Source organism: Harpegnathos saltator, unplaced genomic scaffold (genome assembly GCF_003227715.2).
Source record: "Harpegnathos saltator strain DR-91 unplaced genomic scaffold, Hsal_v8.6 scaffold119, whole genome shotgun sequence".
NCBI classification, from domain to species: domain Eukaryota; kingdom Metazoa; phylum Arthropoda; class Insecta; order Hymenoptera; family Formicidae; genus Harpegnathos; species Harpegnathos saltator.
This window is the reverse complement of record NW_020229894.1, coordinates 1,900,802-2,023,731: the sequence shown is the minus strand read 5'-3', so window position 1 is coordinate 2,023,731 and position 122,930 is coordinate 1,900,802. Positions and strand designations below refer to the sequence as shown.

Here is a 122,930-nt window from a genome sequence, read left to right as displayed (position 1 = left end):
GCGGTTACATGGCCGAGTGCATAGACGCACGCTGTACGATACGGTACGGTAAGATGTGTACGTGAGCCTACTCACACGTCGAATACGCGCGCGCAAACACGCTCGCCGTTCTTAAAGTACGACGCAGTTTCTACTGTAACACCCCGAGGGCCTCTTCCTTATGAGCGCGCACGCAACGCAACTAAGTTGCAAGCGCAATTAACGCGCCGCTTCGGCGCAAGACGCTCGTGTATGCGCAAGGCATACCTGCCTGCCTGTTGAGAACCTAAACGGTCGGCTGCGCGTCGCTCCCCCCTCCCCCCCCGCCCCCCATCGCCGCGCTCTGCCGACACATCCGAACATCCCGGTAACAAGCTGACACTTAACGAAAACGGTAAATAATACAGCGGCCGGCGGGGTATTTAGGGTGAGATCGGCCGGCGTAATGAAATATACGAGGCGAGATTGCGCACCGGCACCGAGAATTAATGCGCCGCGAGAGCGAGGCGAGACAGAGAGAGAGAGAGAGAGAGAGAGAGAGAGAGAGAGAGAGAGAGAGAGAGAGAGAGAGAGAGAGAGAGAGAGAGAGAGCTTTTAGGATCACTTAGCGGGTCTCGGGGGAACAATCCGCCGGAGAATTGCACGAACGCTGAAAATTACAGCTCATCGCAGGCTCGCGCAAATATCTCGCGCGCTAAACGACCGTAATATCCTGCTCGTCACCTCTCTCTCTCTCTCTCTCTCTCGCTCGCCAAGTCGATCGTGATATTGATCTTTCGAAATCTTCGATCCCTCTCTCTCTCTCTCTCTCTCGTCAAGTCGATCGTGATACTGATCTCTCAAAATCTATCGATCCCCCCTTTCTCTCTCCCTCTCTCTCTTGGTTGCGTTACGGTTGTTTCCACTGACCGCGATATTACCATCCGACGATTTCAGACGTTTTCTCTTCGATTGTCGCCACAAAAGACGCCCGATATACTCGTCGGTGTTCGCGGTGGTGGCGACTAATAGCGGATACCGCCAATCCGAATACGAGACTTTCCACTATCGAATGGGTGTCGAGGAATGTCCACATTGTGAGAAACGATCAAGCTGGGACTCGGTTCTTTTCAGCCGATCTTGCTGCGCGGTGTGCTCGATGTCTTCCGGTGAAACTTTATTCGGACGTTCGAGCGACCTTTCGCTCGCGCGCAGAGTGCGAATTGTCCGCTCTGGATCGTCGAGTAAACGTTTCCGAGTCGGCGTCGAAGAGCGAGCCCGACGCACACGACTTGTTTTGCAAACATCGTCACGGAAACGGATTTAGCTGAACCGCTTGAAACATTCACTCGCCCGTATGAGGAATCCGAGCTCGAGTTGAACGTCCGCTCCTGCGATTCCGAGCGGCGGAGCTTCCGCTGTATCGCTTCGGTTGAATTCTCACCTCATTTCGTGCGAAAATCTCCGGCGAGAAATTTAGAGAGTGCGTATCGATGCTACGGCAATGCGCACTGCACGTGCGCGAGAAACGCGCGCGATCGAGAACGGTGAATGCGAATCCCTTCGCTCCGTCTGCGCCGTTATTTCTCTCTGGAAAAAATAGCGGCGATTAGTTATGCGCATGAGAAACACGCGGGTAATGATAATGCGTAGCGACAAATAAGTCTTACGATAAATTAATCTGCCGATTCGCATTCGCGCGCGGCACACACACACACACACACACACACACACGCACACCCGCGTACCCACGCGATCGGCTCTGCGATCGATTCGTCGAAATTATATCACTTCTTTTCCCTCGCGTCGTTGGATTTATTGTAATGTTAATTGGCCAGGCTTGGATTGATGAGGCGGTCGCGCGTTGTACGCACGTTCTCCCCGTGATTTTGACAAGTACCGCTCATACGCGCATTCGCGTTCCGACTTCCTTCAACTCGCGCACGCAACTTGTTGTCGCGTTTCGCAATCGGTGCGTCGAGAATAATTTGCATAAATGCAGAATTCCATTATACGCTCGAGAGCGCTTTTGCACACAATGTTTTTGCGCGAATTTCATCAAACCGATCGGCGCGCAGAACGCGATTTAATCGCGCGGACAAATTCTTCATTGGCCTGGCATTTTTAATTAAGGGCCATATAATTTGCTGAAATTATCGCGGTAATTTAAGCGAGGAAATTTCCCGCGACACGCTAACTTCGATGTTATTCCGCACAATTGATTTAATTATAGCCTTAATAATGTCGACGGAGCGACGATAACAGGTGTCGTCGAGGCGCGACGCCGCAACTCCCTTTCCCCCTTTTTCGCTTTCGTCAGCGAGTTATCTTCCAGCACGCGTGAATTTCCAGATGAAACGACATCGCACGCTGCTAAGATCCGGAGCTAACGTTCGAGCTCGACTTCGAGACGGCTCGCGGCCGGAGAAGGAAGAAAAGCAAACGCGAGAGACGCGCTTCTCCCGCGCGATGACGTGCGAAAGTCCGAAAGAGGATCGCGAGAAATCGGAAGTATTACGCCGAATGCGGAATCCACACGCTCGCCGACGGTGTTTGGCGTTCCCGTTGGTTCGTTGACTGTGTGCGAAAATTAAAGGTTGTTGACTCGCGAGAGCGGCTAAGCACGTAAGGCAAGGCTCGAGAGCGCGGTCCGCAGGTGCGGTTCCGTCGGCGCGCGTCTTCCTAGCCGGCGTCTCTCTTTCTTATCTCAATCGGCCGCTTTTACTGCAAATTGCTTCCTCGACTCGAGTCGCCGGGACGTATGTACGCGCGTACATGAACAAGGCGCGACCGGCGCGCTCATTAGGAAAAACGAAGAAAAGGCGGCCGGCGGCGATCGACCGACCGCCGCCGCCGCCGCCGCCGCCGCCGCCGCCGCCGCCGCCGCGCCGCGCTGCGCCGGTACGCACGCGATGCGCACGGCGAACACGGTCAACCCGACGATGCAATAATTATTGTGCCACGCATTCTTCCTCAAGAAAGCGGCAAATTAATTCGCTCTGCGTTCGCCGGCCGATCTTTGCCAACGTCCGGGCTAGTTCGCGCCGCGAACATCGCGCGGCTTTCCATTCGTGATCGACGCATTTTTGTCTTTTCGAGCGTCGCAGCTGCGCCTCTATCGCGGAAAAGAGGAAGAAGGTCGAGCCGAAAGAAATCGAGTGGAAGCGAGCTCAATTTTGCTCAGGGTGGTGTCTGTAGCCGACCAACTGCCTGGATTCTTTCAGGAAAATCTTGCCTTGCTGTCTCCTCTTTTTTATTCTTGGTCTTTTTATTTTTAATTTCTAGTCTTTGGTATTTTTATTTTTAGTTTTCTCTTTTTTTCTTATTTTTAGTCCGATGATTGTGTTTGCGTGTGAAAGAGAGATTGGGGTTTATTTCGAAGAGCTTGATGGTTTATTAATCGTTTCGGTTTCGTTAATCTGTCGTTGTCGATTGAACTTTGCATTTCAAATTCCCACGTCAGATTGCTCGTCTGAATCTCGATTTTTGCACAATTTCGACCGTGGCTGCATGACTTTCTTTATACGGAAATCGAGCAGAGTGCTCCGACTCGTGTGTCACCGCCCGTAATGCCAACGACGAGAAATGCTTTGATCGCCAGCAATGAGACTACAATAAGAGAGTGTCTGACGCACAAGACACGTCGTGAGAATACCGTTTGCCGACAGGACACGCTTTGAGAATCCGATCACCGGGGTCGAAAGACCCCGATGTGCCTCTTACTCCGTCGAATAGTCAGAAGCAATAAACGGCGCGATGAGGCGGGTGCGCGCGAATCGCATTGCTCAAGCAGTTCGAAAGGAAAGTTAATTGTCTATAAACGATCTCCCGGCGAGAGGCCGCTCTCGCGCGCGCGCGCGCGCGCGCGAGCCTAATCAACGTTTAACGCAATTATTCGTGCGTTCGCGCGCTATTATCTCCGGCGTGATACAATATAACGTAATTCCAGTCAGCGATGCTGGCGCGTCACGTAAAGAGGGACAGAGAGATAAGAAAGAGAAGGAGAAAAGGAGGAAGAGAGAGAGAGAGAGAGAGAGAGAGAGAGAGAGAGAGAGAGAGGAGGGAAAAAATATACCGGCGAGTTTGCAGAGCATAGAAACATCAATTAAGCGACCTAAGGGAAAACTACACGACGATATATGCACGCAAACTACGAGCTATTAGCGAGCTATTATCGATCGTCAAGCGAGAGAAGAGAAGCAAATTCGCTGTTCTATCAACGTTCGATATTACACATATACGCAGTCAATCGCACGTAGCGAGAAAAAAGAAGAGACTCTCCGCGAGCCCGCGAGTGGCGATGATGACCTCATGGCTGTTGTCTCAGAGGCGTGTATATGTCCGTGATATTAGAAACAATTGACGAGCGACGCTCAAAGGGGAGGGAAGGGGAGGGGAGGCTTCTCAAATATTGTTAATACACGACGCTACACCTCCCGGGACCACATCCTGCGAAGACAATACCGACGGCTGTGGAAACACGCGGGTCTCGTTGCGGAAACCGGATAAGTTTATCTATCCGCGTTTATCTGAAAGCGCGCATGGAAGCGCGGAAACTCGTCGTTCGTCGCCCTCTCCTCCTTCTTTCTCTCTCTCTCTCTCTCTCTCTCTCTCTCTCTGTCCCTCTCGCAGGCGCACGCGCCGCGATTCTCGCGGCGGGACCGTTTCGAAATATCGAGCAACCGTCAAGCCGATCGAAGAGCACCGTAATTCTCCGACGTGTATAATCGCCCGTCGATAATCGCAAATATACAACAAATATCTCCGAACGTGCGAAACTATCTTTAGCCGCGCGAAAGTTCATTCGGCGGGCGTCTCGCTCGCGCTCACGGACGCGCGTGCCAACGATTGTCCGCTAATTGCGGGCGAGCCAACGACTATTTTCTCGTCGCGCTTTGCGCCAGCTTCGACGGCGCTTATTCAGACGACGACGACGACGACGACGACGACTCGACGCGACGATCAGCAGCGTGCGCAAGCGACACCATGGCGACGCTCGCGGTGGCAGCGACGACGACAGCGAAGAAGACGGTAGCTCGCTCGCTCGCTCGCTCTTTCTCTCTCTCTCTCTCTCTCTCTCTCTCTCTCTCTCTCGTCGTCTGATTTCGGGCAGACGGGCAGCGCGCGGCTGGGCGGGGAGGGGGCCGTTGCTCGGCATTCGGATCGGCACTCGGGTGGGGCGGACAGCCGGCGGCTGGGACGGCCGAGAGACGAGATTCGCGCAGTGCCGAACCCCGTCGTTCGCCTCGTATGTATCGTCGCTGTTTTCCGCACCGTTCTCGAGTTCCTCGCTGATCGCAGTCCGCCCGACTCGCCGTCGCCGTCGTCTTCGCTTTCGGAGTTGCAAAGTGCGCAAGGTGAGTCGCGTTCGCACGTGTGCACGTTACTTACCGGTGTGTCTTCCGCGAGTCTGTGCGACATCCGAGTCTAGGCGCGGCGCACGTAACGCGTAACCGCGAATCGGCCGCCCACGTGTCCCCACGTCGACGGCGAACGACGTTTCCTCGAGCTTTTCTCGGCGAGTGAACGCACGCACGCACGCACGCACGCACGCACATACGCACGCACGCACGCACGCACGCACGCACGCACACACGCATGCACGCGCGCGCGCGCGCGACACCAAATTCGGAAAAGTCCCATCCCGCGCACGCGACGAGCCGCCGATAAGCTGCGTCGTGCCGCAGCGTGATTCTCTTCTCGACGCGCCTCCCGGTTGTTATCACATCGATTCGCCCGGCGCAGCAGCTCCGCAGCAGCGGAGCATTACCGGAGAGGGAAACGAGAGTCCGACTTCCGTCGTCGCCGAGAGACAAGGAAAGAGAAAGAAAGAGAGATAAGAAGAAGGAAACCGACGACTAACAACGACGATACCGTTCGTACACATTCTTCTCGCCGAACTCTGCGCTCAACGCTGCTCTCACCGGTGCCGAAGACTACGAGGATGGTGGACGAAGGAGCCCGCAACGACACGTCGCAGCGTTCGCCGGAACGGGAAGTGCCGCAGCGCGCCGAGGCGGCCGGCGAGACGAGAGACGAGCCGACGTCCAGGAAGTCAGCCAGCCGACCCGCCGACGTCCCCGCGCTGCAGGTCGTGCCGCTGATGCAGGTAAGGTTATGTAATAACACACGAGTCGCCGCATGCACCGGGCGGCGCGGCGCGACACGCGAGAGCGCACCTCGTCGCCACCCCGCGACCGATTTCCGACGTCAGCGACGTCGGCGACGACGAGGAGGGCGACGGGCCGGGGGTGGGTAGCCGGCAGTCGTTCAACCCTCTCTCGGGTCGACAGGGGCGGCCGCGCAGGAGGAGGTCGACACCCCGCGGGCGAGTTCGATCGCGATCGATCCGCCGAGCGCATTGCGTCACGTCGTGTCGTGTCGCGTTGCATTGCGTTGCGTCGCGTCGCGTCGCGTCGCGACGCCGCATATACCGAAAATTGCGAAACCGCTGCGACGGATGCGACGCCCTTTCGACACGCATCTTCTATTGTTCTCAGCGCGAGTATCATTGTCTCTCGGAAGGCGGCGGCTCGCCGGGAATCGCAACGCGAGCGATTCGTCGCGAGCGACGTCGGCCGACAGTTCTGTTCGCTTTTTGCGACACGCTCTCGAGACTCTTTCCGCACTATCGCAAGCAAGTGCGGATAATCCCGCACATTGGTATCCTTTTCACGGGATGAGACTCGAAGCCACGACGAAGATTTTCATCTCGAGGCGAAAATTGTAAGGACACTCGGCGGCTACTTCGCCGCGGACGACGCTCTTGCCGTTTGCAAATAATTCCGCGAAACGCTCGGGCAGCTTCGCTTCCTGTTATTGCGGTGTTATTGTCATATTTATTATTTTTCTGATAACCGCAGCACGCGCGCGATTTATTATCTAAGGTCGCACGTGTGCCCCGTCGATCTATTTAACGGAATAGATCGGCGCTTTCGGAATTACGGCGACTTTTGAGGACGCCCTTCGCGCAGCCGCGATCTGTATCTGCGATCGGATCGGTGTCTCCTTATCACACGCGCGCGAGAATATAGCGAGAGCGCGATTAGATACGTGAAATCGTGGGGAATCGCACGGCCAATTGGCCGGGGTCATTGACCTTCGCCCGCGCTCAACGTTCACGCGCTCGAGAGTCCGAATGCGCCGCGGAATCGCCGTCCGCGAATTTCCGCGAAGCGCGTCGTAGCTGTCGAACATTATTTCTGCGACTGCGACAAACACAGCGGAGAAACTTTTCGCTCGGCCATCGCAAAGTGCCGCGAGATCTCGTTTCGGCGGGATTAAAATCTCGCCCAAGAATCCGCGCTTGTAACCAGGTTTTTCTCACACAACACCTATTTTTACCACGCACCGCTCACATTATAGCCGCCTTGTAATTCCGCTTCGCAACCTGTTGCGAAATGATTTACAACGCCACCGCACGCGTACCGCGCGCGATTTCGATGCGGCGAGACGCGGAGCCGCGAGGAAAAACATCCATCGGCTCTTGTTTTCGTGCGAGCCGATCGATTAGCGGGCGTGGACGACGTCACAGGCTTGTTTCCGTTCAAATGTCGTTTTCCGCTTAGGTGCTGGCCGTGTATGCATACGCATGCACGTGCATGCTTCGATTCTCGATTGCCGCAGCCGCGGCTCTGCTCGAGAAGGCCGAAGGGGGACGGAGAGCGAGAGACAGACAGATAGATCGATCGATCGATACAGAGCGGGGATTTTATAAAAGGCACGACATTTATTAAATTAGCATAACGGGTAGCCTGTGCCGAGAGCACGAGCGGCTGGCGTTGGCCAATCAGTGTCCCGGTATGTATTAATTTGCCGGGCACAGTTTCAATGAAAGGTGATGTGGTGCGCCGCGCGCTCGCCTCACCTCACGTGGTGCGGCCACGCGGCGGCATTGTCCGCGTCGCCGCGGGACACGTTCCTTTTCTTTTTCCCCGATCTTTTTTTCCCTCTTTTCCATCGACTCGCGCGCACTTAAGGCGCGCGCATAAATTCCATTGAAATTCGCGGTCGATTCGTCCCGATTGCGAAATTCCTACGCACTCGCGGGCGAGCGTTTTTATCACTCCGTCGCGCTGCGTGACGGTGCTGCGATGCCGACACCCGGTCGGGGAGAATCGACTAACACGAAGTCGCGGAGTTACGTGGACACACCACGACACGTAAACACCGTCGCGCGCGAGCGCTCGCGGCGCGATTCGGTCTCATTGTGTTAATACGCGCCGTGCCGAGCGAGCTACCGCTGTTTCTCCCCTTCCCTTCGTTCGTGAACGCGAATGCGTGCACTGCACATATACACGCGCGTGTATATTTAGAGCGTATGATTTTGTGCGTAACCCTTACGTAATGAAATAAACGCCCCGCGCGCGCCCGCTTGCCCGCTCGTCTCATCGATCGACGGTTCGTCCGTCGCGTCGGTCCGTTCACTCATTCATTCATCCTCCCGCTCGTTCGTTCGTCTTTGCGCTCTTTCGCGAGACGATCGGTGGAAATGGATACCTCCATTAAGTTAGCCCCCCCCCACATCGAAAATAATATATCTATTAGGTGCAAAATTAAGTGCTAATTAGGTGCTACAATCCCGAATTTGGTGCTCGCGCGGTTTGGCAGAAAAAAAATAAAATAATGGAGGGTCTAGCTTAACGTTAACTTAGCCCCCCCCCCGAATAAGAAAAACGTACAACCAACACGTAAAATCGAAAACAAATTATGTTAAAATTAGGTGCTAATTAAGTGCTCCAAGAGACAATTTACGGATATTAAAAATATATCGCCGTTCAAAAGTTATAACAAAATAAATATGTCATCTCAACGATGACTGTCCAAGAGAGAACTTATATTATAAAATTAGGTGCTCTCGTGGCTATGGTATCAAATTGAACGTCTCTTCACGCACGCTGTCGAGATACTCAAGCGCCGAATTAAGTGCTCGTCCCGTTTTGCAAAAATTCGTACTTAAACGTCGGCGGGCCATGCAGGTGACAAGCGAGAACCTGTCTTAAAAAATTAGGTATTCTCACGATATTAGTCTCAAAACACTCGTCTTTTGATGCCTTATCGAGATATCTAAATGTTGAATTTGGTGCTCGTGTAGTTTGGCAGAAAAAAAATAAAATAATGGGGGGAGGCTAGTTTAATGTTAACTCAGCCGCACCCAAATGAAACAAACCTTTAACCAACACGTAAAACCGAAAACCAATTATGTCAAAATTAGGTGCTAATTAAGTGCGCCAAGAAACAATTATGAGATATTAAAAATATAACGCCAATCAAAAGTTATAACATAAAAAATATATCATCTCAAGGATGACTATCCACGAGAGAACTTATATTATAAAATTATTATTATTTATTATATTGTCTGTTATGTAATGTCTATTTTTAAAAGCATTGCTTTTCCATGTATGCGTGGGCCATTTTGACACACCATTTATTCCAGTTGCTTATCATTTTTGAAAAAATGTTTTTGCTGACGTTTAAGTGCGAATTTTTGCAAAACGGGACGAGCACCTAATTCGGCGTTTGGATATCTCAGCAATGCATAAAAAAACGAGTGTTTTGAGACCCATATCGTGAGAGCATCTAATTTTTAAAGACAGGTCTTCTCTTGTCTTGTCACCTGCATGGCCCGCCGACGTTTAAGTACGAATTTTTGCAAAACGGGACAAGCACTTAATTCGGCGCTTGGGTATCTCGACAATGCGTGAAGGGACGTGTAATTTGATACCATAGCCACGAGAGCACCTAATTTTATAATATAAGTTTTCTCTTGGACAGTCGTCGTTGAGATGACATATTTATTTTGTTATAACTTTTGAACAGCGATATATTTTTAATATCCGTAAATTGTTTCTTGAAGCATTTAATTAGCACCTAATTTTAACGTAATTTGTTTTCGATTTTACGTGTTGGTTGTACGTTTTTCTTATTGGGGGAGGGCTAAATTAACGTTAAGCTAGCCCCTCCCCTCATTATTTTATTTTTTTCTGCCAAACCGCGCGAGCACCAAATTCGGGATTGTAGCACCTAATTAGCACCTAATTAGCACTTAATTTTGCACCTAATAGATATTTTATTTTCGATGTGGGGGGGGCTAACTTAATGGAGGTGAAATGGATGGCAGAGAGAATCTCACCCGGGCGAGCGAGAGAACGCGACCTCCCCGCCATGTGCGAACTCGGAAGCGCAACCGCGAGTCCTTCGGATCCGCTCGTTCTTTTCGCGAATCTCGCCGACCGTCGATTAGCATCGCCGATACGTACGGCAGAAATAATTTCCACGATCGGGAGGTCACGCGCGATAAGATAATCATTTATTTGCGAAGTGCGAAGAGAAGGAACAGAGCGAGAGAGAGAGAGAGAGAGAGAGAGAGAGGGAGGGGAGAGAGAGAGAGAGAGAGAGAGAGAGAGAGGAGAGGGAGAATAATTAACAACATTTCAGAAATCGGCACCGACTGCTGAACGTCGACGTTACGTATCGCGCTGTTTGAACAAGCTGGTTAAACGTCGCGAACAAAAAAGTCCGGCAATTAATAATTGACGTCGACGGAGCGGAAGACATACATCGCACGTACGCGCGCGCGAGGTGTCCCTCGAAAAGAAAAAAAAAAAAGAAAGAAAGAGGTGTGAAAAAGAGAAAAATGTGACTGTCCGCGAGGCAGTCGGACGCCATGCCGGGCGCCGAGGCAATTTTCCTGCGCTTTCGTATCGCACGCCCACGCGCATCGCTCCGCTCTTCGAAGCATCATTTACGCCCGGAATGACGTCAACTCGCCATTTCCTGCATCTCCTGCGCCGCGGGATCGCCGCCTCGCACGGAGCAATGGCACGGTTATCGATTGGCGGTGGAGCCGCAGCCAGTGATAAACACCAGAGGCGGAGGCGGAGGGGTGCTTACAGCGCCTCGATAAGGGCGTAATATCGATACCTTGTACTCTCGATTTTCTTCCATGTACTTCGACACACTCCGAGGAAGGTGGAGGAAAGGAGAGAACAACCGCTCGGGGAACACATGGTTGGCCATTAATCATTCGAGTCCTCGCGGCGGCGATCCGTTTTATTGCCGCGAATGTTCCTCTCTTATTTTTACGCTCGCCTTTTTTGCAAATTGTTCCCGACGATTAGAGCGAGAGAGAGAGAGAGAGCGAGAGAGAGAGAGAGAGAGAGATACCTCCTGCGACACTCACCGTTCAGTGGCGGCACGTTGACGCTCCGTTAAACGGGAGCGCTCTATTACACAATATTGAAATTGTGCTCGCGCGTATTACACAATATTGAAATTCCCGCGATTCGTGCAAATCACGAGTATAACGCGATAACCGGCGAGCTGGCGAAATGCCGAGCGACCGACTGAGCGGCGGCATAAATAAGATTATCGTGTATCGCGGCGCTGTTAAAATCGAACAGCGGACTCTTTCTTTCTCTCTTTCTCTCCTTCTCTCCCTCTCTTTCTTCCATTTCCTATCAGCGAAATACGATGCATTTTCTTGCGCCGTGACGAGCAGCTGACGCGACTTCGGTGTGTACGGACGATAACAGTGGCGTAACATTTTTCCAGACGCGAGCAAAGTTTATCTACGCTTATTGAAGATCATTAAGAGCAAACTGCGAAACGCGATCGATCGGCCGCGATGACACGCCGCTCGTCATGCCACCGGTTGCTCGATAAGCTCTCGCACCGCGAGAGGAAAGGGGGAGAGGAAGAGGGGAAGAAAAATACCGCGCGATTTGAGCGCGCGTGTGTTATCTCGTCGAATAATTTAATCACCCTCTCCGTGCAAATAAGCGTAATTTAAAGTGTTTGGCGAATTGGCTGGCCGCGTGTAACGAATAAAAGATGCATGTAACGACGGTCACGATTCGTCACGGTCGCTATTCGACGGCCCCGTACATGCAGGATGTTCCATAGTGAGCGACAATAAACAGACTCTGTAATACTTTCCAGCCGCGGTACGTGCGGCGTGATACTTCTTATCGAAAGCGGACACGGCGATTCCTTGACGAGAACGAGTCGAGATAGCCGGGCTTATCTTTTATATTGCAACTTTTGCGTTGTTGAGGGAACGGGAAAATTCGGCAGAGGAAGAGGCGGTTTCGACAGTCGGAGGTATTTTTCGCCCTCGGAAATATCCCGATTAACCCTTTAACGCCTACCGGTAACTATAGTTACCAGAAACTATAGTTACCAGAACGCATTTAAAAATCCACAACTTAGTCGAAAAAGGAGATATTTTCGTTTTCTTTTCACCACTGTAAAGGTGAATTCTTCTTCTAAAAAAATGGTATATAGATTGTAATGTATAGATTCGGTTTAGTCTGTTTTTAGCTCAGTTTTAATGATAACATGTTTTGTCAAATTCCAAGTAGGCATAGTTAGCATTGTTACTGACATCTAGAAGTGCACTATAAGTGAGTAGATTGGTATCTGTTATAATTTTATACATTTGGAAGTTTTCTCAGATGCAAAATGTGAAATTAAAAGAATACGGAATTTCAAAATGGCGAATCCAATACGGACACGAAAATCAAGAAATCAACCTATTTTCGTGAAATCTGGTGACCTACAGTTTTTTTATACGGCGAAAAATGAAGGGATGATTGACTATCTAAATGGTGATCTATAAGATATTCTTCTGAAATAGTAAGCTTGACGCTCTGAATGATAAACTTCACTCACAAATATAGTAAAGTTTCAGCTAAAAAATGTCAAACTGACTATCAGAGTTATATCGTATAGATTACCCCAATTCCATTCCGGGTAGATAAAGATCAAGTTCTGAATAGGTCAAATTCTGAGTTTTGTGTTTCGAGGAATTTTTCCAACCATTAGGTACGATATAAAATCATTAAAACTAAAACAAAAAGTTTAACCGATCAGGCATATTTTTCGCTTCTGGGAGCTAGTTTCTGCTTGGAAAGGTAGTTTCTCGTAGATAGATAAAATTCTGATATTTTTTTCGGTTATCACTACTTATAGTCTCAGTTACAAAAAACTCAAATTTTATTCTTAAAACACTTATAAAAAAGTCGGGCGTTAAAGGATTAATAAGCGAAATACATCGCGCGCGCGCAAGAGAGAGAAAGTGAAGCGACGACCTCGTGTGAGCCTCAGACGCGCGCTTTTTACCGCTCACGGTCTGCGTAACTGCAATAACGTAATATCGATCCTGAAAGCAGATGATTCCGAACTTGAACTCCGTCCAAAATCAAGTTATGCAAACGTTCTCTCGCTCTCACTCGCTCGCTCGCTTGCTCGCTCGTTATTGATGGAAAGTTTATCAGCGAGCGATGCGGGATCGATGCGAGTCTATTTCGAAACGTCAGCTAAGACGTCGGCGACGGCCGCAGACGATCCAGATTTTCACAAGTGCGGCTCGCGGCCGGCTCGAGTCACCACCGGCGTGTTTCTCGCGAGGCTTGTCGCGGCCGAAGCGCCTCTCCTCTGCGCGCGTACTCGCATACATATACGCATTACGTGGCGCGGGCCGCTAGGGGAACGTCTGCCAACCGCGCGCGCGTGCGCGAACGAGCGGCCTTTCTTATTTACCCAAAATACCAGAGAAGAAGAAGGTCGCGCCTGCGTAACGTTATAGTGTCGCGAAAGCGAAACGAGAGTCGGCTAACGGTATTCTCTCTCTTTCTCTTTCTGCCCCACGTCGGAAAGGTTAACGCGTTAAAGATCATACATACGTACGTACGTACGTCATACGAAAGCGTTCGTCGTGGCTAGACGTGCCGTTTCAGCCGGCCTGCCATAGTAATTAATCCCGCCAGACGCGCGAGGCTCGACTGTGGCTGATATATGACGCGCGCGCTCACAAAAAGGTGACTCGCGGATTCGTGCATTTAGATTGCAGCGGTCGACGGTGACGCAGGTAGAGAGGTGGGCGGCAGGCAGGTCGATAGAGCCCGCGAGAGGAATCCGTCAATGCGCGCTTGGTGAGCCGTGAGCGGTTTCCTCTCGCCAATTGCCTCGCGCGATTCGCGCAAAATCCCCGCGCGATCCGCTTTTACGCGGCGGCGGCTCTCCTCCCCCGCCCGCGCGTGCTCGCCGGCGGTTTTGCGAGTTATTAATTATTGTTTCCGCACTCGCCGCGGTCGGAATTTATCCTTTTTATCCATTTTTCTTTTTCATCGAGTACCGTTCGCCTCGCTGCAGGCCGAGCGAGGTAACCAGAGAGAAAGAGAGAGAGAGAGAGAGAGAGAGAGAGAGAGAGCTGGGCTCGCGACGAGGCGATTAGCCGCGATTCCCCGCCGAAGAGGACAATTCTCACGGCGCTCGGGAATGATACGTGCCGCGGTCTCCTTTCGTACTTTACTTTCCTCTTCATCTCGCAAACACCCGCGCTCGTTCCTCCTCGTCGTGCGCAAACGGGATGCGTGCGACGCGACTTGCGGCTACGACGTTTCCATCCCGGCGTTGTTATCGTTAACGCGCAACGCGGCTTATCATATTTCGGGCAGTTGAGTATATATGTTGCGCGCGAGGCATTATCTGCCGAGGAATAATTAAGCGGGACTTGTTTGTCCGATCGGGAGTTTCACGCGTGTACGAGCGTGGCTTTCCAAATACGCCGTGCAGATTTCGGCTTATCGTTCGCTCGATACAACACGATTGTTTGGCCGTGTTATAGAGCCGCTTATCATAATGTAAATTGTTTGTCGAGAGTGCCAGATTCAATCGTAAAATTCCGACGGCGACCTGACCACCGATGCACCTTATCAGATGCGCACTTTTCTCCCCTCTCTTCCTGACTCTTTCTCCTTCACCTCAGACCCGAGAGCTTGCGCGGGGATCATCGATGTGGATTTTCCGACAATTATCGGGAGCTTGCGAAAGCTCGCCGGCGAGCTCACGCCGACGTACACACTCCGATGGAGCGTGGCGCTTTCGATACTCATTCCTACCACTTCGTTATTAATTCACCCCCTCTAAATTCTCGCGGCCGACTCGCGGTCGTTCGCTCTAATCGATCGAAACGTTCGCTCGTGTCGAGTAAGAATCCGCTCGAAGCTCGAGCGGAACGTTCACTCCTGCGGTCAGGGGCGGCGGTATTACTGCCGCTATCGCAGCGAGCGAGACCTCACACGCTCGGCGAAATGTAGAGAGTGATAAACGGAGACATGGCTGCGACGGACCTAATGGACTTGTCGCAAGTGCTCCTTCGTCCAAGCGGCCGCTTGATAAAAATTCTGAATTTCACGAAAAAGACACACGCGGGTGTCGGGTGACCCCAGGTGGTACCGTTTATCTCGCGCATACAAATGTCAGCAACACGCGCATGACGATAACAGGCGGACAAGTAAAACTGTGCGTGCATAAGTCGTAAATTACGTTTATCAGTTATGCCGCTCGATGTTACGATAACGATGACATTTTTCTTAACCGTCCGTTTGGCTGGATGCACCGGTGCGTCCAGCCAAAACCGTGCCGTAAGTGGCACGGTTAAACATTTAGTGAATTTCTATATTTTGACCTCAAATTCAGTTTTTTTGGTCGCTGAAGCGACCAAAAAACTGAGGTATACAAATTATTGAAAAAATCCGCCCCGTCATTTTTTTGGGGCGGTTTCAGTGCATTTTGCTGAATTTTGCTCTGCCACGGAAGGGGTTAATGATAGCTCACGTGTTCTCTTTTTTCCGACTCGGAGAGCGCCTCGTGCTCGTCGATTGAAATTCGACGTGGTCGTCCGCGCGCCGGAAATACTCTCACCTCGCTCGCTCACCTACCTACCCCGATATTATCGATTCAAGCGGACGGATCGTCTCGTTCGCCGCTGAAAGGTGTCACCGTCGCGTCATCGGAAGTCCAGTGACATCTCCTAGTGAGTGAAAGCTCGCCCGTTCTCGACATTCCACCGTGTAACTTAATCAGCTGACGCGCGCGCGTGCGATAACGAACGAATCTCGCCAGTAGGTAAATTATCCGCGGGCGATCTCACGTGCATTAAGAGGACTGGAAGGTCAGATTACTGAAAAATCGTGCTTGTTTTTTGACAATATTTTGTGACGAACTGAATAAATATGCAGGAATCAAAATCTTTGATATATTTATATAACATATGAAGAGTAGAAAAATTTTGTTTATTAACAAATATTCATATAAGTATACGTCCAGTTTTAAACGGGTTTCTCTCGAAATTTTATTGCTCAACTTTTTGCAGTAATTCCTCCGAAACTGAGCTTCGTATCGATTTGAAATTTTAAAGCAATAATATTTGTTCATCTGGCTCTCAGGTGAACCATGGACAACTCCGTCAAAATATTTCATTTCGAGATATTAATTCTTTTATTGTAAAAGAATTGAAAAATTTGAATTTTTTCCCAATAATAGCTGCCATTTTGTTAATTTTGCTCGATTTTTTTATAGTGCTTCACTAGATAATGATAAGCCTCCTTAAGATTTCTAGTTAAAATTCGCTCTGATCGGACCACCGAGAGCCGAGATATTACTGCAAAAACGACAGCTTGAAAAAAAAAGGAGAGTATATCTCAGCTATATATGTATCATATATTTATATGAGTATTTGTTAATAAACAAAATTTTTCTACTCTTCGCATGTTGTATAAATATACCTAAAATTTTCATCCTTGCACATTTATTCAGTTCATCCCAAATCTTGTCAAAAACAAGCACGATTTTTCAGCAATCTGACCCTCCAGTCCCCTTAAGAAAGACGAAGATCGCGCGCGTCGCGGCATCACGTCTCCGTTACAAACGACTCCGCACGCGACAAGGCTAATGTGGGCGGTCGATTCGCCGCCGCCGTTCGTTCGGATCTTTAAATAGAATCAGATCTCGTCGGCGGGGCCAAAGGTCGCCGATCGCGCGCGCGCGCGCGCGCACCCGCGTGAAAGTAACGTGCGTGAACGAAAGGTTAAGCGAAAGGTGTACCGGCCGCTCAGCTGTATCCGAGCGCGATCGAGTTGGCGTCGTCGCGTTTCGGAAGTACCGCCGCACCGAGCGCGATTTCCCGAGCAACTTCTCGGGCGATTTCGTACCGGCCGAAACGCGGCTGCACGTGCACGCGCGCCGGTGCTTTCGAAACGAAGGCTCTTGTCACGGGTGCTTTCTATTTAGCGACACGAGTCCAGACACAAGCGTCGTCTTATCTTTGTCACTACCTCGGCGGTAGCCGAGTGCCGAGGAAAGACGGAACGATGCTTGGCGATGCTTCGTTGATTCGCGTGAGATTCGCAAACGAAAAGTATAACGATATAGAGTAAATTCCTCGAGCGTCTAACAGAATGACGGGGCCCCCCCCGTCTCCCCCCAGACTCGACGACTCGTAGTTTTCGACGTAGCGATAACTCCGATATTGTTAATTATTCAACGTCGTTATTACTTCGTCAATTACTTGACTGGTGAAATATCGTACTCGCTCATTCGCCTCGTCGTCAACGGTTTCTTTCCGACTTTGTACTATTTTTAGTTTTTACTATTTCCTCCCCGCGTTTGCTGCGTAACTCGTATTCCACGATAGTCGCAAACGGAGCAAACGAAGGAATTCCGTGCGTGAGGCGGATACCGAAAATTCGCGGGTGCGCGCGGATAATCGAGGTAATTTTGCATACGAATGGGGCCATCGCGCATTCGACACGTGCCGCGGTAATTGTGAAGACTGCTTCGCAGTGAGTTTGCCGGGGCTTTCACCGGTCATTTTATTCAATCGTATCTCGTCGGAGGGATTAAATCCTCGAGCGAAGTATCGCTCACATGCGCGCGCGTGCGTGCGTGCGTGCGTAATCCGTCGGCGGGATTTAACAATCGAATCGGGTGATAATTACGACCGGCTATCAACAGGTGCGATTATAGCGGCGTAAAACATTTCACATGCATCTCGCCGCTGACACGCGAGACACAATCGGAGCATTTTATCAGCCGGTCGTGGAGATCTGCCTCCTCGTCGCCCCGAGCCAAGTCGAAACCCTCGCGCGAAGCGGTCGCTCGATTTTTTGCGCTCGAGAAATTCGAGCACGAGGAACACATTATCGGGGAAAAACGTGATTTCTTTCATTAATTAACCTTAGCGTGCGCGCGAGCACGTGCTGGAACCGCGCGGAGGATAACGCGATTATGCTTGCATCGGGGGGAGAAAAAACGCGATCATCGGTTTACGGCAATGTTTACAACGTCGGGAATGGCATTAGCGCAACGGGCTGATGAGTCTGCGCTGTTCGTTACTTGAGCGTGTCAGACCGTAAAGTAACCGGGAGGAGCGATAAATTGAACGGAAAAATGCGCTGCCACTAACGATCACAACGGTGAGGCTGTTGCGCACACACGCCTCGGAACTCGGAACTTCGAAGCGGCCAAGTGCTTTTTATTTACTTTCACGCGTCACGCTGCTGGGCGCTCTTTTTTTTTCCACCGCCTTGTTTTTCTCCCTCAGGCTCCGAACAAAATGGACGAAACGCGATTATCGCGGGGCGCGGAGTTTCGCGAACGAGAGCAACGACGACGGCGCGAGCCGTTTCTAAGGCGGGCAAGAAATCGGCGTACAATCCGCGCTCGTAGAGGAAAGAGATCGCGACCGAGTTCCGTCGAGAGTGCAAGACCCTCCCCTCTCTCTCTCTCTCTCTCTCTCTCTCTCTCTCTCTCTCTCTCTCTCGTTGCTCGTCGATGATAATAACCTCATGGAACCGTAATGCTCACATAGTTTGCATGCAAATCCTTCATCCTTCGCTACAAATCCACTGCTGCAGGGCAGCCTTGCGTAAACGAAGGAACGCATATCGCGTCGGATATAATACTATCGACACACATACACACAACATACACAACACACACTCACATACACGCACGAGGAAGAACACCGGCCGCCGCGGTCGAACGTCGCTAACATTAACAAGTGGACGATATTCGCGACACGATACACGGTCGGCGCTATTTTTTTTCTTTTTTCACGTAATCCCCTCAATTCCGCAAAAAGCCGGCATCGATTTACGACGCGCGAGGTGATAACGTATGGTTACGGTAAGCCGTGATAACGCGTACGCGGTATAATTTCTTAACGATCTTTCCAACGACGTGACGTCGACATCGACGACGACGACGACGACAAAAACGCGCGAGCGCATTATCCAATTTGCCGGCGATTGTAAAAAGCTAATGCAATAAATAGCATTAATGTCGACCACTTCGTCATTACCCGCCGTCGCGTCAGCGCGTGTATCGGAGCGAAGCTCGATTTAACACGCCGGCACCTTGAGCGGCCGTTTCCGTGAGACTCGCTCGCGACATGGCCGGGAGTGTTGCGAGAGTACGTTGGTGCCCTTTTAATTTTCCGGGAATAAAATCTCGCTCGGAACGAGCGGAAATCTCGATTGAAGCGCCGCACCGGAGATATCGCCGCTCGAGATTGCGAAAGTGAAGAATCTCATGCAAGCTTACACTGGGAAAGAAACTCGGACTAAGCGAGCCCGATCCCATTAATTAAATTAAAATTACATTAAAATCCATCTCAGAGTTATGCATGTTCAGTGATAAATTGGCCTGATTGTTTCAGCGGAAAATGTGTTCTCGAAATTGCGCGGAATAAGCGCGAAATTTACTCGGACGCATGCAACCACGGTGAATCACGACTACTCGGCACATTATTAATTTTATTTATTACCTGGTTTTCCGAGGCCTTCAATTAGAGAGATAAGATCAATCGTATCGTGCGGTCAGATAGACTCGGCTCTCTTTTAGCAGCATACGACACGAGCGAACAATCGCTCAAGCTCGAACGGCTCCGTCACTCTTCGAGCGGAATTCCGCTCGGAGAAATTCGGGGAATAATTTCTCGCAAAACTTCCGAGGACGCCGAGGAGGTATGCGGCGAATGCCGCGAATCTACCAGCCGCGCGAGTCTCAGGTTCGCTTTCACGCGCACGCGCACAGGTGCTGCTTCGTCCTCACCGTCGTCGTTTTCTCCGCGTTCATCCATCAAGCGCGATACGTCCGTTCGTTCGTGCGTGCGTGCGTTTTCCGGCATTCGACAGACGTTTAACATCGACACACACGGCGCACATACGCGCGGCGTTAATTATCTATTAATACGTATCGACGGCGGCTCCTCGTCGGCGAGCGCTCGCGCGTGAACATGCGCGTCGCTCACCCCGATTCGCTCCAAGGAGATAATGCAGCCGTGGCCTCCCTTGTTACCGCGTCGTCTGCGTCCCAGCTCCGACGAGCCGCGACGATTGTTCCACCTGGCCGAGGCGATTCGCGGGTGACATCGGTGACGAAACGGCCAGCCCGCTCTCCTCTCTCTCTCTCTCTCTCTCTCTCTCTCTCTCTCTTCGTCTGCGCGCAAAAGTTCCAAGGACGCGAGCCTTCCGCAAACGCCTTCGCGGAAGCGGTATTATACCCGCGCAGGAATACGATGGCTCGATATGGGATAGCGGGGAAGCGTCTCGAGTGCGATGAGCTGGCAATTAACGGCCGCAATTAAGTCCCGCGAATATCGCGCTCGCGTCGGACGGAAGTGCGTGGCGGATGGCGGCGGCAAAAACGGGTCGGTCGTCCTCTGCGAACGATACGGCCGGTTACATTAAGTATCCGCGATACGTTAGTTAGTCGCGCTAATCTCTTGCTCGAGCGAGCGGCGGCCGAGCGGGCGATAAACGTATGTACGAAAAGTACGGAAGTATGTGCCCAATTTGCGGCGAGCGACTCGCCGGCCCGTCAGAGCCGAGATACAGCGCGCGCGACCATTGTAACGCCGAGCAACCGGTTGGAAATTCCACCTTGAAAATTCCGCCGCATTGTTTCTATTATTAGCCGGACGCGTTTCGGGGCGCGCGCGCGCGCGTGCATTGTTTCAGCCGGTCGTAAAACGCTAACGCGGTCGTAGCGCGTGCGCGCGATCGTTGCGCGCGACGAGAGTTCGCTCGCGCTCGCGCGTGTGAGCATCAGAGTAATCGCAAGGTATAATTGCAATTTCGGCGCGGAGTAATTGCCGAAGTAATTGCAAGCGTGGAGCGGCGTCCCACGTTGCAGACGTGAATTCGAAAGTATTATGACGACCGGCGCAATTCTACGGCACGATACCGCGCGCAACGCTCGGGCCCTCGCGTTTCAGCTGGCGTTCGTTTTAGCATATATGGCGGACATTAGAATGTAGGGGTATATACGCTTTTACGTGCGGCACACTCTCGGGAATAAAAGTATACGTCTGTAAAACGCGCGGTGCGGCGGCAAGAGAGAGAGGCTCCTCTTCAAATTTTCGGCCGACTCGTTTTTCCTCGTCCCGGCGAGAATCCCGTCCCCGCGGAAGCTCGTCGCCTAATTTTTCGCGTCTCCTGCATCTCGATTATTATTATTATTATTATTAGTAGTAGTAGTAGTAGTAGTAGTAATATTATTATTATTATCATCGCCGCCGCAGATGCGCACGTACATTCCGGCTAAAGACGATGGCGTAATACAAGATACAAGATGTAATCAATACGGCGAGGGGGAATATCGAGGAAAAGGCGCGCGGCGGATAATGCGACAAGGGAGGGAAGGGAGGGACGGAATATCGAGATGAGTTTCGCCGATGACAGCCGCGCGTAAATTCCGAGTTATCGGATATTGCTCGCAGATGAGATCTCTCTCGCTTGCAAAAAGAAGATCCGCGGTTGTCTATATTTTAGAGAAAGTCTCCGCGGGATATAAAATCCATTTTACCGGGCGCTCGTATGTTCTTTTTTTCCTCTCTCTCTCTCTCTCTCTCTCTCTCCCTCCCCCCCCTCCCTCCCTCCTTCTTTCGCGCGCTCGCACACTCTCTCATCCTCCATTCGCATTCCTTGCCTATCACGCCGCGATGGTGCACCCGATGGAATCTTCTCGTAAATTGCCCTCTTCCGTATTGTCAAAGACGGTGCTTAAGCCATGCAGGGAAAGTTTTTCCAATCTCCGCGGCGCCGCACGTACATCGAGAGCATGTAAGGACTGTTCGACTCGATCGCCGGTACATCTTTCCGCGAAGGCCGCGATAAATATCGCGTCTTCCACGACGCGGCAGCGTGAGACAGACGTAACGAAATCGGAGGTCTCGTGTTATAAAATTATTGCGTCGCGCGCGCGTCCGCTGAAAAAGAGCGCCGCGAGCGGCGCGCTTTCCCTCGTCGACGTCGAGAGCGAGACAAAGAGGCAGACAGAGAGAGACATACACAGAGAGACAGAGAGAGAGAGAGAGAGAGAGAGGGAGGGAGGTAGGGAGGGAGGGAGGGAGCGACAGACAGACGCACGCTCGCGCTCTACGCGAATTGAGAAACGAGCGAAAACAATCTGTCGGGACGAAAAGATTCGTCCCGTTGTCGCGCGACAAAGTCGAATGCGTGCCGCGCGGGGGAAAGGCAAGGGAGGGCGCTTTCTCGTCCCTTTTAATAAGCGATAGAGAACGATGACTTTCACTCGGATGGGACGACAATAGTCGAAGCGAATGTCGCGGTTGAGTGACACCCGGGCGAATCAGGCGGGTTGTTAAATAACATCTCTGCGCTACCGCGACGTGTTGAAATAAATATCGTTATTTCTTGCGTGAACGCTACTGCTGCTGATCATCGTCGTCGTCGTCGTCGTCGTCGTCGACGACGACGACGTCGCCGCAGGCGCGGGAGCAACGACCCATTGATCCCGCGGGAGAGAATCTGGACCACGTTGACCGGAGCGCAAAGTATACTCCGCTCTTCGCGCGCAATCTCCAGCAAGTTATCCCCTCGAACGGGATTTCTCATTGTTTTCGTTTTCTCCGCGAGTTTGAGATTTTTAAGAGAGAGAGAGAGAGAAGCGCGCGCACAGTGTTGCGTTTGTGCGAAACTTTGCGGAATCCGGCGCGCGTTGATTTCGCGCTGTGCAAAATGCGCGGGGGCGCATCGCGTTTCAATGCGATCTCGTGTATCGCGTAAAATCGTGGCTAATCGGGACGAGCAGCGAGCACGGGGAAATTGTTTCCGCGGCAACTGCTCGTTTTTATGTTTTATTTTCTCTTTCTTCCTCCCTGCCCCGTGTTCCGCGCGAATTATGTAACGTCCGTTCCTCCGTGATACACTTTACCGCTTGTTACCCGATATCCTGGGAGTGCCTCACAATGGGCTCCTGATAATAACCGAGTGAAAGCCCGTGATATTAATTACGCCGACGCGACTTTTTAATTCAACCAGGCCAAAATGCGCGCTTGCGCCTCGTCTTTCTCTCGTTTGTTCGTTCGTCCTTGTTTGTTCGTTTGTTCCTTCCTCTCCTTTCCTTTCCTCCGCGTTCGGGAAAGCATCGTTTATCTCTCGCGGAAGTGACATGTGGAAATACTTAATAGTTGCATTCGACGTTCGCCGCGGCTTTTGTGCCGACGAGATCACCGACCTGGAAGCGCGTTAAAAATAAAGGGAAAAAAGAAAGAAAGAGAAAAGCAGACTAAGCCAGCAGGAATTGCGACACGAAGGATGACTGCGAGGACTCCTTCTAACATTGGTTTCTTCTTCATTCGTCCTCGCCGCCAACGTAGAGATCTTTTCCGTGTATCGTGTCGTAAAATTGCGCATCTTTTATTCGCGAAAGAACCACGTATGGAGAGGAGTATCCTTCTTATATTCTAATGTCTCCCATACATGTTAAAATTGCGAAATGAAACGCGAGGGTCCAAATCTGCCATCCTGCCAGCCTGCCTCGAGTCGTAGAATTTCATTTCTGGCCGTGCTTCCAAATTTACATTTGTAATACCACACCAGACCCCACACTCTTATAGGCGTGTGTCGCCATCGAAAGGGAGAGAGAGAGAGAGAGAGAGAGAGAGAGAGAGAGAGAGAGAGAGAGAGAGAGAGAGAGAGAGAGAGAGAGAGAGAGAGAGAGAGAGAGAGAGAAAAGGAAGAAAGATATCTGTGTTCGATATAACGAGGGAAACCGGATTTGCAAAGACCGACGAAATGAAACGTCATCGACGTAGTCGCCTCAGCGATTTATGAGCGATAAACAAAGTTGCGTCGCGATATTATATTCGTTTCGGCCGGGAGACTCGTTATAAATGTATCAACCTTGTACAGACGGCGAAACGCAACCTCGTCCGGGTACGTGAGTAATCGAATTCCGACAGACGGACGGACAGTAGTCCGACGGCTCGTGTGCGAAACGACCACGTTCACACACACACACACACACACACACACACACACACACACACAAGCGCGCGCGCATGTGTGCGCTAAACGGTTTCGATTTCGACACACCTGTTCTACGCGCTATTTCAGTTAGCCACTCTTCCTCCCCCCCATGCTAATTCGGTCTCGATCATATGGGAGCATACGCGTCTCCTCGGCGATTCCATTCGTTCGCTCGTCTGACAATATTGGCACAATTTATTCGCTCACGGGCCATCAACCCGATTCTTGAATGTCGGTGAAGTTTTTTCTTTATTTGTTCTTCTTCTTTTGTTTCGGCTCTCTCTCTCTCTCTTTTCTCCCGACGACGATCGCTTCTTTATCCCCCAACGTCTGCTCATCAATCTCGGAAACGGATAATTAATCTTCCAAGATTCACGACGGCCCAACTCGCGTTCTGTCGTTTCTGTGCGTGGGCTGTCGCCGGAGTTGCGTTAAATTAATCACGATAACGACAGATTTATCACGCCGCGCCGTCAATTTTCCGGCACTGAAGCAGTGGAAATTTATTCACTACGGTTTAAGGGGAGCGTGTTTGTACGCGGGCGAATGCACGTTCTTATTCCTCTTTTATCTTCCTCGGGACAATTCCACACCGCGGATGCGGAGGGAGGGGGGATTTTGTCGCAAAATGTCTATCTAATCTATTCGACGTGTCGCGAGTGAAAACGATATCTGCTGATACGAATGCGCCTTGTCGCAAACGTCTCTTTGCTCGGCGAAACACTTTTGCCTTTTCTCTCCCTCTCTCTCTTTCTCTCTCTCTCTCTCTCTCTCTCTCTCTCTCTCTCTCTCTCTCTCTCTCTCTCTCACATTGTAGAAAGATCGCGTTGCTCATCTGTAGCAAAGATCGTCAATAAGTGGCCGCGACCTACAAATGAATTACAGACCGCCGCAGCAGACGCGACGTTCCACAACTTACATAAAACTGCTCGCACGGCTCAATCAATGGAAATTTCTCAACAATGACGCGTCCTCCTCAACGACTGCGCTCGCACGTCACCCCTCATTATGTCTCTTCGTTATTACTTACGCGAGGTGCGTCTCGTAATCCGAAGCACAACTAATAAGGAGCCGCGAGTACGCTCGCGACCTGGACACGCAGCTGTTAAGTGCGACAACAAGAAATTTCGTAATGATACCGCGGATATAAAGTGCCCATATGTCGTATCCCGTCATTGCCCCCTCCCCCCCTCCCCGTTGCCGCGCGACTTGCGCAAAGTATCTCGAAGAATTCCAAGTGTAACCACCGGGGACCGCGACCGCGAGTTCGGTAAGAAGCGAGGAGAGGAGGAAGTTGGAACGAGAAAGGAAGAGAGAGAGAGAGAGAGAGAGAGAGAGTTAAAAACTGTCAATAACTGAGAATCAAGCGTGGCCGGAAAGTGGCCGAATCAAAGATAGAACGATTAGATATCAATGGATTGTCAATATATTGACTCGCACGCTGCGAGTTGGAAAAAGCAACCTCCCGTCCTCTCCTTCCGCCCCTCCCCCCTGCCCTTCCTCCCTTCCTTTCTCTTGGTGCATACACGATCGGCCGACAAGCGTGTATTTACACTGCGCGATATATCGCGCGGACGGGATTACACATTTTGACGTGATCGGAATCGTGCTCCCGTCGAAATTGTGTATCCTCGGCGACGGTCGTCGATGATGACGTGCCGCCGCGGGCGCTTCGCACGGGGCGAATCGATTTCTCCCGGCCGCTACGGCGGCCCAGCTATTTTAATTAAGCAGCAGTTCATCGCGCGCGCGGTGCGGCGCGGCGGTTCATCGGTACGTGATCTTGGACGCGGACGCGCGCGCGCGCGATGACCCGCGTGTAGGAAAGTATCGGACTTACGTGAATACGCGCGATGACGTTCCGCGCTTGTTACATAATGATAGGCTAATCTACCATCTCGGAGATGATGTCCGTCCGATAGCTGCCGATTCTCGATGCCGCACGCACGCACGCACGCACGCACGCACGCACGCACGCACGCACGCACGCACGCACGCACGCACGCACGCACGCACATGGATATGTATAACGCATGACCGCGACGCCACGATCGATCGGCCAATTTCTAAGCCGCCGGATTTTTATCACTCGCGGCGCGCACCGTGAAAGGTTGTACGATCGGATTGAGCAATGAGAGACGATTTTTTTGCGCGACGGGTTTTGAAATAAGCAACCCGACGAGCACAAAGAAAGTCGTCGAAAGATAGAAAGAGCGAGACGGTCGTCGCGTGAGATTCTCCCTTTCCTCCTTCTCTCTCTCTCTCTTTTTACTTTTCTCTCGTACATGGGACTCGCACCTGTCACGTAATCCCGACACGACATGATTCGCGATATATCTAGATACATCGAATTTTCCCTTCGGATTGTCGTCGGAAATTGTATTTGTAAAAATCCGGAGGTTCGAAAGAGTGGTGAGAAAAGAAAATGATAATAGTGAAAATGATAAAACTGCGAACAGATTTGCGAATTAAAATCTGAATACACACACACACACACACGCGCGTAAAACACAGCGGGCAAAGTTGAAGCGGGAAACGAAGCGGTCGGGCCGAGTCCTCTGGTTTTTTTTCTCGAGAAACAGATTACAGGACACGGGGGAGCGGGGACGAGGGAAAAGGAGGACGAGCCTCGCGTTAGAACGGCACGAGTCGCGTCCGTGATAGACAAGGAACCGCGGCCAACGAGCGATTATGACAAGCAGATTAATTGCCGCGCAACGATAAGCTTGGTATTTCCAACGCGGTGCGACTTATCGCAATCATTTAAACGCGCTGGACGGCTCAGCTGCGCACGCGCGCGTCTTCGATTAACACAAATTCATCCGGTATTCATTCGCACCTATCGCGCCTCGATATTTATTGAACAATAAATATGACCGGGTAGGTATATACGAAGTGGCTGGAACGGTGGTGGTCGGACGAGGGAGAACTCCCATTTTTAACACGTCGTTCGTTACACGGCTCAGCCGCGAGAGCGCCGCGTGAGCGGCGCGAAGAAGCGCGTTCGCGCGCGATGGAGAACATAAAATACAATAAATATCCGCGAGAGTCGGCGGGCTAAGTTATGTCCCCCGTCGTAGATATATCTCAATAGCTCGCGTCGAGAGCTCGGGGAATTCGCTAATTCCCTCGGAGGGATAACGCGACGTGTACACGCTCTCGGCGAGCGATGTTCATCCCGCGACGAGGCCGTCGCGCGAGAAGGGCGCCACCGCCCAAGCGGTGAAATATGAATCGAGACACAAAGGGACACGCGGGGCTCTGGGGACGAAAAATCGCCGCGAGCGGTAGAGTGCCGTCGCGCAAATCGCAATCCGGTCTGATTGTCCGACGATGAAATTCAATGGAAAAAGCCAGCAGCTCGGCCCGACGCGCCGCGCCGCGCCGCGATATTCGACATTCGCGTTCGCCGACCGCGCGCGACCAAGGAGAGCGTCTTTCACCTCGGAGGGAATTTCGTCTCGGCTCGAAAATCGCTCAGCGATCGTGCCCGTCGCGCAGATCTTCGTTGCCCTTTACGTGCCGCTCGCAGCTCTCCTCCGCGCCGGGAATCGGCTCTCTCGGATGGAGAAAAAAAATTTCGTCATCGTAGAATCACGAAATCATGGGCGTGCCGCGCTCACTCTCTCTCTCTCTCTCTCTCTCTCTCTCTTTCGCACCTTCATTCGCCATTTCATCGTTGTACACGCGCGATCATCTCCCTCGGCGGGTGTCGTCGCGTGCTACAGCACTGCGCGTATACCTGGCGCACGTACGTGTATGTGTGTGTGTGTGTGTGTGTGTGTGTGTATGCTACGTGAATACGTACGTACGTACTAACCGTAGAAAGGTAAGGCCTTGATATTTCGTATAATAAGCTTTGAGAATTATCTCTCCGGGATTGGTGCACAGGCCTGGTTTCAACTCCCGGTATCTGCCTTGCCTGGCCGTTTCTCCGCGCTCTCGCGAGCAAAGGCCTGCCGGACAAAAGTTGTATCGCGGATACAACGCGCGGCGGCGGCGGCGGCTGGTAACGCGGCCACGACGCGCCACAGACGACGAGTGCGGAGAGGAGGTCAGGCCAGCCGTAAAACTGGCGGCGCGAAAATGCTGCGGGCAAAAAGAGAACGAGAGGAGAAAAACGGAAGAAACGGAAGGAATCGGCGATCGTGCCCGATCTCGTAAGCGACTAATCATATGGCGCGGTCGCGGGTCGAAGAGGCACGGGGGGCGGAAGATCTCCTTGCGGCGTGTAATTGCGCGTTGATTCGCGGCGGATTTTTGCGACCGATCCGTGAGTCGACAAGTTAACTGATCGTGATATCGTCAGTTAATTCGTCCTGCGCGATGGGACACCTGTGAACAAAGCTTCATTTGACATTTGATCGAAATCACTGCGTGAAATCACCTTACACACTGATAGAAAAATATAGTTGAATCAACTATACTCTCACTATATTTTATAGTTCATTTGGGCGTCAACCATATTTTTATAGTTCGTGGAACCTGCAAAATATAGTAGAATGAACACAAATATATAGTCAATGATTGTCTTAAATAATTGTTTAGTTACTTTTACCACATATATGGTAATTTCTCATTCACAAATATAGTGAGATTTAATATTCACATAGTTACATCTGTCATCATTTTGCAAATATTCTGGTAATATTGACTATATAAAAGAATTACTTTACCTACCATTTGATATTTGTATTCATACTTAAATAATTTTAGTTTAACTTACTATAATTCTTAGTAGAAATATTATACGGTTGGTTATAGTATGCTTATATCGTAATTATTACCGATATTATTGTAATACTTACTATAAATATGATATTTCGGACTATAATTTAGTTACTATATCATTATAGTTCCAAATATCGTATACTTTTCTCTCAGTGCAGAATCACAAAAATATAAGAAGGCTGATATATTCAGTGATTAATGCAAATAATGAGATTAACGGGCGAATGAAGCAAGAATCTCTTCTCTCGCTCTCGTAATTCTGTTTTCTTGACTTCATTGTCGTTGGAAATTGTGGTATTTGGAGGCTGAAAAAGGCTGAGAAAAAGGAGAAGTTGCCGAGATAAAGATAACAGCCATGTGTTCGATAAGATTACGCACTTGACGAATGTCGGCCTAAATTCGGCGCGACAATCAGGTTAATAATCAGTAAAACACATCGGCTGATCAAGGATGGAATTTGCGCCACAACGAGCGTCATTAGCCGCGCTAATCACTTGCGACATTTACGTTAGATCCTAAGGCCATTGTTCATAGTTGCGAATTATTTATGATTTTTCATCGATAACATCGCTTCTTGCGATATAAAGCATCGATATAGATTTACGAAGCTACAAGCACGCACTTTGCAAATTTATGTCGAACGACGACAGACTGGATGCCGGGCCAACTTTCGATCCTCCATTCTTGCCGGTAAGTTGGTCCGATAAAATCGCGAAAGCTCACTTACGATATATCATCCCACGTACCTGGAAACACACAAAGCAGCGCCGCTGCTTCCTGTATCGCGTCCTCGGCGTGGCATCCTCTCGACTCAGCATCCCGCTCGTCGTGCGGCCGCTCCGGACACCCGCGACGCGAATGCGACTCGTTAATTAACACGACGCAGACGAACTGTGCAACAAGAACTGTACCGGCGAAATGTTCGGATCGTGCCCGACACGGAGAACGCCAATGGAATAATCAGCGTAGCGAGAGAGGGAGAGAGAAACACGCGCGATTCCGGGTACGTGTGTGAAGTTGGCCCCGCACTTTTCGAATTTTGTATTTTTTCGAATTGTGCCGTATTGTGCCGCAATCACGCAGCTCTATAACTCAAAGCGTACTCGAGAAAATTAAGAAAAACAAAATTTTTCGTAGCCCCGCACTTTTCGAATTTTGACTTTTTCTTTATTGTGCCGTATTGTGCTATGTTTGTGCTGATCGTGCCGCAAGCGCGTGACCGATAACTTCGGTAACATTTGAGAAAAAAAATAAAAACGAAAATTTGCCAGCCCCGCATTTTTGTCCGAATGAGTCCAATTTTTTTTTCTTTTGTGAATTCCTACTAATTTGTGACGCGTTGTGCCGTTTGAAGAAACTGAATTTCTCCTTTCGTTCGGTAGAAATAAAGAGTTACAGAGTCGCGGATTGCGGCACAATGCAGCACAATTCGACAAAAATACCAAATTCGAAAAGTGCGGGGCCAATTTCACACACACGTTTCCCGGATCGCGAGTCGCTCGGCACGAAGTACACAATATTATCAGTCCAGTTCAATATATGGCTCCGGACTGCATTCAGCTTTGTCCATACGCCATTTTTCCAGTAGCATGAAGATAAAAGAAAAACAGGGACAACGCGTACACGCAGTCCTCACGATCAAAAATATGCGTAGTTACAGGAGCCACATTCAACCGTCACGGAGGCGAACCAAAGACTAATACACAATGTTCAACATCGTGCTCTGCTCGAATGTTGTGTCTTTTTTCGCCATGTTTTCGTCAGCGGCGGCTGTTTTGATATCCCAGCTGAGCAACGTCGCCGGCGAGTGGGGGGGGGGGGAGGGGGATAACGGCCCTTTTGGCCATTGTTTACACGCGCACGCGGCGCGTCCTTCCGCGAGGTCGGGTGCTACATTATGTTTCGAGCCGGCGGACGCGACGCACACGCGTTATCGGCGCTCCGATTTCCTATTTCGATTTCCGTCGAGCGGACGGAATATATCTCAGTCGGGCCTGCCGTCTCGGCGTCGCGGCGCTCACTCGCTCGTTTCTCCGATCGCGAGTGTCTCGGTATCGGTATCAGTGTCAAGTGTCAAGTGAGGATCACGATATGGAGCGCGACCAGGCGGAAGGAGAGACCGGGCTGAGGAGCCGAAGCAGAGGACGCAGGACATCGCGGTATGGCCAGCGTTGGGTCTTGTATCTCCAAGTATGTGGAATCGTTTGTCAGATAGGAATTTCCCCATGTTATCGGGACGGCCGGTCAAGCGGCCGATAAACAAAGAAATACCCGAGTCGAAATTTAGGTCGGTGTTCGTAGTTGTTGCTTGACGAAATAATTTTCGTTTCATAAATTTTATCGTTATTATCACTCACGTTTCTTCCGCGCGAGAGATATCGGCCGAAGCTGATTTACGGCACATGAGAGCGAGTCGGTTTTATTGTCGAGTCTCGATTGGAGGAATGTGAATCATTTACGACTGTGAATATCGACCGTGCAGTTGGTTGCGAATTTCGCAAGTGCTGATTTTTACGTCCAATAATGCTCCTCGCGTCTGATCTCGCTTATGTTTGACAAGGCTTTTCTTTTATCATACCGTTTAGCTGTCTGTCATTGCGCGCGATCGAAATTTCTGTCGAAAAACAGCATTATTGGGCGGCATTATGTGGTAACTGTTATCATTATTTTTACAGTTTTCCCCTTATCAGCTCTTTTAAGAGCTCCAAATTCCCACCGGAAGACGTTCAAAAGAGAGCGACAGAGATTATGAGAATAAATTTGCGTTGTTTCTTCCCCCCCTCCCATTTACACATCAATTCCACGTTTCAAATTACACATAAATAGTGGATTATTTAATATTTGCTCGTCTCCGTACACTTTCTATGTATTTACATAACAGAGTTGTGTAATTAATGTATCATGTTACATATCGTTGATTGAAATTCAGAACAAAGATGAAATACGAGTCGCGAATACTGAGATAGACGAATATTAAGTAATTTGGAAATGAGTCTTTAAGACACTCAACATGAGTATAAACATTCACGGTGTCAAGGTAGGACGATAGCCTGTACAACGTTGTAAATATCTCGTTACAGGCAATATTGCGCGTTGTTATTACACACTGAAATTCTCCATTGACCCTTCAAGTTGTACGAAACTTGCGGGCTCAACGGCGGAATGGTGATTTCGACTCGGGTGGTTAGGGCGCGCAAGTCGCGAAAGCGTCTTCGACGGCGTGGCTGTAAAAAGCGACGAATGGTTCTCGGAGGGAAAATCAGGACACCTTGTTCTGGGGAGGAGGAAGCTATCTTTAATCGTATCGCGGGCCCTTTTAAGTGAAATGTCACGCGTATCACCGTTGAGATCGAGCCATTGCGGATTGAAACGAATGTTCGGCGACTGACTGCTTCGGGAGCGCGTGATAAATTGGATTCGCGTGTGTGGAAAGGAGCGGTCTCGCGCTCGCCTTCTCTTCCCGAAACGTAGCGCGGCCGAGGGCCGCGGAGGGCGGCGGAGGGCGGCGGTGAAAGAAAGGAAAAAAGTATAATAAAAGGCGGCGCGCGTGTCGGCAAAGAGCGGGCACGGCCCGGCTAAAAAGGAGCTTTACTCCGAATAAACGTTACTTAGGGGAAACGCGGCTGTCACACGGACGACGCGCCTGTCGCGGACACTTTCCGCATCCATTAGGTCTCCCCGAGTACCACGCCGGTATCTCGCGAAAGCGGCGGCGTTTCCCGTGTACGGTTTCTCGGCGTAAAATCGGCGCGATTAAGCGGTTAGATCGAAAATCGTGGCCGCGGCCCCTCGTCATTATCGAGCACCATTTCGAGACCGGGCATGCCCCGTACATGGGCATAGCCGGGCACGAGGGCATTGCTGGCGCTCACCGCCGCGACAAATTGATCATTGAGCGGAATAACTTTGCTTGTCTCCAATCACTTACGCAATCACTTATCCGCATGGGCTCGGTGAACCGATAAGTCCTAACGGCACGCGCACACGCTCGCGCGGGACATTGCGCGATTTTTCTCGAGCGACATTTACGAGCGCCTTCGCCGTCGCCGACACCCGATCGCCGCCGGGAACAATGTTGCACTCGCGAGATCGCGTCGTGAAAGAGAGAGAGAGAGAGAAAGAGAGAAACCCTCGGGGGAATCGACCGATGTTGGGGTGAACGATCCGGGGAATCGAAATCGTGAGATCGGGAGAGCGGGACGATCTTGCGAACGTTCGCAACACAGAAATCTCGAGACGCGCATCTTGCGCCCGAAGTAACTTGCGGCCGAAATAACAATAATAATAATAACAGTTCTTCGGCACATCGTTTGTCGTTGTCCTGATTTGAGCGTCGCAACTTTCCGCAGCGACTGTATACTCTTGCGATAGATCTCGAGAAAATCGTATTTCGCACTTGCGACTTTCTGAGAAATCGTCTCCATCTTTCCGCACTCGGCACTTTCTGGCTTTCCCCTCCGGGACATTTTCCACGGAGAAAACGGCGCACGGTCGAGAGAGGGAGAGAGAGAGAGAGAGAGAGAGAGAGAGAGAGAGAGAGAGAGAGAGAGGAGAGAGAGAGAGATTCGAGTATAATGAATAATGAATTTCGTGAGCAAGAGGGCCGCACGTCGAACGTGTGTCCTCTCCGCGCACCCTCGTTGTTTATTAATGGGGGTTAATCGGCCCGCTAATGAGCCGCGTCGCTAATTACCGTCGTCCCGGGACGATCGCGCGGCCGTAAGAGCTGCCGAGAGAGGAGGAGAGCTCTCACGACGGTACGATAGGGGGCGGTTTAAAAATACAGCCGCGGCCTCTGAATGTATCGTGTCGGCGAGACCAACACCGTCCGACCTGCCGGCGCGGCGCGGTGGGGGCGCGGTGGGGGCGCCGAGAAATCGGAGCTCTTCGCGGCTCTTACGCGAGTAAGAAGCCGTGTCGCGGTCGGCCCGCGCAACCGCATTATTTTATTATCGGAGCCCCCGCGTTGCGCAAGTGACGTGCGAGCTCGCGAGTGAAGAAAGCGCTGCCACGACCGAGCGACCGAGCGATAATCGCTAATTAACGCGCGCGCGCGCGCGCGTCCGCCGGGTATCAATCTCTCTCGCGCGGCTCAATGGATTTTAATGAAGAGCTCGAATCGTCGCGAGCGAGACGGAGACGGAGAAAAAAGGAGAAGGCGCGCGCGCGCGCGTATCACACAACGGACAACGTCGTTATCCACGGATAATTATCGCCGTCTTCGATTATTAATGGCTCCGTCTGCGTCTGTCGCTCGCGCCCGCAAGGCCTGCGTCTTTACTTTGGCGACAGTTCTTTGCGGACGTGTCGCCCGCAGAGCGCCGTCCAGGCTCGTGTCCGTGTCGCGTGGAAAGGCGCTGTAATTTCGTGGCCGTTACGTTTTCCTGCGGGCTCTAATTAAATTATTCCCCGGGAGTTCTCTCCCGGTGCGGCGATCGCCGCTCGGGTCTGCGTTCGGCGATTGTCGCGCGCGGCTCTTCTCCGCGGATGCACGAGGTAGAAAGAGAGAAAAGGGAGCGCGCGCGCGCGTTTTAATTGAGTGCAGTTTGCCTGGTCGTTTTTACGACGACGAAATGGGCCATGAAAGCGAGCGCGCCACTTCCTCTTTAATATTAAATCGATCGGAGCTCACCAGCGGGATAATTACTCGCGCGCGCCCGGCTGCTAGATTATCCTTGTTTACGGGCTGACGCCCAATACCGGTCCGGTGTCTGTTCGTTCCGCGAGCGGCCGAGCTGCTTGTTTGCGCGGATCGAACGCTCGCGCATTATATGCCGTTTTAAACATACCTTTGCTTGCGCGCTGTTACGCAAAAGCAGAAAGGCGAGCGATTAGATGACGTATCGCTCAGCCGAGCCGAGCCGAGCGGACTTTGGCGCGCGTGCGAGACGCATTCTGCGCGTTTGCCTATGCAGATATCACTTCGCCAAGATGGATAGATAGGCCCGATGATATTTTCGAGATAAACGCGAGAGACAAGGTGGACAGCCTCCGGACGCGCGAGCGCTCTCGCTCGGCAAAAATCCAGAGACCCGCGCTGGCGAAAGGGAGGGACCGCGGTGACGGGCTCTGAAACACCTTGGGCGAGAAAAAGGGGGGTTATTGTTTTTCGCAAATGAGTAAAAGGTGCGCTCGAAACAATAAATCACGTCGTCCTTCCGTGTCGCGTCGCGGCAAATAATCTGCAAGGTTGAGCGGCGCTCGAAAAGTCAGGTGAGGAGAATAATCAGCCCGACCGCGAGTGACAGCGCGCGGCGGTTATCAGTGCGAGAAGTCCTTCGGGCGATCGTTGCCTGGTACATTCCGCGTATCTCAACGTTTCGAAAAGCCGCGGAGAGAAAGAGAGACGCACGCGCGCGCGCGCAGAGCGGTGGTGAAGAGCCGTTTCGTGAGTTGAGAGTTCTGCTCGTCTTATCTGGGGATGTGAAAGAGAGTGCGCTCTCGATTTTTATTCGCCGACTGTTCTCCAGTTCCCGACCGTTGATTCTTGCATCTCGACCGCGACGTCATTCAATCGTCATTCCTGCGCTCGCGCGAAATTTCCAGGGCTTCCGTTGAGCACCGCCACGCCGCGGCGAGTTTTCAATCGACCGCGATATCGGCCGCGCCTCGCGCGACACATTAACGCTATTCTCGCTGCAGCGGAGATTATTGCTTATCAATCCGTGAAAATACAAAGAGCCGGTAATTCCAGCGCGATACAGAGCCACGGACGCGCCGTTATCGCGCGATATCGTCACGATGTTGTCACGTAATGCAATCGCGCGTAAATGCCCTTTCGCTGTATGCTTTCTACATGTAGATGTAACGACGTGTGAAGGAGTAACAGTATAAAACCGCGAAACTCGTTATTCCCGCGATATAAAAAGCTCGTAGCGATGACACGAGCGATGGCAATGCAAGACGCTCGTTGAGACAAACGTTGCTGCGCGGCAAACATCGCGACTACGATCCAGCTCGATAAAAGACTCTTTGCCCTTTGGACGGTTTATTTTCCAAGCCACTGAAAATTCACACTGAGAAAAATATCCGAGATATCCGATTGTTAATTTCGTTACCCGATCAAATATCCGGTGTATTTAATCGGATATTTCGGATATTTTTCTCCGTGTATTTTTGCGGCGACAATGCCGTCATTCTGAGCCACAAGAACGGGCGAATTTCACTCAGATTCGGATTTCCAATCCAGCAAACGTCTTTTCAAAGTCACCTCCGAGCTTTGAGCGGCTCTGCCTCGTTCTTTGCGTTTGAGGAAATTTAGAATTCATTTCAACGCAACTGCGCAAGTTGTGCCGGATGGAGAAATGGATTCCAGAGACGCGTCCTCGGCTTCGTCTGTGATTTATCTGCGACGTCGATTTTAGTCGCGTAAAAATGGACGTATTTCACGCGCTTGCTTATGTCGCTTCGTTATCTGGCAAGGACATCATCTGCTGAGATATGGTTGAACACTAAACTAAATTAACCGTAGGAACCGCCGTCGTCATTTTCGCGCTCACACCGGCGCGGCGCCGAGTCCGGCCGAAATGAAAAAAGAAAAAGACGGCACACACTCACGCCTAACGATTTTTCCGCATGTGCCGGTGGATGCGCGGATGGTTATCGAATCAGATGACATCATGAATCAGACTGACGTGAGTCGACATGCGGAGGAGGAAGAGGAGGAGGAGTGTTAAACAATCCGGGTTTTCGGTTCTCGTTGTCGCGTGATTTTGTCGTGCGTTGAATCGTTTCCTCGCTTTTCTCGCTCGAGTCGACCATGTTGATTCCGCGGGCTAATAATGCTCAAGGCTGCCGGTGTTGTGATATCTCTTTGTCTTCCTATGATATTTTTTTCTTAGCCGCATAGAGCATACAAAAGGAAGAGATTAGCTTCCTGGAAGTGGCATAGCGTATCAGGCTCGATTGGTTAGATACGGGGGGGAGCATAGCCGCAACGTGAACGATAAGAGTGAAGAAGAAGAAGCAGCAGCTCGCTGACACTTGTTGCTGCGGCGTCGCGCGGCGACTTCTTTCATCTGACACTAACGAAAGCGTGATCGGGTGGTTATCAGACAGCGCGGTCGTCTCTCTAAGAGGTTGCCGTATCTAAAAGATCACGCACGTTCCTCAGCTCGACGTTCGATCACGTGAAGTATAGATGCAGATATACACGCGGTCATCGATTTCGTTTTACCCGTCGATGTCGTGTGGCGCGGCGGCTCACTGGCGAGGGAGAAATATGGGAGGGGGAGACGGGTGGCCATTTCCATTTTTTCACCTTCTCGCAACAGCTCGACGGGGTATGGCGCGATACGGACGTCGAAACAAATTCCGCCTATTTATAATTCGCGCTCCGCTTTTATACGCCCGACCGAGGCGTTACACATTCTAGCGCGGACGCCGACGCTGACGCCGTCGCCGTCGCGACGTCGACGACGTAACGTTACGCATCGCGATCGCCCTGCGCACAGTGTAAAAATACAAGATGCAGCCACATAATGGCGGCATAAAGAACGGGAGAATCCTTCCGTGATGTGAACGTGTAATTTAATCCTTGAAAATTTACGAGCGACGCATCTCGCCGATGATATCTGCCCGCTTTTTGCCTATTATTTTATAATGATGATATTACGAGTCGCAAAACATTTCTACGTCGTGAGATGACGGAACGACCATGTGACAGACGTCGTAATAACATTCGAAATTTTTACGAAATTAACTAAGTGCAGGGAAATGTTAGATCGACGCTCGTATTTAACTACTCTCGACGTAGAAACTATTAATCTCTCTCTCTCTCTCTCTCTCTCTCTCTCTCTCTCTACTCATTCCAATAATCTCGCGTTGAGTTGCGACCAGTCTCCATTATCGGTCGCTCGATTTCTGTAATTTCGTCGCGTGATAATCCGGCCGACCTCACTCGCCGGTGAAGTCGAGCGCCGTCATGCGAAATTTGTTCTCTTTCCCGTCGATGGAATCGACAGTTGGTTTAAAGGTCGTGGACGTACGCCAGGGACCATACTCGGGCATTCGGAAGTCGGCACGAATTCGACGTAATGGTCCGCTGAGAATCGCGCGGTGCAAAAGTAACGGAGAAATCCGAATTGCGACTGTTTCCACATTCGAGAGACTTTCCGCGCGAGACTTTCCCTCCGATGATGATACGCACGAAAATCGGCAGAGAAAAAGGGAGAGAAAATTGTGACTAGAAGAGAGGAGAGAGAAATGCGCCACTGCGCAGCGTCCGTTATAACGGGGAGGCAATGAACCGTGATATTCAATGCGTTAAATTTGCAATTGCGTTGCATAAGGCAACGTTTACACGTCGCCCGTATTTGTCCGTGTATATATAAATTTCATTGACCATCGTGTCGCGCGAGCTGCTCAAATATTAACCGAGAAGGGTAGGTAGAAACAGAGAGAGAGAGAGAGAGAGGGGGGGGGAGAGGGCGAATTGAGTTACGTCCGGGATATTATCGGGGCAGCTAACAACAGAAGCGAGGTAATTAATAACCTGTATATTTGCGTCATCACTATTTCGCAAGTCGCTCATACGCCGGCCTGCGTGTCGTTAAATTTCCGGTTATAATGAATTATTGTACAATTATACAAACGATACTTCAGGAAGAGTCATATAAATCCTGCGTAACGACGAAGCTAATACACGTTACGACAGCGTAACGTTGAGAAATGGCGGGGGCGACAAAAATGACGGGCGACGCGAGCTCGAAGAGAGAAACGAATATTATATCGCTGACGGTGTACATAATCGCGCAATAATAAGAGAGAAACGCGCGCACCACTCGTCTTGTGTTTTAAATTTCTCGTTTTAAATTTCTCGTTTTAAATTTCTCGTTGAATCTCGAGATGTTAAATTTCTCGTCGAATCTCGTTTTTATTCCCGCGGCGCTATCGCAGATGAATGGAAGTTCTCCGTTAATTTATATATCTTAATCGACGTATTTATCTCGAGGCGTATTTTTACATGTCCGTCGTTTGGGAAAACATGTTTATGAACAGACATCGGCTCCGCCGGCGGCGGCTGCGGCGGACGCTAATTTTTACGCGCGCGATAGAAATAATAAAATTTTCCTTCGAATACAACGCATCGATATCGTATCTCGCGTTTCGATATCGTTCAGATAATAGGTTGCGGAGGCGTAATAACGTGTAACTACCGTCGAAATCGTCGAGAGACCCGCCGCGAAAATTGTCGAGCGCTTCGATCTCTCTCCTCATCACGCTTCTCATTTTATCGGCTTTGCATCCTTTTCTTTTCCTCTCTTTCTCTCGTTCTCTCTCTCTCTCTCTCTCTCTCTCTCTCTCTCTCTCTCTCTCTCTCTCTTCCTTTTTCGCGAGCTCAGATATTAAAATGCTCGGCTCACGCCCCCCGCCTTTCGCTTTCGCGCGGTAACGAGAAATTCGCTCGCCCGCTTTGCTACTTTGTGCGCGTCCGTCGCGCGTCTAATCAAGAATTACGAAAGTGAAATACCGAGAAACACTCGCGAGTAGTTCGTCATACGCGTTTCTGCATATACTCGACGCCTTCATACGTCGGACAAGGACATCATTCTAACAATACGCTCAATGTCAATGTTATATGCCGGCATTATCATCAATTAGCTCGAGTTCTTTCAAACAAGCGCGAGCACGCTATCTATATCGCGTGAGCACGTCATGGAATATGATCGCGATAACGCGATATTATGTGACGATTGGTTGTACTTCGACTTCCTTATCGGCTGTCGTTTCGCGCAAAGTCGTAGTTTGGCCCGACATTGTGCGAAATCGGTCCGGGTCGACCGGTTAGGACAAACTCCGAGAGAGACAGACGGATGGATAGAAAGCAAAGTCGAGGGGGAGGAATCGTTATAATGGGCGTCATCATGGGCGACCTTTTTCGCCATCTGTCACGATGATAAAAGCTCGTTATTTCCACGACGGACGAGCGGCCGTCGCTAGGAATGCAACGATTTCTCAAAATATCGATAACGATATTATCGTTATTCAGAACCATCGATAACGATAATATCGATAATTTTGAAAAATATCGATATTTGTATAAAAAAGTGTATACATATAGGGGTATGCGTATGAAAGGTATACACGAAACATTTAAGAAGATCTTTTAAAAATTTTTATCTTCATGTAATTTATTGTCATATTCTCATATGTAGAAAATATATAATAAACCGCAGTCGTTTGCCGGAGATCACCGCATACATGGAGCAGGAGATATATGGTATAGTATTACGGTTCAACGATTGAGGCGAAAATGATGGAAATGAGCGAATTTACTAGACATCGACCAATTGGTTACATAATATATATTCCAGTGAATTCACTCACTTTTGTAATTTTCATCTCGATCGTAGAACCATAACAGCTGTAACTGTAACAGAGCTGTAACTGAAAAATACGAAATAGTAAAATTCATAACGATATATCGACGATTTTATCGGAGACAAAAAGAACATCGATAGATATTCGATATTTTGTCCCTCTCGATCGATACCGATATTTCGATATTATCGATTTATCGTCATTGCATTCCTAGCCGTCCTAATCGGGAGAAGGAGAGGCGAGCGCGCGCGAGAGCGTGAACGTGGATTAATCGCGCGTTAATTATCCGGAGAACCGCCGGGGAAAAGACGGCGGGGGGAGGGGGAGGGGGGAGTGGCGAGTACGACGAGTACGACGACGAGAATAATAGATATTCAACGACACTCGAATTTCACCAGACGACGCGACTCGACACGTGAACGCCTCTCGCGCCGAGCGGCGCGGCCAGGCAGGTGCTCGACGAGCACCTGGAATTCCGCGCTGGGCATTTCGGCGTTACGGTCGGAAATGTTTGCTGACATGTGCCGGTCGATCAAATTTCATTTCAATTCGCCGCTTCTCGACGCTCGTCGGGCATGAAACGCATTCCTCTCCGCGCACGTCGCCGCTCGTTATTGCGTTCGCGATGCGCGACGAGTGCGCGGCGGAGTGGTGGGCGGCGACGTACAGAGCGAAATGACGTCAACGTCGAAGCGTTAACCGTCCCGCCGTTCGCGTCGGAGCCTGGGACAACGTAGCGGCTCGCGATCGTCTGTCATTTCCACCCCCGTCGCTCTCGCGCTATCGCATTCAGTCCCGTCCAGTCCACCCTCGCGACGAGTTTTCATCGGCGCTGCCCCGCCGCGACGGAGGAGCGCCAGCCGAGCGACATCAGCGACACGTCGCCGTCGCTCCCGTCGCACACGTGGGTTAATGACACGCTGGATAACACTTGGCACTGCGGTAAGATTGCGTACCGCGTAAGTCGTCGCGCTCTTTAGCCCGTCTTTGCACCGTGACGTAATGCACAAAAAGTAAAAAGAAAGACTAAGCATGAGACAGCGGTTATTCCCCTTAGCCTGAAAATACAGAACCGCCGCTTGTCTTCGAGGCTCTTTTAGATCCGATGACGATTTACGTCTGTAATCGCGTATCGCCCCTCGGCGCGCGGCTCTCCCTATTTTAATTCCGAGCTCACGACTTGTGTGGCAACGCACGAGAGAGAGAGAGAGAGAGAGAGAGAGAGAGAGTGAGAGGAACGAGGAGCAGGCGAGTCCGCTGCTGGCCGAGAGTATTTTCGGCTTTTCGTCTTAAATTCCCAAAAGATTTCGGAGCTTTCCAACAGATGGATGAAAAGTTTCAAAAGAAGAGTCGCGAGTTGTGCTCGCTGTCGTGCCGCTGTTGCATCTTGCGTATCCTGTAATCCATTTGGTGCCACGCCTCTTCTGTAACGTCCAACGACAATGTCGTTATCGTTACGTTGTCGTGGCGTGGCTTCTCTACCGTGCGTCGCTCTCTCGACGATAACCCAGTGATAACGACACTGTCGTTTAAAGTTACAGAACAAGTCCACTGACCGGACGCGCGCAGCTCCTGCTCTCATCATCGTGGAGGCGAGGAGGCGCTCTCGATGCGTCGCACGGAGCGCGTTCGGTCCGCGACTCGATGCGAGAAACACCCCTCAGGCAATTTCCAATTAATAACTCGACAACATTGTCGATGAACATTGAGAGGCTCAAACCTCCTTTCGCACTAGGAAAAATGTATTGTTGCGTGAACCAAAATTTTGTAGCAATAAAATAATTTGGTTAAAATATACCCGACAAAACTGTTTAGTTCCTGTAAACAAATGTCTTGTTTGTTTACGTATAACGTAATACTTTTGTTATATAGCAATCAAAAAGCTCGAACTATATGAATTTTGTTAAAAATACTATACATTTTTCTTAATATATAAAATCTAGATTTTAGTGCACAGGAAGACAAAATAGTGTCCATTGGGCATCATTTTAGTTTATGTAAAATAATATTTCGTTATTATGTAATTCTTATGGAGAAAATAACTAAAATGCTTAAATTTTATATATGAAGTCTAAGAACAAAATCATTCGGTCCAGAGAACAAAGCAGAAAAATATATTTAGTTGAGACAACTAAATATTTTGTTATATAAAACAAGACATTCGGTTGCATATTAAAAAATGCCTCGACTAAACATATTTGTTTAGAGATACTAAATTTTTTTTCCTAGTGCGGATCTCGCAGAGATCGCAGATCGTCGCAGATCGCAGATCGTGCTCGCGACCGATTAGCGAGAGCGGCTGAGGTTCGCGTTTTTGTTGATCCTCTCGAGATTCTCGTCGCTTCCGTATCACTTCCGTAATCGAGCCGTTGGCCGGGAAGCCCGTGTATCGCTAATAAAATATCTTCCGCCGGCTATCGAGATACTTCATCTTCTCGATTGCCCGATCGAATCGTATCGGCTTCGGGCCGCTGAACCGGAAGAACCGGCTTCCGAAGTGGCGGATCGGCGACGTAGGTGTCCAGATGCGTCGGCTTGTTGACGAGCGAGTTCGGCGAGGTGCGTGGCACCGGGATTCCGAGTTCCGGAGGTCACGGCGGAGGGCAAAAAGCGCTCGCGCGCGCGCGCAAAGAGCGGACGAAATCGCGAGGTAATCCGGCGCGGCGAGCGAGATTATTTTCGCGTTACAGCAGCTCGGGATTTCCGTTTGAGAGACACTGATTCACGCGCGCGCGCACATTGTCGGCGTTCGCCTATCGACACACCCGCCGCCCACGCGATTTCGCGTTGCGCCCACGCGAATTTTGTGCGACGCAACAGTCTAGCGTGGCTCGAGCAGCCATAGGCGCCATTGTCGACCGGAATTCCGTAGAGGTACACATCGCGGAATTACAAATCGACCGCCATCGGACGGAGGGTGCCTCGGAATCGCTACGTCATTCCGCTCTCTTTCTCTCTCTCTCTCTCTCTCTCTCTCTCTCTCTCTCCCTCCCTCCGGTCGCGGGCAAAGGAAGAGAAAGATAGAGAGAGAGAGAGAGAGAGAGAGAGAGAGAGAGAGAGAGAGAGGGATGATTGTCTCCCGCAATGTCGTGATAAGGTCGCGCGGCGAGTTATACCGTAAAATATTCGCTCCGCGCGTTACCCCCTACTGGAATTTTAACGCGCTCGTTTGCTCGCTGAAGGAGAAGGAGAGAACGAGAGAGAGAGAGAGAGAGAGGGAGAGAGAAACCATCCTGCGTAGGAACGCCGGCGTCTGTAGTGATAACGCACGGGGTATCCTCCGACGGATAAAAAACGGTGATACGATCCAGCGTTACGTACAACGTAGTTGGTCGGAGATAACGCGTAGGAAGAGCTTACCGAGTCGTTGCCAGGCAACCGATTGACCCAGATAGCTGTCGGGTGTCGGTCGCGAGAGCACGGTTGCCCCCCGCGCGAACAAAGTTGCTCTCAGGGCGTCTCGTTGTCGCCCGTAGGAGGCCGTGGGGTTAGCCGCTAGAAGGGGGATGGCAATTCGCGGGGAAGATGAGGACGAAAGAGAACGCCACGAGGTGGGCAGCGAGCCGCCGCCGTCGCCGTCGCCGTCGCCGTCGCCATCGCCATCGCCGATCGGCAATATGGACGAGTCTGATCCTTTCCGCGCGCGCGCGCGCGCGAATACATCGAGCGGAGCATGGTGTGTGTGTATGATCTACATATTGTCGCGTCTCCTCAAAACTTCACATTAGCCGCCTCCGCTTATTTCACGTTACACGCCTACAGTTGCTGCCTCAAAGAGGAGGAATTGCCGACAATGCCTGCCGCGTGGCGGCTAGTTGGGCGCCTGAGAGAGAAATGGCGAGAGAGAGAGAGAGAGAGAGACTGAGTGCTCTCCTCGGTTGCGCACTTCGATGAGCCTGTTTTCCGTAGCCAGTTGCAGCGTGTCTGTGCAGTACTTGCGCCGCTTTTAATTATGAGATGATCTGTAGTTACCTCAAAACCTGTTAATTAGTCTCTAACTATAAATTACCAACGGCCCACAAGAGTGAGCTGTAAATCTGCAGCCGCGGCATCGGCTGCAAAATTACATAAAAAAAATAAGCAGCCGTTAATTAGCTGGTAAGTTGGCTGTGAAAAGTTCACGAGTCCGTCTCGGTCTGCCGTTTACGCGCGGGGCGGGGTGAGGAGACACGAGGCGCGGGCAACGCTCTGCAATGAGATCGCTCATCGCGTGTTGTCGCTACATTTTAGTTGGACCTAATCAAGAAGATGCGCGAGGAGGAGGAACGCATTTTAGCTGAAAATATAGCTTTTCCCGCACGCGTCTCCCGTATCGCCCTCGGGAAAGCGCTTTCCCCGAGGTAAGAGCTCCCTCACAGACATAGAGAGAGAGAGGTGGAGGGGGTGGGAGGCGACGCTCTCGCATGCCATATCTGTCGTGAATCACGAAGCGAATCTCTGAGAGGGATTCTATGTCGTAATTGTTGCGTTCTCGCGAATATAATCGCTGGCACTCAGCGGCGACCGGTCGATAACGCCAGCGCGACGCCGTGGCGTTGAAATTCGCGCGAATCACTAATCCGCGCTTAGGGAGAGCTTACGGAGCGGCGTTCCGTCTGGCCGAGAGAAGAACCGAGTCGTCCGCTCGCGCAAACCGCGGCGAACTTCTTCTGCCAACAACAATCGGACGGCGGCGCGGCGACGCTCTTCGTAAAATTCGTAAAAAGGACGACGTAGCCGAGGCGCGCGAGGCTCGGCTCCGACGTGGCGCACGACTTGCCATGTCGCGTCCGCGGCATTAACGTGGCTTTACGTAACGCGGCTCCGTGAAACGACGCGCCGCGACGATGGCGATCGGCGATCTTCGCTAATGCGAAGAGCGCGGCGCATCGCCGACGACGACGTCGGCGAGCTACGACAATAGCCGGTCAGGACGTCGTTGCGTCTCAGAAACTGATAAGCGTCGCTTCGCTCCGGCGTAGGGGAATCGGCTCGGAAACGGCGTCGGCGTCGCGAAGAAATCTTGCCGCTGTTTTAGCGTCGCAGGATTTTATCCTGAGCTTTTCTCCCTCGGTCTCCCTTTTTCCCGCTTGAATCTCGGCACGAGAATCGGCTCCGCGTAGCGAACGAAGCGACGCACAATGGGTCGAAACAGCGAAAACCCGGACATAGAGCAAACAATTTTTTTGGGCTGCAAAGGCTTCAAAACTGTCTAATTATTGTTGAAATGTTGGTTAAACTTAATTTCAAATAAAAAAGCGACCAAGAGTTTTTATTATTGATATGGACATTAATAAAGTTTGGACTTAGAATTTGTCGAGAATTAACGTACGTTCATATTATATATTTAGAGTGTTGGCCCATATAAGTTAATCCGTTGTTTATGATAAATATTTTGTATTGCATTTAAAGCTTAACCCTTGATTAAAGCTATTAAAATCAATAATTGCTATTCGAAATGTCTCGTGAAAGTAAAAGAAAAATTATATTTTATAAGCACAATCTCTCACCACAAAATCCAGAACTCTCTGAGATATATAAAAAAAGTTCCACAAAGCACCAAGAAATCTCTTTTATGGCAATTCGGAGGAACTTTCCGTGAAACTACATGTCCATTTCTACCTGCCCTCTTCTGCCTCTTTTCGAGAAAAATGCATTTTTCGATCAATTAAACTCATAACTAGAATCGTAAATCACAAAGTCTGGTTATGAATTCCGCTCATATTTGTCTCGAAAAAAAATAATAACAGCAACAATAAAACGATAAACTATAAAACTATAAAACAATAACAATAAAAATATTATAAAATATTTTTTGTTGTGACTTTAAGGATATGCAAACACGAGATATATTTGTTTCGAAATAAATACAGTATACATAAATGTAAAAATATATTAAAACATATTAATAGTTAAAAAAAATATTAAAACGTTAAAAAATACAAAAAAAATATTAAAACATTAAAAATACAAAAAAAATGTTAAAAATGTACAAAAAATTTTTAAAAATCTAAAAGTTACAAAATATATCAAAATGTTAAAAAGTAGGAAAAATAATAAAAAACCTGGAAGCTAGTGGAATCGTATAATCTTTGTGTTTACAATTTTCAATGAGAAAAAATAGTTTTATTACAGGATTGCAGTCCTATGTCCGGGCTTTACAATGGTTCGACCCACTGGTGTGCGACGTCCGGCGAGAGCTGAAGAGCTCGCGGATTCCTCTCAGTAACGAGCGAACGCGACCGATCTGCGAGTTACTCGCTGAAGCAACACCTGCATTTTCGTGGGCGCGCCAATAATTCGCCGCGTTTCAGCGGCTGCGCACAGTCGCGCAGCTGTCAACACAATAAGTCCGTTATCGGCATTGACGTTGATCTCTGACGCGCGCGCGCGCGCGCGAGAGCTCTCTCGACGCTCTCTGTTTGTCCCAGCCGACGATTTCTGCTCCTTTCTTCTGCTAATTGGACAAAACACCGTCGCGCGATAAGCGCTCTTTCCCTCGCCGCGAGCGGCGCAGCCGGCTGTTGCGACATTGTCGTCAACATAACGCTTCGTTACGCGTCAATTTATCGGTTAACGCGCGGCCTGGCTCGGAATTAACGATATTACGCGCGCGTGTCGTGGTTTCACCACCCCCGCGCGCTCTCCACCGCTTCACCGCTCGGCGATTCTTCGTGAACTTTAAACCGCGACTTTTCTCGGCCCGTGGCCGATAGTTCAGCCCTTCTGCCGCATTTCAGTCCCTCGCAGCAATCTGCATTAATTCGCGATAACACGCAGAGAAACGCGCGAGTCGCGAGTAGAGAAGGAGGGAGGGAGGAAGCGCCGCTTTCGAAAGGACAGGTGGCGAGAAAGAGAGGGAGAATGCTTCTCGGCAGTCAGACCGGCTATTTAACGCACATTTCACCGCGCGCGCGCGCGCGCGACGTTGGCGGCTCTCGATGAAAATCGCCGGGCTACCGGCGCGGCGGTAACCCCCGCGCGCTGCGATTTTATCCTCGCGAATCAATCGATCAGCTGTGATCGCGCGCGTCGTCGAGCCGAGTTACGTGTGCCGCTCGACGAAAGACGAATTACTACGGTTACGCGCGCGCGCGCTTCCGGCGCGCGCGTAACCGCGCGAGACTCTCTTGCCCCATCCGCCTCTCAGCGGCTTTCCGGTTTGTTTCTCGCGTTTTCATCAATGAAGACGCGCTCAGCGCGTCCCGGCTCGCGACGCGCCGAGCCGAACGCGCGCGTCTTCATTGAGCACGTATTTCGCGCGTGGACGACGCGCGTGGAAAAGCGCGTGTCGTCGTCGCGGACACGCGCCTCGCTCGCATCCTAAATACGAGGAGCAGCGGGATGAGGTGGCGCCGGAGGGGGGGAGGAGGACGAGAGCGGGCTGCCCCGGTGTATGCACGTGTGCTGAGTGTGGTATACCGGTTGCTCTTGACATTATAGCGACATCATCGGCGCGCGCGAGCGCGCTTAGCAATTTGCTACTCCATACCGTTGGCGTGGCTTTTACTCTCCGCGCGCGCGCGCAAGCAACATCGTGTCGACTAGCCCGAGGCATTTTCGTAATGCCGATGGACATACTTCGCGTGTAACGTAATATTTGGCGAAACCTCGGCCCCCGTATATGCCCGGTGCACACTAATTCTAAGCCGGGGGAACGTCGCGCGGCCGCCCGCCGCCGTCGTCCGCGAGACGTCCTCGCCTTGGTGTCCACGGCGAGACTCTCTCTCTCTCTCTCTCTTTCTCTCTCTCTCTTTTTCTGTGTATTTTTTCGGTGTTCCGGTAGTATGTGGACAATCTGCTTGGCGCTCGATTTGAGAGATATGAGGGCAGTCTGAAAAGTTGCCGGCCTAACGATGAAAGAAAACTTTTTTTGCCGCGAAATATGTTTCATTTTTCAATATAATCTTCTGAAACTTCAATACATTTGTTCCAACGTTTGTCCAATAATTCAATAAAGTGTGATATTCCGGAAGGTTCTTTTCGCTCTGGTGTATCCAAACGGCGGATCCAAGTTTCATCAACAGTCATGAAACGACGCTTGAAATCTATTTGATTTTGCTTAAAACGATCCAAACACGCTTGAAAAATACGCATTCGAGTGCGTTTTTGGTCAGTTGTTAGCAAACGCGCGGCACCCATCTTGCACAAAGCTTCTTCAACTGGTGCTATTACTCGAATGAGATTTGACAGATCGAGTAAGATTTTACATGGGTTTACATCAGAGATGCCACTTTCCAATACAATTGTAGTTCGACAGTTTCTAATGCCATGTATGTCATGTCAGGTCGAGAACTTTTCAGACCGCCTACGTACGTATCGGCTGTGATATTATTCCGCGCTCAGCGACGCGCGCTCGTCCTCGCATCCTGACAGAGCCATGAATGAAAAGATACAGTGAGAGAGAGAGAGAGAGAGAGAGAGAGAGAGAGAGAGAGAGAGAGAGAGAGAGAGAGGGAGAGAGAGAGAGAGAGAGACCGTCTCTCTCGCTCGCTGGATAGGGTCATATGCTAGGATAATAGACAATATAATTTCATAATTGCGCAGCTGTCGCGTTAGAGCCTCGTTGTCGCTGGACAACTTGTAATAAAGTCGAAACAGGGAAAGCCGGTACGGTCCGTTTAATAGTCGACCCGTCGACTTTTATGAGACAGGATGTGTAAAGGACCCGTCTTTTTTCTCTATCTCTCCTGTCGCTCACTCGCTTTATTACATCCCCACTCGAGCCGAGCTGGTGCGTCGTATTTGCGTATTCGATCACGGATAAACAGCCGAGGCCGATTCCGTGACGGGCATGCGCGTGCGCAGATATCCACGCGCCCAACGTCCGGTATAACGCGGCGAAATCGATCGGCGGCGCTTTCCTTGAAACATTTATCCGCGCTTCCTTAGGCTGAGAGGCGAGTTGCGCGAGGGAGTATCGATCGATGTTTATTTTTTTTTTTATCGCGCCGTTATACTCGGGAATTACGCAATTACCGCGCCGGTGCAGTGGTGGTACACACGGGTGACGGTAAATCGCGAAAGAGATGTGGCGCTTAATTTTTTAAGAGTCCCTCACATCGATCCCGCGCTAGTAAGACAAGGTCGCCGGCTGCCCCGTCTCGGTTCGCGGTGTATTGCAAAATCCGCATTCTTTCCTGGTTACCCACTTTGCATCTTTACCCACTACGCGCGCCGAACGAGATCCACTTGCGCGTCTCCCCCTCCCTCCCTCCCTCCCTCTCGCTCTCACTCTCCTTCGAATCGTCCCACGGAAAAGATCCGGTAGGCGGAGGGCAATGTTCTTCTTTCCTTTCGGGAAACGAGAGTCGAGTCGTTCGCTTATTGATGAGATTGATATCGCCGAGACGCCGAGCGAGCGGAAAAATAACAAAGCCTCAAAAAGCGACACGAAAAATATGATGGAGTCTCTCTAGAATTATAATTCTTTTCACCGGCGGTTGTACTTTCTCATCGCCTCGGCCGAAAAGCGGCGATGAGCAACACGCGTCATTGATTAACACCACACGGCAGAATCGCGCGCATCTAGCAGATAGGCGTCTGCTGTAATTATTTCTGTATTATGTATTAAACGCAGCGATTCTATAATTATTGCTGTGTAATTACATGGCTAGTAAATATTCGGTATCCCTTTTGCACAGGCGAAGGGGGGGCGACGGTCTCCCTTGGCGATCGCGCGAGTTTCATCGGGATCCTGGTCGCAGGAGGCGCGCGAAAGAGAGAGGGGCAGAGGGAGAGGGAGAGAGCGCCTCGGCGTGCCTCGACGAGAAGTGTCGGAGAATGCGACTTTCGATAGGAACGGCGACAATTTTAAGACCTGTTTCTTTAACAATTCGTTCGAGCGAGTAGATAATGGCGCCAGCGTGAATGTAGTCAACCTTGTGCGTTACCTACCACACCCTGATTCTGGATGCAAAAGTCGCGAGAGGCTCGCACGGTGGTTTTCACCAGTTTCGAAGCACTGGAAGGCCGCGAGTGACGGGAAAATTGATTTTTACTCTCCGCGTCCGCGTCACGTCGCGCGGTTTCGTTATCTCTTTTTTCTCTCTCTCTCTCTCTCTCTCTCTCTCCTTTTTTTCTCCGGCTTCTCTCTTTCCACCCGCCCGCCCGCCCGCCCCGTCTCGTCGTTTGTCTCACATTCTTTTCCTTCCCTCGACACTGAATTTATTCGCATCATGAAACCTATCGCGTCGTTGTGAGTTGGCAGACTCGTGCGCGCATTTTATTATTGGATATACGATAAAAAAAGCGCGCATACTATTATAAGCGTGCGTTGTACTATTACGCTTATCTACAACTCGCCGAGTTAAGCTGCGCATTAGATTATCGGTAATCCGATGGTAATTGATACGTCTAAATCCGTGACGGCGCCTTGCACCGACCGCGTACTCGCAATGAAATCGAATATCGTTACTTCGGTGACTTCAGCACGGTCACAACCGAAGGGGACTCTTTCTTCCCTCTCTCTCTCTCTCTCTCTCTCTCTGTCGCTCGCCCCTCCCTCCCTCTGCCGATCTCTCACTCTCCGCCCGCGGCGCGAGCAAGTCCCCGCAAGTGTAAGACCGGTGTGCGTGCGTAGCCCCGACATTCTCTCGCGTAATAATATCGGCGGTGCCGCGTTGACATTTAGTTGGCACAGTTTCCGCGAACAAAATCTCATTTTCCGCGAGCGCCGTGCAAGCGAACGGATATTTCGGCGGGCGAACATTGGCGAACGCGGCCGCGGTTACACCGCGAGATCTTTCTCTCGATTAATGAGCGCGCGAGGCCAGCTCGTTACTTCGGAAAATTATACTTCTCGAGTGATGTCATTTTCCGCGAGCGCGTGGCGAGCTTTGGCGGAGAGATTAGGGTTGCCAACTGTCCGGTTTGGACCCCCCGCGGACTGTCAGGTTTTCAAAAGTCTTGTCCAGTGTCCGGTTAATAAGTCAAACCGGATCCGCCATATGTTCGGTTTTTAAGTTATATCCAATCAACGGAATGAGAGTTCAGATTTCGTAGCGTTGTAACGTTTCTCCGTTTCAAGCGCCTGCGAAACGATCGCGAGCGCGACGAAAAGCCATTCGTATATGTTAAAATTTCATATATGTTTCATATATGTTGAAAAAGTAATAGTTTATTATTTTATTCAATCAAATCTTGTTGATTGAAAAATTGCTTGGAAATTAATATATTTAATTTTGAATGTAATTCTTGTAAATAAATTCTGGTCATATTTTGCATTTAATGTAACGTTATGATCATTATTTCTGTCCGGTTTTGTCCGGTTTGGGTTTGTTAGCAAAGAAGAAATGTTGTCCGGTAATTGTAACTTTTGGATTTGGCAACCCTAGGAGAGATCGATCGTCCGACGGGGCGCGCGTTCATCGTTCGAAATCTGTCTGTTCATCCCAACGCTTGCCGAGATCGGCTTGCCGCTTTGCGAAATTAGTCCGCGCACGAGAGATGTCACTCTCTCGCGTCGGTGTCGAGTGGCCGCGGCAAACGGATTTGCATAATTTCGCACGCGAAAGGCGACGTTGCGCGCTTATGCACGCGCGACTCCTAGAAGAGTTTTTGACGCGCGTCAACTGCTTTATCAATGCAGAAAACCGCGTTGAAGTTGGCTGGTCTACTAGCGTTATCGGTCATTGCTGTTGGCCGACCGCGATGCGGATCCTCCTTTTAATAGCACGAGCGAGAGAACAACAACAATTGGCCGTGACGTTTCGCGGCATGGGCGCTTACTTTTTCGTCTGAGCATCGGCGGACGAGCGACAAAGTCGCTCGTCGCGATAAAGCGCGGTAGCGACAGGCGGAGCGACGGAGAGAGGAGGAGGGCTCTCCTGTGCAACGACGAGAGACAACGGCGCGGTGGCGCGCGAGTCTCGAAGTTGCGAGCTGCGAAATTCGGCCGGACAGCGACCGTGACATCATTAAGCGGCGAACCGCGGCTGTCATTTATCGCGCGATCAATCGGACGTGTTATTTCTTTTTCTTCCCCCTTTTCTCACCGGGGAAGGGGGAGCAGCGTGCGAGCACGCGATGTGCCAATTACTACACGCGGGGTGTTGCGAAAATCGTCGATCGCGCAGCCTAAAGCCGAGCCGAGCCGAGTCGAGTCGAGTCGCGCAGCGCGGGCGGCTCTTCGCGCGCGACTTTCTTTCGCAGGACTTGGAACAAGAGACGAAAGCGGCAGGAGGGAGGATGCGAGTTGTTCGGCGGACTCGACCGGCCGCCTGCGTTCGACTGCTCGCGCGAAGATCCGGCTTGGGGCGCGCGCGCGAAAGTTGCGACAGTGTCAGCAGCAACAGGTGCCGCGCGTGCAAGGAGCGTCCTGCCGCGCCGCGCCATCGGCAGGTAAATCGATCGCGACGGCTTCGAAAAAGCAGGGTGCGTGTAGAGTTTCGACGCGGTGTCGTTCATTGACCGGTTTAGGCTGCCGCAATATTTTTTTGCCCCCTCGCCTTGCGAAACGCCTCGCCTTGCGAGCGATACGTGTCTCCGGAGACACGGCAGATCGTGAGAGACCGAGCCGCCATTGCACGCGGCTGTATCGTCGAAGGAAATTTGCAGCGGGAGAGTCGCGCTTTGCGAATCGGAGGAATTCGATGTTTCAGTTTGACTGCGATATGCGGCTTTTCTTTCTTGCTCCATTTCTGCTGCTTCCTTGCTCTCTTTCATTATTATTACACCGGGGGAAAAAATTTGGTATCTCTAACGGAACTGTGCTTAGTTGAGTTGCATTTTTTAATAGCATTACCAAATATCTTGTTTTGTGTAACAAAATATTTAGTTGTCTCAACTAAGTATATTTTTCTGCTTTGTTCTCTGCACCGAATGATTTTGCTCTTAGACTTCTAGATACATAAAAATTAAGCATCATAGTTACTTTGTCCATAAAAATTACATAACAACGAAATATTATTTTACATAAACTAAAATAATGCCCGATGGATATTGTTTTGTGCACTTTCTGTGCACTAAAATGTAGATCTTATATATTAAGAAAAAATTATAGTACTTTTAACAAAATTCATATCGTTAAAGCAAGTGTTATGTTATACGAACAAACCGTAATCAAACAAGATATTTGTTTGCAGGAACTAAACACTTTTGTTGGGCATATTTTAATCAAATCATTTTGTTGTTACAACAAAATTTTGGTTCGCGCAACAATACATTTTTCCTAGTGTAGGGGTACCGGAAAGTCTTTTCGTATTTTAAAGCCTTCAATTTCCGTGTGGTTATAGCACGGGTTCTTAATTTTAATCCAGAATTAATTTAGATTCCAGGTTAGTCGACAACATTTCTTTATCGTATATATCAACTTTCATCAAGATCGAACTTACTCTTGGAAAATGGCAGCTAGCGAAGAACACACACGGAAAAACGAAAAGACTTTCCGGTACCCCTAATATTATTATTGTTGTTATTGATCACTGTTAGCATCGGGATCGGCAGTAGCGATGAAAACATGATTTGGCGCAATCTCGTCGCGAAGATCAGTAAGACAAAAGAAAACACTTTGGTGCGGCTTTACATCCTTCGCGCGAGGAGAGTCATCCTTTTCCGCGGGACTTTCGACCTCCATTATATTGCGTGTCTCCTCAATCGTCGGACTCTCCGGCAAACTTCGCCGCGGAATTAGCAGTCTCAGGGAGGCGACTCGCTTCGACGAGCGAGCATCCTTTGGCATTTCCGCGTCGGGGGAGACGCGCGAAAGCGCGCAATTTACGCCCCATTGAGAGTAACCGGACGTTAGAGTGTGTGCGTCTGTAACTTTCCATAATTAGCCGAACCGGCTATATCACGAGCGACATCCGCGCAGCGTCCGCTTACGTGCCGCGGCCGTAAAGGTCAATTTAAGGCGATTGTAGCGTTCTTGTTATTCAGCCGCCTGTGGGTAGGATAACGCGCGACTGGAGATAGGCGAAAACAGGTCTTTGTTGCGCGGGCGCGGGCGCGGACGCGATAAGGGAGAACGCGCGCGCGGTGTCGATGTCTCTCTCTCTCTCTCTCTCGGTGTCGCGGAGTGTCGGCGGCGACGACGACGACGACGACGCGTTCGCGCGCGCGCGCGCGCGCGGATTTCAATGGTATCCTTGAGACACGAGCCTTTTTATCCTTGTAGCGTCGCGGCGGTTTACACGCGAAATATCTCTCGTCTCCCGGTGACCTCCCGCGCCTCGGCGAGCAGTTTGCGACTGTGGACGGTCGCGCGCGCCGATGGGACGCCCGGAACTCCGCTCGAGCGCATGCGAGCGTGTGTGCGCGCAATTGAGCGCGCCGATTATATTGATTAATATATCGTCGTTAGCGATAGCTGGGAACGCCTGTCGATATTAGCTCGCGTCGCGTCGCGGCGGTGTCTCTCGCGGACGCCGAACATGCCGTTATTAATCCAATTTAATCTCCTTGTTTCGTGATGACGGGACTTGACTTGAAAGCCGCGCGATGTTGCGCGCGGGAGAGACGGATGTGAGTTGATGAGAAATTGCTAAGTACCAAGCAGAGAGAGAGAGAGAGAGAGAGAGAGAGAGAGAGAGAGAGAGAGAGACCTTCGTTTCGCTGGAAGGTGCGCTCGAGTAGACGCGCGAGTCCAATCGAGTCCGCCGATTAAACGCCGCGCGAAGGACCGAGGTGATTATCATTTGAAGAATCGAGACGGGTGAAAGAGAAGGGTACGCACATTCCAGAGCTGCGTACTTTGGAAGCCATCCGTCGCTTCCCATCGCGAGCGGTAGTCTCGACGACGACGACGCTTCGAGTACGCGATATACGCCGCGCGCGCGGCTGCCTGCGTATATCCGAGATGAAAGAGTTTCAATTCTATTCCGGCGACGTGAAAGTCGAACGATAATACATATTTAATCGATCGCGGGCTGACCTTCCGAGGAAAGGTCGCAGTCCTCGTCGTTGCCTCGGTAACCAGGATGAAACGGCGAAACGGTAAGAGCGCGTTGCGCATTACGCTTTAATCTCCGATCCGAGGGATCCGAGCGTGGCAGCCAATCGGTGCTTGGATATTTGGGAGGGGGGGGCGGGGGCAGTTTGGGTGATATTTCAAGCCGACTCGGCGCTTGCTCAACGTTTCTCCCTGATGGTTCGATTGAAATTGCAATTGAAACGCTCGCGGGAAAGGAAAAGAGAGAGAAAGAGTAAGCATTGCGTGTCTTCCTTCCTCCTGCGCATTTCTGCGAAATGCGTGTATTTTTCGTAACTCCAGCCGCGAAGCGTACGCGCGCGCGTTGAAAAGTTCCACGCGGTAGTTTTGCGTGAAAGAGGAGCAAGAGAGAGAGAGAGAGAGGGGGAGAGAGAGAGAGAGAGAGGGGGTGAGAGAGAGAGAGGGGGGGGAGAAGGAATGAGAGAGAACGTTCGCCCTGAAAAATAAGGCTTTCGGAGGGAAATCGAACAATAAAGGAGCCCCGTATTGCTGACGTAAAACCGCCGGGCAATTACGCGCGTGCGCGGGAACGCGGGCGCTTTTACGCTCGTATCGTTACTCATTGTAATGAGGCGAGCGTAAAAATACGCGGATATGTTCTACGATTTTGCAATCGGATCTTTTTTTTTTTCTTTCCACCGGTACCCCAACGATCGGCATTATCTATGAAAGTGGTGGCGCGCGCATGGCCGCCGGCCGGCCGGCCGCTTGAAACCGCAAGTGAAATACACACGCACCCGCTTATCATCGATTGCATTCCCGCTAACACCGGCACCACAGTTGTGCAAGATTGTCTCACCTACCTACCGTGACGCTCGCGATTTACAGGATTATCTTACGCAAGGTAGCGCGAGTTACACGCGTGAAATAGTTGGCGAGTGCGCGCGCGAGCGCGCGCGTTGCCGCGAATTAAATTCGGTGCGCACGGGTATCGATATCTCGAAGTGCACGTGCGTCACGACTCGTCTCGATGTCAACGAAAATCAGCCCGAGATTACGCGCCCGTGAGATTACGCGTAATCCGATTATACCGCGAGACCGATGATCGCGTTATCCTGACTGGAATCGGGAAGAAGGAGTTACATCTCGTGGGAAAGGGGGCTCGCTCGTTTCCCTCCCTCGCCATGATTACAAACAATTCCCGTATCCGGTAAATGTTATCGAGGTTGCCGTGAGAAGATGACAATGAGATAACGAAAATTAATTAACGAAAGAAAGACGAACGCGCGACGCGAGGCGCGTCCGATCGAGCCAGGAACGAAAACTCATCTCCCGAGAATCAGTCAAAAACTCCCCTTCTTCCTGCCTCCCTGCTTGAGAATACGGACGCGTCGCGAAAGCGCGCTTGAAGAGAGAAAAAAGGAGAGAAGTCCCGCAGTCCTTGAACTGTGCTCGAGATCTCGCGCGAGGATCATCTCTGCGGAGACGACGGCTAGGGTCACGAACCTCCGGCGGATTTCCGTCGGCGGCGAGAGGAGGTCGGATTCTCGTCGCGTTTGCTCCGCAAACGCGCCACTTCGAGATATCTGGGCCGAGTTTCCGCGTGGAGTTTCTCGCCCCGCCGATGACACACGGCGTGTAGTTACTGAAACGATACAAATCTCGGGGCGATGAAACGCTCGATCAAGTCGCCGCCGCCGCCGCCGGCCGCGGGTCATTGATTTCGCCGTGTCGGCGCGCTCGTATACTCGAAGAGAGAGAGAGAGAGAGAAGTAGCACCGGCCGTTGTGCATTATACAAAACTTTTTCTCAGCCGTTTGCAGCCGTCATCGTGCGCGTCCATCGGACTCGTCGCCGACGTTCCTGCGCGAAAATCTGGCCGCTGGAACAAATCTCTCTCTCTCTCTCTCTTTCTCCTTCGCGACGCGAACTCGATCTCGCGTTGTGCGCGCACAATACCGCGCGACGAGCTTGCGAAACGTAATTACGAGCCACACGACACGAGCAGCGCGCGCGCGCTATCGTTTCGCCATTCGTCTCGGCGATGTGATCAAATCGGCCGATTCGGCCGCGCGCGATCGTTCGTCGGACGACCGTCTTTGCGGAACTGAGATTGCCTTCTTTTCTTCCCTTCTCTTCCCTTTTTCTTTCTCCCTTTACACGACGCATCGACGCGCTCGCATCGATTGTACGCTGTATACACGGTATACGGTATACTCGTAACCGATTGACCTATGTCTACCTACGCGAGCACCACGCGACCGCGTCCCTCCCGTTCCCGCCGGTTTATCGAGCGCCGTTGGCGTTTCTACAGAGTGTCCCCACAAGTCGCGATTCTAAACTCACCGAGAGAGAGAGAGAGAGAGAGAGAGAGAGAACTTCCGGCGAATTAATTTGGAGAGTGCCCGCCGGCTGTCAGCGGCGGCAAGGTTTCGCGGGAGCTCGTCGACTTCGCAATGACTTTTCAAGTTCGATACGCGAAGCGCCTTCCGAGTAAAGTTTTCCGTCAGGGTGCAGTCGCGACTGCGTCAAGCATGATCGTTCCATCTCTGCGTGTTATTCATTCGCCGTCGAGCGCCGGGTGAGCGCGCAGCTCCTCCGTTGCCGCTGGATCGTGGCAGAGTTCGTTACCCCGAACAAAAATAAACAGAGTCTTTAACCCTCGGAGGGAGGAAGTAATCGCGTTAAAAGTTAACTTGGCGAAGAAGCGGCGACGGCGGCGACTATAGGCCGTGTAGCGCGCGGCGTGTTTGTTTACCGCAGATACAACTTCTTCTCGACACGCTCGACGTTAACGCGACACGCGCCGCGCCGGCGTTGCGAGAACGACGAGCGGAGAATTCGCGAGCGGAGCGAAAGGTTCAGTCTTAATTGCGCGATTAAAATTGGTCGATAGCGCGAAACCGATTCGACGGGTCGATTCGGGGAAATTCCGCGCGAGCGAAGCGCCGCGATTGACAATCTCCCGCGCGGCTTTATTAAAGAGAGCGGCTCAGCCCGCACTCCCGCCGCTCCCCCCTTTTTTCCGCCGCCCTCCGTCTCTGTCGAGCGTCAAAAGACGGCGGTAAAAGCGGAGAATGGTTTAGGAAACCTTGCATTACACCCTTGCGGCGAGAGAGAGAGAGAGAGAGAGAGAGAGAGAGAGAGAGAGAGAGAGAGAGAGAGAGAGCGAGAGCGACGGGGAAGACGCGGGTTCGCACGTATCACGTTACAATTTCAATCGGTCTGATGAGAAGGATCGGCTGGCTTTTTTTTCTTTTTTTTTCGTGTTATTAGAGAGGCCCGCTCGCGGCTTTGATCGATAAACCCGATGGCCTTGATATACGCGTCAGACTTTTCTAACGAAGTAAAAGTGGGCTGTGCGAGCTGCGCGAGAACAGGCCAGGCCGCGCAGGCTCTCTCGGCGAGGTGTTTTGAGAAATTGCACGTCGCCGATGGCATTCGTCGCGAATGATCGCGGCAAGTCTGATTTTGTTTCTCGACCGGCAGCTCGAACGAGCGGAGCTTAAACGATACGTCGCGTCGCGACGTCGTTTCTCAGCGATCCCTTCTCGCGAAACCGCGCCAGAAATTGCCGCTTTCTAGGCGACGAATCGCTCTCAGGGCGGGAGGGGGGGAGGGGGACGGACATTGCGTGTCTCGATGATACAATAATCGCGTGATGTTACGACGGTGGAATGCACAAGAATCGCGGAAAGATAGCAAAAACAGATTGCCAAGTGCAATTTCACTCGCCGCCGCTCGGTTTCGTCGGACGCGCACGCGCGCGCGCCGACGCACTCGGTCGGAATTACGCACACGCTTCCCATGCAATAAAGAACAAAACAGGCGCGAGAACGAAGGAAAACGCCCTGGAAATCGAGCGCCGCCGATCTCGCTTCGTCCCGTCCGTCCGCGCTCGCCCCGAGAGAACCGTCGCCGCGACGCATTCAAGGCCGCTCGAGGCCGGATCGAGAGGCTCGAATTCGTCGATTCCGCGAGTGCGCGCGCGCGCGCGCGATTGAAGGAACTCTCTCGCCAGAGAGAAACGCGCCTTCGAGTTCCTCGCACTCTCTTTCTCTCTTTCGCGAGAGGAGAGCCCACTCCAATCCGCTCCGTCGTGCTCTCTCGTGTCTCTGTCTCTCTCTCTCTCTCTCTCTTTCTTTCTCTCTCGTCGCTCCATCCTCGTCCTCTTCCGTCTCGCTCTGGCTTTTTCTTTCTCTTCGTGCAGCAAACCGAGCGCAAACGTCCTTGACGGTCGCTGTAGTGACGGCGCAACGCAGCCCAGCGCGCAGCATTGCACGCCGTTGCGCTTGTGCGCACTTCCATGCCCTCCCCCCTCCCTCTCACTCTCTCCTTCTGTACCTCTCCACCTCTCTCTCTCTCTCTCTCTCTCTCTCTCTCCTGTCTTTCTCTGCCCCCTCCTCTCTCCCTCTTTCTATCACTCTCGCTCGCTCGTTAGGTATCTCCTCTCTCGGTACGCACCGCAGTCACGAGTAACTCTCCACTTCACCACGCGGCTCGCGGTTGCTGCCGCGCATATTACGTCATCAACACCTTCACTTCGCTCGCGCTGTCCGAGCGCGACGTTGTTACGCTATCTCCCGTCGTCTCTCGGACCGCGCGCGTTCGCGGCGCGCAGCCGAGCGGTCCGCGCGTCGCTGCTTTCGGAATTAGCGACGCTTCGGTGAACGCTGTTGTTGCCGCGCGTTTTTTTTGTTTCTCAGCGGCGACGCCGTCGTCGACGCCGGGCGTCCGCGCGCGCGCGCGCGGAGCGATGAGGGGATGATAAAAGGTGATAACGCGAGGACGAGGGCGAGAGGGAGAGAAAGCGCGCGAGCAACGCCGGCGAGATCGCCCGCCGTCGACGACACGGCACCGCGCCGCGCTCAGCCACCGAGGTTAAAGCTCACTACTTAAACCGAAGCTGCTTTCCCGCGGACGCCGTTACAATACTCGCTACCTGAAAGCTTTATTAACCGCGGTGCAAAGTTACCGCCGCCGCCACCGCCGCCGATGTAATCCTATCTCGCGCGCCAGCGTCGTGTAAATTACAAATTGAATACGTGCGCCGAGACCCGACACGAGCGGGTCGCGAGCGAGGAAGAGAGAGAGAGAGGGGGGGAGAGAGAGAGAGAGAGAGAGAGAGAGAGAGAGAGAGGTCTGGAGGAAGGGGCAGGAGAGGGAATGAGTTTATGCACGGTGGCTTCAAGTTGTACGTACGGTAACGTCCGTTAGGTGTTACGCGAGGAAACTTCTGGTGAAATATGACGAGCTTCGCGCGCGTTTTTCGCGCTCGACGCGTTCCCCACCTCCTCCTCCTCCTCTTCTTCTTCATCGTTGTCGTGGTGGTGCGACGGACGATTATCGATAATCGACGAGAGAGAGAGAGAGAGAGAGAGAGAGAGAGAGAGAGAGAGAGAGAGAGAGGGGGGGAGAGAGAGAGGATCCTTTTTTACAGACCGCTCTTTCATAGCACAGCGACTCTCGCGGCGAGGCGGAACGCGCATCGACCTGTGGACATCTAAAAAATGTATCACCGCTTCCTTACATTCTTCGGTCTAACGATGAATGGCAGGATTGTTAGATCGGCGACGGCGGCAGCGACGGCGGTATAGCGCGTCCGAGAATAGATTAACCGCCACTGCGATTTAAGAGCTGCACTATGACCAACACTATGACGTGAAAGTAACGATCCGATGCCGGGTCAATAACCTGCAATAACTGTTTGACCTAAAAATGCGAGAGACTTTTTCCCGCGCGAGTGCTCCCAGCTCGCGCTCGTCCGTCCGATCCGATCCGATCCGCGACGCGACGCGACGCGACGCGACGCGACGCTAAGAAGCGACGACGACGTTCGTTCCGTCACTCGCTCGCGGCGAAAGTTGACAAAGCTTGCCGGCCACTCGGGCAAAATTCAAATAATCTCCGCGATATCGTTCCACCGCAATTCGCTTCCGCCGCGCGGCCTCCTCTTCCTTTCTCCCCCCGCTCCCGAGGACCGCCCTCGGACGTCGAGGAAGAAATGTCCTTTCGCCGAGTCTCGTGAATTGTTCCCGAGGGTCACACGAGCCTGGGAGGAAATCGGCAAGGCGTGTTGTGAGCGCTCAGAATAGATCCTCTGAATCCCTGCGTGCGTTTCTCGCTCCGCTAAAAGCAGCTGCGCGCCGCTAAAAGAACCGCGTGAGTCACGTCGCGCGCGAGTCGCGCGCGTGCAAGGAGAGGAATGAACGAAGACGATTGTGATCGGAGATTGCTGAGTGTTTTTGCACGCACGGCGCGCGGATCTGGAGTTCCGGCTGGCGATCGCGAGTCGCGGCCCGCGCGGTCCCACGCCGAAGACCGCGCCGTCGCCGTCTTGCGATTGGACTCGGCGGTTAACAACGGTCGACTCTTTATCCCGCGACAGATGATGCGCCAAGATAACGGCTTAATTAAAGCAAACGAGACTACGCGTCGTTGCAGAGATTGCCACCCTCCTCCGCTCCGCATTAAAGCTGATATCTTTATTGTGTTTACGCTGAAAAGTCTCACGCGTAGGAGAGTGTAAGACTCTATAGCCCCGAGATATGTAAGTACATACGTACGTGTGTGCGCCAACCCCCCCTCCCCACCCCACCCTACTTCCCTCTCCTGCCGCTGCTTTTAATGGTGTAACTTTAATATCGAAGTTCCGAGCCCCGAGTTTAATATCAAAGCAAATATCCGTGTTCGCACAAAGTGTGCACTCTTACGTTTTATTCATGCCATTCATTGCCTCGTTGCACGCAGCTCATTGCGGACTTTTCTTACGAGATTGAAACAGACAATTCTTTGAGAAAGAGAGAGAGAGAGAGAGGGAGGGAGGGAGGGAGGGGGCATCATCTCGCGGCGTATTATTGACCCCGTTGACGTTGGCATTGTTATTAGTCCACCTCAGACGAGCTCTCCTCGCGGAGATAAGAAATTTCACGAGCGCAACGTGCACTTTTACCGCGCCCTTTTTTCCTCGAAGGAGGTAACGAGGCGCTTTCCTTTCTCGCGAAGGATCTCGCGCAGAGCGATGCGCACACACGTAAATATCGTATCTGTGATACCGCCCCGCTCGACTCGCGCGCTCCGACACGTCGAGCGCTTGTGTTCTTCCGTGTTACACGCGACCACCCCGCGACGACGTAGTCGTTTGAGGGAAAACGCACGTGCGGTAATCCGACGCTGGAAATCCGACGGAGAGTGTGCGATAAGTAAGTGGAACGATAGCCCTTTGAAGCCCGCGGAAGGACGTATTTAGTCTATAGCTTGCGGGAAACAGGTGGCTATAAGTTCTTACCTAACATCGATGTCTTATAGCTCGTCGTTTCTACAAGCTGTTGGAAACATCGTCCGCGAACGCGCACTTCCGAGCGCGAAACTGCGGCCGGGCTGTGCGCGAATCGAGAAAACGATAAACAGGGGGGGAGAGAGAGAGAGAGAGAGAGAGAGAGAGAGAGAGAGAGAGAGAGAGAGAGAGAGAGAGAGAGAGAGAGAATGAGAGAGAATGAGAGAGAGAGAGAGAGAGAGAGAATGAGAGAGAATGAGAGAGAGAGAGAGAGAGAGAGAGAGAGAGAGAGAGAGAGAGAGAGAGAGAATGCGAATGCGTGAGTGAGTAGCATTTATTAATGTCGTGCGTCTTCTGAGGACACGGGATATCGCGAAATAATTGCGAAAAAAGGTAGAGAGAAAGAGAGAGGGAGAGGGAGAGAGAGAGAGAGAGAGAGAGAGAGAGAGAGAGAGAGAGAGAGAGAGAGAGAGAGAGAGAGAATACTGCGGGGAGATCGCGACAATTTCGAAGATAAAGAGCGCAAACAAGGCCGCGTAACGAGTCGAAGTTGTCCCACTTATAGGCTGGAGTAATTGATCCGGCTGTTACGTAAGAAGAGCCGGGATAGGAACGTCGCAACATTGTCTCGCGGCGCATAATGCCCCGCGATTCGTATCTCGGCGTTATCGTAACGCGCCGATGACGCCGTCACAGTCCCGTTTGATTACCGTCCGTGAAAGCGCGCGCGCGCGCGCGCGAGCGAGCGAGCGAGCGAGCGAGCGAGCGAGCGAGCAAAAAAGCTCGAGAGAGCTGTCAGAACCGCGCGCTGCTCTTCGATAATATCATTACGCTCGTTCTTCGTCGCTCGTTCTCTCGTCGTCACCGCTAACACCAACACCGCGATCCGACACGAGTGCATGCGCGCGCGCTCGCGCCCACGGAAATGAATTTCCATTGAAGAAAAATCGCGCGAGGAATACATAATATCACGGAGTTTCTGCGTTTTTGCAAGTCCTCCGGGACTCGCGAAGCGATTTATTATCCCGTCGACGACGAGCGTTGAGTTCCTCAAGCGCGGCTTAGAGATTTCAGAGAAAAGCAGAGAGAGAGAGAGAAAGAGAGAGAGGGGGGCAAACAAAAGATGAAGAAGCCGATCTACGGTTTCGCGACGCGCGGGAAAGGCCGGAAAATTGCGGAAGTCGTCTGCTCGGCAACGATCGATCGCGCAATTGCGTTGGGTAGTAGCGTCGCCGTCGTCGTCGTCGTCGTCGTCGTTGTAGTAGCAGTAGCCTGCTCTCTCTCTCTCTCTCTCTCTCTTTCGGGCTCTATCCGCGATCCCACGCGAGAGCGCGCGAAAGAAAATCCGGGTGACGCGGGCGATTGTGCCAGAGCGGAGCTCTGAGCTCTACGTCTCTACGTCGTATTTCGCGCGCGCGTCAGAGAAGGTAAACCGAGGAAGGACAAAGCGCACGCTCGGCGGTAGGCCGAAGTGGAGCGAAGCGTTGTAGAACGCAGTAGAACAGGGAGCCTTACAGTCTAATAATTCCACTTGTGACGGCGCGCGAGCGAGTCGCGTCGGACGCGTCGATTGTTGCCGTCGGGAAAAGAATTTCGGCTAAAGAATCTTTAGACCGGCAACCCAACCTGTAGCCGGGTATAAGGGCCGGAGGGGGAAGGGGGGGAGGGTTGTTCCAACGCCTTGGTAAGTTAACTGATGGTTAAATCACATGTCGGTCTTTGTCTAACTTTTGAAGGAAAAGCAAAGATAAACATATGATGATTTTTAACCATCAGTTAACCTACCGATAAGTTGCAACAACTGGCTACCTAAAGCCCGTATCAGACTACGGATTGGGATTGAGTATATCGGATTGAAGTTTAACCAATCAGGGCTAAGTTTACTATATTTGAGATTATTTTCTTTCTTCCAATTGGCCAAATTTCAATCCAATCTCAATCTCAATCTATAGTCTGATACGGGCTTAAGCCCGTGTCACACTACGGAATTGAAGATCAAGGATTGCGGATTGAATATCGAGATTTGACCAATCGGAATGAAGCAAATCAAAACCGAAGTTCGTTGAAGTCGTCGAAACCTAATCTTCGATCCGCAATCCTTGATCTGCAACCCGTGGTGCGATGCGGGCTTTAAGGGATCTCCGAAGAAACGCTCTTGTAGAAACCCGTCAACCCCACAGCCGGTCGACGATCTCGCGGCGAGACAAGCCTGAAACACAGCAGCCTTAACCCAGCGAGCGCTGAAGCGACGAAGAAGAGGCTCGCCTTTTCGACTCTTCGTTCCACTCGCGGGCGTAACCTCTTTCCTACTCGAGGAGGATCGCGCAGCGGCGTGTTCGTCGGCCAGGGCTGCGTCCAGGACGCGGCTGATTCGCCGCCGACTCTCATAACGCATCGAGATCGGTTCGGATGAAGCGGAGCAGCGCTGCTCGCCGCGAGAGAGCGAGCGGCCGAGTGTGTGTGGGCGCTCGGCCGTCGCCGTCGCCGTCGCCGTCGCCGTCGCCGACGGAGAGCGCGATCCAGCGCGGCGACGAAGACACACAGCAGGCTGGTGCTGGTGCTGCTGCTGCTGCTGTTCGCTCCGGGATCGCCCGGGTGGGAGATCGGCTCGGTTGAGCTCACGGTAGGGAGAAGTCGCCCGTCGTGGGAGTGGGGAAAACGCGCGCGGTGGTGCGTGCGCGCGAGTAGTCGCGCGGACCGTTGTCAGTGTCAGTTGGTTCGCCGCGGCGGCTAGTGGTGTCGTTGACGTGTTACTGACTTCGTTCCGGTCAACATCTTACGTTTTTGCGCGTAACACTCGCCTCAAACGGCGCTTCACGAACCTTGCGAGACGTTCCTCTCGGTCTCTCTCTCTCTCCTCTCTCTCTCTCTTTCTCTCTCTCTCTCTCTCTCTCTCTCTCTCTCTCTCTCTCTCTCTCTCTCTCTTCCTTCTTCTCCGTCTATCTCTCTTGTTCTCTCCCCGGTTCCTCGCCGGCGAACCCGCGAAGCAACAGCGGCGACTCGTGCGAACCGACGAACGGAGAGGAGGGGAAGAAGAAGAAGAAGAAAAAGAAGAAGAAGAAGAAGAAGCAGAGGAGTGCGATCGGGGTGGGACCGATTGTCGCGAAACTTCAGCCGAAGCGGGCCCGGCCTGTGCCTGCCCGTCGTCGTATGAACGCAGAGACGGGCGGCGAGACGCACGGACGCGCGCGAATATCGCCAAGTTCACGGTGTTCGGACTCTATCTATCTCTCCTTCTCTTTCTCTCTCGCTCGCTGATCGTGCGCGCGCGCGCGCGCGCGCAACGCTCTAAGCAAGCTTCACGACAGTGTCGTTCGAGAAGAAGCCGCGCGCCGGTCCCGCGATTCTCTCGCGAGTACGAATCGCGCGGCGTATAACCGTCTGGGACGCGACAAGTAACATCGCGTCCGCGGCGATCTCTCGTCCTCTCAGCGTTTGCGTACGTTGACACCGAGGCACCAAAAGCAGCACGTGCTCCAAGTGCCGGGCCTCAGAGAGCGGGAGCGAACGACGACGGTGCGCGCGGCGGCTACTTGCGACCAAGAGAGGAGACGACGGACGGGGTCGCGCATCGCGCGGCGCTCTCACGACATCGGCTGGACTTTGTCGCGGACCGGATATACATGTAACACATACACAAACCTATGCGCACCCATACACGAGCGTTAGACTGCGGCTTCTCGGAAGATTAGTGAAACGTGCCGTAGCCTAGTGTCCCGACAACGACAGGAGGGAGAAGGCTTGTACACTTTGTAAGTACCGACATGAGAAAAGCGCACGAAGCACGAGCGGCCATATGTTAGCCCTTCGTCCCGCGATCCTCGCGGTCAGCCGGGGAAATCCGCGGCAGGTTGGCGAGAGAGAGAGAGAGAGAGGGAGAGGGAGAGACGTGTCGCGAGTCGAGTAGTCGAGGGACGCGATTTCGGCTCGAGCCGCGACCGCGGCGAAATGAGCGAACGCGCAGCCGGGAGCGTCCTCCGGGAGTCGCCGGGCTTCCTCGAGGCGACGACGAGAGAGGCTGTTTCTCGCGAACGGCCGGCGTGCATTCTCTCGCGGACATTCGCATTCCTTCTAGAACTCGGGCGAATGGCGCGCACGCGCACGCGCGCGCGAGCGCGACCTTTCCCGAATCTTCGTTGCCTTTCGCCTTTCGTCTCGGGGCGGAATTTTTCGCCGGACGCGCGCCCGCGCGCGGTGTCGACGCACCCTCGCGAAAACACCGGCAACCCGGGTAAATGCACCGGCGAACGGCCGCTCGACGGGAGGAAACGCGGCGCTCCGCCGCGGACTCCTCGCACAACTCGAAACTCGAACTCGTCGCGCGCAGCGAGCGCCGCCGACGTCCGTTTCCGCGACGTTCGAATTCTCGGAGACTGTCAGTCTTGCGCGACGTGTGTGCAATTACTCGAGGTGAATACTGACGAAGAAAAAAAAAGATATCGGGATTGGATCGTAGAGGATTATCAAGCGGCGATTATTTCCGCGAATCGGAAATCATTTGTTGCGGTAAGCGGTGGTCTCTCTCTCTCTCTCTCTCCCTCTTCCTCTCTATCTTTCTTCCCGCCCCCCCTCTCCTCTCTCCGATGGTTCTCTAATTATCGAAAACCGCAAGAGCGATCCACTTGGGGGAAGGGGGGGGGCGCACTTGTACGACTTTACATAAGCGAATTCAGCGGCGACTCACCGACTCGTCAGCTGATGAGCGTTCATTCTACATTGCGCGCAAAGTTGCCATTTCCCGAGATAATTGTCAGATATTGCTTGCAGAGTTTGTTCTCACTTTGTAAGTGGAAGCAACCGACGCGACGGCGTCCGCGGCAAACTTTTCCGAATCCTTGGAAGTAACCGATGCGCCAAAGCGACAAATGAAGCCGCGGCGCGGAACGCACAAAGTGCCTGCCTCCTCCCTCGTGCTCGACGGACCGTCTCGAAATTGCGGTGCGTCATCTCATCGTTCGTAATAAAACGCGACTTGACGATCCCGAGAGAGAGCTACCGTTTAAATTCGCGCGTTGACGAGGCAGGCAGGCAGGCCGGCGACGTTCGTTACAACGTGGGCTAGGAAAATTGAATTGTAATTGTGACGTGCTCGCGTGTGTTATGTCACTGTGTGTACACATGTATTCCGAGGAATCGACCGTTTCGCGGGAATAGATTAGTCAAGGTCGGGACGTGTATCTCTCGGCTCTCGTAACGAATCGGCGGATCGCCGACAAACTACGTTCGTTAATGCGTACGTTACGTGCGATCGCACGAGGCGGTGCATTAGATCCGCGCTCTCGCCGCGACTTGTTTACCGTGCCTTTTAACGAGCATTCCCGCGGCAATGGTGAAACAATTATTACGCCGTAACGCGAGAGAGTATCGTGCGATTACGCAAGCGGCGGCGGAGTTGGTGGTGGCGGCGACGGCAAGTCGCCGCGGCTAAGAGGAGGAGGAGGAGGAGGAGGAGGAGGGGAGGCGTTCGCCTCATGATCGTTCGATTTATTTTCGCACGAAAAAAACGTGAACGATCTCTCTTTCTCCCGCCGATTATCCACCATCCACCTGCGATACATATCTAAGCGTGTATCTCTGCGACATGTTTACGACATAATGAAGGCCGCAATTTCATCAATAACTCCTCGTCGCGCGGCGAGCGACATCCGGCTGAGCGAGAGAGAACGCGCGCGAGGCTCTTGACGGATGGCGGCGGCGCGCGGAGGGAGGGGGGAAGCAGGCGAAAAAACTTTTGACGATTTATCGGACAGAAGGACAGCGCCGTTGTGCGCACGCACAGATCACGAGACTGTGCAAGACGGACGAGCGCGATTTTTCTCAGACGGGAAATTCTGCGTCTGATTAATGTCTAATCGTCCGGATAAAATTACGACTAATGATAAGTTCGCAAACAAGCCGGGGCCTGCAAACTTGACATTTGTGCGCGGATTAAATTACATTGTGTGCGCCGTTTCCGCTTGCGCAGAATGTGCTCCTCTCTCTCTCTCTCTCTCTCTCTCTCTCTCTCTCTCTCTCTCTCTCTCTCTCTCTCTCTCTCTCTCTTCCGTACGAACGAACGAACGAAAGAACGAAGGAAGGCAAAGGTAAGCGCGCGACGGCTTACTGCGACGCGTTTTGTTAGTCGACGACGACGACGACGACAATTTACGAGCTCGCGAAATCGACCGCCGTTTTTCGCTTCATACTTCGCAATTGGCGCACTCGGATGCGCCGCAATGAGCGTGATCGAACGGGAGAGCGCGTTTACGGGGTCGGGCTGATTCACCATCGTCACTCGGGAAAGTATATATCACATCGTCGACGTCGACGTCGCCGTCGTGAAGGCAGCCGTCGGGTCTAAAAATACCGCGCGTAACTTGGTCGCAACGAGCTCGGGCTTCTTTTTCGTTTCTTTTCGCTTTTTTCTCTCTCTCTCTCTCTCTCTCTCCTTTTTTCTTCTTTTTTCACAACAGATGCCAATGAAATGGCGCGAGAGTGGAATAATTCGCGCCCTCGCTCTCGCGAGGCGAATCGTTGCGCCAGACGGAGTCGCGCAGTATTTCTTCAACGCGCATTCACGTCCCATCGTGCCTCCACCCCATCCCCCTCCCCCTTGGCGATCTCCTCTTAATCGTTTTAACAGTGTTTGCACGGAGATAGATAACATTGTGTCGATTTATGTCAGCTGTTTGAGGGAGGTGCCGCGGGAATCTTAAGCAGATTTGTCAAGACCTTATAGACGCGCGCGCGCGCGCGCGCGCGCACGATACAGCGTGCGATGTGCAAATATAACGCGCACGCACGCACATGGCACGTCACACACGTCGTTGATTACGTAGTCAACAGGTTGTTTCGCGCGCAAGAACGAAAGCTCGTTTAATTCAAGTGACACGTTCACGCGTACGTCGCGCGCGACACGCCGTGAGAGATATGCGATGGCGGACAGTTCTCTTTCTCTCTCTCTCTCTCTCTCTCTCTCTCTCTCTCTCGGGAGAGCGCCGCAGCATCGGGAAAATCCTCTTCCTCTCCCCGCATCGAGGATGAAAATCCTCCGCGCTATTATTAGCGGTCGATATTATCGCACGATAAACACTCGTCTCTGCGCGATCAGCTTGAACACCTTAATTAATTTTCCCCGCCGCCGGCGGACGTTTTATTGTTGACTTTCCATCGTTTCTCTTGTCTTCCTCCTCTCCCCCCCCCTTCTGTTATCACTTTTGTCTCTGTTGACGAACATTCGATGGAATATGTTCGGTGGAGATTTCGCGAGGAAAATCCTGTCGCGTATCCGTGGGATACTTATTTTCTCTCTTTTTATCGTTGTTAATTATCATCGCGCGAACGCCGCAACAGCAGACGCAATTTTCAGCGCGCGGTGATCAGCGTCGATCGACACACGCTCGTTATCGTAACAAAATAATAAATACCCAGAGGTACGTTGATTCCCTCCGCAAATACGTCGCGCGGCGCGATCGCGCCGCGATAATTTCATCGCGTATGACATTGTTGACGTTGAAACAAACGTATTGCGTAACACTGAGATATCGGCGTTTAATCGCGGCTCGCGGCCCGAGATGGCCTGCTCTTTTATCGAGCATGCGTCGTTCGTTAACTATTGAATGGATGCAAATGCGCCGCTCTCTCGACATCGCGTCGAGTTTCGCGTTGTATCGCGACACGTCCAGATAAATACACGCGAAGCTATATTATATATATTTGTCTTTCGAAGTCGGCGTTTTGTGGCGAGAGCGAGCGAACGAACGCATCGCGCTCGGAACCGGCTTATTATTCCGGTCGCTCCGTATTACCATTCCTATTAAAGTGCGATATGAGATAGCGACGAGTGTTACGTGCGCGCGACGAGAGATACGACGTGCACGTGCGTCGAGCTCGCGTTTATAATCTCTTTTTCTTTCTCTCTTTCTCTCGCTCTCTGGCCGTTGAAATTCTGCGATCCCCGCCTTTCACTCTCCCGGCACTTCCTCCTTTCTTCGTGAATCTCCTCCCGGCATCGTACTTACGATGCATTCCTGACGTTTTCTTGACCCTGCATCTCACCCGAATTTCCGGTGGCAGATATCGCACGGCGAGACTCGTAACACGCCTATGCATCGGCGGTTTCCGTGTGCGTGTACGTGTACGTTAAACGCGCATTATATAGCATCGAGCGCTCGTGGACTCCTTTCACCACCCGATCGCTCCGAATTTCCGCCTTTCGGCAGCGTCCGCGATGGCACTTTTTCTCCCTTATCAGCTTATATCGCCGCGACGATTCGCCGCTGATTTCCCTGCGATTCCTCGCGATCGATGTCTCTCTCTCTCTCGCTCTCTCCTTCTATCTCCTTCCTTCGCTCACAATAGGAAGGAGCGCGTTCAATTCGGAACGTGACGCGCTCGTCAATCGACCGGCCCCGGCCGGGCATGATAATCTTCGGCGTTTAAACGGCCCAATCTCGCCTTTCACTCCTCGAGCACTTCCTCCTTTCTTCACATTTTTCATACTTCGCCATTCTCCGCGCTGCACGGCCGGAGAGATAGAGAAGTAGAAAGAGGCACGTCAGGTATGTTGGACTTTCCGCGGCGGATACACGTAAACTTTTCATCGTATCTCGATGCACCCACCGCGCCTGTGTGTGTGTGTGTGTGTGTGTGTGTGCGCGCGCGCGCGCGCGCGAATTCGCGAGCGGTTCGCTCCGCGATTCCTCCGAGCGCGCTTCTCGGGATGTTTTCGCCAGAGCCAACGCGCGAACTGTAGGCGACGACTTCACATTGACTTCATCATCGGGAGGCCCTCCGCGCGACACGACGACGACGTCCTCGCGCAAACCGCCGGACTGAATCGTCCCGACTCACTCACGCCCGTGAACTCACGCTCGCGGCCGCAGCGTTGCTCGAGCGATTCGCGTGTTTACGCGCTAATTAACGACGCGCGACGACACGGTTCATCGATCGCGCTCAGTCGACGCCGCCGCTCCCGCGAGCTGCAGCTCGCGCAGGAGCGAAGAGCGCTCCTAAAGACGTCCGATGCGGCGATAATCTCGGTTTTATCGCGGTATTAAAACTTCACGCGGGCATCTCGCATCTTGATCGCGCGATCGTAAACGTCCGATGAGCGAATGAATGAGCGTCGAGAGACCGAGTCCCTCGCGAGGTTTACCCATCCCGCCGGAGGAGGAGGAGTCGCGTGCGCCGAAATCGCGTTCCCTCCCCCCCCCTGGCCGCGGTCGCCACCGAGCCGCGCACTCGCGCAAAGGTCGAAGATTCCGCCGTAACTTGTCGCGGGGACAATTTTACGAGCCGCGTATCTGCGAGCGCGGCGACGCGTGCGTGGTATTTATTTACACATTTACATCGTAAATTCGTGCGATTCGTCGTTACGCTGCCGCTTTGGACGTTGCCGCGTTGTCAATCGCTATCGCGGCGCGTCACGTCGCGTCGTCGCCGGCGACGTGCGAGCTCATCACGCTTCCGCGACGACGACCGACGACGCGCGTCGTCCTTTCCCCGCGAATCGCCCCGCTCAAACTTCGAGCGATCTTGGCGGACTTTGCAGCCGCGGCTCTCGCAGCCACAGACGGCTACGTCGACGAAGGAGATAGCCGGGAGGAAATCGCCAAGTGCGCACACTCGCGACTCCACGACGCGATGCGCGATGGCCGCGGAAATCGTTCCCCGCGGTCCTTCCGGCGTCCCGCGGGGTCGGCTAAGCGATTTCGTCGCAGCTCGCTTCGACACTCGAAGCGAGCGAGGAGAAAAGAAACGCCCGCGCGGAAAGAGGCGACGGCACACCCTTCGCGCTGAGCATTGTTTTCGCGCCGCTCGAAGCCTCCTCGCGCGCGACACTCTTCTTCACAATTCCAGCGTCCGTTATTCATCATTATTAATAGATCGCCCATATGCGGCGGGCCGCGCATAAATCTTTGGCGCGCGCGCGCGCTAACCTTTCTCCCGCATATTAAGCTTAATAAATCCGACGATCGCGGCGACAACGCGCGCTGGCGAGTCGAGTGTTCCAGAACGGCCGATTATATTACTCCAAACAATGGCGGCCGCGAGGCGACCGTTTGATCAAACGGCTCGTTTGTTGCCGCGCGCGGCGCGACGTAGGCGTGATAACTTGTGCGTTTACTCGAAAATATCAGCGCCGCGGGATCGCCGCGTTGTGCAACGCCGGCGCGCGAGGCCGAGGCGGATGTCATCGCTTTTATTATCCGCGGCGAATCCCCTCGTCCTGTGTCTTAATTCGCGGCCGCGCGACGCGCGCCGGTCTATCAATCAAATCAGCGAGGATACACACAAAGTATCGGGTCCATCGAGCGAGAGATAATCAAGTTCTGCCTCGTGCCGTTGCGATGGGGAGGAGAGGGGGGATCCGAGACTCTCCTGAATGTTTAATCGTTGCGGTCGAAGTATGTAAGAGCGACCGTCAAAGGAGAAAAGCTCTGACGGTGAATAACGTTTCGATGTTAATGTTTAGATAATGGTGAATTATGTTAACAAGCGAAGGGCTACTGAGAGAGAGTTCAAGTAACCTTCGAGATATCAGTCGGGATTTAAGGATATTTCTCTCAAGCTCTTTCTCACCGGTCCTCTATTTTTTTTTACCGACGTATTGATTATACTTTTATTTATTTGGATGATGAATGTTGAACCGTATTCGCACAGTTTAGCGATTGTTAAATTGCGGAGCGACGATCGAGACGAGAAAGGGAAGTATCCGCTAAATTCCGTCGCGAAGCCGCGCGTCGTCACTTGGAAATTCTACAAAGTGGAACGCTACGAATCCGTAGGTTGAGTCAGAGAGAGAGAGAGAGAGAGAAGTTTGTCCTTCGCGCAGCGTGTTACATTTGGGGATACATCACGAGAGCTTCCTCGTGGAATACGAAATGAAGATCGACTAATATAGCGGAAACGATGTTTACGTCGCGGTGCCTTTCTCGCCGGTAAAAGGCGCGACGTGTGCGGACTTTAATCAAGCGATTCGGGGAATTCCTAGATATCCTAGGAAATGGTATTAATCTTAAAGCGCAACCCATCCCGTTGCTTTCATGGTCGCACTTCGGCGATCCGGCCGGTCTTACGAGCGTTCTCTCGCGCGGCCTCTCTCGTAGAGAGTTCGTGTTTACATTTCGTCTGAATAATCCATTTTCAAGCGGCTCGTACACGCGATGACTGTTCGCTGTTCGACTTGTCGAAGGTCAAGTATCGGAATTCGTAAGATTGGGCAGAGGAAGGAGCGGGCGAGCGAGGCTATGGTTTATAGCTCTTGCGAAAATTTATGCCGGCGGAATCAACTCGACGACGTGTACATTAATTTGCAAATTCGGACAGATATGTAGATGTGCGCGCGTCTGCATAATTGAATCGACTTAAAATTTCGCGAATGAAACCTCTCTCTCTCTCTCTCTCTCTCTCTCTCTCTCGCAGTGTAACTGCGCATTAAATCCCGGCGAAAGTGTGCGAGTCGCAGCGAGACGATTTCGTTCGGACGGGCCGATTCGCGCTCTCTTTACACTTCGCTCTCTCGCACCTCGTTTGACTAAACATCGCGCGACAATTCAACGGCATTCAATGCGAATAAATACAAATATGTTTCACCATCGCACAAAACACCGCGCTAGTGCCGCGAGCGTACAATCGGCTGTCCGATCGATCGCCCAATTTGCCGCGTTGATGATCGCGCGAATTTCGAGCACGACTCGAGCCCGACGAAAATGGAATGCGAATATAAAACAGCCGCGCCGTGTGCCGCGTTCGTGTGCCGTCAGGATTAATCCTTTCGAGGACGCGGCGGCATGCGATGCACGGTTACGGTATGCGTATTCGCTACCGTGTACTTATCTGCCGAGTTAGCCCACATGTTCGTATTGTTGCGAAACGGGCGCGCGCACGTCTTCCTTGACATTAAAATGTGCACTTGCGAGTCGCGTTCCATCGCGAAAGCGTAATATCTCCGCGCCCACTGTTCTCTCTCTCTCTCTCTTTCTCTTTCTCTTTCTCTTCATCCGTCGCTCTTTCTCTCTCTCTCTCTCTCTCTCTCTCTCTCTCTCTCTCTCTCTCTCTCGCTCGCTTCTCTCTGTCTTTTCTCTCTCGATTACCTTTGCTCGCCTTTTTATCATTCTTCTTTCCTTTTAACGCTCGTCGCACGCAAAACGGCCGCCGGCGAGTCGGGCACGCGCGCGCCTTTCATCCGCGAAAAAGCGCGCTATTTTTCCGAGTGCGGCACGTGTCGCGAGTTTTTCTTTGATCCGGAGCATCCAGCCGATTGTCTCGATACGTTTGAGAATGCACGCTCGCGGTTGCGAGCGTGCATTGTAGAAACGAAATGAAATCGGAAGACGATATCGTCGGATATGTGTCGCTCTCGTCGTGCCGTTGCTCAATTCCTCTCTCGCTGTTCCCGGAGCCGGAGCGTGCGCTCCCATGTTTCTCTTCCGTCGATTCCGCGTGCGACTCGGCGCGCGAGGCCGCCTCGTGCTCTCTCGCTCTCACATTCTCACAGTCTCTCGAATGTTTTCATCGGAATAAGCGCGCCGCGCGATGCAAATTGCGTCGCTCTCGAGCCCATCTCTCTCTCTCTCTCTCTCTCTCTCTCTCTCTCTCTCTCTCTCTCTCTCTCTCTCTCTCTCTCTCTCTCTCTCTCTCTCTCTCTCTGTCTCTCTCTCTCTCTCTCTGTCTCTCTCTCTGTCTCTCTCTCTCTCTCTCTCTCTCTCTCTCTCTCTCTCTCTCTCTCTCTCTCTCTCTCTCTCTCTCTCTCTCTCTCTCTCTCTCTCTCTCTCTCTCTCTCTCTCTCTCTCTCTCTCCCCTCCGCGTTACGTCCGATCTCGCGTGAAATCGACAATGAAGGCACGTGGGAGGAAAGATTGCGGCGCTCTTAAGACGTCGCGAAGAGACAATAACCGATCGGCCGACCGGCCAAAAGATCAACCAGCCGCTTCGCCGAAGCGCAATCAATCCCCAAGCTGATCAGGAGGAATCCGGCTGGTAATCTCGGAACACCCTGTACACACACACGCACACGCATATTTATCGCCGCACTTATCGGAGCTCGTTTTGATATATCGGTTACCGATATGCGCCATCGTGCCGCGGCGTTTCCTTTATCTTTATCTTGTCCGCGATCGGATGTTATTAATGGAGCGAGGCACCTTGCGTACACTTCTTGTTTACGATTGCATTGCTTTCCTTTCATTATCGCGGCGTTACGCATGTTAATGCGTCGTCCGAGATCATCTGTCTCTGTTTCTCGCTCCCTCTCTCTCTCTCCCCTTTTATTTTTCATGGCCGAACGTCACGCGTTCTCGCCGTCCATTAGGTCAAGTGCGGCTATGAGCATCATTACATATTTCGTTTGTATCTATTTTCTCCAGCTCGCGCTCGTGCGTGCTCGTCCCCGTCGCTTCTTTTTTCTTCATCTCCTCTCTCTCTCTCTCTCTCTCTCTCTCTCTCTCTCTCTCTCTCGACCACGCATTATTCGCTCATTCGAGCAGACCGTGATGGCTCTCGCTTTCTCGATTTATTTCCACGGTGTTTCTCCGTCGTTCTCGACCGGTCACCTCTCGTTATTCTTTATCACGAAGAACTTTGTTGTCCGGGCTTCATTTTCCCCGGATACGCCAAACTCTGCCGGCTGACAGAGGGAGAGAGAGAGAGAGAGAGAGAGAGAGAAAGAGAAAGAGAGAGAGAGGGAGAGAGAGAGAGAGAGAGAGAGAGAGAGAGAGAGAGAGAGAGAGAGAGAGAGAGATACACCGCCCACGTGTCTCTGCCGTGAGGCGCACCGACACGCGAGATTAGAAATCGGGGAGGTGGCGCGAATTATATACGGCGATCGCGTCGAATTACCCCGAGCTCGGCGCCGCTGCCTCAATCAGCGTTCGATCGCTTTAATTAATTTGACGGATCGGCGCAATTAAGTCTACATTCGCAGATACACATCTTTCGGATGATTAATAGCCTGTCGGTCGCCGCCGCCGCCGCCGCCGCCGCCGCTGTCATTCGCGATTTCTCGCGTTAAAGTCAGATCCTTGTCGCTGTCGAAAAGGAGAGAAGAAGAGAGAAAAACACAGAGAGAGAGAGAGAGAGAGGGAGAGAGAAATCCTTCTTGACCGCGCGATACGCCGAGGTGCGAGAGGTTAATTTCAAAGCTCGCCCACACTCCTCGTTTTCACACGCTCCTCTCGAGCTTCCTATCCCGGTCGAGTTACGAAATCCAAGATCCTCCCCCCTCCGCCCTGCCGATCGATCCAGGCGCGGAGAGAAGCGCCTCTCTTTGCACTCTCTGCGTCACGCACCGCCGCGTACGTCGTTACACCGCGCGGCGAGAGAGGCGAAGTTTTAAACGGCGATTACATTCACCTTTCAGTTCTATTCAGTCGACATGATGCGTGCATAATTTGTTAAATATCCCGGCGCGGAGCGCCGGGTGGTTAATCGCGATTAAGCTATTTTTCGCGGCCGCGCTCGATAGAGTTGCGAAAAAGCCGCTAATTGTAGCCGATCGAGAGTAAACGCACACATACGGCTAATGCGATCAGTTCCGGTAGACATTTTCGCAGCGGCCGACACAAAAGTCCCTCAGCAGCGGATCGTCCTTTGAAAATGCGATAGAAAGTCCGGGAGGAGGGATTTTTCGCGCTTCGATCTTTGCGACTTACAACTCGCGCCCGAAAACTCCGCTCATTAAGAAGTTTATTACGATCCGATATTTAGCGGCGAATTTCTCTGTATCTCTGTCTCTCTCTCTCTCTCTCTCGCGCGCGCGCGCGCTCGCGTGTCTCTGAGCCGTCTCATCGCGATTGCGATGTACTACGCGAGACACCCTGTATATTTGGAGCGGCCAAGCTGAAGTAAGACGTAAGGCGCGTGTGCACAGGCGTTCGAAACAGGTGACGGCCGTCTAAGGTAAAAGTGCATAATTAATGTCCGTCTAAATACGGCGCGGCGAGGCGAAAGACTTACCTCGGCGCTGGCCGACTCCGCGCGGCCAATTAGAGGCCGGCGAATGTCGGGCAGCGAAAAACGACCCCGAAAGTGGGCAGGCTGAATTGCGTTATTTCGAGTATTTCTTTTTTCTTTTCTCTCTCTCTCTCTCTCTCGCTCGCTCGCTCGCTCTCTCTCCTTCCTCTCTCCTACGCTCCTGTCACTCTGCACCTTCCTGCCTATATTCTCTTTCTCGATCGTCTTTCTGCTCGGCCTTGATGGCCGGCACTTATTTTTCTTTACCGTCGCGGTTTCGTCATCGATCGCGATCACGTGTCTTTCGCGTGCGAAACGTATCTCCCGCGCGTATGCATTTCTCTTCCATTTTGCGCCGTTTGCGCGGGTGCACAGGGCGCGGTTCGGCGGTCGAGCGCGACAGAGTTGCCGAGGTCGAGCACCCGGAGAATATCTCTTTGCGTGGGTTACATAAATATACGGGCTGTCCACTTGTTGAAGTGTATCGAAAAATCCTGCGCCATTTTGTAAATCGCCACGGTAATTATCGAGGTGTCAATGAAAGAAAGTTGTCGAACGCGGGGGATGTGCTCTTCGATCTTCTCCAAGACGTCTGAATCTTGGATGAGGACTTCGCGAAGCTCGTCTCGAATCGCGTCGAGTAATACCGAGCAACGATTATCGCGGAAGTTTACAAAATGAAGGACGTTTTTTCTATCCAGTTTAACAAGTTTCACTTGCACCCAAGCGCTCGGACACGTCGAAACCCGGCCACCCGGTGTATAGGCGCACAGGCGAGTTGAAATTTATTAATAGAAATATGTCGTTTTTTTTTTATATATATTTACCCGAAGCATGTCATTACGACGCAGGCGAGCTGTAAAACGACATGTCGCCAGGCGTTCGGGCGTGACATTAAATTCCATAAAACTACATATTATGAGGCAATATTGCGCAAGGCGCAAGATAGAACGTATGAAACCAGAGTCGCGTAGGTACGCGGCAATTACTTGATGTCGGCCGACTATAACCTCGATGTGATTGGACGTGTACCTCACTTAGCTAGCAGTAGCTGCCCAATCGCCAAGCCGAAAGCTCGGCCTGCGGCTTTGCGTCCCGCGAACTTGTCAGTTATCAGCGGGAAACGCGCGGAAAAGGGCGACTCGAACGAGGCGTCGAAAGTACGCTATCGCGGATTTCGCTTCTTCGATTGGTAATAACCGGCCGCGGTGTCGTTATTAAACACGGTTCTCTCTCTCTCTCTCTCTCTCTCTCTCTTCTCTTTCTCATAACTCGTCGACGTGGTGAGATTTGCGCAAAAGTGGAACGTCGCGGACCGGTCGATAGAAACGAGCGACGAAATACGCGCATATCGAGTGAAGCCCCGACATTTCCGGCTGCGGGCTGTTAAGCTGTTCGGTTTTACCGCGATTGTAATTGCTCGCCGACTCGTAGCCGGGAAAAGTATCTTCGCAGCAAACTACGGTATCGGCGATGATAGCTTCCGCGTACGCGTACGCGGATGCTGCCGCTCTTTTCCGTAGGATATCGATGGAAAACGCGTTTGGCGACAAATTGATAAATTTTGGAATTTTCTCTCTCTCTCTCTCTCTCTCTTTTTTTCTTTCTCTCTCTAAGCGTGGTCCTAAACTCGCACAGTCACTCTCATCACGTATGCGTACGTTCCCGAGCGGAAAATTGTTAGGACCATCCTCATGAAGCATAAGGCTGATAATAGGATGCACTAAAAGGGATGCCTCGTTATTACCACATCAGGCCCCGAGATGGATCTTTTAGGGACACTTTAGATTTTACGAAATAAGGTTTTGATGAGGAAAAGTGATGAGAGCCTTAGTAGGATTTATTAAGGTGCCTTAGATTTAATGAAATATAACGTTTTAGCATGGAAAACTGATGTGTAGACCTTAGAAGGATTTTTTAGGGATACCTTAGATGTACAAAATCAAGTTCTGTTGTAGAAAATTAATAAGATCTGAAATAATAAAATTGTCATAGTTTAGTATCGATTTAGTAGGTACGCTCTGTCTGGTTCTTTTAAAAATGTTTTAATTATACCGCAATTAAAAACAAATTTTATTAGTTTTATCAGTTGCCACATTCATTAGTTTCTTCCAAGAATTTTTCTAGTATTGCCTTCGTTTTGAAATGCAACGAAAACAGTAGCAGGATTTTTATGTTGTAAAGAATGCTATATTGTTAAAATAAAAAATTCTTGTATATTAACAAGATTATAAAGAAATAAAGAAATTGGAATCTGAATTTCTTGGAATGAAAAGAACGAATATTTTTACTCAAGCAATAATAAAAATATTGCCTTATAAGGCCCTATTAATATTGCCCTACAACTTGATATTGTCTTATAAAGCTCTCATAATATTGCGTTATAAGGACTCGTTAAACCATTTGTTGGTTTAACACATCTTGTAGAACCCTTGTCTTTTTATCCCTACTAGGGCCCGATTAATGTCAGGGAAAAAATAATCAGGCCCTTATTAATTTTTCTACTCCCCTTACTGCAGTTGATTATCCGCCTAGACTGTCGTTTCGGTAGCTCGATATCTACCGTGCGATCCGGGTCGCACAGGATCGGACAGGCCGATTAAGAGGAGGGCTAACAACGAATCTTGGCCCAGTGAACGTCAAGGCTCTTCAGCGCGTACCGCGTCGTCGCGCTCCAGCTATGTTTCGCCGCGAGACTCGGACGCGAGCGAGCGAGCGAGCGAGAACGCTCTAGTTTAGCCCTGCAGGAGGAATGCGGCTGGTTGTCAAGGTTCGCCGGCACGTACCAGGACGTGATATGCACGTGGAAACGCGCTCGGCGCTGACCGATGGCCGATCTCGTTATGATTGGCAAATCGGCCGTCGAGCTGCTGATGTCGAGCGTTTTTCGCTTTGCATGCCGTTTCTTCTTTTTTTCACCGCTTCCCGTCGTTCTCGCTGTTTTTCTCCCTCGTAACGCGACCGAGCTGTGCTCTCTCTCTCTCTCTCTTCCCTCCCCGCTCCCGTCGCGATATCGCGAGATTTCCACGCGACGTGTCTTCAAGCGTTTGACGCCTGAAATGAGAGGATAAGCGGTGTTCTCTTTCAGCCGCTTCGCTCTCTCGAGAACTTTCTTATTTTGCCGGAGTCTTCTCCGCGCGGCTTCGCGCGCTCCTCAAGTATCCCCGCAATTAATTCCCCCGCACGCACTTCCGCGAGGGAAGAGACGCGCGCGCGCGCGAAAATCCGATCGAGCGCGCTTTCTCCCGGCGCGTCGCCGAAGCGTGTTCCCTTGCTGCGCGCGCGTTGCACAAGCGTCCGCTCGTCGCTCGCGTCACAAAGCGCGTTCCTTCGAGCTCATTCCTGGGAAAATGCTTTTTCCCGCCGCGACACCGCTTGGCCGCGGCACCGAGTAAGCCGCTTGGCCGCGAACTCGCGGAGAGAGAAGCCGCGCGTCGCGAGCCTTCCGCCGCGGTCACTCGTGGGAGGAGTAGTCTCTGTCGCGCCTTTGTCAAGGTCCGCCGAGTGTTCTTATCGAGGTAGCCAGGCTAAGAAGTACTCCGTCGTGTCCCACATCGCCGTGTCCGCGAGGTCGCGCGTGCGCGATCCGCGGACGCGGCCTGCTTGCCGTCCGCGAGCGGCGAGGCGCGCGGAACGAGAGCCGTCGAAAGGCGAATCTTCTCCGAGAGGCAAGTTTCTTCCGCGGTCTCCGGATTGAAGTCGTGGACGTTTCGGATCGTAGAGGAACGATCGTTACGACGATCGCGCGGGGGGCGAGCTTACTTTAGCCGCTTACTGTGCAAAGCGCTTCAGCATTCCTTCTGCATCGCGACCGCCCCTTTTTCCGCTCGTCAGGGTCTCGTCGAGCGGCGCGAAGCTGAGACACGAGGCGGGACATGCGGCGATAACACGATATCGAGCACCTGACATCGTGTGGTTCCGTGGGTGAAAGGTGCTCAGCAACCGGCACGCTCGTATCCGAAGCCTACGCGAGTACGCATAGGTCATCGCCGCGCGATCGCTTTGCGAATCCCCCGCAAACTCTGCCGCGGGCTCGATGCGCTCGTCTTTCCTCGGCCTCTTTCCAGGGAGAAATCGTTTTCCCAGGCGAGAACTGCGTCGCGGAAAATCCGAGCGTGGCAATCGGCGGAGAACGTCGCTCGTCTTCAGCGACGACGGTGTCCCGCTCGAGGCGCGGAGGTCGTCGCACGCGCGGAAACGCCGCGATCTCGCCTTCTTGTTTCGCCACCTTAGATTCCGCGCTAAATGCACCCTGGGAAAAGCGGGGAGGGAGCGGGCAAACATATCGGCCCGTCGCCGGGGACAATCTCAAGCGCTCCTTACGGCTTCTCCGGACACGCGCGCCCATTCAATTCCATCGTACGGATATCCGCTCGCCATTTATCCTCCTTGCTCCTTGCGAGAGCGATTGAATTGGCGGCGGCGCGCTGAGAGAGAGAGAGAGCGCAGCGATCAGCGGCCGCGCGGAGCCGCCGCGCCGGGGAGGGATCCATTTTCACCATCGGTTGCCCAAGCGTGTCGCGGTCGAGCGTCGAACTGTGAGCGGGAACCAAAGAATATCGGCTCTCGCAATAAGTAAACCTCGGGGAACGTCACACGCCGACGATTTGTTTCCAATTTTTTGCAGTTATTTTTAATGTCAAGATATAAAGAAATCCTGTTGTCATTTTTAGGTTAAATTAATTTTTTCCATTTTTTCGAAATTTCTCCAGTTTTTCTGAAGTTCGTTCTCTTTTTGTTCATTTCTCGTTCATTTTTTCAACCAGAGTTTGATGCTAAAATGAGCTTGTTTGCTGGATAGTGAGCCGAAAGCCGATTACCCAACGTCGAATATCTAGCGTAAAACTGAACACTTTTTCAACAATGACGTATTAGCCGTATTAGATCCGCCATTTTGAATTTTACAAAATGGTTCTGATTCATAATCGGCGGCATGTGTGTGTGTGTAACTTTCAACGAATCGGATATATATATTTTCAAGAAATATTGTCTTAAATATGTATAAAATAGTGTACTTGTGCAAAACTTGAAAAATTTCGAAAAAAATTGAAAAAATCAATTTAAGCTAGAAATGATAACAGATTTCTTCATATTTTGACATAAAAATAACTATAAAATATTCTCCGACAAATCGGCGTCTGACGTTCCCCGAGGTTTACTTGTCAGCAACGAGAGAACGAGAGAGAGAGAGAAAGAGAGAGAGAGAGAGAGAGAGAGAGTCGCCGGCGTAATCGTCCGCGCCGTATCGCGCTGCCGAACGGCGGACGAGATTAACGCGACGTGATCGGAGTTCGCGGAGAGGCTTTGAGAACTCGTACTCGGATCGGGATGTGAATTTTCGATCAAACAGTTAGCCCTGTTACGAGGTTTCTGACGAGGAGAGCGACAAAAGTGACACGAGTCAAAGCCGCGCGAGAATTGTTGTCACTTTCGCGTGTTGATTGCGCGATGTCCCTTATCTCGTATTTTTTATCACGTCTGGCTATTTCGCCTCAGGCGACTCGGCCCTTGCAAACGGGGCGACGAAGAATTGTATTCTGCCTGTTCCGGCTGCCTCTCGCTCTTTCTCGCCGCGTCGTCTCGGTCTCCTTTCGATTTCTTCGCTGCTATTTGGACCGCCGCGGCCGCGCCAAGAGTCGCGCGCGTAATCTCGACGTGCAACGCGGCGACCGTGATAATAAATAAATGGCGACGAAGATAAGCGCGAAGAAATGGACCACGGACGGACGAGGCGATAAAGCTCCGGCCGATTCCGCGGCTCCGTATCGTCCCGAGCGGATTTGTAGGCGGAACCCGCTCCCGTCGCAGTCGCGTCTCTCCTCTCCTCTCGCTCGTTGCGCGCGCGTTTGCAAATAAGCCGGCGTGTCGCCTATTATAGATACGCGATTACGTCCATTATGCGGTAAGACTCGTCGCGAAAAGTTTTATTTGCCGCCATTATATAACTTTATTCACTGACGCAAGGCGAGGCAAGTTGCGGGGGGGGAGAGGGGGGCGAGTGCACGAGCGAGCGCGCGCCGCATTAACATTGTCTTTATACATTATTTAAAGACCTCCGTCCCCGGCAGATCGTGTCGCGAGATCCGCGCTGAACAACGCGCCGGCGCTCGGCTGATTAATCGCGCATGCGAGATAATTAAATACCGTTGCGCAAAGTCACGCGGACGACCGACGACGCGCAACGTCGGCCGTCCGCGTGCCGTCGTTTTGCCGCACGGCAGATTTGCCGCGCGATGTATCCTTTTATCGTTCTTCACCGCGAAATTCACGAGGATGACGACGACGAGTTCGCGCTCGCCGGCGCTCTCGGCGAGAAGATACCGGCGTTTCACCCGACGACGACGACGACACATTGTTCTACACTTTACACTCTTGTCTGCGGGTGAAACGATCCTGCTCATTGAGTGTTGACTCTGCGTGCGCGCCGCTCATTAACTTCTACCGCGAGTCAACGAGACGCGAGAAGCTATTAACCTCTCTCTCTCTCTCTCTCCCCCCCCTCTCTCTCTCTTTTGCACGCGCGCGCGAGGATGCAACGTAAATGTCAGATCTCTCGAAAATTATTACATGACCATCGTGATAAATGTAACATCGACGAAGAGGGGCCGCCGATTTACTTAATCGCTCGTCGTTGCCACACTCGACCGTTTGTCCCTCGTATTTCAAGCGCGTCGTGTCACGTCGTTTATCGCTCTCGACTTCCGCGTGGGACTGACGAGCTTTTCGCTTCGCGCGGAATTCGTATTCGGGCTATCGTTCGCGCATAAATATGCACGCGATTGTGCCGGCGTGGCGCGCGCGGCTGACTTTTTCAAAAGTCTTAAGCCTGACCTACAATATGCTCCTGCTTCGTTTCCCATATTTTTTATCTTTGACACGTTCATTGTCGGTCACGCGATATCGCGTGTTGCGGCCTCTCGTTAAACGGCCGTTTACGCGATTGTTTTCTATTATGAGTGACAGAACCCTCGAGAAGACTCAGTTCAATGCCAGTTCAATCGTGCAAAAAAAAACGACTGAAAATAAATAAACGAAAAAGTAACTTTGGCCACCGCACGAAATTCAAATTTTCAGTCTGACAATGAACAATGTTAACGTAAGGACTAAGTGAAGGAGAGAGAAAGAAATAAGGAGAAAGAAACAGAAAGCAAAGAGCACATTGTCGATAAGGCTTTTTAAGCCCGTGTCACACTACGGATTGAAAGTCAGGTTTCGACAAATCAACAAACTTCGGTGTTGATTTGCTTTATTGCCGATTGGTCAGATTTCAATCTTCAATCCGCAATCCTTGATCTTCCATCCGTAGTGTGTGACACGGGCTTTACGCACGTTGGAACGAAGCCGCGAGCGACTCTCGCTTGCGAAGCCCTTGGAGAGAGGAGACAGCACGAGAGAAAAGAGAGCGAAAGAAGAGCACGCGCGTATTCTTCCCCGGCGATGATACGCGAGATCCTCGGCGCGTATTATCTAAGAACACCGCGCTTTCACTGCCAATGCGATCGCCGCGCGACGTAACGCGACGAAAACACCGCGTGCCGCCGCCGTTGTGCAAACCGCCGAGTGACGGTGAAAGCGTTGAGCGGCGATTGGCCGTCTCCTAATTCCGTCTAATCGCGGACGGTCGTCCTTTCGGCCATCCTTCCTCTCTCCCCTTTTCGGCGCTCGCGATCCCCCCCTCCCCTCCCCCCGTCGTGACTCATCGAGCAATTTTACGGAAAATCACTCGCGCGCGTGCGCGCATCCTGTGCATCCTTCGCTCGCGCTCGCGCGCACGCCACGTCTCCTATTTAATATACACGCGAGGTGTCCTTGAGCTATTGCGCCTCTTTGCCATGATACATCGCGGGCAAGCGGCGAGAGAAGCGCGCTTCGGAAAAACGCGCGCGACGCGACCGAGAGGAGGCCGCGCCGCGCGCGGCGTTAGTCATTCACGACGCACTCGCAGCACTCTCAGGATCGTCGATCGCAGGCCGAAAGCCGTTTCGTACCTCGTCGTTGTCCTCGCCGATCGGCGATCGTCGAGCCCACCGCGCACACTCGCGACGTAATCGCGCCGCGAAGTAACGAACAATAGCGGAGAAACCGTTCATTGAGTGCCGTCGCAGCGTTATCGATAGTGGGATGAGGATGCGCGTCGCTTCTACCATCTTTTGATCGAAGAAGAGAGAGAGAGAGATCGCCGCCGAAAATAACTTGACGGTGAGATGAATCATTTTTCCTCTCGTCGATCTCAACGCGACGACGATACGATAACACTCGCGCGCCAGTCTTTTGTTCCAATTAATACGTGCGAGCTCTCTCGCCGGCGAGGCGGGCCTTTCATCTCGTTCGTTTCTTTTTTCTCTTCCTTTGTCAGAACCGCGCGAAGGTCGTTGAACGAAAGTTCTTCCCAGTCTTCTTCCCAGTCGCGTACGAAGAGAGCATCTCGATTATTCCTTATCGAGAGCAAAGCACGCGCGAGCGGCGCTCGCGAGCCGCGCGGAGTGAGAAGGGAGGTCACTTCCTGGTTGCCGTCGCGCGCAGCGTTCGCTTTCTTTGTTTCGCGTCGAAAGCGAGATCTGCACACGGACCTGAGGAAAAGAGTGGCTCTTTCGCTCGCTCGCTCGCTCGCTCGTTCGCTCGCCCGTCGGTTCGTTCGAGCTCGCGAACGCGTTCGTGCGCTCATCGCGTGAAAGTACGAGAGCCTAGTTTATCTGACCAACAATGTTGCAGTATTATGGCCGCCACCAGACTCGATGCTCACCGCGAACGTGACCTTTTTCTGGTATTTAGGATAGCCAAGGCATTTGCAAAGGAGATACACTCCGCGCGCTCGCTCGCTCGCTCGCTCGCTTGCGCAGGCCGCGGAATCAATCTTCCATGACATTCTTTCCCGGAATGGCATTAATGGGCGCTGATGACAGGGAGAGCGCGAGCGCGAGCGCGAGCGCGCGCGCGCGCGACGCTCGTCGTCGGCGAGCTCTTCGGGCCGCGAAATTCAGGTTTTCCTTCGTCGTGATCGCTTCCGCTCGCGCGATATCGGAATCGCGCGCGTCAGTCGTTGAGTGGCCAATTATGACTCGAAGCGCGAGAATGATTCCGAGCGGGGGCACGCTTTAATCACCGGCCGTTAATTTCCAGCGCTCGCGCTGTCGGCGCCGCGCGCGAAATCGGCCATCGTGATGAATGGGAGAGCCGCTCTCGCGCGCTCGCACGCCAACGAAATCACGCTACGAAGGCAAATAATACGAGAGAATTCTATTTTAGATAATTGAGCGGTAATCATTCATTCGTGTCAGCCTGTACGGGCTATTATCAGTAGTGCGCCCGGTGTGACCGGTTGCGTAAGGAGTCGCAACGACTCTGCACCGGTCGGTCGATCGGTCGATTGTTATGACTGCTACGATTCATATTCAATGTGCATATGTATGTCCGTCGTGCAATCGATCCGCAGTAAAAAGGCGAGTTCTCTGCTCCCGCTGCCTATACTCTCGCGCCTCGATGAGTCGCCGCTATACACACCGGCGTGAGAGTGAGGGAGGGGGGAGAGGAGGACAGAGAGATACTACGCAGTAAATCGCGGAGATTCTCGAACGTGAGTCGCGCTTTCCGCGCGACTTGCAGATTTACAATAGCGGAGCAATGCTGCGAACGAGAGGCGATTATCCATCGCGCGCCGTCGGTCTCGAAATCTCCGGCGCGGCGGCCTGCGGCTCGCGGAAAATTTGCTGGAATTCGAGCCTCGAAACCGAAAGCGCCGGAAGCATTATGCAGCCCCTAAAGCGTTACACGAAATACGCGAACGTGACGACGAGCGAGCACTCGCGCGCGTAATCGTCGGAAGGAAAGACGCGCGTGTGCGAGCGCGCCGACGCGTGACGTCGATTTGCAGAGAGAGGGAGGGAGGGGGAAGGGAGGAGGGAGAGGTGCCGTCGTTGTCCGTCCAATCGATCCAATCGACGAATTGACAACGATGCAAAGCTATGCTAATAGACAAATGGTTGTCGTTCGTGAGATTCCGGCGGCGTAAGTCCTCTTCGCGTGAGCGCGTAGCTTTTGTGTGTGTGTGTATATGTGTGTGTGTGCATGTGCGTGTGAGGACGTGCATTCACGTAAGTCTTCGACAACTTTGTGCAACGTGTTACGTACAGCGGTAACGATCGCCGGCTAATTAGGTTGAGCTGATCGAGCGTTTCAATTGGACCGGCCTCGGTCAGCGCCATTTTTGGTCACGTTACGTTTTGGCCGTTTATTTAGCCATTTGGAACTAATGAATGACGGCTCTTTCTCTCTCTCTCTCTCTCTCTCTCTCTCTCTCTCTTTTTCCCTGCAAATCTACACCATGTTTGTCTGCGCGAGTGAGTCGCGGACGGCGAGCGGCATGCGAGTCTTACGCGTTCCGCCGACCTTTTGTCTCGCGTGGATGCCGCATATGCGTGAGGATTGATCAATTTCGATACGCTTTTGCATCGTCACATGCCGCGACTCGGAACGAAAGCCGCGCGCACTCGTCAATGTTACGCAGACGGCGGAAAAGTAAAAAACTCTCCGTTCACGATTTTAATTATATTTATTAGAGGATCGAGCGAGCCCGCCGGAGGCGGGCGAAGCTCGATCGGAATTATGCAGAGTGTTTCGTTCGAAGATATCACTGGAGACAACTTGGTAGTATCGCCAGTGTACGTGTAGATCCGCCACAATATTTAGCGCCATATAAATATTCAAAGTTGGCTGCCCTGTTATACTCGCGCCTTTGGTTCAATACGCCGGTCTTTTGTCATATAGTTTAGTGTTTTTTCTTTTTTTTTTCTTTTTTTTTTTTTTTTGAAGGGAAACTTTTGTAGTCTTGCTCGGCAAGTCAATTCTATATGTGTGTTTGTGTAATCTATATATATACTTTTTTTATGTATGGATGGGTAGTGATATCTTCGAACGAAACACTGCATAATTTCGATCGAGCTTCGGCGGGCTCGCTCGATCCTCTAATTATGCTTCGTGTTTCGTTCTCGATATCACTAGAGACAACTTGGTAGATGTTTAGAGTTGTCGTTGACTTTGTTATTCTTATACCTTTTGAGAGAAACAGGAAAATAAAATTATAATATTTTGGTTAATACCATAATAAATTAATACTGTAACTATGCTGTGGAATAATCAGTAAGAAGTAATTCTATAACAAAGTCTAATCTCTAGCCTCTTAAAACTAGAGTCGGTATATTATGACATATGCATTCTGTTAAGTATGTTATGTTAATACAACTTCCGCAAACCCAGATCTCTTATTCATGACTGGGCGATTAAAAAATCTATCGAAAGTGTTGGATTTATCTGATCATCCTGCTAACTTTTTAATAATCGTTATATCTATTCCTTTCCGTAGAGCCGCTGACGTTACAGCATGTCGCAGGCTATGAGGGGCAAATTCGTTTCCTACACCGCATTTCATTAAGAAGGATCGAATCCATCTGCTTATAGTATCCTTTGATACTTGCTTGTACGGTTTTTTCGTGGTTATCAACAGCGAATCGCAGTCCTTGCGTAGTTCTTTGGTAATCGCGAGATATTGTTCTAATACCGCAACCACACATAGCTTTGAATTACTTTCAAATCGTGGCAACAATAACAACGGTTGAAACACCCCTGAACGTGATGTCTTTACTCTGTCTACTATTTTGATTTCGAATCCTTCTTTGGATAGTTTAATATTCGTAATTTTTATGGAATTTTTTCGATTAACTGTGAGAAGCTTAACTCTTTAAGTGGTTCCAACTCTTCCAATTTTGACAGAATCGGATCATAGGATCGCTCTAGATCATAGATTTTCTCGTATTTAGGCTTACCTGGTCTTTTATCATACACCCCTTTTAATAAGCGTGATATGGTGTAATCTTTACCTATCCTATCGCCGCAAATTAATGAAAGCGCTGATCTCGCTGTATTAATTGTCCCGTACGACGCTCCTCTCCGATATTTGTCAGTCATCCATTGGAGAACCTGAGTAACTTCTGGATTAAAAGTATCATACTTGGTCTCCGAACAAAACTTGTTCCAATCTCGTAATACGTAAGAATATTGCTTCATTGTTGATTCCGTAATTGAATTCACGAGTAATTCGATAGTATTTTCGTCAACGGTTTTTCTTCGATATGCCTCCCGGACAATATTCCCACCACTAGTTTTATATTCGATGCTAGCGGATGCTTCAGAGTTCTACAAGGTGATACTAGATTATCCTCATTTGGTTCAAAATATAAAGGTAAGTCTACCACCCATAATGGAAACCAAGGTTGGGTCTTCCATTCTGGAACGACTAATATTCCGCAAGCTTGGTCCAACTGAATCTTTTGCAACACTCGGAGAATCAAAGCGAATGGCGGGAATGCATAAAAGTTATATTCTCTCCAATTTAGAGTGAACGCGTCGACGCAGAACGTGTCAGGGTCTCTATGCCAAGAGCAGAATATTTGACATATAGAATTGATGTGAGATCCAAAGAGATCTATTTTCGGATTTCCGAATTTTTTAACGATGGCTTTAAAGATCCACGTTGCTAGTTCCCACTCTGTGTCGATGTTATTGATTCGTGATTCTACGTCTGCCTTCCGATTTTCCTGAGAGGCGATATATGAAGCAAAAATCCATATATTTCGTCTCTCTCACACCACTGCCAAATTTCTTTAGTTATCTCCGTCAATTTCGGCGATCTAATTCTCCCCATTCGATTTATATATGATATCGTTGTGGTACTATCGATTCTCAGCAGAATCTCACAATTATGTTTGTTTCTTGCGAAACATTTTAATGCATAAAAAACCCCCAGCAATTCTACATAATTAATATGCGATTTTCTTTTAAACTCGTTCCACGCTCCATGTGTTGTGCTCGCTGTTGCAGGCCGCGCCCCAACCGGTCGTCAAAGCGTCCGAGAAAACTTCTAGATTATATTGTTGTTGTCTGATAGGGTTCACTGATCGCAAAATGTGGCTTTCCCACCAGCAAAAATCAGTATATACCTCTGAAGATATTTACATTTCCGCTTCATAATTCCCATTATTTCTTAATAATGCCACATACTTTTGACGCTCGAAACCTTTGGAATATAACCAGCCATATTGGATTGCTGGGACATGCCGCTGTAACTATTCCTACAAACTGGGCAAACTTTCGGACAAACTTTACAAATCTTCAATTACTTGAAGTGCTTAACAAGACTGAATATAAGATATCTTTTCTTTTCTGTAAGTTCTAAAGTCATGGTCTCGGAGTTCAAAATAGATCCTAAAAATCTGCATTTGGTGCTTGGAACTAAGCTTACTCTTCTCCGTGTTTATTATGAATCCTAAAGACTCTATGCCGAGTCATCTCAATATTTTTGATACACTCAAAATAGCTCCTACCAAGACATAACCAGTCGTCAAGATATACAACTGACGATAAGCCTATATCTCGTAAGTAACTGACCAACGGTTTCGTTTTTTTGTAAACAGCCAGGGTGCAATGTTAAGACCGAACGGTAAACATACAAATTCGAACAACGTCTCTTTCCATTTAAAACGTAGAAACTTTCGACTATCTTTATCGATAGGAATAAAAAAATATGCACTTTGTAAGTCTAGATTACCTATGTAACACCCTGCTGTCATTAACTTTGCCGTACGTATATCCTCCATCTTAAAGCGCCTGGTAATGATGAAATTATTTAACTTCTTTAAATCAAGTACAAACCGTTGTTATCCATTGGACTTGGGTACCAAAAAATAAGATGACAAAAATTGTTCATCACATGGTTTACAAACTTGAATTGCACCCAGTTGTAACAGTTGATTAACCCGCCTCAGGCATAAATGGTTCATCTCCCTTGTTCAATGTTCCCCGATAAACGTGATTGATTAAGTATTGTATCAAACCGTTTCTATTGTCTCAGGTTATGTTGCGTAGTTTGGGTCTCTGTCCCCAAAGAATCTCTTAACTTAGTTTCAATTTCATCCTGCAGTTTTTTTACCTTTTTTCGTAGTCTCTCAATCGAAGGTGAATCGTCTCGATTTCTTGTCGTTTTTACCATTTTTCATATAACCTCTCTTCACAGAACAATTGCGTGACGGATCGTACTCGCACAAAAAGCCTTGACAACAGACCGGCGTATTGGACCAAAGGCGCGCGGGCATAGCAGGGCAGCCAACTTTGAATAGTTATATGGCGCTAAACATTGTGGCGGATCTACACGTACACTGGCGGTACTACCAAGTTGTCTCTGGTGATATCTTCGAACGAAACACTCTGCATAATCGTGTACGAACTGGTTGTTTTGTAGCGAACGTTATTACATATTATCACGACAGTGCTGCCAGTAGTTTTTAGCTGCAGCAAGAAAAGGAGTACAGTTAGCTTCGAGGTTGACTGTAATTTTAGCAAGAACGAGCGCGAGAAGTGCGCTCGGTTTTTATCTCGCTCTACCTCACGCGCTTTTCCGACCTGCTTTCCAGCGGAACTCTGACAGTTTTCCGGGACAATTTTCGTCTCACTCGCGCAATTACTCTGCACTCGGGGGGATCCCGAAATTGTCGTCTCGGCCGATATTAAAGAGCGAATATTACATGGCGAAGCTGAGATTTGGATTAGTTTCCCCGGCGTGTATTTATCGAACAACTCACGCAAAATTACCGGGCGATTTCGCAAATTACCGCCATTATTCCCAGCCGGCCCCTCGCGTCTCGCGGTGACGTCGACGAGCCGTCCGTAATTATTCCTTGTCGAATTACGAGATTAAGCCCGGCCGCAAAATACTCTCTCTCTCTCTCTCTCTCTCTCTCTCTCTCTCGCGCGCGCGCGCACTCGAATGTTACGCGTTAACGCGACAACGATCGGCGAGTCAAGCGGCGAACTGACGCGTCATCAGCGCGCGATCTTTCTTGCGGTTTCTCTTAATTAGTGCCGCTCTGTATCGAAACCGAGGCGCGTAATCACGCCGTGCGCGCGCGTGACCGAGAGAGAGAGAGCGCTCGCGAGAGAGAGAGAGAGAGAGAGAAAGAGAGAGAGAGAGAGAGAGAAAGAGAGGAAGAGAAAGAGAAAGAGTGTGACTTCCGCTCCGCGTTCGTTCTCGATCCGTTATTAAAGATCGAGACGCGCGAAGAAGCTCTCCGGGATGTTGCGTAATCGCGCGCGCGATTTTCCATTGAGCATATCGCGCGTTACTCATTGAAGTTCGAGACTGTTGCATTCGCACGAAGGAAGGTAGCAGAGAGAGACAGAGAGAGAGAGAGAGAGAGAGAGAGAGAAAGAGAGAAGGGAGGGGGGGCGAGAAGACGTCGAAATCGTCCCGTCATGTAGGATGACGAGCGAAGTGAAGCGCGAGGAGTGAGTCGCCTTTCACGAAGTGTTTACGACGCGGTGGCGCAAGGCGCACCTCTCTCGCTCTGACGCGTTGTTTACGGAGAGCGAGCAATCCGATTCCGCCCCATTATGTAGCTCCACACCGTAGGATTTGAATATAAAAGTCGAATAATAAAAACGACCCTTGTCACACGCGGGAGAGAGGGGGGAGAGAGAGAGAGAGAGAGAGGGAGGGAGAGAGAGAGGGCCGCGCGCATCGTCGGCATTTCTCGCGCGTCACGCGCCCGCGCGTTCGTCTCCGCTCGTTTTCCGCTTCGCTTGTCCGCTTCGCCCATCCGCGCCGCGCGCCATCGCGTTTTTTCACCTCGCTTTACATCTCATCGTCAATAATCATAATTAAGCGACGCGCGCGTGGTCGCGTAAATAATGTAAATTTATAATATGACTCGAATACATCTCGTTAAAGCGTCATTACGAAGAATCGCGTTAATTGTAGTAGTGATTGCGCGGCTGGTAATATTCCGTTCGTATCAATGAGAGAGAGAGGAGAGAGAGAGAGAGAGAGAGAGAGAGAGAGAGAGAGAGAGGGAGAGAGAGAGAGAGTAAAGTAGGGTAGAACACTGCGTTGGCGGGGGGCGGGAATCGATGCGCAAACAACGCGGCGGCCGTCACGGTATTAAGCGCGTGCTCCATATTGTCCTGGAAATTACGCGCATTTAACGCGTTTCGGTCGTTGCGTTGCGTCGCGTTGCGAAACGACGTAATTCGGTAATCGGCAGGCGGAGTGAATTGCGGATCTCGCGGAATCCATAAAAGCGTCATAATTTCGCGCGCGCGGCCGGAACCGGCCGGGATTTTTGCTTGCGCGCGTTCGCGCAAGGTTGCGAGGCGTTGCAGCTTGCAGCTACCTACCTGTTTGCTGCTGTGCCTCGACTCTCGTCATTTTTTACCGCGCGACGACCAACCACACCGCTCGCGCCGGGTCAAACGACAGAGAGAGAGGGGGGAGGGAGAGAGAGAGAGAGAGAGAGAGAGAGAGAGAGAGAGGGAGAGAGAAGGACGCGGAAAAGTTCCTCTGTCCTCTCTCTCTCTCTCTCTCTCTCTCTCTCTCTCTCTCTCTCTCTCCTCTTTCTATCTGACCCGCGCGAGACGAGCTCTCCCGGCTCTGGTTTATTCCGCGGCCTCTCATCCTGTTGCACAGAGATCGCTCGGTGCATGCGCACCGGCCATTGTTTTCAGCCGGACCGAGTAAAACCGAGCGCTTCCTGGTTGCCAGAAACGAGCACCGCGAAGTTATCTCGCCGCTGTTGCCGCGTTTTATCGCGCGACGTCACGTTTCCATTATCAGTCTCATAGTGTTCACTCCACTAATAAAATTGGACTATATAATAATGCTAATAATGCACTAATAAAATTGCGTACGTGTACATCTCGCTGCAGAAGGAAGCGGGCCGAGTCACGGCGTGCGAGCGTGTGAGCACGTTCGCGACTTTTTGTAATTTTGTATGTGTGTGTGTGTGTGTGTGTGTGTCGTTTCGTGATTAAAATGTTAGATATTAATGAGATGTTTCCGTAATAATGAGCAAGGCGCGAGCGATTCGGTCGTCTTCGTTGAATTTGGGAATGAATGATAAATTGAGGATGCCTAATAGCGACAGGAATTATTACGATTAATGTCTCCTTAAGTTTTCGCGGAACCACCGATGCGTCATCGGCGAGAAAATCGAACACTTAGAACGGGGAAAAGGAACAAGGGAGTGGCGGAAAACGCGACTCCCGAATTCAAGAGAGCGCGGTTCGCCTTGCGGCGCGTCGCGTCCATAAATTACGCCGCGCGATTAATTCGTCGTTTCGCATCGCGAGGTAATCCTCTCGTCGCAAATGAATTCGAGGAAGAACCGAGACACATTCTCTGATCCGTCGTCCGGAATTATACGATGCTATTTGTCCGGACGCGACTATTGTGGTTAGGTGTTTGTTTGTACATATCGCGAGAGGTTTCTTCACGATATCAATCTCACGCGACACCTATTTGACATTCTCTCCTCCCGTTCCTCCCGCCCCTCCACCTCACGCTCTCTCACGCGTTTCATGCCACGTGGAAATTCATTATCCGCGACTGGTCGTCGGTCTTTTTTATTTCCTTTCTTTTGTTCCGAGATTGCCAAGTTCGCCTGAACGGAAGTCTGATAATCGCATGTGCGTCAACAACATTCATGCTTGTGCGCGCCATGTTGTTACGCAAGCCGAAGTTTTCAACCGTAAAGACTGGACCTCCGGATAACTACGAGGCTTCGGCTAAATCGATAATCAAATATGCACGCTTGTGGTCGCTCTTACATCGCTGAGCGGATGAAGCGTGACGCGGATGGAGCGTGCAAGTATTCTCATTACGAGTCGCGCTCCATTGATGCCTTTCGCATCGCGGGACCTTTCAGCCGCGGATTCGGCGGGTTTTCCTCTTCGGCGATTTTAACCACCGCGGACTTTCGCGGACGAAATCCGCTTTTCCCCTTCTTCATTCACCGATCGACGTAAGAGAAGCGCGGGAAGCGGTATCGATTTGCGAAAATTAACTTAGCGTCTACGAGCGTTACGAGCGCAGAGAAAAAGAGTGAGACTGTCACACCGACGAGCGTGCGGATACTTTTAGATACTTGGCGCTTCAAAGTTGCACACGTGCAAAGTTCCGCGAAGAGGTCGACCGACATTCGAGAAACGGAGTGAGATATTTCGGAAAGTGCTAATTCGAATCTCGATAGGGCCGCTCCGAGACCCTATCTCTTTATCTCTCTCTCTCTCTCTCTCTCTCTCTCTCTCCCTTTCGCGAACTCAGCGCTCGCTCGCGATTGTAAATTCCTCGGAGATCCAGAAGTCACATAATCGCGACGCAAAGATGTACATCGAGTCACTTCCCAGCCCGACTCGAATGGGTCCTGGACAATGTCCCGAGATCCCGAAATCTCCTGGGAGTCGCTACATTAGGAAAAATGTATTGTTGCGTGAACCAAAATTTTGTTGTAACAACAAAATAATTTGGTTAAAATATGCCCAACTGTTTAGTTCCTGTAAACAAATATCTTGTTTGATTACGGTTCGTTCGTATAACGTTAATACTTTTGTTATATAGCAAGCAAAAAGCTTCAACTATATGAATTTTGTTAAAAATACCATAAATTTTTCTTAATATATAAAATCTAAGTTTCAGTGCACAGAAAGACAAAATAGTATCCATTGGGCTACTATTTTAGCTTATGTAAAATAATATTTCGTTATTATTGTGTAATTTTTATGGATAAAATAACTAAAATGCCTAATTTTTATATACGAAGTCTAAGAACAAAATCATTCGGTCCGGAGGACAAAGCAGAAAAATATATTTCGTCGAAACAACTAAATATCTTGTTATATATAAACAAGATATTTGCTCGCTCAACCAAACAGTTCTGTTAGAGATACTAAATTTCTTTTTCTAGCGTAGGGAGTAGCAACTAGACGGAAATTTGCATATATAATATAATGCGCGCCGATAATAAAAGTCTTTGGCGGCGGTGGAAGAATCTCTCTCACGAGACGTCCCAATTACCGCGAGCTCTCCTCTTCCATCGACCTTCCTCGGCTTGTCCGGGCAGCCGTAAAGAACTGAAACCCCTGCCGCAAACGTCACGACCAAGTGACGTCGGGGATTAAAGCGACGAGTCAGTTTTCCGACGAGCTCTCGCCGGAGATGGAGGACGCGCGCGACGGTAATTTTAGACATTAGCGGCATTGGCCGTGCCGCTGGCTTCGCCTTATCTCCCGCGGGGGAGGGGGGGAGGGAACACGCGCGCACGTTTTCTCCGCCGGCACGACGGAACCGGGTTAGGCGGACACGCGCGGAAAAGCACGTGTGCGTTTCCGTGAAAAGCGGTCGATGATCCATCGCGCGGATTCGTCGCGGCGCCGCCGCGTGGCCGACCATTTTATTGCAGTGGCAATGTCTCTTAAGAAATCTTACCGGCGGCTAACGCGATAACGTCGCACGCGCGCTCGTCGTAAAATGCGCGATTCTCACGTAATCGCGCGTTCGCTACGTGCGCTATTGTTGCCCGTGGCACACGCGTTGTCCCGCGCCATCGCGCCGTGCAAAATGCCAAAACCGTCGCCAGTCGCAACGATCGAGATCGAGCAACACGCCGTCGATCTCGTCGCGAACGCAAGCGCGTCTCCTCGCCGACGTTCGCGTGACATTCTTCGCCCATCGCGAAACCAGCATCTTTCTTCCCCCTTCCCCTCTTTCTCTCTCTCTCTCTCTCTCTCTCTCTCTCTCTCTCTCTCTCTCTCTCTCTCTCTCTGCGCCTCTGTGTGTTATTTTCACATCGCGCGCGGGTTATCGCGCGTTACTTGGGCGCACGCGAAAAATAAATTGATTAGCTCGTAATGAGGATCGATCGCCGTCGCGGTTTGTTCTATAAATAGTTTGCTTATCGCGCGCGCGTTGGCCGTTAATAAACCGCCGCGTGAATATAAATTCATCCGGCTGGAGTAGCATATACGTGCGAGAGCGACTACTGCTGCAGAAACGCGAGAGAGAGAGAGAGAGAGGGGGGGGCGGAGGGGAGTAAACGCTGATTCTTAAAATACGGACGCGGTTCCGTCTTTTTCTCGCACGCATCTCGCTTCTTGTCCTTGGCCGTATCCGCGCGCGCTTGCGCGGAACAGAGAAAGAGAGAAAGAGAATTTAATCGTGGGCTTCCCTTTTCCTCGAAAGGTCGCCGATTAACCTCGACCAGATGCATCCGCCGCAGTCTCGCGAGGGATGCCGACGAGATGGTTCGACACAAGGCTACCCCCTCGCCAGCCAGGCTCTTTCTCCTGTCCCCCCTCTCTCTCTCTCTCTCTCTCTCTCTCTCTCTCTCTCTCCGCGTTAGTCGGCGACCGCCGACGTCATTGATGCGAGGGGATTCGTTAATTGGCTCTCGATCGCGTCGTATATATCACACTCTACGAGTTACGACGTAGTTATCCTCGGCCCGGGTTCTAGCAGCTTCGTGACGACGAGATCCGCGTGGAAACCGTACATCTATTCGGCGACTCCGTCCCGTTTCCCGCGCGACTCTCGCCCTCTCCCTCCCCCTCCGCCTGCCCCCTGCCTCGCTCTCTTTCTTCGTCGAGAGACGGTCGCGCCGAGGAAGGTTTCCGCGACGAGAGCGTGGTAATGTGATTCGCGCTCGCTCTCGAAGAAAATACGCAATCAACCTGCGAGGCGCGAGATAAGACGGTAAGAGCGCTCTCACGATAAGCGCCTTGTGAGCAAATCCGCCGCGCGATCATGAAGCGCGAGCGTGTGTGCTCGCCCGCCGCGGTAGGAAATTATTTTCGGCGAGGCGGCGCGTAATCGCCACCGCCGGAGATATTTAATGCAATCACATGTTGATCCGTCGCGCCGCGACCCCTGACTCCGCGGAGATCGCCTGTGGAGAGGACTCTCCGCCGTCACGGCGTATCTCGTCACGGCAATTAGAAGGGAGGGAGAGAGAGAGAGAGAGAGAGAGATGATGCCCGAAAACCCGCCGGGGCGTGATATCGCGCGGCGCAAATATTCTTTTATCGCTTGTGCTCGCCTATCGGCCCCGCGGTCTCTCTCTCTCTCTCTCTCTCTCTCTCTCTCTGTATCCACGCGGAGGGACGTATTTTTTTCCTCGTCCTTAAATCTCCCTCGACCGCAAGCCGGACGTAGGTTGTTGTTGCCGTGGTCGTCCGGCAAATAACGCGCGCGAGTGTTATTCACCGCGACGGGAGAGCAGCGACAACACCGTTAATTGTTGTGCAAGCGCGAGGAAAAGTTCCACTTGCACACGCGGCGCGGGATCTCGCACGCGTGAACAACAAAACGGTATCATCGCCTCCGTTGCAGCCCGTCGCGCGTCGAGACGGTTAATGAGCGGCTCGAATGTGCGTTAATTGCACAATGTTGCAGCGGTCGGGGGACGATAGACGACGGCGCGTCTCTCGGGGTTATACGACGACGAGTTTTCGATAGGGCGCGGAAAACAGCCCGAGAGAGGTTGCTCGCGATACGCGCGCGCGTGCTTCGTTTCTTCAGCTGCCGGCAGAGCGACAATCAACGCGCTGAAGAACGCGCGCGCCGAGTCTCGTCGAGTCGACGGAACTTCTTCTCCCTTTTCGCGACTTGGAACTCCCGACTCGGTCGCTCGCAGTTTTCTTCCCCGCCGGCGAGTCGTCGAGCGCGCGGATCGTATTTGCGCTCGAAATTGCAGACGAGTGAATCGGACGCACCTCGCGGCCGCGTCAAAGCGTGAAATTCGCTCGCCGATCGATCGAGACGTCCGTTCATTCGTCCGCGCGGATTAAGGGGACTGGAGGGGGGAGGGTCAGATTACTGAAAAATCGTGCTTGTTTTTGATACTGATTTTGTGACGAACTGAATAAATGTGCAAGAAAGAAAATTTTAGATATTTTATATATCTATGAAGAATATGAAGAATAGAAAAATTTTGTTTTTAGACAAGTACCCATATAAATATATGTCCACTTAAATTTTAAACGCGTTTCTCTCGGAATTTTATTGTTCAACTTTTTGCAGTGATTTCTCCGAAACTGAGCTTCGTATCGATTTGAAATTTTTAAGCAATAATATTTGTTCATGTGGCTGTGTTCAGGTGAACTATGAACAACTCCGCCAAAATATTTAATTTCGAGATATTAATTTTTTTATTGTAAAAGAATTGAAAAATTAGAATTTTTTCCTAATAACAGCTGCCATTTTGTTAATTTTGTTCGATCTTTTTTTTTCTGTGGTTCGCCGGATAATGAACCTCAAGATTTCTAGCTAAAATTTGCTCTGATCGGACCACCGAGAGCCGAGATATTACTGCGGAAACGATAACTTGACAAAAAAAAAAGGAGAGCATATTTCAGCTATATATATCGTATATTTATACGAGTATTTGTTAATAAACAAAATTTTTCTGCTCTTCATATGTTGTATAACTATACCTAAAATTTTCATTCTTGCACATTTATTCAGTTGGTCACCAAATATTGGCAAAAGCAAGCACGATTTTTCAGCAATCTGACCCTCCGTCCCCTTAAGAGCGTCCATTCCACAAGGATAGAATCCGCCAGTCAGATTTTACACTCGAGATCGTCCCGAGTCCGGCTCAAGTTGCCGCGAGGAAAACACGACTCTCCGTTAGCGTAACTGAGTTCTTCGTTGCTCGGGGCTCAGGGACGAGAACTTGGCTGCAGGAGCGCAGAGTCTTGCTTCGGCGAGCGGGCGCTCGCCACTCAATCGATTGCGCTCGGCCGGAGTTTAACGCACTTGAATGTTTTCGGTCGCTGTAACAGAAGGTGGCATTTTTCTCGTCCTCTTTCAGTTTCATCGGCTACACGGCGCCATGATTATAAGTCGATCTTGACTGTGAGGCCTGACGTTTGCGAGCGCGACGTTCCAAGTCGAGCCACCTCACACTTCGCGCGACTCCGAGTGGCGCCATTTTCAGCGTCGCTTCGGCGGAGTTTCCGCTTTTGTTTCGCGCGCGACTCCCACTCCGGGAAACTTCGGTACCGCAGGCGAATTTAGTCGCGCGGGACCTTTTTTTCGCCGTTATAAAAAGTTGGCAGCTGACTCACGTGCCAGTCACGAGGCGGCCATTATCGCTCGCGATGATGTCGCACGCTCGGCCGAATAAATTACGGACTATCAGTCGTCACGTAAATTGCGCTCCGTTAATGCAAATGATAAACGTAACGCGCCTCCGGGTCTCGCCGGTGTTCGCGAAAACACTTTAATCGCATTTAGCGCGATTATCGGCAATAAACAGAGATGGAGGAGCGACGCGAATTCGATGAACCGAAACTCGCCGATCGCCGCACACGCCGCGAGGATTAATCTCTGCGCGCGCGCGCGCGCGTTCGATCGCAACGCGGTCAATTGAATTTTTTGCCGGTGATGACGAGACTTTTTCAGCGAGTCCGCTGAAATAAATGAGCAGCGATAAACGCGTCATCGCGGTCGGCGGGCATTCATTTCTTTCGTGCAGCCTCTCAGACTCACGTGACTTTGTGCGCGCCGGAGAGAAAAAGAAAGAGAGAAAGAGACGGAGGAGAGACACGCGGAGAGAAAAAGAGGAGAGATTCCGGCAGCGCTTTTGGCAGAGCTCACGTTATTATTACGCAACGTCGAGCTCGCTTCTTAAAGCCGAGGTTTCAGAGCGAGGTGAAACTCGCGCGCCGCTCTTCACACGGCCGAGAGGGAATATCGCGGGGTCGCGTTTTCGACGCTCATGAGATGTTTATGAGTTGTTTACGAGAAGGGAGGAGGGGGCAGCTATTTTGTGGGTCTGACGTGATACGAAGGCCGCGATTGATCGGCGCGTGACCGCGTCTACCGCGGCTTATCGTGCGGACAAAGAGTATGCTAATATCCGGACGCGTGCCTCCCTCATCGTCATGGAAATCAAGTCACTCATTGCGGAAGTCGGCGGAAGAACGGCGGTCGGGAACGAGTGATGCGTGTGCGTGCGCATTCCAGCGTGCTTGCGAAACACCACCAGCAGCGGGGTGGATGAAGCGTCGAGCAACGCGCCTGCGTCTGCGAGACGAGCGACGACGACGACGACGACGATGATGATGATGACGTCGACGACGGTATCATCCGCCGAGACGACGGCGCTTTCTCGCTCGTGGCAGGCTAATGGACCCCCCGGGGTGTCTCGATACTTTACGCACTTTGCGCTCTCTAAACGACTTAACCGTTTTTCCTCTTGCCGCCTCCTCTGCCCCCGACCCCGCCGGTGGCCGAACGCGCGTGGCGGTTACGCAATCGCGGGGGCTGGACGGGGGGAGAAGCGCGCGCTGCGGAGCGATTAATACATTATTTATCGACGCGCGGTCGCGCGAAATTGCCGAGGACGTAATGCCGAGGGGTGATTACGCGGCGAATTCGCAATTTGACGGCAGGCCGCTGCTTGGCCGAACGATTAAGAGCCGCGGACTTCGCAGAAGTCGAGCGTCATGGAGAAGCATGGCGCGCGCGCGCGACGACTCTCTCTCTCTCTCTCTCTCTCTCTCTCTCTCTCTCTCTCTCTCGCTCGTTCGCCGCGATAATCTTCTTGCTTGATAGAGCGCTTAAGTACCGTAAGAACCGCGACGAAGGACGGGCTGAATAACGCCTTTCCGCCGGTTGGCGGGATGATCCGTCTCGCGCAATAATAGCGATCGCCAAAGGACCTCACCGGCGGAGGATCACCGGCGAACTCATTCGCTCTCGCTCGCGTCGTCCTTTCCGGCGCGAACTTTCGAGCGACAGAGTCGGAGCGGGAGGGCTCGCTTCTTCTGCTCACTCGCACTCTCGCCTAACCTCGGCAAGGTCGGCGCGTTTCCTCTCTTAGAGAGCTCTCTCTCTCTCTCTCTCTCTCTTTCTCTCTCTCTCTCTCTCTCTCTCTCTCGTGCAGCGCCTTCGGGCTTTCCCCCCTCTTTTTAGCCGACTCTCCTTTTCCTCGTCCCCACCTACGTTGGGTTCCGTCCTTTTCTCCTTGCCGCAACGTTCGCCTTCTCCCCGCCAGCCAGTCGACGAGTCGTCGATACGACGGCGGGTCGAGGCGAGTCGATCGTCGTCGTCATCGTCGACGGTGACGGTGACGGTGGCGCAGTTCTGCCTCTCCGCTATTCTGTCACCCCCTTACTCCCCTCGCCCCCCCCTCCCCCCGGCCTCTAGCAGCTACTCGCCTTCTTGTTGGGCGTGAGCTATATTTTGCGAAAATAACAGGGGCGACCTCGATTCTCGGTGACGTCAGCGACTCGGCGCCGGTTAATTACCAATTTAACGGTTGTGTCGCGGACGAACCGGATTCTTTGGGAGCGCGTACGCGCGCGAGGATGTAACCGGTCTCTTCTCATTCTTCTTCTGCTCGATCTTCCGAGAGAGTTACGGTTATATCTTCATCTCCGGAGGAATCCCGACGACGACGAGGCTGTCGCGCGGGTCGGCGACGACGGACGTGTCTTCCGCTTCTCGTCCCGTCGTCGTCGGCAGGAACTTTCACCTCGCGCCCGCCGGGGCCATTGAGAGAGAGAGAGAGAGAGAGAGAGAGAGAGAGAGACAATGATTGCGATTTTAATGAGCGCGTCTCGACGCGCGGATCGACGTGATTTCTGGAGACGAACTTGCGAGAGGAAAAAAGAAAAGGATATATATGCGGTTTTAATCCGGATCTCCATTATTCATGGCGAAATGTTTTGGTATGCATAAGCGAGGGTTCAAAGTTGTATGCTAATTTATGGTAATCGGCGTGTTTAATATTGTAACTACCGTGCGACGTCGCGTTACGTTATGTGATTCGCGTTACGCGTCATAGGCGTCCAATAAAATAAAGTTCAAGGACTTGGATTAATGTCGCAACATACACAGGGGCGTACGTGTGTGCGCGTGTGTGGGCGCATTGCATCGACGTGACTTTCGTCGCGTTTAATTATAACCAACCGGCTCGCGTTTTTAATCTCCACGGTCTTATCTTATCTTAAAAAATAACGTGCACTTGACGCTCGCATGCAAGGTACATCGTGCGGAACGTGTTCGCTGCGAAGCTGTGTGGTGGTATTGTTATCAAGTTCATTTCTCTCTCTCTCTCTCTCTCTCTCTCTCTCTCTCTCTCTCTCTCTCGATTATTTAATAAGTATCATTTACGAAAATCACTACTTCGTTCCTCAATATTATTTTTCTATCGCGTCTTTAGCGATGTTGTAGAACGCATCGGGGCGGCATGCGAACTTGACTTTCGGACTCGCCGATCTGCGAATAAACAACTTATAAAAATCAACAAGAAAAATGACCTATGCGCGGAAAAACGAAACAATTGCAGTATCACAATAAGCGTGCACGTAAACGCGGAAAAAGTGCAACACGTGGCGCGAGAATGGCCGTCTCACGTTGTCGTAGTTGTGTAACGTGTCGACGATCAATAACCAATGATTTCACGATCGGTTCGCGTCGCTCGTGCACTGAACTCACCTTAACTCGCACGCACGCACGCACGCACGCACATGTGCGCGGAACGGAATCATCCGTATGCGGCCCGCATAACATAAGCGCGTATCACGGTAGCAAACCGTAATAAAAGTAGCCGCCCTCCGTTTCCGTCTCTCTCTCTCTCTCTCTCTTCCATCTCTTACCATCTGTTCCATCTCTGTTCCATCTTGAATCTATCGTACGTCCACTTTCTTACGTGACACGCTGAGCGAACGATTCTCGAGCGGGCTCACCGCGACTGAAAGTCCTCCTACGTGAACTGAGCGAGACCTCCCGAGGACTTCGTCGCTCTTCAGCTCGCGAAAGCACTCGTACGTTCGTTTAGACTGGTTTCTTTCACGTGTACGCTTCGCCTCGGCCAAAGAGTCGAGACTTTGGACACTCGGTAGGTCACAGCTCGTTGGTTCTGATCGCTCTCATTACTGATCTAGGTGTGCGTACACATCGCGACTTGATCGTGATTACTCGGCTGATTCGTCATGTCGACGGCTGACGTACTGCGCGCGGAGACAATGGAGACAACCTTGTAAATTTGGTCCCGGCAAATGTTGAGGCTTCATCGAAGCGTAGCCGCGTCCAAATATCGCGATCCTTCGAAACGAGCGACAGCTGCCGCTTAGACTCGTCAATCGGCGAAGGGAATTTCGCGATCATAGAGTACATCGCGTCCGGACAAGCGATGACACGTTTGCTCCTCTTTTCTTTCCCTTCTCCCCCGAGCGTGCGTGCACGGCTCGGCACGGCTCGGCTCGGCTCTGGATGGGAAAAGGTGCGCGTACACGAGCGTTCTCACCGCGCGGACGATATTCCCACGAGAGGAGAAGGAAGACCACGTGGAGACGTAATTTTACAGTGCGCGCCGTCGCCGGTGAAAACCGGTCGTTTACGTGTAATCTCGCGCGTAGATTATCTAAACTATTATATTTCACATACCAGCCTTGGGCATCCACGTACAAAGTAAACCGCGTACCGGCGTACCTCCGCCTGGAGGGCCTGGATGACGGCGGATCTTCGGCACTGGGTGCGCCGCGAATTTTACACTTTTCTCCACTCTCTCTCTCTCTCGCTCTCTCTCTCTCTCGTCTTTCCCTTCGAAATTACATAAAGTCACGACGTCATTTCACCAGTCCGGTCTGCTCGTCGCGGAAACGCGCGGTATCACCGCGTGTATAGTCCCGACTATAAATGTATGGCCGTATTTGCTATGCAATTTAACTCGTTGCCGATTCGTCGTCGTCGTCGTCGTCGTCGTCGTCGTCGTCGTCGTCGTCGTCGTCGTCAGCGCGAGGGAAACTTTCCACGCGCATTGTCTCTCTATCGTTCGATCTGACGCACTTGGCTCAACATTTTCGACGTAACTGCTCCTTTTCTCCTCCCCCTCCCTCCCCCGACAGCTCCTCCGTCGCGACGTAATCCTGCCTGTCGCTAATTAAGCGACGAGCTCCTCAGCCCTGCTCGAGCGCTCGCGCGCCGAATTCGCCTACGATTTCGAAAGCGCCGCTTCGTTCCATATCGTTGATCCTCGCGCGCACCCCTCCCTCCGTCGCTTGTCCGCCGCAAAGGTATTTTCGTATGCTTTGCTCGGCCCGATGTGAGCCTCCCCGCGGACGATTCTTCTGGATAACGCGAGCGATCGCGAAATCGAAATTCCGCGCTCGCTCGCTCGCTCGCGGTGCACCCGCGATGCACCGGCTGGTCGACGGTAGTAGTCGGCAGTGCAACGACCCCCGCGACACGAAACTGGGACATCCTCGGCTGTCGTACGACGTCGTCGTGTACTCGCGCATACACCGGGTGACCCCGTTTTCCAGTTACGGCGACGCCTACGAGCGCGCCAATGCGCCTAGCGTCCGCGCGAAGGCCGAATATTTCTTTCGATTTTCATTCTCCACGCCCTCACCCCTCCCCCTTCGCTCTCTCTTTCTCTCTCTCTCTCTCTCCTTCGCTCATTAACCCGCGCTTGGAATCCGCGACTAGATGCCGAGGACGACTCGGAGCGACTCGGTTCGTCGACCCCTTCTCGCGCGCTCGTCGTCGTTAAGGAGAGGCGAAGAGATCGCCTCGGTTACTCCACATTCGTGAGCGCGGCTTCACGTCAGGTTGATCCCGTCGCTCTTGCACGACGGATGCACGTGTCGTCAGTCCCGGGGGCTGCTTTGGTCATCGCTCGACGCTCGGTCGGCGTTTAAAAGACACCCTCCAGGTGTCAAAGCTGACTAAACCCTAAACTGTTGAGAGAGACCTTTCGGCCTCTCACTCCTCCGAGGGAACTGTTCCTCGTCAGGTCGCGGCGCAGAGTGCGGAGATTTTGAAAGAGCCAGCCAGTGTGTTGGTGATTCCCTTGCGAAAGGAAACAGAAGAGCCGCGTTTCTCAATTCGCTCGGTAGCCGCTCTCAGTATCGAGGGAAAATGGCCGAATTCCGGGATACCTTGTACGTATCGAGCGACTCACACTCCCGTGCGGCGCGAGGCGACATGACCGGTCAAAGCCGTCGAGAGATCCTTTTCCTCGTCGGACACGCGCCGCGTCCTTCGTCGCCCGACGGCCAGGCTACCGCGACGCGCGCGTTACTTACAGCGGCACTTCCGCATTGCCACGTGCAGGCGGACGGACGGACTGCTGTTGCCTCTCTCACGACTCTCGACTGCGCTCGCGAGCGGCGGGGAGGTCGACGGCAGATAGACGCCTTCGGACAGTGATGGATCGGGGTCTCGGAAAGCGGTTTTTCCTCGGAGCGCGCGCGCGCGTGCGCGCGATACGCGCGGCGACCCGTAGAGTAGACTCGGGATACACGACGAGCTGAGAAGCTGATCGCTCGCGCTCATCGACGTAAAGGGTGATTTACACGATGCTACTTTTGACGCCGGCTTCTTTTGTCGCCAGCGAATCTCGCTTTTCTAGAGCGGATTTCTGGCTGACAAAGTCTGGCTAGCTTCGGAGCATTTACGCGACGATGCTGATAAACAGCGTCTAGTCGCCAGCGTTTTAAGGGGACTGGAAGGTCAGGTTGCTGAAAAGTCGTGCTTGTTTTTGGTAATATTTTGTGACCAACTGAATAAATGTGCAAGAATGAACATTTTAGGTATAGTTATACAACATGTGAAGAGCAGAAAAATTTTGTTTATTAACAAATACTCGTATAAATGTACGATATATATAGCTGAAATATGCTCTTTTTTTTTTTTTCTCAAGTTATCGTTTCCGCAGTAATATCTCGGCTCTCGGTGGTCCGATCAGAGCGAATTTTAGCTAGAAATCTTGAGGTTCACTATCCGGTGAACCACAGAAAAAAAATTGAACAAAATTAACAAAATGACAGCTATTATTAGGAAAAAATTCAAATTTTTCAATTCTTTTACTATAAAAAAAATTAATATCTCGAAATGAAATATTTTGACGGAGTTGTTGACATGGTTCACCTGACAGCCACATGAACAAATATTATTGCTTAAAAATTTCAAATCGATACGAAGCTCAGTTTCGGAGAAATCACTGCAAAAAGTTGAACAATAAAATTCCGAGTGAAACGCGTTTAAAATTTAAGTGGACGTATATTTATATGAGTATTTGTTTAAAAACAAAATTTTTCTACTCTTCATATGTTATATAAATATATGTAAAATTTTCATTCTTGCACATTTATTCAGTTCGTCACAAAATTATTATCAAAAACAAGCACGATTTTTCAGTAATCTGACCCTCCCCCCTTAAGGAGAATTTTGCGGAATGGTCAGTTAAAAGGATCATGACATCGAGGAGTGACATAGTTCACAAGCTGCTGTCGTGCACGAACTCTTCGAGCAGAAATTTGCGGCTCAGTAAGAAAAAAAAGAAAAGAATGTGGATACGGAAGTGGATAGGTGAAAGATTAACCCATGGAGTATCAAATAATCTTTTCAAAGAATTGGCATTGGAGGATCCAACCGCATATCGTAAAGTATTGCGATTAACGTGCGAGAAATTTGAAGAACTTTTGAAAAAGGTGCATCGGCTTATACAGAAGAAAGACAGTTATGTCTTTCTTCTCGCGTCAAGCGACATTACTTTCAGTAATGTCGCTTGACGCGAGCGCTAAAAGTTGGACATGTTCAACTTTGCCATAGCGACTAATAGACGCTGCGTCTTCCAAATTTTAGACGCTAGCGAATAAAAATCTAGAAGAAGGTTTCACCAGCGAATTCGCTGGCGACTTGAGCAGCTTGCTGAAAGCGAGTAAAAGCAGCATCGTGTAAATCACCCTTAACCCGACGTTATTCTACACGACGGGAACTCGCGTATTCTCGCGACGAGAGAGAGAAGACAGACAGACAGAGAGAGAGAGAGAGAGAGAGAGAGAGAGAGAGAGAGAGAGAGAGAGAGAGATCATCCGTCGACAGTTTACAGACGCGCGGGCGCGCTTTCTCTCGGCCACGGATTCCTCGGCGATTTTGAAGTCCATCGTTGCAGGAGATTGACAGCTCGGAAGATTAGGCTTCGCGACGATCAGGCTCAATCACTCTTTGGAGACTCGCGCGAATATAGGCCCAAGTGTATCGAGCGTATTCAGTAATATTCCCTCTCTTGTGGACCATTTTACCGAATTATCCACGGCTTTCGAAAATCCTCGAGACGCTTCGTGCCGACGTTGCTCCGATCGAGCGCCTAGCTCGTCCAGATCGCTCTCTTTCTCCGCGAGCCCGCTTTGACTCGAAAGGTTAACCGTACGGCGCTTCAGCCGGCGCCTGAAAACGCCCGAATCGGCGTCGAGGAAAGACAATAGACCACGCTACGCCCCGCGCGTCTGTGCGCGATATCGACGGCGAGCTTTCGCGTGCCGCTCGCAAGGAAACCGCTTATTCGAGCTTGTCAAAACCCACGTCGTGGCGGACGACGGCGAACACACACCTACCCACACACACTTTCTCTCTCTCTCTCTCTCTCGCTCTCTCGCTCTCGCTCGCTCGTCTGATAAATTCGGGATAAGAACGGAGGCGCGCAGCTGGTTGCACGCTATTCTCCGGTGCACGCGAAGGTGCACCCACATTCACCGGGTCGCGCCGCGCCGTGCCGTCGTCGTCGGAATTGGGCGGCGTGCGGATCACGAATCGCGTGTCCGCGAGCGCGACTCGCCGTCGCCTACGCGCGATTATCCGGCCGCACTTGGCGTGCCGCGTCCGCGAATCGCCACGTAAATCGCTCAACTCGGCCGCACTGCGGCTCATCCCGTGCCTGTCGCAGGCCGCAGGCGAGTCGGAAGGCTGTATGTCCTCGGTCCTCTCTTATCAGCGCCGGAGAAGAGCGTTCCGTTATCCCGCACTTTGAGGCAAACTGGGCTCGCTGGGATAACGACGACGTTACGTCGAAACGAAGAGGAATGACTCCTCCGGCTGAACGTCCTGTGATTTCTCGCGTTTTCGTTACCTAACGACCATTCCGTCCGAAGGCGCGCGCGGCCCGGCGCGATTCCAAGGTGCATTCACTCCTTATCCCACAAAATTACGCCGCTGCAACTGGTTTAGGATTACGAGCGGGAAAGTTCCGTGAACTATGCCGTCGTTAGTGATACATGAATCACGTACGCTTATAGCAACGTTCCATAGCGCGTCGTCATTTATCGTTTCCCGTGCGCCGCTGCCATCGCCACTTGTGTAGCGCGCTCGCCTCTCTGTGTGTGTGTGTGTGTGTGTGTGTGTGCATGTTGCGTGCGTGCATGTGAACGCTACAGCCGTCGCGTCGTCGTCTTCTTGCGATCTCCGCGATCTCGCCGCTGCTGCGCAGTCCGCGAGACGCGTGCTGTGTTCGTTCTTATCTTGCACGTGTGTGTATGTGTGTCATTTGACTTGGTTCATGCGGTCGGAAAAGCAATCGGCGAGCCATCTCCGCCGCGGTGCCTGCCAAGACTCTTCCGCGTCGATCGCCGCCGGGATCGAACGTCGAATTTTAGTAGATTGACTGCGACTCGCCGGGCCGCGTTGATCGATCGGCGAGGAGCATCGCTCGCCTCTTGCCTCTTCGCTCTCGTTGCGGAGGTATACCGATACACATACACACACACACACACACACACAATGTAGACAATGTAGCGGCGGTCGCGAGAGATCTACCGCCCGCGCATAAACCCGCGACTTTACTTTACGTGCTCCCGTGTGTCCGCGCACGTGGCGGACGTCTCGTCGGCAATTTCTTCGTTATATTCCACGGCTGATGTAGGCCAGCGAGTGACGCCGCCAGATGAGAGGATTGACAGACAGAGCGCTAGCGCGGCTAGCGGCGCGGTAAATACGCCTCGTAAATTCTTCAACGAAAATGTCGATGGCGATCAATTATTTATCAATTCGTCACAGCGCGCACGCGCGCTTATAGACCGCGGCCGAGGCGCGGCGATTCCGATGGCCGGCCGCGCCGCGGTTTGCGCTATAAGCTCTCTCTCTCTCTCTCTCTCTCTCTCTCTCTCTCTCTCTCTCTCTCTCTCTCTCTCTCTCTCTCTCTCTCTCTCTCTCTCTCTCTCTCTCTCTCTCTCTCTCTCTCTCCTCCCTCTCTCCTGCCCCCGCTTCGCCCCGCCGTCGCCTGCGCGCAGCGACGAGAGTTGGCTCTCTGCCGTGCGACAGCTCGCGGCGATCGTTGATCCGTTCCGAGGAATTTTCCGGCGACACCCCGACCGGCCACCTCGCCCCGCACCGCGTCGCGTCGCTCCTCGGCTCGGCTCGGCTCGGCGGCTTCCTCCGCGCGCGAAAATCCGCGCTGAGGGTCAAGGTCGTCGGCCGTCGCCGACGGGTGATCTCGCGGCGGCGGCTAACTTTCGTGTCTCGCGCAGACTTTTTGTCGTCTCCCCGAAGAATTGCGGAAAATTCGGCAAGTGGGGAAACCCACGTTGAACGTGCGAGGAAACAAGTAGCGAGTCGAGACGTCGGTTGAGGAAATCGCACGTCCTCGGGATGCTCGAGTGACATCGTTTTCCGTTTCGCTCGACAAGCCCGCGATAACCCGTCGCACCGCACCGGCTTCGATACTTCACACGCGATAGAAACTCTGGAAAGAGCGCGCGACGTTTTGGTGTTTTCGACTGCGCGCACCGGGCGAGCCGGTGTTTCGCGGCTCAACGAGCGCGCGTGATTTTAGCCAGCGCGTGTATTCCGTACACATCGGCGATTTGGTAACGCGGCATTGTTCGCCCGAGTTGATCCGTGAACGAACGACCTTTGTGTACGTACGCGCGCGCGCGCAGATGACGCTGATGCATCGCTTGAACCGCGCGGCGTCGATAACCTCCGCGGGTCGCGCGCGCGCGCTGTTAACACGCGGTGTATCTCGCTTATCGACTCGACCGACCCCCGATTATCGCTGAACCGCGCCAGAAGCTGCCGTCGATTCCGCGATCGAGAGTCGCGAGCGGCCGGCGACCGGAAATATCGTAGCGCGGAAGCCCCGCGGAATTCTCGGGAACGCGTCTCGAGCGCGTCGCGGCGACCTGCCAGAATCTGAATCACGCTCGGAAACGAAAAGCGGGCGTGCGCGACGTCGACTCGGCCTCGTCGGCAAGCGTAATCTCTCCTCGCGCTCCTCTCGTCAACGGCGAGTTATGCCGAGTATATCGCCTGTCGTCCACGTCGCGATGTCGAGAGAGAAAGAGAGAGAGAGGGGAAGGGGGGAGAGAGAGAGAGAGCCGTCGACGCGGGAGGTGTGAGACAAAGGGTCGAGGGACAAAAATATCAGCCACCCTGGCAGCCTCGCAACAGCGAGAGAGCTTTGCTCTCTCTCTCTCTCTCTCTCTCTCTCTCTCTCTCTCTCTCTCTCTCTCTCTCTCTCTCTCCACCTGTCCTCTCGTCCCCTCGACTTCCCGGCGAGGCGACGCGACGGAGACGGAGACGGAGACGGAGACGGAGACGGAGACGTCGTGAGTCACCGTCGAGTCGTCGTCTTCGGAGAGCTCTCGTGCGATACCGTTATCTCGGCAGCTTCGCGGTCCTGAGTGCTCCAACTCGTGGAGCTTCGCCTGCCTGCTCCGTCTCTGGGGAACTGGATGGTTCATGTCGTGGTCAGTGTCGGATAATTTACAGCTTCTTCAAACGGATCCTCCGTCCGTCGAGTCGTATTCGAGCGATTGCTTGCACGCCGCGCCGCCTCGGCGCGTAAAAGTCGCGTTCCCGAAGTCCGCGGAGATCTATAAATTCTATTAAGAGCGCGCGCAATCATATGGGAAATCGCGGGCGGGTGTGTGCGTGGTGCCGCCGCCGCCGTCGCTAATCCGTTGACCCCGCAGCTGCGCGTCCCTGGACGACGAGAACGACGTTGCGAGCGAGAGCGTTTCCGGAGAGGCGACGCGATCTCGCCGCGTTTTCACGTAACGTTGCGAGACGCGCGCGCGCTGGAGTTTCCTGGCGGAATTCAGACAAACCCGTGCAACGCAACACGCTGCAATTTGCAACTTCGACTCGCCGGCTGATCGCTGTCGACGTGTGACTCTTTGCACTCGCCGTTTACTTTCCACTTCCCTCCGGCTCCGGCGCGCGCTTCTCGAACGTGAAAACGTATCTTTCGTGGGCGATCTTCATCCGATGCGCCGCGACGGCCAAACGACGCTGGGCATCGGTGCGCGCCTCACTGAGTCACGCATTAATTAATTAACCGCACTTGAGAAATCGCTGCTGCGGTCGGTGTGGAGAGTTGATTGATGGCGAGGCGAAGAAAAGAGTCTTATATAAAATAATGTGAGAGATATCGCAGATATCTCTCTGTATCGCACATCTTCAGATCCAAATATATATAAAGGGGCAACGGCGTAAAGGATGTTTTTGTCATATATACCGATTTAAAAATATAAGGAGACACAAAGATAGACAGAGATACCGGAGATATATTTATCTTGTGTATCTCTAGATCTAAAAACAAGAGACACGAGAGAGACAAACCTCCTTTGTCGCATATCTCTAGATCGAAAAAATATCAAGAAACAAACATGTAGGAGATAGTATGAAATATATAGATCGCTCAGAAAAAAGTATTCTTTTTGCAAAGTGATATTTTCCACAGTGTCATGTACCAAGTGAAGCCTTTTACAGAAAAGGGATTCCTGCTTCGATAGAGCGATTAAAGTGAACCATTCATCTAAAATTTATTGGGTGTTATTCTATTTTCTTCTTATTTCAAGAGGATAATTTATAATCTACATGCAAGAAGTCGAATAATATATTTTTTTCTTCTAACGATGTTTCATACAATTGGTTATGATGAACATCCTTGTAGCTATAAAGTCCATAACAAAACTGATTGGAAATTTGTTTATTATGATCTTGTTTCATTCGCGCCTACTTATTGTAGAACTGGAGCCAAAAGTACATCTATATATATATATATTGTTTTTCGTTATACATAATGATTTTTTCAAATTAACCAGTATAACCGGTAAGAATAAATAATAATCCTCTTAAAAAAAAGACTAAATAATCTGGGTATATCTGAGGAAATTTATATTAAAATCAATAAGTTTTGCATCATGTATATAACATGTACAGTCCCTCTAATTTCAAGAATAACGTATTTATAATATTTTCCCCTTAATCTTGGAGAGATCCTCTTGAGGCCACATACAAGAATAAAATCCTCTAAAATTTGGACGATTCCGCGTGTTCTGAAATTACTCTTTTGGCTCGACATCCGTCGCAGCGGTCAGCTGAGTCCAGGCTGAGAAGCCTGGAGAAGGGACAGGTAGTGCGAGTCGCGATTGCCGCGAGCCTGTGTTGGCAGCAACGGCTCCATGCGACGCGCCGAAGTCCCCGGACGTACGTTGCGTTACGCGCGCGTCCTGAGAAAATTGACATTCGCTCGCGAGAGAGACGCGCGCGCGCAACAAGCGTCCAATTAAGATCGAAAGTTCCGCGATAAACTCGGCTGCTTTACGTACGGCTAACGAAAGCGCGCGCGCTATGTGCTCTCCTCTTACGTCTGTAAATAACGCGTGCAGGAGGAGAACGATCAGCCACAGACATACATACGCACATACATTCTCTCTCACGTGTAGACCGTAAAGTATCGAGCGCTCGTGGTCGTTCCGAGGGGTGAGCGCGAATTCCACGCCGACGGCGCGCGCGGAACATTGACGCGCAATTCCATCCCATTTCATTCCGCTCCGGCCCACCTCCGAAGCGAAGCGCGGAGGCTACCTGCCGGCTACGTCGAAAAAGTTCCGAGGCGCGTCGTAATGTCGCGGAGTTTGCGCACGACGAAACGACGTAAAAGGCGAAGGGCGGCGTGCGGCGCGGCGCGGCGCGGCGCGACGGCGCCTGGCCGATAAATAACACCATTCAATTCTCCGCCACTTGTCGCGCTCTCGCTCGCACGTTAAACCGGCGGCTGGACATTCTCGTCGGAGCTCGGGCCGCGCGCCGGCCGAAATGTCCGCGCGGCGGCCGCGTGTAACACGTAAAACCCGATTCCGACCGGCTTTGACGCGAGTCCACGACTACGGCTGTCGGCAAAATCGATAGCACTCGGCGAGTCCCTCCGCCTCCGCCTCCTTCGTCGGTCCAGGTCGCCTCTCTCCCGCTCTCGGTCTCTCTCTCTCTCGTTCTATCTCGCCCCGGCATTAAAGCGTGGGCGACTAGAAATATATATGTACGTACCTGTGACGCGTCTCTCTACCCCTATCTCGCTCGTATCACACGTAGGGGTGCACACCGGGTGTTCCGGACGGCGAAGAAACGACGACGAGAGACAGTCCACCTTGGAAGATTACTTCGGATTTAGCGACTCGCTCGATATCGGGTCTCTCTCTCTCTCTCTCTCTCTCTCTCTCTCTCTCTCTCTCTTTCTCTCCGCCTCGCTCTAAATTGCTCAAACTGAATTCGCCTGAACTCGTTCTCCCACTCGCTCTCGCTTGCGCAACAGGCCAACAATTGCGCGTAGTTTTGTTCCCGCCGCGCCGGCGACGCTCGTGGGGCTTTCAGGTATTCCGCCAGAAGTTGAATTCAATTAACATCGCGCCGGTGAACAGCGGGCGCGCGCCGCGGCGTCCTCTCTCGTTCTCCGACGTGTGTTTGCGCGCGAAGAGCCGTGAAAATTCCCGAGAAAAGCTCTCCTCGGATGATGAAAGTCTTCCTCTCTTGCGCGTTCTACGCGCGTACATTTTGTGCGTGAAAAGGTGACGAGTCAGCCGGAAATCAAAAGGCAACACCCGGTATCACCGGGACACCCTATATCCTCTCCTGAGGGAGACGGGGTCGAATCGAATTTACCCTCGCGCGCTACGATCTCCATTCAGAGCCGCCCTCGCATTCTTCCGCGTGACGTCATAGAAAGTATCGGAGCATTCACTACGCCGTTCGCGCGCGCGCGAGTGAGCAAGCGGCCGAGGGACAGATATATAGAAAGGAAGAGAGAGGGGAGGGGAGAAAGGGAGAGCGATAAGCGAGTTTCTTCAGAAGAGGAAAAAGGAAAGAGACAAAGCGATGTAGGGTGCGCGTATACGGACGATGGTCCCAGGACCACGTCCTTCCCCCCTGCGGGGGGTGGTAGCGGCAGGCAACTATAGGTGCTGGCGACAGCGGCGGCGGTGGCGGTGGCTATATTGGTAACGCGAAGCGGTGTTGGTGCCGGTCGAGACGACAGAAGTAGAAGTAGTAGTAGTAGCAGCAACAGCAGCAGCAGCAGCAGCAGTAGAGGGCTTCATATTGGCTTGTCCTCCCGCACCCCGGGTGTCGCTGACGTTGCTGTAGCTGTTGCCGCTGCTGCCATCACCGCACCACCAGCCCTCTCCGCCGCCGCCGCCGCCGCCGCCGCCGCCGCCGCCGCCGCTGCCGTCGTCGTCGTCGTCGTCGTCGTCGTCGCCGCCTTTCACTCGCGCGCGCGGACTCAGTTCGCTGGTGTCTCCCATCAGCTGCGGGTCTCTTTGAGGTACTCGCGCGCGCGCGACTAGTGCGACCAGTATCCGTTGTGTTAGGTACGTGTCTCCCCTCCCCCCTCTTTATCTATCTATCTCGATCTTTCTTTCTCACCTGTCTTCTCCTTTCTTTCTCACCTGTCAACGCGCGGCCAACTTCTGCGGGATCGCTCTTCGCGAATTCGCTCGCACGTGGGAGAAGCGTCTCTCTCTCTCTCTCTCTCTCTCTCTTTCGCGCGCGCGCACGCGTCTTCTCCGTCATTATTGCGTCTTACTCGCGAGTGCCGAGCTCGAGAAGCGAAGGCGGAAGTACGGCTTTCTGCTCTTTTCCTCCTCCCTCCCTCTCTCTCTCTCTCTCTCTCTCTCTCTCTCTTGACACGGAGATCGGTAAAAGAACAATTCCATGTGACTCCCGCCGAGATATGCGTCCGTAATATGCGCTCTCGCGAGCGAAAGCCCTCCTCGCGGTGTTTCCTCGCTGTGTACGTGCGCGGTACACAAAGACGTGGCGCGACGAAGAGAGCGAGTAAGTCGACGGCGCGTGTCCAGGGTAGCCGGTGTGTCTTGTAGCCGCTGTAGCGAGGTGCTGTGTGCTTCCTCGCTGTCGTCCGCTTGCATCGTACGTGTTGCCGAAGTTCCGTGTCGCGGACGCGGCGAAGAAGGTTGGGAATTTTACCCGCTCGCTCGTTACGTCGTTAGTACGGGCAGATGATAGTGTTTGGTAACACGGTGGTTTACGTGAGTAACCCTTTTGTCGTGACGCATGTCTGGCACGCACCTTGCGTCGTGCGAAAAGCCGCCGCCGCCTCCGCTCGTAAAGTCCCATTACCCGCGCGATGAAGTTGGAATTACGTCGTAATTAGACTTCACTTCGTGATTGCGTCGCCCGCCGCCGCTTTCTGCGTCGTCTTCTCTCGTCGCTTCAGCGAGGAGCGCGCGACGACACCGCGAATCGGTCTGAGTCGAGTCGCGAAAACTTTCGGACGGACTTGCGAGACTTCGTCGTCGTCGTCGTCGTCGTCTCGGGGCGACGATCGCGGGTGCGCGTCTGGAGGTCGTTTTCATCGGCGAGGACCGCTTCCGCGGAGGAAAATCCGGCTGGAATCGGAGCGGCGCCCCGGGAAAAGGTCGTGACCTCTCGGGGTGAGATTTCAGGGAGTTTGACTTTCGCGGCTCATCGGGAACTCGGTGATGCGCGCGAGTGTGGCGGGACGGACGTCGAGTGCCGCCGCCGTCGAGATCGATGCAGGGCGACAGCGTGGCGAGAGAGGCAGAGTTACAGCAAGTTACCGAGACGCCGGGGAATACACGAGATCCTGAAAAAAGATTGAACATCGATTCGCGATCGTGGACTTTTTTCTTCGGGATCTCGTATATTCCTCGACGCGCTCCGGTGACTTCGGTGACGTCCGAGCTACGTTGTTTCTTTTGTATCAAGGTTTCGAGCGGAGAGCGACAGAGAGAGAGAGAGGGGGGGAGAGCGCGTTTCAAGGACACTGGTGTATATTCTACAGCGTACTGATAAAAACTCGGGACGTTATCATCTCGAGATCCGCACACATTTCGAGATCATAACTCCCCGAGACGTTGCCTCATTGCTCGAATTACGAGAGATTGCGGTCATGCGGGAGCTTATCCGTGTCCGCCTTCGACACGGTAAACATGAGATTGGGATGTTATCCGTGTGGATCTCCGCTGCTCGCGGTGTTATAATTTCCCCGAGATATTATCTCGTTGACTCTCGAGTTACGGCATCGAGATTCTCCTCGGGATCCTCTCGCTCTCGTCCGCCGATCGAGTAATAAACGCGAAAGGCCGTTGTAGGAAGCCGCGTTTGAAAGCGTCCGCTCTTCCGAGGCAGGAGAGGCTCTCGTGTGTCAATAAGCGGTAATAACAGTCTACCTTGTGTGAGTCAAAGACACATCCGTGACCTTGACTGTGCGTAGTATCTGAGTAGAGATGACAGCCTGCTTTGTTGTTTTCGAGCCTGCCCCCTCCCCCCCCCCTCCGCCCCGTCGCCGGCTCGTCGGTACCGCGTTATCGTGCAAAGTGGTTAAGATCTCTCTCTCTCTCTCTCTCTCTCGCGCGCGCGCGCGCGCGAGAGAGTACAATCGGTCAACTGGCCGTTAGCGCGGTCGTTGTTATTATTGTTACATTGCAATAACCAATCGCGGTCTCTCCCGACGCGATCTCGCTCTCAACCGCGATTATCGCGATCGCGTGCGGGATACGAACGCGGGAGGGAGTCCGATAACGATCGATCGGCTGATTTCTTCGACGACAGGTCGGCCGGTCGCCCGAAGGTCCGCGAATAATAATGAACTCATCCCACTTGTGTTTCACCGGAAAGAGGGCGGCGGGGGGGGGGGAGCGAGGAGAGCGAGAGATATCGAGTCGATAACTGCACGAGAAATTCATACACCTCCAATCTCCTCCGCTCGCCCATTCGCGTAATCTGCCATCTCTCTCCGACGTGTCGCGACGACTCGTTAGAGGCGACTAGCCCGGCGCGCTTGAATAGCGCGCGTGATTGCAGTTTTGATAATGAAGGAGAGCCGATCGAGAATTTGTCGAAATACGACTTGCTCGGACTTGTTGCTGCGCAGCACCTTCGCGGGTGCGCACACCTACGTATGAAAGCCAATAGCCGAGGGCTCTTCGAATGGGATACGCGGCTGCCTTGGCTGGCTCCGCGCGTACGTCGCGCACCCGGACGTAACCTCGTGGCATTTCTCTCGCCGTGCACTCGTACACTTTGAGCACCATGACATAGATATTCGCTGAAGGGCGCGCGCTCAGTTGCCCGTGTGTGTCTGTGTGTGTGTGTGTGTTGCGCGCGCGCGCGCAGTGCACCTCGGAAATTCGCGCGATGCTTGCGAGACGCTGAAACGTTTTTCACGCTTAATCGACCTTTAACCCCGCGCTGGTAAATGTTATGGTTCGGGTGTGTGAGAGAGAGGGTGCGTGTGTGTGTATGTGTGTGTGCGCGCGTGTGACATTGCGCGTAGAAGAGCGAGCTTTCGCGGAAAATAGCCGACGTCGCGCCTCGCAAACATTTTCGTAAATTTCGCGCGACGCGACGAGTGTTTTCCGACGAGGGGATAATCTGCCGGAGAAACGTGCAAGGGAGAAGAAGAAGAAGAAGAGAGCGGGTGGGGGAGGGAGGGGGAGAGAAAGAATCGAGAAGCGTTTGCAGGGCGTTCGCGAGGGATTGGATTTACGTCGGCCGAGTCCTGATAAAGGCGCGAATCGCGCACGTTTGTTCGTGCGTCCTTTTCTCTGTTTGCGCTTCGCTAATGCGTCGTTCATTTCGCTCGCGATAAGAGGGAGAAGAAGGAAGGAGAACCCGTCGTAAAAATCTCGTCGTTTGGTGATTGTTGCAGTGTGGCTCCCTGGAGATCGGCGAGGAACGCCAGCGTCGGGTCGCTATGATGGAGTCGCTCTGCCAGGTGAACGGCAGTAAAACCAACGGTATCAGCAATGGCGGTCTCAACGAGGCCAACAACAACAACAACAACAACAACAACAATAACAACAACAACAATCACACCAGTAACAATAACAACAACAACATCAACAGTAACAGCAACAGCAACAGCAACGCCGGCGATTGCGCCGACCCGCAGCAGAGGCTGGCGGTGCTGAGTTTCGAGCAGGTGCGCCGTCTGAACGACGTGATGAACGAGGTCGTGAGCATCCACGGCCGGGGAAACTTCCCCACCCTGGAGGTCAGACTGAGGGACCTCGTGACGGTGGTGCGTAGCAAGCTGGAGACCGATCCGAGCAACGGAGGCGCCGGTATGAGGGTACGCGACATTCGGCTGAACGGCGGCGCCGCCTCCCACGTGCTGGCCACCGAGTCCCAGCCTTACAACGACCTGGACCTTATCTTCGCGGTGGAACTATCCAGCGGCCGCAACTACGACAAGGTCAAGGCCGCGGTGCTCGGTTCCTTGTTCGACTTGCTGCCGGAGGGCGTGAGCCGCAAGCGCATCACCACGTGCAGCTTGAAGGAGGCCTATGTGAGCAAGATGGTGAAGGTGAACAACGACGGCGACCGGTGGTCCCTGATCTCCCTCGGCAACTCCCGGGGCCACCGGAACGTCGAGCTCAAGTTCGTCGACTCGATGAGGCGGCAGTTCGAGTTCTCGGTCGACTCCTTCCAGATCGTTCTCGATTCCCTGTTGCTGTTCTACGAGTGCAGCAAGTTGCCGATCGGCGAGAACTTCTACCCGACGGTGGTGGGCGAGTCCGTGTACGGTGACTTTCAGGAGGCGCTCTATCATCTGCACAAGAAGCTCATCTCGACGAGGCACCCCGAGGAGATACGCGGCGGCGGCCTGCTCAAGTATTGCAACCTGCTCGTGAAAATGTACAAACCGTCGCAGCCGGACTACATCAAGACCCTCGAGCGGTACATGTGCTCGAGATTCTTTATCGACTTCCCGGACATAGGGCAGCAGCGCGCCAAGCTCGAGAACTACCTGTGGAATCACTTCGTCGGGCCCGAGGAAGAGACTCTCAAGTACCAGTACCTGATGTTGCTGCACAGCGTCGTTGAGGAGTCTACCGTCTGCCTGATGGGCCATGAGCGACGGCAGACCCTCGCCCTGATCGAGAACCTTGCGTATCAGGTGCTCTGCCAGGAGCAGCAGCAGCGGCTGACGAGTCATCAGCAGGCGCCCCAGGCGCCGCCAACCACCTACGTCTACGCCAACGGCTACTACTATACGCCCGTCATACCGGCGGCGTGCTACACGTGCACCTGCAACTGGATGGCGTGCTCGTCGTGATGCGACGGCATCGATGCCGTGGACGCCGCCGCCGCCGCCGCTGCCGCTACCGCCTCTATCGTCACCACCACTACCACTACCACTACTACCACGACCACCGCCACCACCAACAATAAGCAGAAGAACAACAATACCAACACCACCAACACCAACACCACCACCACCACCACCACCACCACCACCACCACCACCACCACCACCACCACCACCACCACCACCACCACCACCACCACCACCACCACCGACATCACCACCGGCCTCGCCGAAAGAACCACCAGGAGAAGAAAGAGAAGAGGTGGAACGAACGCCGTCAATTGCTGCGAGCCTATCCACATGGACCACCCTTACGTCCATTGGTGCCGCAGATACGAGTGCGGAGTGTATTATTTTTGCATCTACGGTTTGTACTGTGTCCTCAAGGAACCGGCGGACGTCTGCTGCGCTTACGGTCTATCCGAAGACACCGCGAGCGCGGGGGACGAGGAGGAGGACGAAATCGACGACTCGCTCGTGCCGAACGTCGAGCGGTTTCGAGTCGTCAGTTGACGTTCGTCCAACTCATCGTCGGGTTGATCCGAGTTCGGATACCAAGCGGGAAAGTCACCTTCGCTGCCTGAGGATCACCGGCAGGCGGAGTAACCGAGATCGACTATCGAGAGGCGTTCGACGAGTGGACGCGTGATGTCGACGATTGAAGAAAGGGAGAGATAGAGAGAGAGAGAGAGAGAGAGAGAGAGAAAGAGAGAGAGAGAGAGAGAGAGAGAGAGAGAGAGACAGAGAGAGACAGAGAGATATAAATCGGTCGATCGAAAAGACTCTCTCGCTCGCGCTCTCTGCGCTTCACCGATCCCCTCCCCGACGGTGACGGCCGCGGTAGCGACGATCGACGTTTAGGACCAAGACGGTACCGGCTGCGGTTTCGGTGAAACGACCAAAAGACTACAAGAGACTCCAGAAACAATGTGTTGTGCCTAAATATAAAAAGAAAAAAAAGAAGGATCGCGGAGAAGGAGACGCGCGGGGAAAACTTAGGAGAGACCCATGAACACATACGAACACGTACACACACACACACACATACATACATACATACATACATACCCCCTACACACGACGGCGACGTTCCTCCGACGCGTCAAAGCAGCGGATGTTAACGAAACCACGGCGAAGCGAGAGAAATTTGCCGTCGCTTTTAATTGACTAAGCGCGAGTTTTGTGGAAATCTTCCCGGGACGAGCGCGGAAAAACGGACCGACGGAGTGGGAAGGACGGATCCTCTCGACAATGCCGAGGAGGAAGCGGAAGCGACGATGGGACCTGGAGGCGTCGGAACTTTGCGATGGAAAAGGGAACGGAAAAAAAACGTCGATGTGAAAAAGAAAAAAAAAATACGGGCGACTCGGGATCGACGACTCGATCGCGAGAGAGGCGCGCGAGACCTCCTGCTTGAAAAATCGCTCGGCTTTTTTGTCCTGCTTTCTCGTTTCTTTTTTTTTTTTTTTTTTTTCTCCCACGGCACCGATGCGCGGTAAGCGAACCAGGAAGAGAGGAAAGTGACAAAAGAGGAAAACGAAGAAAAACGGCGGGGGGGTTCGACGAGGGTGGGAGGCAGGGAGGGAGGGAAGAGACGCGTGATTGCGAGCGCGTGGCGTCTTGCTACGAAAAAAAATATATAAATATATATATATATAAATATATTTAAATATATAGATATATGTATAAATCTATGTATAAATAATTAATGTGTGGCTGTGAACACATTTCATTTAGATACTGTGTATAAGGCGATAAGATTCCAAATTCGAGATATGATAATGATGGTTATTATGATTATGACTATGAGAACTACGACCGGCACGGTCAGGTTGATAGTCGTGTGCGAATCGAGAGGGAAACGCTTCCGTGCCGTTTCTCTCTCTCGTTTCAGCGGGATCGCGGGCGAGCGTACGTATAACCACACCCACCCACTTACCCACAACACTCACTCACCCGCCCACACATGCGTGCGCGCACATACGCATACAACAAACACACACACACACACACACACACACACACATATACACGCACGGAGAGATACATTCATACACAAGAACTCGGGGAGGGGAGGGGAAGGCGATATATTTGACCAACAGTGCTTTTCTTTCACTTCTTTCTTTTCTTTAACGAGAAACCTTAACATGAATAGTAAAGGAAGGACGCGTGATTCGAAGAGAGAGAGGGGGAGGGAGGGAAAGAAAGAAGCACAGCTTGACGCAAGTGTCGTACAACGAGAACGTTAACATCTCTCACGGTACCGAGCGTACAAAATTTACACCGCGTTTACAAGCAGGCTAAACGCCTGGAATCTCTCCGACGCTCGAGAGTTACCGTAAATCGTGTTGCGTCGCGGTATCCGCCGCTAAAGCGAACTCGCCGCCTCTCAGCGACATCCCACGTAGCGTGACGGTAGGGTTATTTCGGAAATTTCTCCCCTGCAGCCTGAAACTCGCGACGCGTGCGCTCAGAATAGAGCGATGATTGAAAGAAAGAAAGAAAGAAAGAGAAAAAAGAGCGAGAGAGTGGGTGGGACAAGAAGAGAGAAGCGTAGGACAGAGGGAAACAGTCGGGGACGGATTCGAGACTACCCTCCGCCCTGAAGAGAGCGCCCGGAGTGGCGCGACCAAGAGAGGTGAAAGGTGACCACGCGGAGAAGGTCGTCCGCGAGAAGAAACGCTAACGTGAACGCGTTACTATGTAACATCACG

The 122,930-nt window shown here is 52.0% G+C and overlaps 1 protein-coding gene across 7 annotated transcripts; it reads left to right on the top strand.

Annotated features, from left to right (window-relative positions):
• The first annotated feature begins 5,142 nt into the window (after positions 1-5,142).
• LOC105181221 (putative nucleotidyltransferase FAM46C) lies at positions 5,143-120,344 on the top strand. 7 transcript variants are annotated; one of them, XM_025304710.1, is made up of 3 exons: positions 5,143-5,315; positions 5,707-6,067; positions 118,774-120,344. In XM_025304710.1, the coding sequence occupies exons 2-3, from the start codon at positions 5,903-5,905 to the stop codon at positions 120,181-120,183; spliced, it is 1,575 nt and encodes a 524-aa protein (XP_025160495.1). In that variant the 5' UTR covers positions 5,143-5,315; positions 5,707-5,902; the 3' UTR covers positions 120,184-120,344. The 7 variants fall into 7 exon arrangements, with proteins under 7 accessions (XP_025160495.1, XP_025160492.1, XP_025160498.1 ...); XM_025304707.1 differs by having other exon boundaries at positions 5,704-6,067; XM_025304713.1 differs by lacking the exons at positions 5,143-5,315; positions 5,707-6,067 and adding an exon at positions 30,737-31,004.
• Positions 120,345-122,930: the final 2,586 nt, after the last annotated feature.

Excerpts from the sequence above, each read along its gene's own strand:
- LOC105181221 (XM_025304710.1), top strand. The coding sequence starts at position 5,903 with ATGGTGGACGAAGGAGCCCGCAACGACACGTCGCAGCGTTCGCCGGAA. Across the intron at positions 6,068-118,773 it reads AGGTCGTGCCGCTGATGCAG|TGTGGCTCCCTGGAGATCGG; the intron begins GTAAGGTTATGT and ends TGATTGTTGCAG.